The sequence below is a fragment of the Aptenodytes patagonicus genome, chromosome Z (assembly GCF_965638725.1).
Source record: "Aptenodytes patagonicus chromosome Z, bAptPat1.pri.cur, whole genome shotgun sequence".
Taxonomy (NCBI): domain Eukaryota; kingdom Metazoa; phylum Chordata; class Aves; order Sphenisciformes; family Spheniscidae; genus Aptenodytes; species Aptenodytes patagonicus.
This window is the reverse complement of record NC_134982.1, coordinates 30,152,713-30,296,891: the sequence shown is the minus strand read 5'-3', so window position 1 is coordinate 30,296,891 and position 144,179 is coordinate 30,152,713. Positions and strand designations below refer to the sequence as shown.

At 41.4% G+C, this 144,179-nt stretch overlaps 3 protein-coding genes across 3 annotated transcripts in view; 2 read left to right on the top strand and 1 right to left on the bottom strand.

Moving 5' to 3' along the window:
• The window catches only part of LOC143172688 (zinc-regulated GTPase metalloprotein activator 1A-like), a 30,462-nt gene extending 24,832 nt beyond the window's left edge, over window positions 1-5,630 (top strand). The window contains 5 exon segments of the mRNA XM_076362365.1: window positions 2,221-2,289; window positions 2,391-2,456; window positions 4,272-4,401; window positions 5,104-5,153; window positions 5,156-5,630. Coding sequence (XP_076218480.1) covers window positions 2,221-2,289; window positions 2,391-2,456; window positions 4,272-4,401; window positions 5,104-5,153; window positions 5,156-5,212 — 372 coding nt within the window. The 3' untranslated portion in view covers window positions 5,213-5,630.
• A 30,053-nt stretch (window positions 5,631-35,683) lies between these two features.
• PGM5 (phosphoglucomutase 5) lies at window positions 35,684-113,356 on the top strand. The gene is made up of 11 exons (XM_076362117.1): window positions 35,684-36,045; window positions 44,321-44,483; window positions 47,025-47,171; window positions 49,687-49,812; window positions 52,349-52,539; window positions 53,433-53,587; window positions 82,981-83,096; window positions 92,206-92,341; window positions 93,322-93,505; window positions 99,902-100,036; window positions 111,846-113,356. The coding sequence occupies exons 1-11, from the start codon at window positions 35,785-35,787 to the stop codon at window positions 111,933-111,935; spliced, it is 1,704 nt and encodes a 567-aa protein (XP_076218232.1). The 5' UTR covers window positions 35,684-35,784; the 3' UTR covers window positions 111,936-113,356.
• Window positions 113,357-119,893: 6,537 nt separating this feature from the next.
• Window positions 119,894-122,184, bottom strand: TMEM252 (transmembrane protein 252). Its single transcript, XM_076362031.1, has 2 exons — window positions 121,835-122,184; window positions 119,894-120,755 (listed from the first exon to the last, which is right to left on the bottom strand). The coding sequence occupies exons 1-2, from the start codon at window positions 122,182-122,184 to the stop codon at window positions 120,416-120,418; spliced, it is 690 nt and encodes a 229-aa protein (XP_076218146.1). The 3' UTR covers window positions 119,894-120,415.
• Window positions 122,185-144,179: the final 21,995 nt, after the last annotated feature.

Below are 144,179 nucleotides of genomic sequence, written 5' to 3'. Positions count from 1 at the left end.
ACCCCTCTCGATCATCTACCAAAGGTCTTGGGAGGCTGGGGAGGTCCCTGCTGACTGGAAGCTAGCCAATGTTATTCCAATCTACAAAAAGGGTGTGAGGGAAGACCCAGGGAACTACAGACCTATTAGCCTAACCTCAGTTCCTGGAAAAATTTCAGAGAAGATTATACTGGGTACTATTGAAAAGCATTTAAAGAAGAATGCAGTCATCAGGCACAGTCAACATGGGTTCACAAAAGGAAGGTCCAACTAATTTGATATCCTTCTATGATAAGGTCACCTGCCTAGTGGATGAAGGGAAGGCGGTGGATGTAGATTTTTCTGGATTTTAGTAAGGCTTTTGATACTGTCCCTCACAGCGTCCTTCTGGACAAGTTGTCCAACTGTGGGATGAGTGGGTCACAGTGCACTGGGTGAAGAACTGGCTGAAGGGCAGAGCTCAAAGGGTGATAGTGAATGGGGCTACATCTGGCTGGCGACTGGTCACCAGCAGTGTTCCTCAGGGTTCAATTCTAGGGCCAGTTCTGTTCAATATATTTATCAACAATCTGAATGCACCATTAGCAAGTTTGTGGATGATACCAAACTGGGAGGTGCTATTGACTGTCTTGAGGGATGAGAGGCCTTGCAGAGGGATCTAGATAGATTGGAGCATTGGGCATTGATTAATGGGATGAAATTTAAAAAGTCCAAATGCCAGATTCTGCACCTGGGATGGAGTAACGCTGGTCACAGGTATAAATTGGGAGAGGAGTGGCTGGAGAGCCGCCCTGCAGAAAGGGATCTGGGGATGCTGGTCGACAGCAGGCTCAATAGAAGCCGGCAGTGTGCTCCGGCAGCCAAGAGGGCAAACCGCATCCTGGGGTGCATCAAACACAGTATAACCAGCCGGTCAAGAGAGGCGATTATCCCACTGTATTCAGCGTTGGTGCAGCCTCACCTTGAGTACTGTGCGCAGTTCTGGGCCCCACCATTTAAGACGGACTTGAAGGTCCTTGCCCTCCAGAGGAGGGCCACAAAGCTGGTGAAGGGGCTGGAAGGAATGTCCTTCCATGACACGAGGAGCGCCTGAGGACTTTGGGCTTGTCTGGCTTGGAGAAAAAGAGGCTGAGGGGCGATCTCATTGCTCTCTAAAGCTTCTGGAGGAGTGGAACTGGACAGGGAGGTGCTGAGCTTTTCTCCCTGGTATCCAGTGATAGGACTCATGGGAGTGGCTCGAAGCTCTGCCGGGGGAGGTTCAGGCTGGACATTAGGAAACATTTCTTTACCGAGAGGGTGGTCAAACCCTGGAACAGGCTTCCTAGAGAGGTGGTCGATGCCCCAAGCCTGTCAGTGTTTAAGAGGCATTTGGACAATGCCCTTAACTTAAAAACATGCTCTAACTTTTGGTCAGTCCTGAAGTGATCAGGCAGTTGGACTAGATGACCATTGTAGGTCCCTTCCAACTGAAATAGTTCTGTTCTATTCTATTCTATTCTATTCTATTTTTTTTTCTTGTTAGACTAGTCATCTGAAAGCAGTAATCATTTGAAAGAATTTTAGGTTGTACAAAAAGTAATTCTCTGTATGTTCTCCTATGCCATTGAGAGGTTGTGACAAAAGTAAATTTAAGACACATTATTTCCTTTATTTTGTAATAAATTGTTAATTTTAAACTACACATTTATTTATTATTATTATTTTGGAATAAAACATCACTTCGGACATCTTTGGTTTTTGGAATCTATTCCTACACAGCCTATTTATAAAAAGCTTTTCATAACAGGAAAGTACGGATAGGTGAAAAATATGTTGATTAATTTTTGTCTGATAGAATTGTGATGAAGATCAGAAATTGTGACAAAGATCAGATTACCAAGAAAATAGCATTCTTAAACATGTTTGAAAGATTGAGCTTACTGCTGTAAGAATTAAAATTCTTAGGCTTTCTTTGAGAGCAAACATCAGCTACAGCAAAGAATTATCTGGTAGAAGCTGATGGCATTAAACTATTCAAAGTATTGCATATGCCCCTTAAGTGCACACCCAAACAGAACCAAAAAGTATAGCATAATACAGCAAATTAGAGCAGAATAGAAATGGAGAATTTTTTTTTTTTAATTTGACATGGGTATATAGTTGCTTTTTTATGAGGCCAAGTTATAAAGAGCACTTTTTGAAATTAATGCAATGAAATGTTTATTCAGTTTGGTAATAATAAGTGGGTCTTTCCATTTGCAGGGTATAATTACAGTAACATTTGAAGTTCCAGGAAATATAAAAGAAGAAAACTTAAATCTCTTTATTCAGGTAAGTAATACATCACTGTCAACTGAAAAATCATTGTGGCTTTTTTTTATAGAAAATTGTCCATGCCATTCTGTTCATGAAAACATTTTTCCTTTTCACAGAATCTTCTGTGGGAGAAGAATGTAAAAGATAAGACTGGACGCACCATGGACGTCATAAGACTGAAAGTTAGTCAGAAATGACCAAATTCTTTGTTTTGTGCTTTTGCTCTTTTACACCTAAAAAACTGCAGTGTGCTGTCAATTACAGACCTATCAAAGGTGCTACTGGATCACTGTAGTAAAGCAGACAAAATGGAGAATAGCAATTTGTCGTTGTTCTGTGTAGAGACAGTTTGTTATCTGCTGGCTGGTGGAACAAGTCAAAAGGAGAGAGTTGACAGAGAAGCAAACATTGATCCTACTTGTTTTGAATTGAGAGGGAAGATGGGCAGTCCCAAACATCAGTGGCAGAGTAAATAATCAGGACATGGTTAAATCACTTCATTTTTCATTTCCATTGCTTTGAAAGGTTCCATCCATCTCACGTAAATGTCTCCTTATCTAGGGATGTAGCTATAGATTGCTATCCGTAATTATAATTGTTGGCATAACATGCAGAAATTGAATTTGGCATAACATAGCAGTGCAGTGCTAGTTGTGGTCTACACTTAAAATGTTTTTACACTGTTGTCAGACTGTAGTTTTAAAGATGCAGCCCATAAGTATTCATCTTCATGGACACTTCATATGTTTTTTCAGTGCCTGGTTTTGAGAGCAGTATAGGTGACAATTTAGGATATATTTTCATTTTCCTTATACCAAACAGCCAAGTAAATAATTAAAAAATGAGAATCAAGTCTGTCATTTGGTAGGCTGTAAGAAATACAAGAAAATACGCTCTGGTTTGTTTTCTGAGAACACTTGCGCATCATGGATAGCGACATAATTATTTTCATTTCATTGGAAGAAGGGTTGTGTTCTTGCTCTTTCAGCAACAAAACGAGAACATCCTTGTCTTCCTGACAAATAGAAGAAAATAGCCACTGATGCACCTTAAGCTGTCTGAAAACAGTACTGCTATGCACAAGAACATTTTTGTTGTGTTGAGCATTGGAGTCAAAGTAATTCTTTAGGAGATCTGAGACCTGTGATAAGCTGTGTGCTGGCCCTCAGTCACAGACAAATGCACCAAAGCAAATGAACCCCAGGTAATGATAGAACGGGTTCCAGAGTTTGTTGCTTTTATATTTATCTTGCCTGCGGTCATAATCCTTTTAGCAGTGGTAGTCATAGAATTCCAACTAACTTGTCCAATGCAGACCTTTTTTCATGAAATATTTTTAACACTTTTTTTTTTCTTTAGGGAAGTATGAGATATGTTTTACAGAATGTGTTCCACTAGAATATTTTATAAAGTTTTACATGAAGGGATGACAACTCTTTTAATACAACTTTAGGTATGTGAGTTAATGAGCTCACTCTGACAGTAATCCCTTCTAATTCTCTTATTTTTTCATTTTACCTCACAAATGTTTGTTCTTTCTCCAGCATTCAAAGATTCTGTTTCAGAATAGTGAAAATGCTGAGCATGAGAGCTTAATCGGAATAATCGGAAATCAAACATTTTTGCTCATTTTACACCATCTTTGATAGGCAATCAGTCTTTCATAGACACATACATCATACACCATACATATATTCAAAGTGGCATAGTAGCAGATGGCATTTTATTTTTGCTCGAACACGCTAGATACTGACCAAATGAGGAACAGAAGGCAGAGTATGGCGAAGTCTAATTATTAGTCTTTAAAAAATAAGGAGATGTGAGAATGGATGTTACAAGTAGAAGTGGTCATACGACATGGTTATTTTGACTAACTGGTGCCTAGTTGCCAGGAATATTTTTCCCTGCTTGGCTCAGTTTCAAACGTTTTTTCCCCTCTTACATATTTCATTTTTAAAGGTTTGTTTATATATCCTAACCGTTATTTTTCTGATAAGGGACTGGTATCTATTCAAGGCAAATCTCATCAGGTGATAGTCCAAGGTGTGCATGAGCTCTATGATCTGGAAGAGACTGCAGTAGCCTGGAAAGAAGATGAAAAGAGAACAAATAGACTGGTCCTAATAGGTAAGAGGAAATTACCTATCTCCTCGTTTGGCTTTAAGAAGCTTTTCTTTCAGCGTGCAGTCCTGTGACTTGTCCAGTGAAAAGCAACCAGCCTAAGCTGGCCAGGATAATAGCAGTGAGTATGTTCAGCGTAACCTTCTGTCAAAGGTTTATCCATCAAGACCTCCAGCAGTTTTATATCCCAGCTGAGAAGAACCTACACGATCCCTTTTAGTGAAATAAAATAAAATAAAATACTAAGTGTTAATAAATTATGTTGCCATATTTAATGTTATTTTTAAAATCCATAATTATAAATATGGTGATGGGAATGGTTTGAATGTTTGATCAAATATTCCGTAACTGTAAGGAAGGAGATTATAGCCATTAAAATGTAAAAAATCTAGGTTTTTTTCTGAAAAGCTTGTAATGCTGAGGTTGTACATTTCTTATTTCCTACGTGTTACTCTCTGCTTTGCAGTGTTTTTATTACCAAAAACCTCTGTTTCTCCTCCTTTCCCTTACTTGTGCAGCTTTAAGTCTGTTGTTGCTAGTAAAATCTAAAGTTATCTTACTACCTGCAGCTTAATTTTAATACTGCTCTGTTTTCACTCATTGGTATAATAAACATTTTCTTTGCTGCGAAGACTTGCAGGTTGCTACGTGCATGCGTTTTTGTAATACACTGTAAAATACAATTAGCTAATTTATTTCTCTTTACAGGCAGGAACTTGGATAAGGAGACCATCAAAGAAGTATTCATAGCCACTGTGAGAGAGAAACAAGGAAACAGTTGACATCAAACTACAAAAAACGTGAAATGTCTGCTTAACCCTGCAAGCTTTTTATGGCAGAAAAGACTGAATGACATGCAGTATAGTAGTTTCTTTTTCCTCTTGCTGTTTACACAGCAGTTAAACCCTGAAGTCCTCCTAAGAATCCCAGCTGGCCTACTGTTTAAAGATTAGCTCTTATGGTCTAGAATCGAACACAAAGAATTCCACCATTTTGGATTTGGCCTAAGTTATGTCAGTAACATCATTTACCTGTGCAGAAATGCAGACAGGCAAAAGACTTGTTTATGCTATACAGAAGTATTACAGTAGGAATACGGTGAACGTATTTGAAGCCTAGTGCTTTCTCCAGCCAACTCTCTTTTACTACTGGAAATGAAGTAATGGTGATTATTGCCAGTGATGTAATCACAGTGAAAAGTATTCAGTGTTTACTATTAAACTGTCTTCCATCTCTTTCCACTTGTTTTGTGATTTTTGAATGCATACATCCATCCCAGGTACTGCTAAACCTGTTGTATAAATGAAACTAAAAATACATAGATAGCAGAGGCTCAAGACCACATGGAATATGTTCTATCTGCATAATAGCTATGAATGCAGCGTTCAGTCATGTAGCCGAAGTGTTGGAAGATGTAGCTGGCCTCACGGATCTTCTATGCCATGACCCTGCTAGTTCAGGATTTGGGGGACCGGGACAGTACGTTTTCACTGTGTTGTCTAGACTGCCCTGGGTGATTCGTTCCGGGGTTCTCTGACACTGCATTTGGGTGCTGTCTTGAAAACTTGCTTTGAAGCTTTCATCTCCGTGCTCGTTACTTTCACAATTTAGAGTTGAACTTCTTGCCTGTACCTTCTCCAGTAGTCATCGTTCACCTCTTGGCTTTAGAGGGATATGTCGACTACAGCTGGGTGAGTGCGAAATGAGTGAATGCAAGAAGATAAGGTGGAATTAAAAATGTTCCAAAAGATAATTCTAGGACATGCAGCAGATATTCTGAAGAATGGACTCTTGGCTACAGTGCTACATGGATGCTTGCTGATGTGTCTGGGTAGGTAGAAACTTGTTTTCAGTACTAGTGGTGTGTCACTGGTCACACACCTAACATTCGCTTAGCATAAAAGGTGCATCAAACAAAAAAAAAGAAAGGAAGGAGGCCATTCCCTTATCAGCCATCTTAAAAAATTTCTTTTTGCTTCTACTAAAATAAATGACTTTGGAATTTGTCTCCAAAGAGCTGAGGAAAGAGACATTGTTAATCTTTCGCTGCTGGGAGTTGGTGTCTCATTTGATTAATATGTGAAGTCGTGCCCAGTACGATAGAACTCTTCAGTGTCCCAGTGGATACATTAGCAGACATGACTCATTCCTCACATCATAAGTAGTTTTAGATAGCTTGAAGAAGTTTCCAGAAGTTAACTATTTCTGTAAACTAAGGCAAGGTAAAAGAAAGAACAATCTACTTGCAATGTTGCTTTCTGTTTAGTGGAGCATTGGTGGCATTTGAGTGAGATGGGTATATTGTTGAGTGACATTGTGATAAGTTTCCCTTAGCATTTGCATGTCTTCATTTTGAAAACTAATACATATTCTCACACTGATAAATGTTTTGGATTGCATAAATGACACTTAGTCCCTTAGTCCTGCATGAAAATAGTCAAATGATTGCCATCAGTGTTACGGATTGAGTTATAAACATGATGTAAATGCAAAATTGTGGATAATGTGTTTCTATTTGTTGCTGCTTATACTTCCATTCTTCATGGAGAAAGCGATCAAATACCTTTCATCTTACAAATGCCTCATGTAATTGAAGAACTCTGTTATCTTCAGAAACATTAATTTCCGAAGTGCCCAACTGATCATTTTCCATTTGAAAAAAACCGTTCAGAGATCTAATAAGCAGAGCTTCAACCATGAGTCATAAGGGAACAAGCCATGGATGTCTTACACACTTACTGTCGTATTTTAGATGCTTATTTCTTGTATTTGCTCACCAGCCACATACTCCAAAAATCCCACGGTGACTGTCAGTATACTGGGGTTTTTTTGTTGCTGTTAATGGGGCGTTTCTGCAGTTAGGAATCTTCTGTCTAGCTCATCTTGCTATTACTCATTCTTCCTCTGTAGGACTTTCCCTGCACTGCTCGCAGAGGTGGTGTCAGAGAGGCTTTAGTCTTCTCTGTGCACAGCTTTGTCTCTCCTCTTCTCTGCTTGCGTATTTCTAGGGAGCCCCTGGGACAGAGAGCAGCTACCAGGCAGGATGAGGATGTGCACCTCTCCATCCTTGCCGGTTGTCAGGACGCCCGCTCTGCCTTGTGCTCCTCTATTCTATTCACACATAATGACACCGGTAACACAGCCAAGGGCCGGTCTTTATCCTCTTCTCCCAAGGAGATTGCTGTTTTCTTTTCTTGGATATTTATTTAACTGACTTTTTCTGGTCTGTTCTTATACGTCCAGCCTGGGGCACTAAGTCTTGTTCTTGTGTCATGCCAAAATGAAAAGAGGGGGAAAGGTAAATGACAGAGCTCTAAGTAAAAGCCGCCCTTAGTGAACTGAACTGATTGCTGGATGCTTTCGGTATTTATGTTACTAGCAGTTATATCAAGGATGCCCTTCTCCAAGGAACTGGAACTAGGTTAAAGAGGTTGTGCAGGAGGCCGGAGGGAGCAGGCGGGCACTGCTCAGCCCTGTCCTGGGGTGGCGGCGGCATGGATGGTGGGGCAGCTGAAGGATGCTCAGGGTGGGGGGGGAGCGAGGAGGCGTCTGGCAAGGAAAAGCGTTAGCATTTCTCCACATACAGGTCCCAAGAGGGGCACGGCGAGGAGTGAGCTGCTCCTTCTCATGAGAAAATGATGACCATCATGGCTGTGGGGCAGCCGTCCACGTCTGGGCCTGCTTCAGAGCTAAAAAAAATCCCAGGATAGCAACACTTCACTCCCCCCCTCCAAGACACACTAAGCACTAGGTATGCGCTCGGCATCGATCTCATCAACAAAACCCATGAATTTTCTTCCCTAGCAGAGGCAGAAAAGGAGTTTCTTTCCTAGAGGCAAATTGCAATGATTTGATCACCTCTGCACTCTCACGAACGTCAGATGTCTACAGAAATCACCTTTCCAAAACAACATTTTGTCCACTGTATTCTACTTTCTACGTGTTTTTATAGGCTCTGTTTAAAATAAACAACAGAAATGATCCCCCTCCTTGTACTAACCATCCTGCCATTTGTTTATATCACCTGTCGTGTTTAATTTTCAGGAATTACCCAGGGAGATGGATGAGGTTTAATTTTTCTGTTTTATGATGTCCTTTAAAGTTTAAGCAGTTCTGAATTTGCTAGATTTTCACTAGATTCTTACTTTCTAATCCTGAAGTATAACGACCTCCCGCTGCACCAGGGTGGGGTGGTGGCAGAGGGGTGGTCGTCCATGTCCCGTCCCGTCCCCCGTGGGCAGGATGTGGCCGGATGGGTCAGGCTGGGGTCCCAGCCTCCTGCTGTCCCCGTGAGCCACCCTGCTCCTCCACAGCCCTCATCAGCCCATCCGCCCTGCAGAGCCCGCACACAGTGGCGGCATCCCCTGCTAGCGGGAGCGCTGGCCCATGCAGCATCCATTGTTTCTTCTTCCTCTCTCTCAGATCCACTTGAGCATCATTTTTGTATGTTTGCTACCATGCTTTGCTCTTCCTTCACGGCTCTGCAGCTCCACATTGCATCCCTATTTGCTGTATACATCTACAAATGTTAGATACCATGCACTTGTTCCCTTTAATTTACCCTTAAACCGAGTTTTATCCAGGTCCAGGTCTGCATTGTTTTAACTGACTGTGGGTGAATCGTTATGGGGTCTCCAGTGCTAGGCCTGCGCTGCATCTCTTATCACCCCATGCCTGTACTCCCCTACACCACATCCTTGTCTCCACTTCTCAAGGCCACTGATACCATATCAGGCATGTGTTTCTCTATGCTGTATCATTACGTTACAGCCATAAATACCTCGTTCTGCATGGAATGGCAGCTTGTTACTGCTAGCTATGAAAATCTGTGGTTGTAACATACAAGGATAAAAAAGTAAAACAAATTTGCAATAGACACCTGGTCGGTTAGAGAAACTGCTGTCACGGGTAACCCAAACACCACCAAGCTGGGGGCAGGTCAAGAAAAGGTCAGCCAGAGCAGGCATGACAAACCTCAGCCCTGAGGCCCTGCATGCTCAGTGCAAAGCTTATGGCCTGTTACTGGCAGTGGCAGTGCCATACTGCAGGATGACGTGGTTACGCTCCCATCCCAGTGCCCTACCTATAGTCCTCCCGTTCTTCCAGCCACGGACACGCGGCAGGCAAGCGGAGCAAAGAGGAAGTCCAAGACTGGTTAGGGCCAGCAGCTTCACAGAGGCGTCAGGACTCCAGCGCAACTGGGTCTAAGTCCTGCATCCACAGACATGCATGGAAATTTTGGGAAAAGAACTGAGCTGTAAACAGATCAAGCAGACTAGGAAATGTATTGCTTGTTAAGAAAGGAGTAAAAGACTTGCTACTTGCATTGACTTATAAATATTGGTCTAAAATATAGACGAATGCTTCTGACTTTCAAGCATAGTGGAAAGTCCCAGTGATCTTACTGTCCTTGCTTGGGCAGTCGGAAATATCTACTAGTTTCACATGGTTCTCTTAACAGGATTTCAATCCCATCTACAAGCACAGTTAGCTTCTTAATTGGTTTCTTTATTATTTTTGCTGTACTGTTCTTGTTTGAGACTTCTTTTTAATAGGAATGAGCAGCTAATAATGATTTTTATACTCTTAAAATTACTAAGACATTGGTATTTTTATAATTTCAGTTTCAGTTAAATGCAACACGAAATGACTATAGTTCTCTATGTTCTGTCCAGAGCAGAAGTTTGTTTTAATTCACAATAGGTTGCTCACATTCACAGCATTGAATCTTTCCTTATGGAGAAAGTTTTCCAAAAACCAACACTAAAATTAGCTGCTAACAATGTATAGCAACGTAATGCCATTATAACATTATAACAGGGTGAAGGGATCTGGTTGTTGTACAGCTAAATCCTGTGAGCGGCAGCAGGGCAGGGCAGGGCAGAGCAACCTGCAGGTGGAAGGGCTGGCCTCCTGCACCAGCGGGTCTCCCGGCTGATCCTTCCTCCCCCTTTTCTCTCAGCACGTTTTCTTAGGATGCACTGACACTGTCACTTTGGGGGAAAAAAAGAAAGCTGTCATGAATAGTTACTGCTCCTCTCCTGGAGATGCCCGTCTTCCCTGCAGGAGGGCTCCAGCCAGCGCTGCCTAAACCATTTCAGTGCCAGGTCAAACCAGTTAGGTCAGGTCATCCTGAACATCAGGCTGGTCTGACACTGCACTGAAGAAGGTCATGTTTGCACTGACCGATAAGAGCATTAACCCCAGCTGATGAACAGTAATACATGGCTGGAAAAGATAATATTTTCAGCTGTGCTAGTTGAAAGGGGTGGTCTACATTACAGTAGCTTAATTCACTGTAACGGCACAATTCTCTTAGCGGTATTGTTAGCAGGTGCCATTTTTAAAACCAGCTTGTCTTCTGGAGCCTCCCTTTGTCAGAAGAGAGCACAAAACAATAAACAGACTTCTCAGACGGAACATGGGAAAGTCGATTAAAATTCTTTCTGTATGTTGGTGCTAAAATACTATTTGGAAAACTTCAATTTGCTGAAGAAATCAGAATTTTCACCCCTTGAGAAAGTGAAGATTGCTGGTTTCTGGTTTTTGTCTGCTAGGAACTTAGATGAACTCACAGCTCTAGAAGTAACTTTTAGCTATCAGAATCACCCAAAAGCTTGTGCTTTTTATATTTAGTTTGCTTTTCCCTTCTAATGCTATGCATTTGGGGTTTTTTTTTGTCTGCACCTTTTGGCAGTTATTTTAATCACTGGTGTGAAAGACTTTTCACAGATTAAAGTGTTAGTCTAGCAGGAGAGGTCATAACCAGAGCTGAAGACTATGGCCGGATCTAGACACATTCAAAGCAGTGGAAAGCTGAAGTTTTCTTTCAGATATTTAACTATCTGAAGCAACCTGGAGTCTCAGCTACCTGAGGTCATAAGTCAAAGCAGGATATCCTTCCACAATATGCTTTGTGGTTCGTATTCCTTGGTATTGCATTCCTGGAGTTATGGATGAAATATGTTAGGTTGTTTTACTGCAACATGCAGGAAAGTTTCACGCAGTCATGGGTTTTGGCCCTAAGAACCTATGGCTTTTCTTTTTTTTTTTCCTATCAAGTTTTTTCAAGTCAGTAATTTTTGAAATGAATTCACAGTGCTGAGTCTATATTTTTTACTATAAATGAAGTAGAATAAATCTGAAAGAGAAATGTTGGCATGTTCATGGAGTGTATCAAAGTAGTGTTCTGCATTGTGTCTCTGGTCATCTATTCCGTTGCAGCAAGACGATTTTTTTAAGATACGAAATCCATGACCGATTTTATCATGAAAAAACATTACTCACAGTAGCCAAATGAGGATAAGCATTGCAAAATTCAAAATCTTTTAGATCTTTTTGCATGCTTCAAGAGTGTCTGTGGTATGGAGTTTGCCAAAGTGAAGGACTGGTTCTGTTTACCAGGGTAGCCACCAAACAACGCTCATGGCAGTCCCTCGAGCATCAGTGCTTCGTACTTCCTTGGAAGCTGACTTTCAATTTGTGCTAATTGCCTGGCAGGTTAAGGGAAGTCCAGTGCTAACGTATGCTTGCAGATGAAACAAACCTCCTCACTGGGTAAGACTTTCCATGTACTTTGACAACATACTCTTTAGAAGATGTAGGTTTAGAAACAAGACAAACTATTTGTCCAAGTCCAGCAGCCTCCAACCAGCTATTTATCGAGACTCAAGACCTCCCTCCGGGTCCTTTACGTAGAGCCAAGTTCAGCTTCCTTTGCAACAGCCGCGGCCAGTCACTCATCCACTCTTCCCCGAGCTTTGTGAGCACGGAGCCCCTGCGCAGCCCCTGCCTGCCCCTTGCCCGGCCCTTCTCCCGTTGCAGGAGCTGATTGATCCCTTGATCGGTCCCTTGGCTCAGACCAGCAGCTAACCACTGTTAACCATTGTTGCACTGTGAGCTTCATCCATTAATTTGTTGTGTGAATGACCAGCCCTCTTGTCTGTGCACTGTAAGAGTGAGCACATGTATAATGGAAAACATGGCAATTTATAACAGTTTGGTGTGTGACTTAACTCGAATTAATATTTTATTCACATGTACTATTTGAGTGTTAAGATAACAAACCAATGATAAAGTTACTACAAATAACAATAAAATTATTATTAATATAGGTTGTTATTAACATCAATCACAGTACATTGGTAGCTTTTAGTGACCAGCCTTTAAAAATATCATATCAATGATGCTGAATAAAGGTGGTTTCCACCTCGCTAACTGAATCAGTGTAATACTACCATATATCATTTCTATTTCTCTTTCCCCTAAGCATTTTCCAATTTCAGACAGAAGTTGAGTAACCTTGTTGCTTAGTTTAAGGGAGTTATATAGCATATTAAAGATTACTCCAATCACTACTGAGGTGTTAAATGGTGCAAAATAAGGTATCACCCGCTCAGTCATGTGAGAGGTTACCTAACAGCTTTCTTGGTGGTTGGGTCAAAAACACATCACATTACAATGGCAAATGCTTCCAGGTCCAAAATGTATATTGCCTTTGAAGCAAACAGTATTGAAGATGGATACTCTGCCCCCAAACCATCACATACTCATGTCTTGTTACCACAGACGTTGCCAGTCACTGGTGGCAGAGCAGAGTCTAGCTGTGGCTGTGGAGTTGGGTAGTGGTTATCTTCAATACCTGAGCTGCTGCATGGGGGGCAAAGTGAACCCACAGGAGACTGGTTTTGGGGCTATGCCCTAACCGCCAATGTTCCCACAGTGGTCAGGTAACTCCACATATTCCTGCAAGAGAAGAAAGCTTGGACATAGTACTTGGAAGTCTTGGGCGTAATGCAAGCCCAAGTTACAGCTGACCTACTGCCTTCGGTGTCCGCAGCATCCTGCACTTCTTTTCTGTTCTGAAACAAGGGTCAGCCAGTGGACACCAAATTGCATGTTTAACCGCAACCTCAGCTTCAGGGCTTTGGGGGGGTTTTACCTCAGCTTTTACGGGATTTTGTACCGCTGTTGTCCCCTTGTATGGGACTTCTCACAGGGGTTTGCCACTGGTTTAGCCAGTGTACTACTCCCCATAGTGGATTCCCACTGGGAGGTGGGACTATAGTCCCTCCTGCTGTTTTCCCCTTTCCACCGCAGGTGGAAAATCCATGCATTCCGTCCCAGCCACACCAGGTTTGCACTTCTTTATTCTTAAACTGTGACCTTTTGACAGAGGTTTTTCTCAGGTTTGGGGAGAAGCAGCAGCCTGGCAGCTGACTGAGTTGCAGCTCGGGTGGGGTGCACATCCCCTGTGCCGCTTATTCCTGCTCCTGTGAGGGTGCATTTCCAGCCTGCCGGTGTTCACTTTAAGGGATCAATATAGGTTTTCCATAGTAGTTTACCTTCCCCGAGACTGGCCAACTGTTGTCCTTTTGGCATGTGCTGTACCGTTGCTTGGCAAAAATGGCATGGGTGTACAAGTTGCTCAATGAGGGTTTTTGTCACAGGCCACCCTCTCCTCGCTGCCCACCAAAATAAATCATAACCACCAGTGCCTCCTAGCCATTCACGTAGCCCCTTCCTAGCCATGCTGCCCCACCATTTACTCCAGGCAAACCATTGACCATCTGGTACCACTTTTCTGAAGGTTTTAAGTTTTTTTTTCTTTTTTGTGGGCGTGTACGTGTCCTATGGATATGTTCCCAGATTGCGCCACAGCACAAATCTTTTCCCAGTGTTTCCCCCATACAGCTGCATGGTAGTTTTTTGTGCTGCCCCAGGGGGCAGCTGTTTTCCCCAGAGAAAATGGCTCACTGGTTAAAATTGTTAGGAGTAGGTGCACAGAGCTTGATTCCCCTTCCTCCAGTGACCAGTCCAGGGCAGCAGCCCTGCCCGCGCCGCCAGCAGCACTTTCCCAGAGGGAGCCCGGCCAGGATTTACAGCCAGCGGTAGTAGGGCAATCCTTTTCACCTTGCCCTTCTTGTTGCCACCGTCCCCATTGATATCCCATAGTGTAAAGGGGCGGTTGAAAGGACAGACCCCGTAGATTGGTAAGTAAAAATTTCATCTTCTAAAGCACTGGATGCTTCACAATGTTTTTGTTCCCAATTCCACATGGCTTTTTTCTTCAGCAAATCACACAGGGGTCTTGCAGGAATACAGACACCTGGCATGTGTGAGTCCAAAACCTGCAGGACCTGGGTAAAGCCCACAACCACTTTTTTTTTTAATCAGAAGGTGCCAGAATATTTTGTATCTCTGCTGAAACAGATCCTGGCAGTTTTCCACCCTCCTGTCCATCAAGTACCTAAAAACAGTTTGGTGAACTATTTCCTTATCTGGACCTCTGATTAAGTTATCAACTGTATATTGGGAAACAGTTACTTCAGGTGGGAGGATGGTGGGTTCCAGTTGTTTAGCTAACACAGTAAGGGCAATGGTGGGGCTATGTTTAAAACCTTGGGATGGGCGGTTAAAGGTGTATTATATTGCATCCCAGGTAAAACTTTGATTTATCTTGCTCTTGTATTGTGATCACAAAGAACATATGTTTTATACCTGGCACTCCCACCCACAGAAAAGCATGTCAATTTATTGTATTGACTGTATCTACAACGCTGGCAACAGAGGCAGTGGAAAGGCCAGATTTTTTATATCAACCCCGATAATCAATAGGTTTTTTAACAGGCAATCCTAGGCTGTTATATGGTGAAAGTTTTGGGTTTTTTTTCCCTATAACACCCCATTGCTCTGTTTGTTTGATTAATTGTCGGAGCTTCCCTTGTTCAGTGTCGACGGCGGAGCGGGAGTGCGATTCCGGAGTAATGACAGATCCCAGTATGAGTATGGTCATTCTCCTTTATTCGTGCATATAACAGGGTTTATATAGTTATCTACTATAGGCACGCGCTTCATAACAACCTATGATTGGTTTAACTACAGCTGTACACGCGCTCAATAATAAGCTATGAATGGGTTAAAGTTACTGTCCACGCGCTTATTGCTTCTACTTGATTGGCGGTTGGCATCAGGACATGTTAGCCGCTTACTTCACCTCCTTCTAGATACAGTTTCATTTCGGTTGTTTACCCGGCCCCATTGTTCTTTGTTCTGTCCGGGGAAGTCCCGGCGGTCATCCTGCTGTGTCAGCATGTCTTAGTTACTTTTCGATACATGGGTTGCTCAGCGATACCAGATCGTGGCCTTGCTGAATCAGCCATTCTTCCACAATTCCCCCTTCTTGTTTTTGAGCAACCCATATCGTAGAAATAGACTTGTTAATCATTCTTTGCATACATTGTAATAAACAAGGAACACACAGTAATATGCATAAAAATATAATCAGACACAGTCCCACAATTCAGGCACTAGGTTTTTCTTCTTACACTCAATGTTACGTACAATAATTAGTTTAGCATTTTCATTAACTAGGCCAATCCATGCATATTTACTTTTAGCAAAAGCAAACGTATTAACTATTTCGTGTCCAGTGGTTATTAGTATTCTATACAACGTTATTTCTTTTAGATAGCAGGTTTCACACCACCTTTGTGCGCGTGTGCACCGTGCCCACCGCTTCTTATCACAATGGTAACACTGACACAATACCCACGGCACACACCATAAGCACTCTAAGCAATTTATCTCATCCTTCACCACTGTCTTTGGAAACACAGTGGTAAAAGATAAGATAAACCGCTCAGCGTTAAGTTTTGCAGTTACGGGTCCTCTGATTCCTGTTGTCCTGATGATAATGCAGGCTTCACAGATCTGCTGGGCACCCAGACCGGTCCATTACCTGTGGAAACACACATATATCCTCTTCCACTAAAGATTACAGGCACAGGGCCCAGCCATTGGCCTGTGGCAGGATCCCGGTAGATCACTTTTAGATTTGGAATTACAGTCTGCTGATTAAATTTAAGATTTTGATGGTGAATAGTAATTGGTGGTTCCTCTCTGTCACCCATCAAACAGAGATAATTTAAAGTAAAAAGGACCTTATTAAGCCTCATCTGGGGGTCCTGTTCATCCCCCTTCTGTTTTTGCAGGTAGTCTTTAAGCACCTGATGTGCACGTTCCACAAGACCCTGCCCTTCCGGAGAGTGCGGGATACCAGTGGTATGTTTGATGCTCCATGTTCTTAAAAAGGACCCCAACTTAGCACTGATGTACGCAGGACCGTTATCCATTTTAATATGTTCCGGTACTCCCAGAACCGCGAAACAGGCGAGGAGGTGTTTGCACACATGTTGGGCTGTCGCTCTACAGTTCCGACGGCTATGCCCTTTCTCCCCACAGCGATAACAGTTCCCTTTAAAAGTCCGCGGGGTCCCGGACGATCGCTGCACAGCGGCCGCTAACGGTTGCACCACTTCCCTCATGGCAGTCTGCAATGTGGCGGCCATTACTTCATTTTGTTTTCGAATCTGAGCACGCTCCACTCGCATGAGCATGTCCTCTACTCCCGCGCCTTTTGGCAGGGTGGCTAATATATTTTTTGTGGCACTGTTAGCGTTATCAAAAGCTAAAATTCGAAACATTTGCTGTTTGTTATCCTCCCCCAAATCTGGATGATCCCTTACCGCCCCCCACAGGCGATCGACAAAATGACTATACGTTTCAGTGGCACCTTGCTGTACAGAACTAAAGGATGGAGCGGACGAACCGGGCAAGGCTAAAAAGGCGTCTAGTGCCAGTTTGGCAGACAACTGCAACAAAACAGGAGGAAAAGTCAACTGAGCATTAATATCGTTAAACCTTCCCGTCCCCGTTATCATTTCCGCGGTAATCCCATAAAGAGGATCCCCCTGCGTTTGATGCTGTGCCGCAGCGCCCGCCGCCCGCCACGACCACTCCGACCCCCATAACAAATACTGTGTAGGTGACAATAAAAGCCACATAAGGTTTTGGCAGTCAACAGGGCACATGAAATCCGCCGAAAAAATCCAAATTACAATCTGACGTGAGGCTTCTGATTTTATCCCATACTGGGACACAGTGTTTTTTGCTTGCTGTAGGATTTTCCAATCATGAGGCGCCCACTTATTGCCGTTATTCTCTTGCAACACAGGAAAAGCACTCGCCCCCAAGCTGGATGCCGCTTGCCACTGCCCGTCCAGCATAGCGTCTCTAGCCACTTCGCTCCAGCGTCCGGGCTGAACCGTCGCTGGTGGCCCAGAGGGGCAAGGGGGTAGGGATCCCCCTGATGCCCCGGACAGGTGCTCCATTCCTCTCCTCTGGGCTATAATTGTTAAGTCCTGCAACTGTTGCACCACCTTCTTCAGGAGCTCACCCTCGTCGTCCGCGGGCTCACCTTGAGGTGGAGCAGTTGGCGTGGGAGGGGTTGCTGGTTTGGGCCATCCCTCTCCTGTTGCCTGTCGCTCTTCCCCCCTGGTCACCTCAGGTGAAAGGGGGGCCCCTTTACCGCTAGTTTCTGCGTCTTTGCAGTCCTTAAGCGGAGGGTAGGTCTTATGCAGTTCAGAAGCGCCGTCACCCCCTAGAACGCTATGCTTGACTTCCAAGGCAGTTTGTTTGGGGATGCCCGACATACCTCGGACCGCAGACAGCCCAAAGAACCGAGACAGTCCAGATTCTGTATTCTTCGGTTTATCAGGCAAGGGTTCTGGGGCTAGCATTTGAGCGGCCGCACAAGCCACCTCTCTTTCAGCTTTCATGGCCTTTAAAGTCTCTAACACAGACCTCCACAGTTCCCGTACTGCTTTAATCTCCTTCTCTGACTTTTCATCCCCCGTGATGGTTTGCTCCCACATAGTATTGCCAAGCTCTCGCCACTCAAGGACAGAAAAAATAGTATGACTGTCCTTAAAATGTCCCCAACGTTGTCCTAATTTAATCAACTTATATAGTTGCTTTACCGTTGTCTCAATCCCTCTCTTTGAGAGAATACTTGCGAGCAACGTTGCTGCCGCCTCTGTTTCCATGGCAGCGGTGGCTTCCCTGGGAGGCAGTTGGCCAGACTACTCCATTATCTATCCCCTCCGATCATCGGGATAGTACGACTCCCAGCCGCTAGTTTCCCGCTCCCCTTCTCTCGCTGCTCTTACCGCAGTCTCGAAGAGGCGCGCTGAACCATCCTCTGCTACCAGATGTCGGAGTTTCCCTTGTTCAGTGTCAACGGTGGAGCAGGAGTTGCGATTCCGGAGTAATGACAGATCCCAGTATGAGTATGGTCATTCTCCTTTATTCGTGCATATAACAGGGTTTATATAGTTATCTACTATAGGCACGCGCTTCATAACAACCTATGATTGGTTTAACTACAGCTGTACACGCGCTCAATAATAAGCTATGAATGGGTTAAAGTTACTGTCCACGCGCTTATTGCTTCTACTTGATTGGCGGTTGGCATCAGGACATGTTAGCCGCTTACTTCACCTCCTTCTAGATACAGTTTCATTTCGGTTGTTTACCCGGCCCCATTGTTCTTTGTTCTGTCCGGGGAAGTCCCGGCGGTCATCCTGCTGTGTCAGCATGTCTTAGTTACTTTTCGATACATGGGTTGCTCAGCGATACCAGATCGTGGCCTTGCTGAATCAGCCATTCTTCCACAATTAATTCTGTCACAGGTTTTATGGCAGGAGCAAGTAGCTTATACTGAATATTAACAGGTATTATTAACCATTAGGCAGGGGTGGGGCTATTTGTAGAATATTTGTAGGCTTAATCGTGTGCAATTTGTCTTTAGAATCATAGAATCATAGAATAGTTTGGGTTGGAAGGGACCTCTAAAAGTAATCTAGTCCAACCCCCTGCCATGGGCAGGGACATCTTCAACTAGATCAGGTTGCTCAGAGCCCCGTCCAACCTGACCTTGGATGTTTCCAGGGATGGGGCATCCACCACCTCTCTGGGCAACCTGGGCCAGTGTTTCACCACCCTCAGCGTAAAAAATTTCTTCCTTCTATCTAGTCTAAATCTACCCCCCTTTAGTTTAAAGCCATTCCCCCTTGTCCTGTCGCAACAGGCCCTAGAAAAAGTCTGTCCCCATCTTTCTTACAAGCCCCCTTTAAGTATTGAAAGGCTGCTATAAGGTCTCCCCGAAGCCTTCTCCGGGCTGAACAACCCCAACTCTCTCAGCCTTTCTTCAGAGGAGAGGTGTTCCATCCCTCTGATCATTTTTGTGGCCCTCCTCTGGACCTTCTCCAACAGGTCCATGTCTTTCCTGCACTGAGGGCTCCAGAGCTGGACACAGTACTGCAGGTGGGGTCTCCCCAGAGCAGAGGAGAGGGGCAGAATCACCTCCCTCGACCTGCTGGCCACGTTTCTTGTCATGCAGCCCAGGATACTGTTGGCTTTCTGGGCTGCGAGCACACATTGCTGGCTCATGTCCAGCTTTTCATAGAATCATAGAATCATTAAGGTTGGAAAAGACCTCTAAGATCATCGAGTCCAACCATCGACCCAACACCACCATGCCCACTAAACCATGTCCCTAAGCGCCTCATCTACACATCTTTTAAATACCTCCAGGAATGGGGACTCCACCACTTCCCTGGGCAGCCTGTTCCAACATTTAACCACTCTTTCAGTAAAGAAATTTTTCCTCATGTCCAATCTAAACCTCCCCTGGTGCAACTTGAGGCCATTTCCTCTCGTCCTATCACTTGTTACTTCGGAGAAGAGACCGACACCCACCTCGCTACAACCTCCTTTCAGGTAGTTGTAAAGAGCAATAAGGTCTCCCCTGAGCCTCCTTTTCTCCAGGTTGAACAACCCCAGCTCCCTCAGCCACTCCTCATAGGACTTGTTCTCCAGACCCTTCACCAGCTTCGTTGCCTTTCTCTGGACACACTCCAGAAGTTTTCATCCACCAGTACCCCCAAGTCCTTCTCTGCAGGGCTGCTCTCAATCCTTTCACCCCCCAGCCTGTGTTGATACCAGGGGTTGCCCCAGCCCAGGTGCAGGACCTTGCACTTGGCCTTGTTGAACCTCGTGAGGTTCACACGGGCCCACTTCTCAAGCTTGTCCAGGTCCCTCTGGATGGCATCCCGTCCCTCTGGCATGTCAACCGCACCACTCAGCTTGGTGTCATCTGCAAACTTGCTGAGGGTGCACTCGATCCCACTGTCTATGTCATTGATGAAGATATTAAACAGTACCGGTCCCAATACAGACCCCTGTGGGACGCCACTCGTCGCCCATCTCCATCTGGACATTGAGCCGTTGACCACTACCCTCTGGATGCGACCATCTAACCAATTCCTCACCCACCGGACAGTCCACCCATCAAATCCATACCTCTCCAGTTTACAGAGAAGGATGTTGTGGGGGATGATGTGCTCCTGTAACGGGAGGACTACGGGTTTCCCATTTACCCCAGCCATCTACCCAAGGTTGTCCTTTCAGAGTACCCACTCCCAGAATACTCATTTTGCCCAATAACAAGGGGTGTACGGTCCCCCCACTGCAGAACAGTAATTTAGCCCGTACAACTGAGTAGGTGTTAATTGCACGATTGGCACCTACTCCTGAAAACCCTTGGTTCTGCGAAGGAGCCTTATCCTTCATCCCCGCGCTCTGGCCGCAGGTGGTGCCGGTTTCCCCCTGCGCTTCAAGCCCTGCGGTGCTCAGCTGCCGCCGGGGGACAGCCCCGGAGCGCGGGATGCGGGGGCAGACGGTGGGTCCCCCCCTCCGCTCCCCTCCGCTCCGCCCCCGGGTTTCTCCTGAGGCTGTCTCAGCACCCGGCGGGCAGACCGCGCACATCGCCGCCTCGCTGACCCGCTATCTCGGTATTTCCACCCAACGCGGCCGTGCCGGCCAGGTGCTCCGCCCGAAGGGGTTTTCTGCCCACAGAGCGGGTTAACCGGAGCCGAGTGCGGGGGGCACCGCACTGGCACGGCCCCAGACTTCACCTCGGAGCCTGGCATTCCACGTAATGGCGAAGCAAGCAGCAGCTCTGCGCTTACTCCGGGCTCCGGGGCACACGGCACTGCCCCGGGTTAGCACCTGGGATCTGCCCGTCCCGACCCGCTGCCCAGGATGTCTGCGGTGGGTCCGTTTGCAGTTGCAGAGCCCTCCCCGCAGCCGTGTACCCAGGGCCTGTTGGAGTGGATGGCAACAGTGATCCCTACGCGGCCGGGCATCGGCTGTGACACCGGGACGCGATGCTGGTTATAAGCACTTGCTATCTTCTACCTGGCTGCACTGCATTTTACATGCCGCATTACCTTTCATATTTATGTCTTTCTCTCCTTCCGGAGCACGCAGCACTCTCCCACGGGCACATCTCCTTCGCCTGTCTCACGTTTCACATGTGAGATGCACGCCCCACACGTATTTCACACTTGCTCCGAGATCCCAGGTCTGGATAAGACGGATCCCTAATAAATTTCTGCCTGTACCTTCTGCTGTCTCCCAGGGTCTAAGTCTTTTCCGTATGCAAACCTTTAACTGAGCTGTAAGACTTGTGGGTATGCAAGGGACGGCACGTGGCAGGGAAAAGAAAGCACTTCCACATTTTCTGTACTTACTTAAAACAGACTCTTGGACTTTCTAAACATGAAAGTGTGTAACAGCTTCATTAAGCCCTTAAGTCTTGTATGTCGTTGCACTGCTTTTTCTAGTAAAGCAACTTGTTCCTTCTTCTCCACAGGAGGAAAGAGACTGTCCCTGTATCTCACTCACCATTAACTGAGGGGTCAGATAAACCTTTGTCCATTACAAATTAGTGTTTATCATTTGGGAGATGTGCCAGTTACTGTGCAATGTAGTGGCAGTCAAACATTTTTATGTGAAGGCCAGAACGTAGCTGTGTGGCTTGTGACAGGGAATCTCTTGTTGTGAGAGCTGTTCCTGGCATCCAAGTCCTTTGGTGGGGGAAGAGATTGTGCTGCTGTGTGCTGCGAGGCTGAGTGTTTCCCAAGGAGGCATTTTGAGACCCGAGTCTAATGTGAGCTATCTATCAGTTAGGAATTGCTTGCTGTGGGCATCGTATTACTAGTCATATACGATGGTTTTGTAAACCAGTTTGGGAACCTCAAGTGCAAGAGGTTGTAAAACCATGTTTTTCACATTTATTCTCTTTGCTTACATCATTAAGTACCTCCAAAAATTCTTTCTCCAGCAGTCCAGCAGGACAATACACGTTATAGTAATGTCCAGTGTTACTAACATCCAGTTTTACCGGGTGTTCGTATAGTAACATCCACAACATCTTGTGCAGGATGTGGATTTTCCACTGAGCAAAAGAGCAGTCGTCCCATTGCCAGCATAGGGCTTTTGTCTTCCTGGGGAGGGAGCCTCAGCCAAGGACAGCAGCCAGCAGACTTTAGAATTTCAGCAGCACAGTTGCCTCTCTTGCTTTTTAGGGAGTAAGCTAGGGCCAGTAGCAGCATAACATTATAAATGTTGTGCTAGCACCCAGAGGCAGTTGTCGTATCTGCCTCCAGCATTTTCTTCTGCCCTTGCTCCATCCCTGGAAACACCCACTGTGTCTGCACCCTATTTTATACTCAATGACTGCCCACATTCATTGCTAATTCTGAAGTATTTCTGGGTTTTATGGATTGAAGTCCTTGAGGTTTCAAACTTCATTTCACCTACACATTTCCATTTTTTTCTCTACAATATTCTCCAGAAAAGTCACATATGTTGTACAGTAAGTACCTTTTAAAATTATCTGAGTGTCGATATTCATGAGTTCCTTATCTTAGCTGCTGTCAAACTGATTAGTTTACAGGGCTGAGGAACGGACAGCCTCACATTTGACAGCAGACTTTGGGGAGGGGGGAAATCTGAGTTTAAAAACTTTAAAAATACCCATTTTTACTTTCAGTTTTATTAGAAAACTATTCCTCAGAAATGCAAGTGTGAGGAAAATCTGCTTGTGTTAATTTGCTCTGCTTTCCTAAGAATTAACTTTACTTTCCTAGTTTATAAATTGCCTTATGGGCTGGCTTCCCTCTGCTAGGAACACCTTTTTTTTTTTCAGAAGGCAAGTAGAGAAGGTTGCATCTTTGTGGCTGACTCTTCCTGTTGCCAAAATTGTCCCTACCTTACAATAAGCCCTTCTTCTACAGTTTTTTCCCCAAAAAGCCTTTCTTCTATGGATAGCTTTTGTGGCAGTTCCTTCCCTCATACAAAGAAAGGTTAGTTAGCTGAAGTAAAGTCCCATCTCCTCTAGAATCTGAACTTTGGTATTATCCATTTAAGGTTGCTTGCCTTTTGAGAAACTCTGATGCCTGCCTTACACTGATATGGCTGCCATCAATGTATTGGGGGTTATCTGAACAAAGGCTGTGTTGATACGACATTAAAACTGTATTTTCCAGAAGGGCCCAGTCACAATCATGGAATCATAGAACAGTTTGGGTTGGAAGGGACCTTTAAAGGTCATCTAGTCCAACCCCTCTGCAGTGAGCAGGAACATCTTCAACTAGATCAGGTTGCTCATAAATAGTAGCCTGAATAAACAAAACTTTTAAATCATAATATTTTTATTTGCTTCTTTGTAAAAATTCTGCTGCTTGTTCCTGAAAACATCCCTGTGGGATCAGCATCTGCCTTAGAGGAATGGAAAGAAGGTGAGTAAAAATCAAAACTGACACCATTTCTGGAGCTCTGGTTTGCAAACAAGAACATCAGAAAGCCTAATATCTCAGAGGACAACTCTTCAAAGTTAGGACTATAAAGCAGCCTGCTACTTGGGCTGAAACAAAGAATTTACAGCCCAGCAACGAAGAACTCTGCTGTTGTCTCCAGGGAGAACAGAATTTGTTTCCAAATGGGGATTTATCCCAGCTCCTCCCTTTACACAGGATTTCTTTGCCTATTTTTGCCTTCTAGTAATTGAGCTGCTCACAGGAAAGAAAATGTCACAGAAAACGAGTATTTGCTGTCATCTAGTGGTAACAGTTATTTTAACAACTGTTTGTTCCTGGCTCTACAACAATGCAGTTTTAGTTTTCTCCTGGGAAATTCTATATCTGATGTTGGTTTTATGCTCTTTTCCAGGTAGCAAAGGAGAGGATTTATGAAGACTAAAAAGCCTGTATCCTTTTACTGATGGTTCAGTCTAAAATCATACTAAGAATTTTTTCCTGCCAAATGCTTTCCTCTTTCTTCTAAAACTAAGAGAATTCTGACTTCATTTTTCTGATGGACTTTGCTGACATCATCGCAAGATTGAACGACGATGTCAAAGGTGCCTGAGATGATAAGCTTTAGCTTTTCACCCCCACCACCATAGGAAGAGGGATAACTTTAATCATCTTCTTTAAACACAGTGGAGAGAGTGTTACCTTTATAGTTCATTTTTTTCCCACAGGTATTCTTGGTGCTGCAGGATGGACAGTGACGCATGAAATCTTGAGGTATCATTCACATCTGTAACATACCATGCATGGTGTGCTGAGTTACAGCTCCTATTGCTTGGTGTAGCTCTGTAGATATCAATAAAGCTGCATCAATTTATACTCTTTGAAGAACTGTCAAATAAGGTACCCCTGCTTTGCATCATTTAAAGGCAGTTACACTGACAGCTGTTAGATGGCGCATGCTCTGGACAGGACTGTCCAATAATGCAGCAGAAAACCAGGAAAACCATGAATGTTAAACCTGGGATGCTGCATTCTGCCCAAGGTGTGGCATGCAGGAAAGGGTAGGATGGATGAGAAATGGGGTTATGCCATAATACACCTTTGATTAAGGGATAACACTACGAAAAAGTGATGTGGGGTCCACAAAGACCGACTTCCAAGTTTATGTGAACCTCTTTTTAACTATCTGTGTTGTAACAATGTGTATTATAAAGGAAAAAGTTAAATTGTCATATGTTTTCAAGTATGGTTCCAGCCCTTTCCACTTGAATATGATCTTAGGAAGGCTGGAGGACACGCTTGTAAACTTTGGACCAAGATCACCCCAGAACAATTATTTTGTGTTAAGGCAGGGATAGCTTCAACACTGGATAAAAGCTAAAAATAAAGGTCCAGAAACCCCAGAAAACCACGACTTTGGTAGTGTGTTTGCTGGTTAATCTTTTGGCCGTGAGAGAGGCTGGAAGGGAAGTGGCATCATTGACATAATCTGATTCAAAGGAAAACCTGACAGGCAAAAGCCAACAAGAGCAAGTCCAACCAGCACCCTCGGTAAAAGTGGTAGGTAGAAACAGCCTTCCACTTCTGTGCAAGGGGAGCCTCCTGGGAAAAAAGAACTTGTAACTCTAGAGTAAAGAAATAAAGCAGCATGTTACTTCTCTGGAAGCATTGTGGTCTAAATAAGACAGATTTGTTCAAGCCAGTTCCATGACAGATTCATCTCTGCAGCAGTAGGCTCCAAAGACCTCAACCCAGATGTGGACTGCAGGTATAAATAGATAATTAACTCAGTGTCTCTGACAACCTTAAGGAAATGCCCTACTTAACAGCTGCAATTGATACTTCATTTTATTTTATCTAACTTTCTATTGCAACTACCAAGTACAGCTACACTCATTTTCCAGGGGGCATCAAATTTTTGTTCCACTTACACGTTCACAGACTCTAAATAAGAAAATCTGATGTTACCCTGGATTTATCTGAGGCCAGATGAAAGGTCAGGTAAGACCAGGACCAGAAGACACACCAAAACGAAAGGCTAGTTTGGCTGACTACAAGTGCCCAAAGACATACATCCAAATGGATATCCCTAATTAAGCACCCTTCCTGGCTTGCAGGTCGTGAGAACTGAGAGTGAACTTCCCAGAGATGAGCCACAGGATATGGTAGGTTATGGAAGCCAAAACCAAATCAGACTTTTCCTGTGGACAGACCCTCAAAGAGCAGACTTTAAGATAGACCAGACATGCCCACAGAAGGAGGCGCTGCTCGACCACTTTCCACATTGCTGGTGGCACCTCCAGTTGGGTGGGGTTCTCAGCCGCAAATCAGGACTCAGATGCAGATATCTTGAGGCGTCTTGAAATTACATCTTTGACTCATTCTGTCTGATTTTTTTCTGTATTTTAAAGTCAAAGTTTCTTTCTGGATTATTTTATCAATTTAAAGTACTGCTTTTCCGTCTGTCTAACCTCGGTGGTGGCCAAAGAAACAATCAGAGCCACTTGAATATGGAGAAGTTGTTTAGCACACACAGTATATTGCTGTAAGAAATTTTTCTTCTTTTCATCAGCTATAGTCAGAAGATAAAATAAGTTTCTTGGCAAAATCAATTTGTCAGCTAGAATTTAGAGTATGTATGCTGAAAAATTACTTGACCCTTGACATGAGAGAGAGGGGAACTCTTAAAAAGAGAAAAATCCCAAGTGCTTTGTCCAATAATATTCCCTCAAACAGCAGGGCCAGAAACAGGAAGCAGTGAAGAGTGAAGTTAACAACATCTTTTTCAGTGGGTGCAAAAACAAACAAAGAAAACCTTTAAGCAACTATGTAAAGTGATCAAAACCATGATATTGACACTTACTAAGGAACTGCTGGAATCCTGTCTGGGACCCTTTCTCAAAACAGGGCTTTTTAATCTCTAGGTCTCAAAGTGCTTTCTGAAAGGCCAGTGGACTTGGTTCGTTAACTGAGGGACTTAAATATATTGTGACTTCCCCAAAAACTCAGAAAGAAAACTGGTATTAAAATCCTTTTTTTTTTCCACATTCCAAGGAGCTGTTTTTCCATGCTGCTTTCTTTTTCCATTTTTGTTGTATTCCTGAATAGTTTTAGTCTTGAGTCCTTGTCAGAGACACTGTGACTCACAGCAGGGGCGATGACAGTTTGCTTTTCCTGCTTTGATATATTGTTGTAGAAGCCGGTGTATATAAGACAAGGAATCCCTGTACCAATCAATCATTATGTCGAGTGTGTAACTTCCTTCAGATGTCTTTATTATCAGAAGGGGTTTCGGGGTAACATTTCCCGCTCTGTGTTTTTAAACTTTGTGTATATGTGTCCTGGTTTCGGCTGGGATAGAGTTAATTTCCTTCCTAGTAGCTGGTACAGTGCTGTGTTTTGGATTTAGGATGAGAACAAAGTTGATCACACACCGATGTTTTAGTTGTTGCTACGTAGTGCTTACACTAGTCAAGGACTTTTCAGCTTCCCATGCTCTACTGACTGAGAAGGCTGGGGGTGCACAAGAAGCTGGGAGGGGGCACAGCCAGGACAGCTGACCCAAACTGGCCAAAGGGACATTCCATACCATGTGACGTCACGCTCAGTACATAAACTGGGGAAAGCTGGCCGGGGGGGCCGCTGCTTGGGAGGTGGCTGGGCATCGGTCGGCAGGTGGTGAGCAATTGCACTGTGCATCACTTATTTTGTATATTCTTTTATCATTATTACTATTTGCCCTTCCTTTTCTGTCCTATTAAACTGTCCTTATCTCAGCCCACAAATTTTACTTTTTTTTCCCTGATTCTCTCCCCCATCCCACTGGGGAGGGGGAGGAGTGAGCGAATGAGTGTGTGGCGTTTAGCTGCCTGCCGGGTTAAACCACAACAATATGCTTTGACTTAATGTTAAAAATCCCAGGCTTTTGAAATGGATGGACAGTAGATCTATACTATAAATTCAGTCTCTGCTTCATGTACCCACCTGTTAGTCCAGCAATAAGCCCAGCATTATTTCTGTTACCTTTACTACCTAGCATCCCTGGGGCTGGTAGATAGATAGCCAGGTTATACTTGAGAATGTATTTTTTACTTCTGTATTATTACTGTCCAGCTCCCAGGATCAAACCATTGTGCCGAGATTTTCATTGTACTCAGTAATTCCACCACTGGAAAGGATAAACATACATAAAGCTACCTTATAAGGAGTGGACCATGAAGTAATTTGGCTGCCAGGATTGTGCAGTGCACAAGTGGGTGATCATGTGGAAGAGGCCATTCAGTTGGCAGTATCTGTAAGGCGTATTTTGTCATGGTTATAGAGTATGATGTCATCTGAGCCACTGCAGCCTGGAGGGCCTAGTCTTGTGTCACTCTCATTGGATGCAGTGGTAGTGCCTATTTCTCACACCTCTGAAAATCAGACCTGAAATCTGCAGGACTGCTGCAGTAGGACCTGTTTGCAGGTTATGTTTTATTCTTTGCATATCATGTGCCAGAATGCCAATCATATGGATAAAGTTTCCACTCTTAACTTGCGACTTAATTGGTAAATAGCCATAAATGGAAGTGCAAGGCTTCCACAGTATATATGGAGTAAGCTATTGCTAAATCAGGCCTTGACGACACATTGCTTTCTTGGCAGCACAAACAGCTTCTTAAACAGAATATATCTCCAACACATAGTCTAGCAAGACTGTGGTGACCGCACACTTAATTTTACATACAGTAAGATTAATTAGCTTACTTATTTGTAGTTAGAAAGTATGAATCTCTTCACAGTGAACAAAAGTAAGGGTGTGAAGCATCTTTCCATATTCAGCACTTCCACAGAGCTTGTGTTGGACTCAGAGAATCTGTCACTTCCTGAGCAGGTGTCGTGGTTTAACCCCAGCCGGCAACTAAGCCCCACACAGCCGCTCGCTCACTCCCCCCCGGTGGGATGGGGGGGAGAGTCGGAAGGGTAAATGGGAAAACTCGTGGGTTGAGATAAAGACAGTTTAATAGGTAAAGCAAAAGCTGTGCGTGCAAGCAAAGGAAAACGAGGAATTCATTCACTCCTTCCCATCGGCAGGCAGGTGTTCAGCCATCTCCAGGAAAGCAGGGCTCCATCACGCCTAACGGCTCCTTGGGAAGACAAACGCCATCACTCTGAACATCCCCCCCTTCCTTCTTCTTCCCCCAGCTTTATATGCTGAGCATGACGTCATATGGTATGGAATATCCCTGTGGTCAGTTGGGGTCAGCTGTCCCAGCTGTGTCCCCTCCCAGCTTCTTGTGCACCCCCAGCCTACTCGCTGGTGGGGTGGGGTGAGGGGCAGAAGAGGCCTTGGCTCTGTGTAAGCACTGCTCAGCAGTAACTAAAACATCCCTGTGTTATCAACACTGTTTTCAGCACAAATCCAAAACACAGCCCCATACTAGCTACTGTGAAGAAAATTAACTCTATTCCAGCCAAAACCAGCACAACAGGAATTTAATTAGTTAATTACAATATGTTAGCATTTGAGAATGTTGGTATTTTAGATGGCTTAAGTATATTTCCAGATTTTGTGAAGAACTCATACGGGATCCATGTCAGACATCTTTGGTTTTTTGCATCTCTGCTACATTCTTTCTGGGCATTAACTACATTGAAACATATTTATGGGGTAGCAGGAAGGAATCGTACTGCAGAGTGTCCTTTCCAACTGCCTTCTCCTCAACCACTAGACTGTGTGGCTCTTTTCTTTCCCTAGCTTTCCCTTCCCCAACCCCATCATAGCTCTTTCCACCCTTGAATCATGTTACTTCCCAATCTGTACTTAATTAAATGACAGCAACAAACATTGCATGTGCTGACGGTTCATCATTCCATCCTGAACTTTCTGGTATTAATTTATTTTTAATTCCCATGCAGAAAAAGAATAATCTCACATCTGTATATAAATCCCAACATGAATTCAAGTGAAAAATACAGACTTTCTTCCCAGAAGATGCCCTCTGCAGATGTCCTAACTCCTAATATTGGTGGCTAGCATGTGCCCAAAGAATTGTACAAATTTTACAGCTTATTTGAATGATTGAATCTAGCAGCTGTTAAAAAAGGGTTACTGAACAATACCGGGAAAAACTTGAATCATATATTACTTACAGCCTTTTTATCAATGCAGCATTTATTCCACCCCTTGTTTCCCCTGTGCCAATCCAGACAGGCTGCCTAATGAGAAGCTGTGATTTGTGCAGAAGCATATCCACTACATCCGGGATTTCAGGCATCCAGCAAAAGCCGTTGCACAGCAGTGCCTGTTTTGGCCTGCACAGCCATTTAGCAAACCCAGCATGTGGAGTAAGACTTTAACACATCTGTTATTATTTCCCTTAATCTACAAGGAGTGGATAACAGGTGACGGATCTAGGAAAGCTGTGTAAATAAGTAGAACGGTGCTCTCGCTAGTGAGGCGACATACTCGGAGGAGGAGAATTGCATTCCCCCTTGCAGGACCGGACAGAGGGCTTACTTCGACTCCCAGGAATTACATTTTGTTTCCTGTCCAGTGATGGTGAGTCACATTCCAGGCTGCCGTTAAGGCGATAGGAGAAATAAAGTGCCAGCTGCTTCCCCTGCTCGTTCCAGTCCTGGCAGCGGAGGCTAGACCAGCAATGGAGCTGCTGAACTAACTGTGGCAGGACTAGAGCAGGGACAAAGACAGTTGCTTGGGTCCATGTTCAGATTCTCCTTCTTCCCCACGTTGGAAGATCCATCACGATGGATCTGTTGTTCACACTCTTGCGTAACACCTTGTGGCCTAGCATTCAATGCGCTCGCCCGAGTATTTCTAAGGAATTACTTGTTGAAAATAAGAATGATGGGACTGGTCTGTCAGTAACACTGGAAAATGAAAAATTGCTAGTGATTCTAAGATATCCAAAGCACTAATTTGAGTAGGCATGTTGTTAGAGTTTTGAAATGGATATTTATCTAGATTTTCTCTGCTATGCACAAAACTAGTTGAATAAACTTTCTGCAACTGACTCTTTGGGCATTTTGGGGGATGCTCTTTTTACAAAAGTTGCTTTCTCTGTTAGGTTAATGATTGGTGATCTTCCTTCCTCCCTTCCTCAGTCCCATCCTTCCTTCCTTCCTTGTTTCTCCTGATTTGATGGATAGTAGCGGGCAATTTTGTAAGTCAGACCTCACTTATACAACATCACGAGTTGCTGACATAGCAGTAAATCAGTTGCCAATTATGAGAGTTATGTTTTCAGGGAATTTTTCCTGTTTGGGCTTTGTAAATCAATTTGCATGTAAGTTTGTGTGAAAATGTTCCTTAGAACAATTGCCCTGTTTCACAGTAATCAGAGACTTACAGCTGTAGTGAAATAGAGCCTTTTCTGGTGATTAAGTATAATTTCCAGAAAACAACCTCACTGAGTTGTGGTATCCACCAGATCATAAATACTACTTCTCAATAAAGCTCTGCTACAAGGGAACTAACTTTCCTATAAGAGTACAAAATACACCTTCTCTGCCTTTTCTAAACATTATAGCAAGGCTTACATAGAAAAGCTTTCATTTGTGAATTGAAAGACAAGACAGATCAAGTCAGTCAAAATATCTAAAAAATTTTCAATTTTATTTTATCTTTTAATTTTTTTAACTCCTAAGTAATTTACATTTTGAAACAGTCATTGCAAGTCAAAGAAAACAAAGTATTCACAAATAGGAAATGTCTCAATTGGAAGCACTGGTTTTAAAACTAATTTTGCTTTTATTAGCAAAATATATTCAATATATTAATTGAAATTAATTGAAATATTTCAAAATATTAATTGAAATTAATTGAAATATTTCAATATATTAATTGAAATTAGCCATTTTCTTTGAGTGGTTTTGATAAGCCAACATTTCATTTTTATAACCTTTTTGCAAAATCCTTTTTTCAATAGCTCAGGTTAACAGTCTTCATCTTATAATAACACTACTGTATGCCATTCTTCAAATGATAACTGCACTATAAGAGTAATTGGAAAATCCAGTTCAGTGGCAGAATGAGAATTTGAACTGCAAAATATGGCACCACGGGGAATGGCTGAATTAATTTTCAGTGTCCACATTTCTATCACAAACACATAATGTATGAAACAATTGTAAAAATATGTTTCTGCCTGAAACTTGGGTATTATACTAGCGCTGAATTGTGATCTTCGTAGTGCAACTGAAGGAGCAAAACTTGCTTAGTTAATGGTGCTGGTACAGTTCTGCCGCAACAGTTGTAAGCCAATACAAAAGATTTTTCCTTAACAGAAAGTAAGCTTCAGGTCCACAGCAATTTCTTGTATATTAGCATCAAACCAGAGCTGGGCTGGGCTTCCATAATCTACCTTTAAGAAGATCCATTAGTGGTTTCTGCCATCTTGCAGAGGGGACACTTCTGGTCACCGGGTCAACTGAATTAGAAGTAACTGTGGGTATAGAGGGCTTCTGTTGCTGTGGGACACATTTCTTTCCGTTGAGTCAACACAGACAACAACCCAATGGCCAGCTCAGTGCATGAAAAAATCGGACCTAAAGGGACAAAGAAAGGCACCAGTACAATGCTGTAAAAAACAGCTGAGGAAACACAAAAATTACGGCTCTTAAAGCAATTAACATTGACTTAGTCAGTTGCACAAGACAAATGAGTTATGGTAAACATCTTAAGGCTCAGGAATTAAAAAGCTTTAAGAATCAAAGTAAGGGTTGAAAATGTTCCTGAACTAGATAGCATATGTCAAGCTTGCAAAATTGGCAGTCAGAAAGCTAATTGTTTTACTTGGAAATGGAATAAATTTAACATGTATCCTATCACTCCATTAAGTTGTTTTTTATCTTAACAACCTTTTAAAAACTAACACACAACACACTATGGTAATACTAAGAATATATTTAGCTGTTGTTTTCCAAGAAGGCATTCCAGACTTTTAATATCATCCCATATTGATAATTATTCCTTTGGTAGAGATACATAGCAGTAATCACTTAATGAACTCCAATATTGGCCATTTACAGAGACCTCTACTTTTCAGTGACTGCTTGTGGGACTTGTGTTGGATTCAAAAGAATTTGAAGCACATCCCCATGTATAAATGTATCAACATAATGCTAATCTAGGTACTTGAAAATTGAAGCATTTATTAAAAAAAAAAAAAGATTGTTCCTTTTCTTCAGCTTTTTACTACAATGTTCAGGCTCTCTACATTAACTTTTTCATGCTTTGCACTGCTACAGTGAAGGCTGGTAAATTTTTTTTTTTTAAACAAAACCTGAGCTTCTCAGGAAATTGCATAACTTTGGGAACCGGAGTTTTGCAAAGTATTACAAGAATCACAGTAAAAGAGGGGTCACATAAATTTTTGCTTGGTCTTAACTCAAGCAGAGCCAGAGCTTGAACTAAAAAATTTACAGTGCTCTTTACAACCCATTACACTCCTGGTAGAGCCACTGTCAAGGTGATGCTTGAAAAGACTGCAAAACATACTTTTTCTTCATTCTTCAGCACCGTTTATGTAAATGATATGGGTGAAGACACACACTTCTGGAAAACTGTCACTGATTGTCCCTCTTAAATGTACATTCTGGGAATGTCAGTGTTTGTCGAGTTTTTAAAACTGATTCAAACTGATACATTTTCTTCCAAATGCTGAACACATTTCCCCTATCCATATGAAAAATGCAGTCAATTCTCTACTTCGAAGACTAATACTTTGCTTCTTACTTTGGTCATGTGTTTTCCTTTATTTGGCATTTGGAACTTATCATGCGTTGTTTCTAATGCTTTCGACCTTTGTTGCTGTTTCCTTATTGGATACTTGCTGTGGTAGATACCAGTTATCTGATTCCATTTCAGCTTTCACTAATGCAGACTATATGTTGTGGCTTCATTACTGTAGCTGTGCCTTGTTTACATTAGGGATGCGAGAACTGGCATTTCCACACTGCAGAATTTTTCCTTTTGCTATTCAAAATTCTGAATTGGTACAGGAAGCCACAAATGTGACTACAGACTAGGAGGTCTAACAAAAGAGAAAGAAGAGATTACTGCTTCCCTGTATCTGTTCTGGCCCTCTGCCAGAGGATATGGCCCAGTATATACGTGTTCCTTCAACAGAGCTAGAATTCCTGTATCTGCTTCCGTGGATCAGTTTATTTAAACTGAACTGTTGGGCCTCGCCTACTGTAGCATGTATAGTGTTCTACTATGAAGGTCCGTGGTCGCTGCCGAAGGGATGGATGAGTAGCAGACAATCATATCTTAAACTGTCATACTCTATCTGCTATGAACCACTGAAGAGTCTGCAGAGATAGGGCTCAAAAGCACCACTGAGTTCCTCTGGTTACCATTCATAAGGTGACTCTCACTAACTCTTAATGAGCTCTTAGTCTATGTAACAGGCAAAAGCATTTTACCCCATGTTTGCCTGGCCACCTCCTGTCACGCAGCTAACGTGTTGTCTTGTTAAGCCGTGACACTCCATCGTGCTTCTGAGCAGTTTATGAGCAGACTCCTTCATAGAGACCTGAAGAATGCCTTACAAAATTATTTTTGTATGCTCAGATGCAGGTCTACGCCAGGGATTTCTTAAGCACATTAAGAATGACATCTAGGTTACAGGACTATTTTTTCCAACTCTCCAGCCAACAGAGTTGTCCCAGCAAAATATTGTTGTGTGGGCCCAGTGTGAAACAAGTATTTGGATGGAAAATTTCAGCTGATGTTTGACAGTCATAGGCATCTGTAAACATAGCCTTTATACCGGGAAATGGCAGGCGTCTTTGCAATTGCCAGTGCCACCACCTCTGCAGAATGAACTTAAGCAGCATGAACACATATGCCAATGAACTCAGCCTCACCGCATCGTATGAAATACCTTACAGTATGTCAAAGGGAAAGACATCTTCAGAGGGTTGCTCTGCCTTGCAGGGAGTAAGCCTGGACAGAAACCAGCAGGATCAGTTATCCTACAATCCGACTAGACCCTTCCTGTAGTACTCAGCTCCTGCTGTGAAAAAAACAAAACTAAAACCACCCTGTAAGCCTGCTTACTACGCAATAAACTTGCTTTCGAGCAATATAGTTTAAAAAAAAATCGATTCCCCTCGCTTAAGGTTTAGTAGCGAAAGAACTTGTTCATTCTTCAGTTGCCTGTTCTTCTGTTTTGTCGCCTGCAAAACGGGACAGTACCACCTCCTGGTCTTACTCCAGCCTGGGGACTGATCCTCTGCTACGTGTGGGTGCTGCCCCTACCTTCAGCTGGGAGGTGCTACCGAAGGGGGGAGACGGCCGGCTGTTCTTCATGCCGCCCAGAGGTACGCGACTCCCGAGGCACGGCGGCTGCCCTTCTGCTGGCCGGGAGGGAGGCAGCCGGCGGGGGTCGGTGGGGACGGCCCCAGCGCTGACAGAGCGTGATCCCCCCGAGCAAGTGTGTCGTGCTGGCTCGCCTTCTCCCCCCTGCCTCCAGTTACATCCCTGGCAGGAGACCGCGATTCTCGGCTTCGCTTTCCAGGGTTATTTTTGGCCGGGGCCGCCGCATGCTGATGGCAGCGGACTGGCAAGCCCCGGGCGCCCTTGCGGGCCGCAGGCGCCGGCGGGGGCCCCGCCGGGCGGGGGAAGGGGCGGCGCGCACCCCGCGCCCGCCCCGGCTCCCCCGCGGCGCCGGGCTCCCGCCGGCGGGCCGCCGAGGGCTGAGCGAGCCCGCCTCCGGCCCCGCGGGGGCCGGCCGTGAGGGAGCCCGACCCCGCGCCAGCCCGCGGCAGGGAAACGCCTATCTGCTCCCCGCCGCCGGCGAGGCAGCCTGCGTGAGGGGCTGCCGCTCCCCAGCGGAGCCACAGCCGGGCGGGCGGCAGCGGGCCACCGCGGAGCGCCGCCATGGACGGGACCCCCATCCCCGTGCTGACGGTGCAGACGGCGCCCTACGAGGACCAGCGGCCGACGGGCGGCGGGGGGCTGCGGCGGCCCACGGGCCTCTTCGAGAGCCAGCGCAACTACCTGCCCAACTTCGTGCAGAGCCTCCTCTCCTCCGTCGACCTCCGCGACCGCCAGGGCTGCACCATGGTGGTGGGCAGCGACGGCAGGTACTTCAGCAAGACGGCCATCGAGATCGTCGTCCAAATGGCCGCGGCCAACGGGGTAAGCGGGCTCCCTCCCCCTCCCCGCCGCCCTCACGCCGTCCCCTCGGGGCGGCCTTGCCGCTAACCGCCGCCAGCCGGGCCCCCCTCAGGCGCCCCCGGCCCGCCTGAGGCGGGCGTCCCCCTTCGCCTCCTCGCAACGGGGTCCGCGCCCTGACCGCACCGGCTCCTCCCTGCGGTGAGGAAGCGCGGAGCAGTCCCATAGGAAGGGGGGAGAACGTTTTAATGTCGTAACCCGGGTAGCGCTGTGAAAGTGAATACAAGTGAAATACACAAGTGAAAATAAGACGAACTTCGCGTCCGGCCGTGTTTCGGTGGTCTGCATGTCCGATGCCCGAGTCAGCCCAGTGCCGGCTCGTACGTCCTTTAGGCTGTACCGCCAGGCTTTGGCGTGGCTGGTTTTACCTATGTATAATGGAGGTGATCGTGGTAACCTCAGGAGACGGTGGGCCGTGCCATACTGTTTCACACCTTATTTTAGACTGAGGCAGGAATGGGAGCTGAAAAACACGGTTGACTGCAGGAGAAAATGTAACAGAATTAAAAATAAGTGTGTGGGAAACAAAGGTATCAGACGTGTATCTACTGCTCAGGATCTTTCAAAAATATTCAAGGAAAATGGTATTGTTGAAGCAAGAGGAATTCAGCACTTTGGCTGCATCTTAAGAAACTAATCATTCTTCTCCATTGTTCACTTGCGAACAAATTACGAAATGCAAGAAGGCAACAGTGGCAAATACCTCTGTGATTGGATGGCTTACAGCTTTTCTTGTGCAGTTTTGAAGATAGGAAAGAACTCGGGAAGAAAACTGATGTCTTCTTATAGATGCATGCACATTCATGTGTCGGTGTGTACAGAAAGCTGGAAACACCGGCTAATGTAGGCTTGAAGTTTCTACTTCAAAGCAGAGTTGAAGCTGCTGTCTCTCGTTGTGATGGCTAAATTGATTCTCCAGATCTGGCAAAAGAAGTGATACAATTTTTTTTTGTAGTGAATTTACTTTTTCTTATTTCTTTTAAAAAGCTCCATTCTTTAAATGCAGTCCTGTTTTATAACCAGGAGATCTTTCAACTTTGAAACGAATCTCTATGTGTCTGAATTTTCCCTGCTGATTTATTGTCACATACAAGCTGTGTGGATTAGCCAGCCTGGTATAAATAATGAGTATTTTAAATTTATTTCTAAAGCATGTTCTCACCACGCTGATACTGTCAAACAGACGCTGAGTGATACGTGAGATTTCAGGGAGACTGGCTGTGTTATGTACTGGCTAGCTTTTGCAAACTCACCGTTCACGCAGGGACTTGGTAGAGGCCAGGGCTTATGTGGCCCAGGGTGTGAGGAGGGCTGGCGGGGGGGACACTGGCGAAGGTGGGGACACTGGCGAGGGTAGCGCAGTGGTGTTTTGTCCGCAGCGGCAGGGAGTGAGTGCAGAGCAGCGGGAGCGGGCTGGTGTGTGGGGTGTTGTGAGGAAGGTAGGACGGGGCCCGGAGGAGTGCTGCTCCCTCACCCCTTCCCCCACGTAGCTTGGTGGAGAAAGCCATGCTGCTGGAATTGTACCTGTTGACCAGGAGGGATAAAGCGCAGCAACAGCTAAAGCAAGAGCCCTGCAGCAAGAGCTGCCCTGCTGAGGCTGAGGTCTTTGCCTGCCCTTGCACACTGGTAGGAGCTACGGAGTGGGTTACAGCCACAAGGTCACCACAAGGACTGAGGTGCTGAGGAAGACAAGAAGTTTAGGGTTTAGAAGACCAGGGGCTTGTCAGCCAGGTTATGCTGTATTCAGGACTTCTTCCTGACTAGTTTTTCCTGTCAGCTTGCCTCCTTCCTGCTGCTTCTGTGACATTCCTCATTTTGCTCTGTTTCCCCTGAAGATCAGGTCTTTTTGTCCTCAGGAGACTTCCAGTTTGATAGTTTCTGGCACCTTGCTGTGGTAGTGCTTCCCCTTTCTTAAGTTACTGCAAGTTTCTTGGAAACACAGTTTCTGCCTAGTGTTTTCTGAAGCCAAAAACCAAGCTTTTCTGCTCACAGTTCCCACATATATCTGAATTCAAGCATGATACTCTTACTAATGACACAGTCCTCACAAATTCAGCAGGCCAGCTGGTGGGGTGCTACTGATACTGAAAACGCTTCCCATTTCCGTGTGCTAACGCTCCATCCCCTCTCTACCATTCTCACCCTGCTCATCGTCACCTCCGTTTCTCTCAAGCACACTGTAAATGCATAAGCCTCACATTTACTTAGTGAATACTGTTTGTATGTTTTATTCTTTGGCTGTTAACGTACATCTGCTGGGAAAATATCTAAACCTCCCTGAAGGCATTGCTGCGCTACGTAAGTATGGTGAGAGGAGGGGAATACTCCTGAGAGCAAAGATCTCTCCCTTTGGATGAGGTTAATGTCATTAGAAGGCATGTAGCCAGTATCACAAGGAAAGAAGTGAGCTGGTGTAGGCAGGATCGGATGAAATGTGTGGAAGCCTTGAAGTTGCATTCAAAACCTTTAGCCACCCCACAGTGCCAGGAGAGGGACAGCCATGTAAATGCTGATAAACTGAACTTGAATCTCCTTCCTGGAAGACACATACCAAGTGTTATGGTTAATTGTGCCTGCTGAGTACAAAAATAAAAGGGATTTTCTATTATCAACTGTAAATGTATTGCCCTTTAGAGTTGCTAGGTTCCCCTTGTTCTAACTTGGTGACTCACCCCGCATTCCCCCTGCGTTAACAGCCTAGCACAGTTGGCATAGGCCCCAGTACAAGGAATGAGATGAGGCCCCCTGCCCGGTCAGCTGCCAGTGCTTGCCCTGCCGCCTTCTCGTCTTTAGTCCCTCTGGCTCATGCCCTCCAGCTTGGGGTTGCAGGCACACACTCCACAGCTATAGCCTGTGTAGGCTTCCCCTGGTGGCAACAGTTACAGGCTGGTCCCTGGTGTGCAACTGCAATCAGCACATACTCCACCAAATCTTTCTGTTCAGAGCTGAAGGTGGCTAACCAGGGTCACCCTCCGATGGGTCACACAGCTGGGGCAAACACATTTGGGTAAGGGACTGCATGTGATGGGAGAGTGAAGGAGTGTGAGGAAAGGCAGAGACGTCCTGTACCATTCCAGGTTGCAACAAGCAGTTTTGTAAAGTAGGGTGTAGGAGAGTATCTGAGACTCTATTTCCCTTTTCACCTGTGTCCTCTCAGTAGTAGTGTCCTTGTACCTTAATGTCTGAAAGAACTGAGGTAAAAGGCTCCATCATTTATAATACAGTTCCACTACAAATTAAATGAAACTATTCTATTAGACCCATCAGCTGGATGTGGTGTCTCATTTTTGTTGCAAAGTTTAGCATAGGTTTAAATGAGAAGCTGCTATGTGTGAGTCTCAGTGGGAGATCAGAAGCTGATGATCATACTCTTGAATATGGGAAGTCATAGCAACGTCCTAGAGAGATCACAGAGTATTGCTAGTAATGCTGTAGAAGTTTGAGATGGCAGAGAGTTTTCCAGTTGTCTTCTTTATAATACCGTGTTGTTTTTATTTTCCATGGTCTTCCATGCAAATCTTGCCCTCCCTCCCTGGACCTGTATGATTGATGTATTTGCTTCTATGTTGAGTGTGGTGCTCAGTCATCTTTAGGATACTGTAGTAGAAGGTAGGAAGGCACAGCCCTATGCTGTCCAGGGTATAATCTGCTTGCTTCATGTTCTTTCAAGTTTAATTGACTGAGGCATGTGAGAGATTACTGGGAAAAATAATTAAAAAAAGCATTAAATGACTCCATGATAATCAACTGAATCATCTGAAAATGCACAGCTGCAAGTGGTAATATTGCATAAAAATGTTCTTGTAAAGTACTTGTTAGGGTGACTATTCTTTCAGTTGTAACAGTTTGCTGAGGATCATGGTCTTTGTTTCTGCTGTTGCTACTAAAAGCAGAGTGACAAAATAGAACGTGGCGTAGGGTCACAGTATTAGAAGAGACATTACATGCCTGTGATCTCGTAGCCATGCAAGTTTTTGAATTCCAAAGATAATCTTTCCATGCTATGAAACTGTCCAAGATCTTCAGAAGGATATTACTGGAACTTTAATTGTGAGTCAGCACATGGACATTATTTGGTTACTGTTTTAGCCCAGATTGTGAGAAGTCTGTAAATCTGAGTGTTCATTACTTGAAATTAATAAATGTCCGTTTAGTATTTGGTTCAGAGACAAAATGAACAGCTTCTGGGCCAAGAGGGGATGAGGTTGTGCATTCTTGCCACTGAAATGAAGAGAGCGGAGGAAGATGGGTAGCACGTGTACAGTTCTAAGGTCTGCACTGTCCTCAGGGCGTTTCATAAAAGCACTGAAGACCTTCAGATAAGGTGAAGCTCTTTGCGGTAGTCACTGCAAATAAAATATCTGTGTATCATTCACGTAATTTCACTTTCAACATCCTTAATTTAGACTACTAAATACTGCAGTATTTCTATAGTATAGAAATTGGTGTAATAAATAATATGTCTAAGTAGTATAGAAAAAATAGCCTTGTGACAAATGCTGAAGGCAAAGCAAATTACTCCTGTTCATACTAATATTTGGCATCCAGAAAAATGGGAATACTGGTTTGTGCAACATCTGTTGAACAGGAAAAAAATGAAAATATGGTGAAGAGATAGTGCCAGGTAATTTGTGCATTCTGAATAATCTAAGTATTCTACTTGCTTTAAAAAAAATAGTTTTGGTGTGCATGAAGGCAAAAGTCTAAACCTCACTAGTTCAGATTTAGAAGTACAGAGAACATGTGCTCATGATAAGCCTGTATGCAGGTATAAATGCATTTATACTTGAGTACCTCAAGATAGATTTAGTGTTGTTCTCAAGCATTTTGCAAAATGTAATTCCTGTCATCTTCCATTTGCTTACCCATACACAATACTGTTTTAAGAGCTGGCACCCATTTCTGACAGCTGTATTTGGAAGATTGAGTCATTGCTCTAGCTTTCTACATGCTTCATAGTTTAAAAAAGGGAGAGACAATATTCAAAACAAACATTTTCAGTATTTATTTTCATCATGCTTTTCTTTCCATAATAAAGGTACATGCGTAGACTGTTGTATAGACTGGAAAAAGAGTTTGTTAAAGTCTATTTCCCAACGTTCTGTGTTTTTTCTAATGCTTCAGTCCAACTGGCAATAGTGATTAAATGACAGCATAAATACAACAGTCTTGCAAGACATGGCATGTTGTCCAAAAGCGGCTTCATGGACTGAAAAGAAGCCATAAAAGGACACACTCAAATTCAGAACAATTTGAAAAAAATCTCTATTTCTCTTTCAAATTATTTACATGGCACTGGTTTCAATAAAACAGTAAATTATGTGGCTAATGGAAAGTTTTCTTTCTTGAGCTTGATTCTAAAAGTGTGTCAAAGCATGTGCTAGAGCTCCTAGTGATTTCAGTGCCTCTCCTGATGGATGGAGTTTTACCCTACTCATTTGCTGAGGTAGAAGTGTGTCTGTCAGTTGTCAGCCCACAACAACTGGAAACGCTTGTGCTTTTTTTTAAAAAAAAAAGAGTCTTCCTTGTTTGACAATGTAGGAATTGCATTTCTGTGGTAGCAAGTAGGGTTGTATAGAAAGTATTTTTGAAGTAGCTTAGTATTCAAAACAGTTGAATAAATAAAATGTAAATCTAGCATTTGGAGATTTAAAAGATGAGAAGAACATTACATAAATGTGAAGAAGTCTGATCAGTAAGAGAGATACCAATTTTGTTCTGTAATCAGTGAAATAACATTTAATCAGCTGCTTCACTTGGCTTGGAGCTAGGATTGGAGGAAATATACCTTTATTGTTGCTCCTAAAGTCTGTAAATTATGATAAATTGGGAGATTTACAAATACACATGCTGTAAATTACTGCTTAGTTTTACCTTCGGGGAGAAGCAAGAGTGGGAAGGCAGGATAGACATAAAGTCAGAAAGTGGTACAGAGTCTTGCAAGTAAATGCTGTCACAGTGCGCAAGCATAACATTTAATCTGTTCTTCAGGGAAAACTGTATTCACTGGTATGTTTTGTTCCACAAATAATCAAAGGTATTTATGTTATAGTCGGCATCAGGTTCTATAATGAGGAAGATGGTATTGCTCTTAATCATTCAGTTGTCGGGTAATGAAACTAATATAACTGTATAATATAACTAATATAACTGTACATAATACATTAACTAATGTTAATGTATTGTTAGGCTTAAACAGGAAATAAAATTGTTCAATACCATTGAAGTGAGCAGAAATGAGGTTCAGCTGTGTGGTATATGTGTTAACTATATATACACTCCACCCTTACCAACTGACCATGTCAGTGGAAGTGCTGCTTTAAAATAATCTGTTGAAATAGAAAATGTGGATTCTGCTGATTTGTGTTTTTTCTCCTGGAAAGGATACTTGTTTTCCCTGGAAAATATTTTCCTTATAGTAGAAAAGTGAGAAACCAAAATTTTTTGTTTCTTAACTTTTTCTTTTTTCATTTTCTTCAGAATTGTTCCAACCTGGGAGAAAAAAAGACAGTGAAACAAAACATTTTCCCAATACTAGCAAGAGCAAGTGAAATGAACCTTGAAGATTTTCCATGAACTGTACTTGTAATTTTGATAGCTTTCCTGTTTTCTAGTAACAATCCATAGGCTTCAAAATTATCTGCAAAAACTGTGAAAAGACAACCGGGTAGACAAACAATCATCCTATCATCAGATCTTGAGGTAAAAATCTCAGTAATAGAGTGCATCGTTATGCACATTTTTTTAAATTTGAAAGCAGATCTTGTAATTCTCAGTGAAAGAGAAATGGCTAACCATAGTTTGTGCTTTGTGAGGGTTAGCAAAAAAGTAACGTGCTTACTTTAGAAGTTGATCATTTCAATGTAGAAATCTTTTTTTTTTCTCTTAAAATAGTTCACAAAAACAGGCTACATAAATCATCTATTAATCCTTTGCTTTTCTGAAATTATTTGGAACCCCGCTTCTAAATAACCGTTAAGGGTCTCACACAAGCGCTGGACCCAGAAGGAGGTCGTCTCTATATGAAGGAACAGCTCTTTATAGAAAGGAGACAAGTAGTGACACCTCCTGTGCTGTTGCTTTGCCACACAGACAGTAGAGCTATCAAATCTCCCTCAAACTAGAGAAGGAAATCTGAGGTTGAAATCCCAGTCTGCTTTTAGATGGGGAATGGGAAGGATTCAGTATTCTGCCTCTCTCTCCCTCCTTCCCTGCCTCCCCCCCTTCCCAAACTACTACTCAGTAGTAGTGGGTTTTTGTTTGGTTTTTTTTTTTTGTTTGTTTTTTTAAGTGAGGATATTAAATAACCCCAAACTTTGACAATATCCTTTTAAGCTCCATTTGCAGCTGCCTCGGTTCTCATCTGTGACACTAACCTTCCCTTCTCCCCTCCTTTTTTTTGTATCTGCCTGTTTCCCAGGAGCTGGAACTCTTTCGTATTTCTTTGTAAATACCTTTCTGGTTGGCTCCTAGATTATTTATGTTGAGCTGAAACTGTAGAACCTTGCAGTGGAAATGCACATAATACCAAACACATTGACTCAGTGTTTAATAACACCACCTGAAAGCTTTTTTTACTTTAAGAATGGTGGGAACTTCCCCTGCCCAGCTGTGCCCTGGGAAATACACCATCTTCATCTGGAATAGCCATGGAGTCACTGATGGCTGGAGGAGGAGCGATACTTTCTATACGGCAGAACACCCAAGGGTGTCTTGGTAATAGAGATGTGACTCTCAGAGACTACAGGTCCTAGTATGTAGTGATATTTGTGATTGCACCGAAAGGCCGCTCCATGAAAGGCAATTTGCTTGCTGTTCTCTTTTATGCTGGTAAAAGCCCCAACCCTGCAAACTGCGTCCTCACGGTCAGCCCTAAACCATATTGGTGTTTGAGGGGATTTGCTGGTTCATGGGGATACCTGGAAAGGTTTGATAGCAGGATCATAGCCCAGTGCTATGCTTGGGAGCTTTGCAAATCACTACCACGGCTGCGCTCTTGCTTTACTGTCAGTACACAGGCCGCTGGGGTTGAATGTGCCAGGGTGCAATATTTTTTGTCAGCACTCCAGATTAGCATGCAACCAACTCATGTATGTATATTTCTCTGCAAAAGAATAGGTTCCATACAAGGACTTTACAATTTCTATCCTATACATATATACCTATATGTGTGTGTTTGTTTATTAATTTTCAAAAGTTTAGTACCATTCAGAGTACTTTGACTTCCTTTTCCACCTAGATCGGCAGATTGGTTATTGGACAGAATGGTATCTTATCCACACCTGCTGTTTCATGTATCATCCGAAAGATCAAAGCAGCTGGTGGAATTATTCTAACAGCTAGCCACAGTCCTGGGGGACCTGGAGGAGAGTTTGGAGTCAAGTTTGAGGTTGCCAATGGAGGTAGGCTTTTTTTTAATAACACGTTGCAACTTTGCATTTCCGTAGGATGAAAATATGCTGGCAAGGATAACTAGCTGACTTTAACTGTGTGTTTTTCATTTATTCTGTTAAAACTATGAAGAACATATGCATATCTTTGTTCTTCAGTAATAGGAGTGTATTTGTTTACATGGTTCTGTACAATAAGCATTAAGTGTTCACTGAAGGCCTTGTGCTAGCTGTAAGATTTCTATAAAGAAAAGGTTTGCCATGCCATTTTTATAGCATTTTATGTAGTCTGCCAGGTCATTGTAACAGTTCTGATCCTTTTGTAAAGATGCCTATGAGGGAGCTCTGTTTTGCTCCTATTTCTGTGTTGCTTGTCTTGGCATTTACTTTAAAGCCTGTAATTTCAGAAGTGGTGTAAGCAGTATAACTCATTGTCTTGCATGGAAGAAAGCACTTCTCATGTTTACCCAGGAAATAACTGCTCTTATCCAGGGAGAGGGTTGTACCATTGTAACTATTGCAATTCCACTGTTGAATAATCAAATTTGTGTATATAGCTAATGTCTTGTTTTACAAAATCAGCAAGCTAACACATGTAGGTATGTTATACATTATGTATGTTTTATGTTATAGATCTGTGTACACCCATAAAACATCATGGTGACAATTGCTGACACCTTGTATACCTCACACATGTAGAGTGCTTTCCATCTGAAAAAAATGAAAGTGCTTTTAAAATAATGTTTCCTTCCCCATTTTGAAGGTGGGAGAACTTGAGAAGGGGATCCTTCTCCCTTGTCCCTAGTTTAATTGAAAAACTTGCATAGTTAAACCAGTGTGATTTTATAAACAGAATAAGCTTGAATCCCAGAGAGATTAAAGGGACTGTGTAAGGTCAGAGAGGGAGAAAGCCAGGGTCACAGCGCAAACATACCAGAGCCAAACCATTAGCACTCTATAAACTTTAAAACAACATGTACACCTAAAATCTGTTTGATAAATGGGTAACAGTTGGTGGGGCATTCTTTTTAGTGTACTTTGCCTTTTTAAAGAAAATTCAAACAGGCTGTTAAGCTTTAAATATGAAACACTCCTCAAGCACAGGTCACAAGGTTCAGTTATTTATGATGATCAGCTGGGACATAATGAAAAGTAGTTGGTTTAAGTTGCGGCCGAGAAAATGTGGGTTAAGTATTAGGCAAGGCTTTTGAACTAAGAGAATGGTGAGGCACCACGACAAGCTCCTAGGGAAGGCTATCATTGCTCTGCATTCTCGCTCAGTCTATTTTGCAGATCCAGGTCAGGCAGAAGTGGTTTGTTTCTATAGCTGTAGGAGAGAATGCAGAGCGACACTGTGGGATCTCCTTAGCTGGAAATATCAGTAGACAATACATCCAGGATGTATTCAAGGATGATCTGGAGCTAATAAAACCTGTCCTCACCCCTTGGATGGGTTTGGATTAGATGAGTAAGGAGTCATTTTCTAAGCCACATGAAGACTTAAGTGACTGTTACTTCTTTTATCGCCTTGGGCCATCTGGTACACTGCATCTGAGATGGAACACACTAATTTATGTGGCAAAGCTGCACTGAATATAGCAGCATTGCTATAGGAGTGGGAAGTTAGCACTGAAAAGACAGAGGCTTTGGATTAGGAGAGAGAGCATGTAAAAGAGAATAAAGGAAGTCATTTTTCAGAGTGGAAGTGTGGCTTTAATATAAGCAATGAAGAGTCAGATAAGCCAGAAAGGACTTTTGTTGTAACTCAGACTCAACTCTTGCACTACATATGGCATAGCTCATCTGGTAATTTTTGCATCAAGCCTGCAACTTCTATTTGACTGACAGTAAATCTTTAAAAATAAAGCCAATCTTCAGGATTTGGCAATAAAAGTAATGCACAAGTAATATGTGATTTCTGTTTCTGAATGATGTAACTGTTCCAGGTCATAATTGCTTGTTAAGCAATTAAGGTATTTTGAATTGTAACAAAGATACATTTCATTAAGCCATTGGAGGAAAACTGCAAGGGAACACCACTGTCAAACTGTAAAGACTTTTAAAAATGGTAATTATGTCTAATGAAATAGTGTGAAACACAAAGCTATCTCACCTTCACAAATGTGCATTTGCAGAAAGCCCTGTGAAACACCAGAAACTGATGCTGAAGGACAGGCTTCCCTTTAATATATACGTTGAGATTGCGTGTAGAGTAAAAAATGGCGGTCTTTGAGCAATAAACCCAAAGAAAGATGGCTGTGGGTTTTTTTGGTTCCCTCGTCCCCCCTGCCCTGGCTAATGATTGATTTAAATACTGTATGGGAATCAAAATGTTGCGAGTAACGCACTGTATTACCATGTTACATTTTTTCAAAAAATGTTTTAAACCTGTATTACACTGAAAGAAAAGACTTTATTTACTGTAGTTCTTTGTTTGGGTTTATTCCTTAGTAACTCCAATATATTCAGAAAAGTTTTTGCTATAGCACTCACTTTTTAAGTAGGGAACCTTCATTTAAAAAAAATGACCCAACACATTCTTTTTTCTTATAGGACCTGCTCCAGATATAGTTTCAGACAAAATCTATCAAATCAGCAAAACCTTGGAGGAATATGCCATTTGTCCCGATCTCAGAGTTGATTTATCACGCCTAGGAAGACAAGAATTTGATCTGGAGAACAAATTCAAACCTTTCCGAGGTATCAATGTGTGCTTTTATGCATGCTACATCCATTGATTCTAAATATTAGAATTGCTGCAGAATGATAATGGGTAATTATTTAAACAGAACTTTAATTCTTCAAAATGCCTTACTATGTAAGTTCTCAAAATATTAGGCAGTCTATACTGCCTAATATTAGGCAAGTATTGCGTTAGTTTTGCACATAAGGAAGCTGAGTTACGGACTTTAAGTGCATCAGGCCTTATCATTTAGCCAAATACCTTTGCCAGATATATGTGCTTAGGCTTGCTAGTAGTTAAACACCAAACACAAACATTTTTGGACTAGGAATGGTTTGCCCATGGAAGTCTAATTGACAAAAGAGGTCATGAGCGTCTCAGTTTATTCATTCTTTGCTCACACTTTCTGAAAAGTTGTGGGATGTGTAAGGCTCTATACACCCAGTGACTCCAAATGTAAAGGGAGTGCTTAAGCACATGTTTAATTTTAAGCACGTGAATACTTTTCTGCCTACACTTGATTTAAAATGAGCTAATACAGCCATTTTGTCCTGAAGGAGTCAAAAGCAAAGGAAGGGGTCCAGACAATATTTCAAATCCTGTAAAGTTCTGTGTAGCCTCAAGAACTCTTCCTCATTCCTGATGTCCTAGAATTAAAGCCAGTTTATTTTCCACCAAAACATTGTATTTTGAGACAAAGTACTTTGATAAATAAAGTTTTTGATTAAAAATCTTAAATTATGGGGTTTTTTTGATTGCAAAGAACATATTTGGCTTTTTAGGGAAACAAAAAGCAAAGAAAATTCAGCTTCAGCACCACTCTGGAATCATATGATTGCCATAGTTTTAAATTTTGCTTTTTCAACTTTTTAATCTCTCCAGATTGTATTTTTCAAAATGAAAGTGAGACACCCCTCCCCCCACTACAGGTAGTAAAAAAATAGATTAAAAATAATTGCAATTTGCGTGAATGTTTTTCTAAGGAAAAATCGTTTCCCAATCATCTCTTCCCAGAATACATCGTTCTGAGACAGTAGAGGTGCCAAGGATCCCTACTGAAGCGATGTAATTGGCTTACAAGTGCATGAATAAGTATGGTTTACACAGGTCTGAATGCAGAATGAAAGTGCAGAAAGAATGAAAATAATTTAAAAAGTATTTTAAGATACTACCTGATGTATTTAAAACTTCTACTTTTTAAGTTGTATGAACTAACTACAGAGCTACAGAGGTGTTGAAGCAACTGAGAGTAAACCAGTTGAGTTTGGCAGGAGCTAAAATAATTCTTAGACTTTAATCCTACATGGACTTTATCTTAACATGTGTGAGCAGCTCCACTGAAGTTGAGGCATTTGTTCATATGTGTAAAGCTTAGAGCGTACTTAAACATCATTAGGAGCAGGGCATAGAAGATATGTAGTAATGTAATTTTAGTGAATCCTTGAGACTTTCAACATACGCCATAGAATTAACTCATTTTCAAATAGGTTTTACAGGTTGTTTTTCAGCCTTGAGAACCTTTTTTTTGTTTCTCCATTCAAGTGTATTGTCACAATCTATTCTAAGCGTTTTTCTCAGGCTCAAAAAATGTCTGTGTCATTTTCATGTTATCCTAAAGAAGAGCTTTAGGGTGAGGTCAGTGTTTCTGAGGAAAACTGGCTGATATTCTAAGTAATAATCTAACTTGTAACTAAAATATTTCAAGATACTCATTTAACCAGTTAAAAAGACATTTGTATGACATACGCTTTTTAATTTAATCAGGAAAAGTAGTAAGTTCCAAGATGACTGAGAAGCATGGCTTTTGACAGTTGTTTGGTAACTGCTTTCAGTATGACAGACTTACTTTTATTGATTCATTTTAGTTTAATGTTTTACATCCAAAAGAACTAGAAAAATTATAGCTCTCTGCTTTTGTGAATTTAGAATTCAAACTAGCAAGACCTCAGCAAAAAACAGACGTTGTATCTGAGCTTAACTTTGCTAAATCAGTGAGATATAAAATGCAAAAAGTATAGTGGTAGATTGACAACTAACTGGAGACAGATATTCCAGGTGCCAAAACTGAGAAGAATAGACTGTGTGTCTCTCCTTATGGAATGATGCAGATAGATACTGCTGTCAGATAGAAGAATAGAAGCCAGTTGGCGTGGATGTCTGCCATCCTCTGAATAAACCTGTTCAGCTTGAAAAGTTGTTCAGTGATTTAGTGAATGATAAATAAAGAGTTTACTTTGATATAATGTACTCTCATGAATGTTTTCAGTGAAATAGGAGCTGTCAAATTACATTATCTCTGCAGTCCTTTAGCAGGCAAAACTGTTGATCTTTGCAAGGCTTAAAGCTTGACGGTAGCCATGCTGAAATCAGTGGAAGTCTTCTGTGGGCTCTATGGGCTTCAGAGCAAATCCATATTATGTAGAGGTTGCACACTCTGGTTTTAGTTGAGGTGCATGGCTGGTGGAAGTGTGCTGAAAGAGATATTTTCCCATGTGTGAACTGTAGTGATTTTTTTCTGCCTAATTTTTCTAGTGGAAATTGTGGATTCTGTGGATATCTACCTCAATCTCCTTCGAAGTATCTTTGACTTCAATGCGATCAGAAATTTGCTGACCGGACCCAACCAGATTAAAATAAGGATTGATGCCATGAATGGAGGTATGAACTTAAGTTGCTATTAGGACAAAATTGTAGGTACACTGCAATAGCTTCCCAATAAAGATGGTACACTACAATGGTTTCCCAATAAAGGTACAGCGTATAAAAGTCAGACTTTTTATTAAGGTTAAGGATAATAAGAAAGGATTTGAACATTATACTAGTAACAAAGGCAACCTTAACAATGGGTTAGGTCCCCTATTAGGCAAGGAGGTTTATCTTTCTTGATAAAGAAATGAAGGCATATGTGTCCAATAAAGATTATCTTTCTGCATTTGGAAGCAAGCAGGGTGAGGTAATCTTGCCATGAGAGGGTGATGAAGTATGTTGCAGTGTGCAGTAACCAAGGAGGTTACAAGGCAGCCTCTACTAAGAGTAAATTCTAAATGGTATAAAATTAGTTAAGTCTGAATAAATTGCACCCAGGAGTCCTTAAAGAGTTGCCTGAGACCTCTGTCTCATTAACGTTAACTGTTAAAAAATTTCAGTGTACTGGGGGCAAGATGAAAGAAAGCGTAAGAGAGGACAGCAAGGGGACCAATTTTGTGCCAATATTAAAAAATTAGAAGCTGTGTCACTTGGGGAAACATAGATCAGTATGAGATCTATCTTAGGCTACATCATGAAAAAATAAATAAAGATTTCTACAGATAATGACTTGAAGGATAGGAATGTAAGTAATGCTGTTCAATATTATCTTATGGAAAACATATTCCATCAAACAAACCAGGGTTCATCCTTTAATGGGATTACAAAAACAGACCGATAAAGGGAGCTGGATAGACTTACAGAGCTTTTGTAAAGCATTTTATCTGGTACAGTGTGATAGTCACTGTTCAAAAGATCACAGTGGGCATACAGTCAGTGTGAACACCCAGTTTTGCCAGGCTGTGGCAAAAGGGCATATGGTGTCCTTGAACAATGCAGAGGGAGCAAGGAGGAAGGCACTGCCTCCTGTCACATACAGTACTGGAGAGAACATTACTCAAACGGTTTGTAGAGCTCCAATGTCCAGATTTATAACTGAGTTTTGAAAAATTTTACATGTGGTCAAAAAGATGCATAGTCTGGCTCAGGGTTAGAAAAACTGATGCATCACAAAAATTTTAGAGGACTGAGTTTGTTTACTTTATTTACAAGGTGTTAGAGAACTGGCTTTATGACTTTGTATCTTGGTGGAGAAATAGCCATACTATAATACATTGTACACATACAGTAAGTATATACAAGAATATTTGTTTATACAGCAGAGAAAGTTTTTTTTTTCCTGCAGAAAAATTATTTCTCAGTCTTCTATTCCCAAAAATACCAAAAAGAATCAATAGTGACAAGTTGAGGCCAAACAAATTCAAACTGAAATGTAGTTCACATGTTTATGGGTAACAGTGAATAACCACTAGAGCAATCTACCAAAGATAGTTGGGGTTTGTCCTTCTCTTGGTGGCATCAGATAAAAAGACTTTCTGGATGAGATGCATTAGCCAACAGTGAGTCACCAGCCACAATATAGTGAACATTAGAGGGGACCACATTGTGTACGTGCACAAACTGTCTTCCCAAGTTTGTTTTAGCCGTGCACCTCTGGAATATGCTTTTATGCCTGTAGACATTGATAGTTTAACATTGGCATAGAAAAGAGTAATTTGTCAGGAGTCTACTCTTGATAAGAACCTGAATCATTGCTTACTGTATATTTTACATAATTAGCATCTAAATTTTCTTGAACACAAGTTTCTCACATAGTTTTACCTTGTGTTACAGTTGCTCTACTTAGCAAGATTTGGGAGTAAGGTAGGAGAAAGAGAGAGTGAGCAATCTTTTTTTTTTACCTCTGAGTGACCTGTTCACACCTGCCTCAGGGATGCAGAGAGCTCAGTCAGCTGTTAGTGTCGGTTCAGCTGCCGAATGCATATAGTAATTATGATACATAATAGCATGAGCTGGGGTCTTAGTTTGCCATATCTTTAACAAAATAAATAAGTTATTTTGGAGTTAGTTTTGAGAAAGTTTTTATTTATTATCTACACGTAGATATGTAATGTAAAATGTAAAATTCTTTGGTGGACAAACCTGTTGTAATTTTAACATGAATTGGAATGTTGAGGTAAGTTTATTTCCCGTTTGTATTCCCCTACTGTTTACTTTCCTTGCTATTATGTGTTAAACTGTTGTTTGCATTGCAGGACACATAGAATAGCATCTTATTTTTATTCTAGTGAGAAAAAACCCTCTATGTATATGATAATTTCTTTACTTAATAATGGGTAAATAAAACTTGCATCTTTCACCATTCAGTGATTACTTTTTCACTTCCACTAGTGGGGAACTGTGTTTTTAATGCTGAATTGCCAATTGATTATTTAATGGGGGGACAATCACATACTTCTCTGTGAAATAATAGTTTGTTTTTTGTTGCTAGGACAGATGTATAGGATTGCTGAAAGTATGTTTTGTATCAAGTCTCCATGGTGCTGTGAAAAATTTGAATGTCAAGCATATGCTTTTGTGATTGCATGGCAGATTTCTGTTTTTGCAGTTATGGGACCTTATGTGAGAAGAATCCTGTGTGATGAATTGGGAGCTCCTGCAAATTCTGCCATAAACTGTATTCCTCTGGAGGATTTTGGTGGACAGCCTCCTGATCCCAATTTAATGTATGCGACTGCCTTGCTGGAGGCTATGAGAGGTGGCGAGTATGGATTTGGAGCTGCTTTTGATGCTGATGGAGTAAGTATTTTGATCTGTTTGGAGGTTTCACCATAGTTGTTTTGTCTGGGGTCAGATATGGGACATGTAAGTATAATTTATTTGCTTTTCAGTAAGCCCTCAAAGCTGAAAGCGATATTGCTTTCAGGTACAGATGATAGCATTTACAACCCATAAATCAGACACATATGTTGTAATTTGTCTCTGCAGATGACTGCAAATCAAGCAGGATTTGAATGCAGAATGAGAATTCTTTAAATATTAGGCTGGTTTTATCTTGTGCTGGTGTAACACTTTTATTCCCTGATTAGGAAGAGAGAGTGTACATAGATAATACAGACTTGTCACAGTAAGTAGTAACTAAGTTAAGTCTTTTTGGTTAACGTCGTAAATTGAGGGATTTTTAGTTAATAAAGCACTGAACCATAATCCCTGTTTTTAATTTTTTTATGTCATATTATCAGCATTATAAACAGCGAAGTATTACAGAAACAATTTTCTGTCCTGACAGGGTGGGAGAGAGATGAAAAGGTTCTGAAGAAAAGAAGCTGTTTTTTGTTGTCAGTAAACACAAAACACCCTCCTACGCCCCATATAGTGCGTGTCATTGGCAAAAAGATTCTCCTACACAAGCATTCCCTGGCAGGAACAGACCTACTGAAGTGTCATGTAGGAGGCTGAAGCTAGGGACTGATCTGGAGCTTTGATTTGCAAGGCTGGAGGGAGTGATGGTGTGATAGTGAGATTATAAACCTGCCAGGATGATGCCAATAAATTATTCTGCCCGAAGAGGGATGCGAGTAACCCAAAGCCTGTTCTTTTTTTCCCTACCTACAGTAGATGTAATAAAAGAAATTACCACTCCCCAAAACATGAAATTTAAGATGCTTTTTTGGATTTCTTTTCTTCTCCAGGACCGCTACATGATCCTTGGCCAAAATGGTTTCTTTGTTAACGCGTCAGATTCATTGGCTATAATTGCTGCCAATCTGTCTTGCATTCCATACTTTTGTCAGATGGGTGTCCGAGGATTTGGCAGGAGCATGCCTACCAGCACAGCCCTGGACAAGTAAGATGAAATCACCTTGGTCATTACGTTAGTTATCTCTCTGTTTTGTACTACATAGCAATTCCAAAATTGTGAAGTCTTTTGATAAGAGCTTCTAATTTTCACTATCTTTATGTGCTTTATTGTTTTAACTAGTTTCAACGATACCTAGAATAATTTTACCAACCTTTACTTGGATGAAAATAGCTTAATTCAGCCTGGAAAAGAAATAAATAGGTTAAATCTTTTTGAGAGTACAAACACTTGACTGGTAATTCCTTTCCCAAATAACTTTGCTCTTTTTCTTAGTAAATAATGGTTTACAAGCTAATGTAGCAGCTCTTCTTATGAAAGTCATGGATGTTTAAAACAGATAAAGTACTAATTCAGTACTAAACAAGCATTAAAAAAAAACCCAAACAAAAACCCTCTCTTATTTTAAGCTGTTGAAATATATCATCTATTATGATACAGAATGTCCCAGAAGGGACTGCAGGCAGTCAGGAAATCCATTCCCAGTTTTAAGGCAGGTTAAAAGTATACCTAAAGCTATTTCTGACAAGTCCAGTCTGATCTTAAAAGATTTGCTGGATGTGCATCCTGTGTTAGCAGCTGAATTTTGAACAAGTCTCATCCAGGCCTAAATTTTCTGTAAATATTGGCATAAGAGGATTAAGCTAAATATTATTGCCTTATATATTTTGTGTGGAAAGAGCATTCACTGAGTCAATTGTGTCTCAGTGTTGATCTGGTTGCATAGCTCTACTAACACAAGAATGACCTGCTGCCCCCGTTCAATGTGTCTAATCAGGAAACGGTAATTTTAAAGTGAGATATAGCTTGTGTGAAAAGGTTGATTGCTCTTTGAAAAGCAAGGGTATTAGGCTGCTTCCCTATTCAGGAAATTTCTGAAAGTTGCTAAATTCAGAGCTAGCAGCTTCCTCTGTGCTTGACAGAGTCTTCAGGGAAATATTCCTTACTTGTAGGTAGATGATCTAGTTTAAATAAATACTGTTAGGTCAGGGTTTGCTGTGTTTTGTTTATTCTGTTTAAAGATCCAAAAATCTCATTGTTTAAGTGAAAGCTACCATTATATATTACTATATAAAATAAATAGAAGTTCATTTTGGATATAAAACCCAGGATATCTGCATTCCTGTAAGATTTGAAGATGCAGTGACATTTAAATATGTTTGTCTGTCTTCTTTTCTTGAAGTTCGGTAAATATATCAGAAAGTATGAATGTACTGAAGTCCCCTGCAATAACACTGTGACTATTTGAGTTATGTTCTTGACAATGTTTACTTGACCTTCTGGAGTACATATCGTCTCATGGTGATTACTGCCTTATTTAGTTCTGTGGAGCTAAGTCTGATTATTAAATAAAACTGAGCAATTGATAATGATGGAAGGATGCAAATATTTTCCCAGCCGTTCTTACAAATATTTATTATTTTGAAGTTTGCAGTCTGTATCCAGGACACTTAAATTTTTTTTTCCTTTCATTTTGTGGTTGTTTTTTTTTTTTCTGAATATTTAAAAATTACATGTTTTCAAAGTTGGTCACTTTTGTTTTGTGACTCATTTACACACATGACAATCCAAAATACCTGAATTTTAATTTTCTGTAAAAATGCCATAATGTTGTTCAGAGATTCTTGTGCTTTGGTGGCCAAAATTGTATAATTTGCTAAATTTATGAGTACCAGTGCTGAACTCAGTCATTGAAGAGCCCAGCTTAGACCTGAAATCACAGTCAGTAGTTCATCTTAAGCAAGTAACTTTTCCCATATATTGGCTGGCTACATGGATTGGAACACAGTAAGGAGTATCATAAACACCTTCCTCAGAGGTTCATTGCATGAGTTACTGAGCCATCGTGTCTTCCAGGCTTCCCAGTGAAGCCCACCATAAGGAACTGCTGAACTTCCAGGAAAGATGGTTGTTTATAAGAGGTAGTTTTCAGTAAAATCGTAGAATGTCATTGTCTGAAATCCAATATATTGCTTGAAGGAGTGGCTAACAGAGAGGTTGATTCTCAGTATGGGTTTCATGTTGAACTGAATTCCAATTTCATGTATCTATAAACATGAGGGACAGTTCCACTAGTGTCAGTGAAATCTTACAGTGGGTGTAAAAGAGCATGCATGAGGCATTCATGATTCCATTCCCATGGACTAACTAGTCAACTTGCAAGAAAAAAAAAATTTGTCCTTTAGGAAGGACAAGAATATTCCCAATACAATGAGGCAAAAAGAAAAAAGAAAGATTGAGCAATTCTATGTGGAATTAGCACACCAGTATAATGTTTAGTATTAAAATTCTAAAACTTCAATCTGTACTTCTGCAATAGGAAGGGAAATCCTTTCTCTTCCAAAATGTGATGTCTGATACCAGACAGCATGTTGTTTAGTGCGAGGGACAGCATCCTCTCTGTGTTTGCTGCTGTGTCTTGCCTCCAATATAATAAAATCAGTAAGGAAAATATTTTGTGCTCTGAATAGAACATTCAGAAAAGAATGGATAATACTGCTTGCTTAAGTCTTGCAGTAGGTTTCAGGTTACTGTTTACTAGTGTATGCTTTAAATCTATTGCTTTTTTGTTTCTTGATCCCTTTTATTCCTTTCTTATGGACTGGTCTTATGTGCTCCAGGGACAACTGTCCCAGAACCCTTTTGTACAGAACCCTATAAAGCTCATGCTTCAAGCTCACGCACTGGAAAGAAAACACTAAAAATTAATTTAAAAGCTGTACTGTGACTATTAATTCTGGCAGAAAAGAAGGAAATAATCACAGAATAGTGGAGGCTGGAAAGGATGCCTGGATATCATCTAGTCCAATGCCCTGGTTCAAAGCAGGGTCAACTAGAAGGAGTTGCTAAGAGCCATGTCCAGTTGGTATCTCCAAGGATGGAGACTCCACAGTCTTTCTGGGCAAGCTGTGCCAGTATTTCACCACTCAGAGCAGAGAAGTTTTTTCATAAGTAGAAACAAAACTTCCTGAATTTCATTTTGTGCCCATTGTGTCTTGTCCTGTTACTGGGCACTGTTAGAAGAGTCTGGCTCTGCCTTCATTACTCCCCCCACCCCCCGTTGCATATTTATGCACACTGAGAAGATTTCCACCCTGAACCTTCTGTCTTTGAGGCTTAGCAATCCCATCTCTCTCAGCCTCTCCTAGTATGACAGATGCTCCAATCCCTTAGTCAACTTTGTGGCCCTTTTCCAGAACTGCTCCAGTAGGTCCAGAACTGGACTCAGGACCCCAGATTTTGTCTTGCTAGTGCAAGTAGTGAGTAAGTGAGGAAGGCTCAATTCCCTCTGCCTGCTGGCAATGCTCTTCTAATGCTGCCCAGGATGTTGTTGGCCTTCTTTGCCATAAGGGCTTATTGCTGGACTATGGTCAACTCATGGTCCACCAGGACCTCAGGTCCTTTTCTGAAGAGCTGCTATCCAGCTGTTTGGGCCCCGGTATGTACTGGTGCCAGGGATTATTCCTCCCCATGTGCAGGGCTTGGCGGCATTGCCCTGTATTGACTTTCATAATGTTCCTGTTTGCCAGTTTCTCCAGCCTGATGAGGTCTGTCTGAATGGCAGCACAATCTTCTGGTATATTACTCCTTCCAGTGTTATATCATCTGTAAACTTGCTAAGGGTGCACTCTGCCCTATTGTCCAGGTCATTAATGAAGATGTTGAACAGTACTGGCCACAGTATTGACCTAAGGGGGGCACCCCTAGTGACTGGCCTCCAGCTGGATTTTGTGCTGCTGGTCACAACCATTTGAGCCTTGGAATTCAGCCACTTTTCAAGCCACCTCACTATTGACTTATCTATTCGATGTTTCATCATTTTGTCTGTGAGGATGTAATGGGGGAGAGAGTTGAAAGCCTTTCTAAAGTTGAGTTAGACAATATCCACTGCTCTCTCCTTATTCTCTGAGCCAGTCACCTCATTGTAGAAGGCTATCAGGTTGGTCAGTCATGATTTCCTCTTCATAAATCCATGCTGATTACTCATGGAGGGCCTTCTTGTCCTCCATGAGTTTGGAAATTATTTCCAGATTAGTCGCTCCATCACCTTCCAAGGGATTAAGGTGAGACTGACTGCTTTGTAGTTCTCTAGATGTTCTTTCTTGTCACCCTTGAAGATAGAGTGATATTTGCTTGCTTTCAGTCCTCAGAAGGCTCCCTCAATTGCCATAACCTTTTGAAGATAACAGAGAGTGGCCTTGAAATGACTCTCAGCACCTGAGACCTCATGGGCCTATGTCTAGTTTGTTTAAGTGTTCCCCAGTGTGTTCCTCCTCTACTGAGGGTAGGTCTTCCTTGCTTAAGAATTCCACTCATCCCTCACCTCACTCTTGTCTTTAGAAGACTCTTGTGTTACATAGTGCTAGTTATAGTAGAAAGTATGAATTGTTAAGGTGAATGAAACATCTGGCAGTAAAAGCTTGTGGGTATTGGTCAAAATGGACTTAATGAAATAAATCCTAATGAATTTCCAAATAGTGATTTTAATGAAATAAGTAAAAAGTTTTGAGTGAAATGTTACAGATTGTCATCTGATGTTAGCTGTAATCTGTCCTGTTTGCATAACTTTCCAAAACTGCTTGGCTTTTGCCTTCTTTGCAACTATTAACTATTTGTAGTTATAGCAATGCTAAAGATTGTGTTAGAAGCTTCTAAAATGGGCATCCATTTATGCATCCAAATATTTATGGTGGGTTGACCTTGGCTGGCTGGCTGCCAGACGCCCACCCAGCCACTCTCTCATTCCCCCTCCTCAACAGAACAGGGGGAGGAAATAGGATGAAAGAGCTCATGGGTTGAGATGAAGACAGGGAGATCACTTGCCAATTACTGTCATGGGCAAAAGGCTCAACTTGAGAAAAATTAATTTAGTTTATTGCTAATTAAAATAGATTTGGATAGTGAGAAACAGAAAACCCACAAATTAAACCAACACTTTCCTCCCAGTCCTTTTTCCCAAGGCTCAACTTCACTCCATCATTCTTCTACCTCCTCCACCCTAAGCGGGGCAGGGGGATGGGGAATGGGGTTGGGGTCAGTCCATAATAGCTCCCCTCTGCTGCTCTTTCTTCCTCACACTCTTCCCCTGCTCCAGTGGGAGCTCTCCTCATGGGCTGCAGCCCTTCAGGAAAAAATTTAGTCCAGTGTGGGCTCTCCACCAGCTGCATTTCCTGTCAGGAAATAGCCATCTGCTCCACCGTGGTTCTCTCCATGAGCTGCAGGGTAACGTCTGCTCCAGCACCTGGAGCAGCTCTTCCTCCCCCTCCCTCTTCTCTGACCTTGGTGTTCACAGGGCTGTTTCTTCCTCAATCCTCACTGCTGGGCAGCTTTTTGCCCTTTTTAAGTATGTTTTCCCAGAGGCGCCACCAGCTTGGCAGCTGGGCTCAGCTGTGCCCTGCGGTGGGTCTGTTGGAGCTGACTGGAACTGGCTGTGTCCAGCATGGGGCAGCCACGGCCTCTCCTCACAGAGGCCACCCCTGCAGCCCCTGGCTGGCAAACCCTGCCGTGTACACTCAGTACAACGTCTAAAACAAATCCCTTAAATACTTAAATATTTCTCTCATATCTAGGCTGTCATTCATTCAAATTAGCATTTATTCCATGTGAGGTAGTGGATGCATAGCAGACCTTCTTATATACAAAGATTAAGTGGTAAGTTTTGTTCTTATGCATACCAGTCTACATCCATGGGTTTCTTAGACATGTCCCACTTACCTCGCTAGATTTAATCTTGAAGTATGACAGTTTGACTTAGTCATAATTTGGCCTTTAATGCATGTGCAGTACCATTTGGTTCCACGGGAATGATTGTTTAAACATACTTTGAATCAAAGTCTTTTTTGTTTGTGAATTAGAAGAAATAAATAAAGGAAAAGGACTTTCAGGCCAACTGTTATCTACATCATGTAATAGTATGGACAAGAAGAAGAACAACACTTGATTAGCAAGGGGAGGACACTTGATTAGCAAGGGGAGGAAAGCACACTTAATAAACAGAGTATTTAAAAAAAGATTGCTGTTGAGTCCTGATATTCCTTATTTTCTGTATTCTGTTGTTTTAACACTAGAAATAGAGAAACTGTGTTAAAATAAAGATGATTGAAAAGGACATGGCAACATTTGTAATAGTAGGTGTAGCAGAATAGCAGTAATAGTGCCTAGGAAAAGAAAAGAAACTTATATTCTCCTTGTTAGTCTTCCTGAAGAAGTTAGGAAATGCTAACTTCAAGCACATCTAACTAGGATTTAATAATACAGTCACTACTCCATAAAAAATTAAAATGCTTGGAAATCTTTTCCCAGTGGATGTTACCAGAGTAGGGAAACAGAGATAATGATGGTCAAAAGGATCTTGTATGTGAACATCCCTTAATTTTTTTTCATGAGAGGAAGATGAATTCTGCTGGAAATACTTCATCGTATTTGATTGGTGTCGTCACAATGTTTCTGGGATAATGCTTCTTTGCTCGTCAGAGCCCTGCTATTGTCTGAAAGGCGTAACTTGATTGTGTCTACAGAATGAATCTTCTTACTCTAGTTTACCCAACTGTCTCTTTTGGCCCACTTCTGGACCTTGGTAAAAAGAGTAACTCTCATGTGAGGGAATTGGATCAATTCCTGTCCACTTGGCTACTGTCTTCTGAGGTCATGCGCCTCTCTCCTGAAGTCTATGATAGAGAACAAATGAAAACCACCTCTTCTTATGGTGCGTCCATATTGTGTGGCCACAGTTTAGCCTAAATCATTGTACTAGAGCTTTTCCTTAGCTATTAAAAGAAATGATACCTAGTACTTGAAAGAAAGGATTTAGAAAATCTGATGCTTTTTCACTTGTGTGCATGATGATGTGTTGTTTAATAGTTTTTCACAGTGCGTTACTAAACTTAAACAGAAGGAAGCAATAAACCAGAGGACTCTAAATGTTGCTTAGGAATACTGCATTAACAAATGGAGCAGTGGATAACAAGAGAATTCACTCAAGATGTTTAACATTTACATGTGTTTGCTTGAAGTGACTGCTGGAATATACTGGTATTGTAGGGAGAGTGTAAAACTTGACAGGAAACATCTGCTTTAATATGCTCCAACATCAACAGGATTGTGGCAGTACGTCTCCAGACTTCAATTCTCTGGTGATATGTACCCTTAGGTTGGTGTTCTTTTTCTTGTGGGGAATGTGAAGCTGTATACCCTGTTCAACAAACGATTCTTTTTTCATATCCTTGTATTCTGATTTATCTGATGTCTGCGTAACAGGAAAGGAAATTAAATACTGAGATGTTAGCTGATAGTCTACAAAATGAGAATCACAAGGGTGAGTAAAAATTGTTTCTGTAGGAATTATGAAGCTGGGTGGATTTGGAAAATAGCAGTCAATTTGCTACGGGAAAAGAGGGTTGTTGAGAGAATACTACTGAGACTAGCATTATCTGATACCTTGTTTCTACAGGTCATTTCAACAGCACGTAGGTGCTCTGATTATACTTATCCTGAGGAAAGCTAAGCACCTTACCACGCAGCACCCTGCAACTTTACATCTGGTAGCCCATCTTTTCATGCAATTTTGACACATCGGTGTTCTGTCTGCTGATTGTCCATTTACTATCTGGTCAGCTAGAGGCAGGTTTTAAGGGGGGCTGCAGTGACAGTGGCTGTTCTGACTTGTTTAAAGAAATGTCTTCATGCAGTGAAGGGCAGAGATGTGATGAGTTCTAAACAAGCTGTCTTAGGTGCAGGAAGGAGACTGACCCTGGCAGCAAGAAACACTTAAATTCACAGTGCTGCTGTAGAGTGGGGTCCATTTTGCCTGAAGCACAGCAGGAAGCTTTGCTTAAATTGCTCTGTATGCTCATTTCTTTAGGACAGGAGCCCCAAACATTATAAGCAGCAGTGAATGACACAAAGACAGGATGAAAAATATTAATTCAACTAACTGTCTTCTTACAATTATTTTGCCCAGCTACCTGGCAAAGTTCACCCAGTTACGGCAAAGGCTGGATTTTTGCTTACTCATTATTATCAGGTGGGTTGCTCTCTGTTACTGCTAGAGAGGAACAACACTGCTCCAGGAGTTTTTACCTCATTGTGAGAATTAGGAAACAAAGAGTTGGCTGTTTGGTAGGAATTGCCCAAGAAGAGGTCCTCTCCATTCTCGGCTTAGGTCAGTTTGCTTTTGTCTCTCACTCCTACCTAGAAGCACTAGAGAAGCAAATTATCTCCGCTAACAAGTAATGAACATTTCTTTGCCATTTAAAACAGTTATAATAGAAGGAAACCACAAGGGCATAATGAAGCTTGAATAACGGGCTAGTGCATGCTGTGTTATGTCAAAGTCAAGCTATGCACAGAAATTGATACAGGTTGATGGGAAGGTGAAGAAAGAAGGGCTGACTGTTCCTCTGCAAGTGGTTACCAGGGCCTGGTACCAGCAAGGACAGTGCTGTTGGGAGTCAATGGTCTAAACCCAGGTCTCAACCAGGGAATGCAGACCCAAGGAGACCTTCTTTCCTCTTGTAGCACTGGACCCTTCCTATATGTTTTTGTTGAGGGGTGTATTGTCCAGTGTAAGTGCTTCTGCTGCTCCTTCCTGTAAAGCTTAGTCTTTCCTCTGTAAACACTGAAAAGTTTTTGGATGGATTAATGGACGGGGCCTTTTATCGCTGTTTAACAAGCAGTAGCAGTTAAAGAAACCTATACTTCTGGCCATGGAGAACAGCACACCACATTCCAGTTGTGCCTTTGTGATTATTTCCTTGAATTCTTCATTTACAAATCCCACATGGATTTTTTTGTCTGTCTTTTCTTGTGAATCTGTAGCTTACTGTTTCTTTGTAACCATCTGCTTTTCTTCTGTATTGTTGATCATCTGTTTTAATGAAGAAGTTTGTGCCAGAAGCAGGATTCATGCTTTGCATTTCTTTCTCTGTATGGATGTCCTTTACTGTTGAGTTGTAAGGGATTCTTCCAACATAAAGACTTCTCCAAGTTATAAATACATCTTTCTACATGGTTGATAGTGCATTCACTCTGTGACCATGATTTGTTCAAGTTATGCCAGTTGTGACCTCACTCTTTTATCTTCCTTCACTAGGATAAGTCAGTCTCATTTTCTCTTATCTGGAATAGGCTTGCTGTGAATTTTTTAAGACACCTCTGTCAAACTGAGTCCATGTCGCATACAAGCAGTTTTTAAATTAGATGGAGCAGAAGGACAAGTTCTGTTCTGGAATGCTGCAGAAAGACAACTGCATAAAACCTTCATGAATATAATTTAACATGTTTGAAGCATAATACAAAGTTGTTGAGCACTGTGATGGGAAATTTGTTCAGGATTTGTAACTTTTTAAATAACATTACAATATCAAAAGTAGCCATATATGTCCTCTGTATACTTGTATATCTAGTAAAGAATGGTAGTTTTTCTGTATCAGCTCTCAAATATGTTAAGCAGCTAAATGTTTTATTTACACAGGTATGACATGCTTGAAAAGATTTGTGGAGAAAAAAACAACAACCGTCGTTACAGGGCATTGATGTCCTTTCATTAACTGTGCCTCTTAGTTTTATTTCTACAATGTGCTTGTAATCTAGCTGTTACTGTTTCATCCCTGAATGTTTTTTAAGCAGTGGAGGTGATTTATCATTGCAAATATTTTCAAGGATATCTTTAAGGAGCTGTCTTTGTCTTCTTTGTATTTTCTTTGATGCTGGATTTGGTGTGCTTTAGTATAGTGTGGTATATTTGACTGTTGCAAGCCCACCGTATTCTCAGCTATCCACAGGTATACTGTGGTATCCACTATACCACAGGTATAGTGTGGTATATTTGACTGTTGCAAGCCCACCGTATTCTCAGCTATCCAGTGTTTCATTATCCTAGCCTGCACTGATGAAAACGTGCTGCCCACTGTGGTCATGGCAGGCCCCATTTTGGATGTATGTGGGGTAAGTGTTTATTCTTAACACTTTTCAGGACAGCAGCAGTCAGACTCTCAGATACTTTCTCAGCCAAAGATGAGAATGAACCTCTCTCAATGTATTGCATACTTTTGAACTTTCCAGGAGAGAATTAATTGATACAGCATCTTGTGTTCTTCAGTAGCTGCATTTCATTGCTTTTGAAGAAAAGGACAGAAAACATGTCTGTGTCCTGTGAAATATCAGTAGAAAACTCTGTGTTGTCCTTTATGGATGAATGGCAAGAGAGGCTAGGTAGTCCTGTGGCTTACCTCCTTTTACTTGGCAAACAGCTTACTTTTTGGGTCTGAGAGGGATTCACTGGCCAGTTCTGAGCCTGAAGGCAACTGATCCCTATTAAGAATGGCAGGCTGCAGGGCAGCCTTACACAACATACAACTCTTACTCTCATTCATAGTTGCATTCGGACCTGTGCCTGGAGCAGACAGCTATAGCTGTCTAGTCTGCAATGAGCAGGTTCATTGGTTGTGCAATGTGCAGCTTTCAGGACTGAGTACAGAAAGGTGTACTGAAAGCTCTCTTCATTTAAAAGGAAAAGATGAGTTGAAAACTATGCAGTGCTCTGTTTCCAGCTTAAGCTTTGGCTGTAAATGAGGTCAGTTTGTCCACCAAAGTTAGAGAGAGCAAGATTTGGTGCTTGGTGGGACATAAATACATTCTGTAAACTTGATTGACTCTTGTTAAGAAATACGTTTATTTGCAGTTCTCACAAACAGATAGACTTTTGTCTGGGCTTGATATACCACATGTGAAAAACTACCTGAGAAAAATAAACTTTTTGCAAAACATTCTGAGCAGGCCTTGCACCGTGCAATAGGCAGATGTTGGGTAACAGAAAGTCCATGGTTTTCTTAGTGCTGCATCTGTCTTATATCTCAAAAAGTATACAGCTATGAATAAACAACAGGAATTCCTACAAATGTCCTGATAAATAGTCCAAAAGCGTTTTAATTAAAACAATCTGAGGAAGTTTACAGCAAGTCAGTTACAGACTTTGTGACTACTAAAAGAAAGTTTAAAATAAAGGCCCCTTTTCTTTCAGGGACCTATGCAGTCTTATTTTATGCTTCAACCTAGAAAGGCTCCCATGTGGATTAGCATGTCTGAACATGTTTTGCCTGTGCTGGACAGCACAGCTGGTATCAGCCCAAGAGCAACCTCTCCCATCAAAGGATTTTTTGTAAAAGGGTGACCCTCATGGAGAAGGCTTCCTGCTGATTTCAAAGAAAACTTTTCTGGCACAGAATTTCAAAACAGTGTGTTTAAAATTCTACTTCTTATGTATATTAAAGTATTATCTTCTGCTAAGTTACTTAGATTGTTTACAAATTAAGAAGACAGGAAATTGTTCTTTACATTCTGAGTGTTTTGAAGAAGATCTCTGTAAGACTGTGACAGAGCCAGGGTACTTAACATTATTTGAAGAAGTTTGAGAGTCCTGTTAAAACAGATCTTACTTTAAGTCATAGTCACTTGAATTGTCAGATTAATTTTGGAGGAGAAGAAACATTGTCTTCTGTTTCCTTTTGTGAGGAAATGAAAGAGGCCTAAGATCTTTCCCACCTCAGCCATTCTGTAATTCTGTAGTAACAGTCTATTTCTATGGCATATTATAGTTTTTTCTCCCCTTTTAATTTTCACTATTTCTGTGAGTGCTATCATAAAGTTGTGAAACTGCTTTCTTCCTTTCCCTTCCCAGCCAAGCATCACAACCACACAGAGCACTTAACTAATTCTCACTCTCGAAAATCCACAGAACAGTTTGCAAGAGAGAAAAAGTAGAGCTCATGTAAGGAAGGAAATCCAAATCTAAATGGCATCATTAGGAAGCTACTAGAATAAATCATGTCTAACCAACCTGATTGCCCGGGTGATAAAACGATTGAATCTGTTGATGAGGTTAGGGCAGCAGATGTCCTTTGCTTCCATTTTAGCAAGGCTTTTGACACTGTGTTCCACATTATTCTTGTATCCAACTCAGGACTTTATGCTTTGCGTGGGTGACAACTAGCTAGGTAAAAATCTGGTTTGGTGGTCAGGCTCACGGGCCATTGGTTAATGAGCTGCTAAAAAGTGGGATACTGCAGGGGTCTCTTCTGTGACCTGTCCTGTTTAACATCCTTGTCAGTGGTCTGGAGGAGAGGATGGAGGGCACTCTAACCAAGTTTGCAGATGACACCAAATTGGGGGGGTACCTGTTGGTATGCTGGAGGGCAGAGTTGCCAGTCAGGGGAACCTGGACAGCTGGGAGGAATGTATTGACGATGAGCTGATGAAATTCAGCAAGGAGAAACTGTGAATCCTGCCCCTAAAAAGGCAGAGCACCACAGTGATGCAGGCTGGGGACAGAGGGGCTGAGGAGCAGCTCTGCAGAGGCAGCCTGGGGCCCCAGTCAGCAGTGAGCTGGGCAAGGGCCAGTTGTGTGCACTGGAACTGGAGAAGGCCAGCAGCATCCTGGGCTGTATGAATAAGAGCATGGCCCAGAGAGTGGGGGAAATGATTATTCTCTGCTCAGCACTTGTGAAACCACTTCCAGGTACTGTGTCTGGTTTGGGGATCCCCACTACAGGAAAGACATCAGTAAACTGGAGCGAGTTCAGTGTAGGATCACCAAGACAGGTGGGGGCTGGAGCACAGGCCCTACGAGGAGAGGCTGGGGAACTGGATTTGTTCAGCCTGGAGAAAGATGGCTTTGGTGGGACCTAAGGCAGCCAGCTGTACCTACAGAGAGGCTGTCAAGAAGGTGGAGCCAGGCACTTCACAGCTATGCATGGTGGCAGGACAGGAGGCAAGGATAATAATTAGAAACAAGGAAGTTGTTCAGTGTCCAACTGGATAAAGCCATGAGCAACCTCGTCTGGTCTCATAGCTGACCCTGCTTTGGTTAGGAAGTTGGACTAGATACCTCCTATGGTCACTTCGAATCTGAATTATTTTATAATGCTGTGGCCCTATGAAGAGACCTTTGCTGGAAAGTCCTCATGCTGCCAAGACTGTTGAGCCTGCCTGCACTCTTGCAGTCTTGTAGTTACCATGATTAACAACAAGGTGATGTCTAGAAAACCTTGATGTTGCCTTAAATTGTTTACTTTTTAATTTTCTTCTAAACCAAGGAATTATCCAACTGGAGAAACTGCACTGTTTTTTTCCTGATCATTTTCTGAGCTATCCTGCTGACTCTGCGTGAGAGGATGGATGTAGTATTACAGTACTTGGGAGGTGAAGAAGCAGCTGTGGAAGCAACCAGTAACTTATGACATGTACCTGAAGCTGTTGTTTCTCTGAATTATTTAGATAATTCAGAGTACTGAAACCCCAATTTGAATCACTGTCAATACAGAGTTTTGTACCACGTTGTGGTTATATTCACATCTGTTTTGCATCTTTGTCAATGAGCATAGGCACAGTGCCTTTTGAACCAGGTGACCTCATTGTAATAAGCCTAAAAAGGCTAATGATTATGGGCCATGTGTACTCCTGAGTTAATGGAGGGTCTTTTCCCCTGTGCTTAGTTCATAGGATTATTGCATTTCCTGTAAAAGACCACAGGTCTTGCCAGTCATTAGTGATCACATTACCGAGGCTCACCTCAGTAAGAATCTGCAGAAGGATGTAAGGAGAATACCTCTCCCTTTTCTCCATTTATTATATCTCTTCTCTTTTCTGTATAGTAAAATCTTCCTGACAGTTTCTATAGAATAAGAGAACTTACAGAACATTTCCCCCTTGCCTTTGTAGACCATTTTTATTGCTGGAAAACTCAGGTTTTGTATACAGCAGTGACCATGCAGGACTCGAGGCTAGAAAATGTCCCTGTTTGAGGGTGGGGAGGTGTGGAAACTTTGAGTGTTGGTTCTTCCTTGTTCAAGCTTTGTTTTTTTTTTCCCCATAGTATGCATGCATTATAGACCATTCTGACATTTCATTGTTGCACTAAACATGAATTTTTTGCCAAATCCTTAATGGGACAAAGTCCACTACTGAAATTCATTTGTGTCATTTTGTGCTCAGGTGTGTCTTATATTGGTAGGTGAACTTCCTTTTCTAGGGCCAGGCTTGCTTTAAACAACCTGAGTCTTCTTGTTTGTTTCTGTTCTTTCCGTGCATTAAGAAGATTATCCTCCTACCTGCCTTGTTCAAGGCAGGCTTTTAATACAGCATACTGCAGTGTAGCAGTGACAGCTGTTTTACTGGATGTATATACCAAAAAACCTGCCTTTGCTCGCAGAGCTTAACTAGTCACAGGCCATCCTGTTGGGAATGGGACAGACACAGACTGTCTAATATGGTCAGCTGCAGTCATAAAAAAAGTGGACAGTACCTTTCCTAGAAAAAGGCATAATCTTTCTGCTGCTGAGCCGTGGCAGAATTCAGAGGCTAAAATAAGCTTGGAATCTTTAAAGGAATTACATTTGTTATGTAAAAGTTCACTGAAAATGCTAGAAGTCATCATACCTGATCACCATCCATTCCCTTAGTCCTTTGATTTACTGACAAGGAGGAGTTAACTTACTCGATAGTCATATGAATGCTGAAACAGCAGTGAAAAGTGATTCTTATGTCTCAGCCAGGAAGGGCATGAATAACCTTAGGGATTACTGCAGTACATCTGGAGAGCATGGCCACATGCTTGCCAGATGGTTGGACTTTTCTTCATTAGTACTATGAACTCTGCAATCAAACCTCAGATTCTGTGTGGATCTACAGTACATATGTGTGCAATTTGTCACTGGAACAGGCTCCGGAGGGAAGTGCTCATGGCACCAAGCCTGTCAGAGTTCAAGGAGCATCTGGACGACGCTCTTAGTCATATGGTTTAGTTTTAGGTAGTCCTGTGAGGAGCAGGGAGTTGGACTTGATGGCCCTTATGGGTCCCTTCCAACTTGAGATATTCTATGATTCTATGATTCTAATTTCACCTCACAGGGACTCTGAGCACTGTGCCAGCTGGTTTTATTATGTGAAAGACAAAATTCTGTTGGGGTATGTTGCTGCCAAAGCACATCTCTCCCTCATTGTATACTCACAGAAACGCTTGTGTTTGCTAGTTGTCTTTAGCAAAGCAGCTTTTGTCTCTTGCTTTATCCTTACTTTTAGCACAGCCATGTCTAGATACTGTGTATGTCAACAGTTGTTTCTAGTCATTCTATTAGAGCTTGTGTGAAGGGGACAATGAAGTTTTCACAAGGCAGGGAGTCACAGGCACTCTGTCCTGAAGGTTATACTTCCTTTGGGAGTTGACTCCTGAAATGTTACAAAAGAGGGTGCGAAGTTATGCATTTTGGATTTGAATCTCGAACTGATGACTAAAGCAACATGAGAACAGCATTTGGTATGGAACATCATGATGAGTACACCTGTTAGCATCCCACACACTGAAGAAAACAACCCCGTAATAAGAAAGAGTTACACAGACTGCATCTTGTGCAAAGCTTTCCAATACATTTGTAACTAAGAGAAACAATTGACAACATTAGTTACTGGAATACTTTTTGCTAGAAGTTTTCAAACTGTAAGTTTGGGTTCCTGGAAATGTACAGTTCAAAGGCAGTGATGGCAGATATTATACACGGAGTGTGTGTGTGTGTTATTTATATTAAAGAGGAGAAGAGTAATTTCCCATATATATAGCTTGTGACTGTAATGCATAAATAGTTTTTTACCCTAGCTGATTTGACTGGGAGATCAGTGAGAATTTTCATGTTTTTGTCACTTACATCAGTTATATCACTCATTTGAGTTTCTGTGAAGAAGTATGGGCTTTGTTGTTGATGAAACTCATTAGGGTTTTGCTGTCCAAGTGGCATTTATTAGCACTAAAATAATATCATGAGGTAGCCAGAATGTTACAGTGTGGACTAAGCCACAGCCTGTAAATTTCCTTAAAGGATTGCTCTTCTTTGTTTATTTTGTTTGGTAGTATAGATCTCAGGTGTGGTACATGTAGGACTACAGCACTATGGGAACCTGTGCTCTGTCTGTGTGTGCTCTAGAAGGTATTTATTTCCATCTCTAACTACTGAAGTTCAGCAATATCTTCCTGGTACTCCAGTATGTCCTTTTATTGAAATGTCATAAACTTTACTAATCATTATAGGTAGTCTAGGTTAAGAGACATCCATAATCACTGTAATTCATATTGTTTAAGGGATCTTCAGTGCCCTGACTGTTGTTTGCTCCTTGTTTCCATTTTGCTCAAGTTTTTCCCATTTTTTTTTAACTTTTACTGTGTAGTTTCCATCTAGGAAGAGTGAGAGAGCAACCCCACACTTTGGCTATTTTCTACCACCAAACACCACAATACTGTGGCAAAATTTGCTTCCCCCCTGCCCAAGATTGACAGAACTCTTATCTATGGATAGACTTCCTGGTGGCATGCTAAAGGTGCCACTCCCTATCTCTTTTTCCACAGTACCTCTTATTGTTCCTCTGATGGGTAGACTCACTGCATGTTATGAGTCTCCTGTAGTATACTAGAAAGCCTCATTACGTAATGTCAATGTGCAGGCATTACAGGTGGTTTGAATGGCCTGCAGAATCTTTTTATGGTTCCAGAGAGGAATAATATAGATATAGCAAACGTGTCCATACACTTACTGCTGGGTTGTATTAGGAAATCAGCTTAGTCATAGATCTATTTGTAAATTTATAAGTTCTTTAGCAGCTGCTCCTGACTGGCTGATCACTCACAGCTGGGGTAGTCTGCTGGATTGTTTTACCTCTGCAATCATCCAGTGTCATATTTTTCTCAGTATCTTTCTTCCCATGTGAAGATTGATTTCTTAGGGAGGACTGGGCGTGATGTAATCATAAGGATAGCTCCTTTGTGGGCCAGACAGCATTGGTTGTCAGCCCTCGTGCACTAGTCCACACAAGCTCTTGGTTCTTGAGTCTTCCAGAATCAAGGGCTAATGCTACACCCCTCCTAGTTACCTGAATCTTGCTTAGATAGTTCTTCAGAAACACAAGAAATTGTGGTCTAAAATCATGAGAGTCTGTATGTTCTCAGGAGGCCTACTATGAGCTGATGGATCTGTAAGATTACTTCCTCTTGTTCAAATGAATCAGCTCCCCATCAGATACACCTAAAGGTCTCTTAGCTTCTTTTGTCAAAATTCTGTGCAAACATGGTTTGTTTTGCTTTTTCTCCCTTCATTTAGAAATGCTTAAGAGTCCCGATTCATGCTTGCTTTTGCCAATTCTAGGATCTTACTGCATTGTTACCAATCTGTGACCTGCATGCTCCTCATCTAGTTTAAATCTGACTTTGCTCCTTTGCAAAAATTGTTTTTATGGTGGGTATCACTCAGCCAGCATAATGAGACAGTGAATTTAGGTTCTTGTAATTCACTGGAATGAAGTATTGATAGAATGTCCTGCTGAGTTTACTGTAATAATATTTAACTGCAGCTTAAACTAACCCAGCAGACCCTTCCTTTTCTATCCTTACAGCCACCATCAAATGCAGGATGAATCAAGCTCTACATGTCATATGTTTTCAGAGCACTCTGTTATTTGTACCAGATAAGTCAATTCTTTGTTTCACTGGAAAGAGTTGTGGAAAGCCTGGCGATATCTTTTTGGAAATTCTTCAAATGGATCATTCAGCATATTAAAAGTTTGTTACTAATGAATGGATGAGAGTCTTGGCAACACTTTAGCATGCCTAAGAGTATTCCCATACCTGAGATAAAATGGGCAAGGAGTCTGCTGAGTTCCTCCTGTGCCTGTTGCTCATGCCCCAATTTAAGGAGGGCTGTTTTACATGCTCCTTATTTAACCAGCTATCTTTAGGATCTTTTAAACATCACCCTGTGACTTGGGAGACTGCTGGAAAGTCACCATAAGTGATTTGAATCCATATGGGCAGAGACTCAGAGAAGAAAAAGAACTTCTTAACATCCAGTAACTGTTTATTCTAGAAGGTTTTCCCCATGTGGATCTGACAAACTGGCCTTCCTCTTGCAAGCTTTGGAGTCCGTCTCAGCTACAATTTGTTTATTAGTGATGACTGATACCTGGTCAAGCTAATGTGTCTGATGGGCCTTGAGTACAAGATTAATAAAGTCATATAAAGGACAGAATTTTCCTATTGGTACTTCTGGTTAAAGACAAAGGAGGGGTCTGCAGGGGCTAGGCAGGAGGAACACATGCAATTTATAGTCTCAGCACAAACATCTCAGCTAGCTTTAGTTACACTACAGAATTGTTGGGCTTCTTTATAGGGTGTGTCTGCAGCATCCTGTTTTTCTGTATAGATGTACACAATGAGGAGAATTCAGAAGCAAGAGGATGAACACATCCATTTTTGCACTTTGAAATTACTTCTTCCCTCCCTTTAAAACAATAAACCTTCCAACTTATCTTTATTTACACAGACCTATCCATCTTGGCATCAATTTTTTTTCTCTTCGTAAGGAGCAGTATTTCTGTCTGCAAGGTACTGGATTTGTTAGCAGATTTCTTGGAAACAGGTCTTACAATACACATAACTAGTCTTGCTTTATAATGGGTGCTTAATACCCAATAAAGCAAAATAGTTGACTTTTGCCTCTTGGCACCAGTTCAGCAAAATGTTTAAACACACTTAACTTTTGGACTCATGAGAACCCCCAGAGATTTGAATGGAAATATGAAAGCCTTTTGTAAAGGTTTGTTTAAAAAAATGAATGTAGAATATAGAAACAAGAAATTTTGCACAAAAGTACTAGTTTTTCCATGACTTCAATGTTTTATCTTTTCCACCATTTTATTATGTACTATCTTCATTACTTTTTGGCACTGAGCCCTTGTATGAAACGCTTGTTGTCCTGTAAAGGAGAAATTGAGGTTTTGCTGTGACTGAGTCAGCATCCCCTAGCACGAACCTCCTAGGTTACTTCTCTTCATAAATCTCCGCGTGGGTGGCATGCTGGAGCAGGCCTGAAAAGACATAAGAAGACATGGAAATGGAAGGGGTAGGGGGAACACAACCCAGAAGACTGGGTTGCGTGACCGCAAACAGTACTGTAGTTGAAATCGTACAAAGCTTGTGAACATTCTGAACACTGCTCCAGCTAAGGAAAATACAGTGCAGTAATTCAGCAAAGCCTGAATCATGCCTACTTCACACAGTGTGGTGTTTTGCATGGAAGCCTGGGTAAGCCCACATGTCTACATGGTACAATACAGAGCAGTGCAGAAATGCTGTCTAGAGTCCCACTGCCTGTGTGTTTGTGCTAGCAAAGCACCAAACACGGCCTGTGAAGGAGACCAATGAACGGGGGCACAGTGCCACACTGATGGGACCAGACTGCTTCCTGCTTAACAGATAGCTTCTTTGCCATGAGCTTATAGATCCCTGAACCGTGCTCAGTTGCACAATATGGTGTATGTTTTACTGTCATTTGCACCTTCAGGGCTGCCTAAGGTTGGTGAGTGTCCAGCAGGACTTAAATCACTCTAGTCCTCTTCTCCCACAAAAATTTGGGCTGCGAATTTTGTGGAGCTGCACCTGAGAAATGCTGCAGGGTTGTTCCTGGTATCCTTTCTTGTTTCTTCTCATCTCGTCACGTCTGTGTTTTCCCTCACACACAGCAGAAAAGGACACTAGTATAAATACTGTACTTAGAATAAACTATTGCTCTTAGCAAACTCAGTCCAGATTCAGGCATTCAGGTTGACAGTCTGGATTAGTTTTAAACACAGTGGATTCATTCTGACTTTCTGACTTGTATCATTCAATGGGAGAGAAAGAAAAGAGAAGTGTTGGCCATGTGAGGAGTTCAAAAGGGTAAAATTATTAATAGTTTAGAAACAGAATTTTACACTCAACTAATTCCTAGTAAAAAGTAACTGAGAATAATTTCTAGCAGTTAGATGTGAACTCACATAAGACCTGGTTCCACTGCCTGTAATAAGAGCACAAATACTTCTTCTGGAATTAAAGGGTTTTCATTAGGATTAAACGAATTTTTCTTTTAAAAAAAGGCAGGAAGAACTTTTTTTCTCTTGAAAATGACCTACTAAAGTATTTATTACAGGCAAATTCCAATGTTAAAAGCAATTTCAAGAAAGTGCTTCTTAGTAGCTCTACTCATAGCAAACACCACTAAGTCAGTATTTATTCAATTTAATTCTGTTATTATTGTGCAAAAGTCTAGTGTCGAGCAGTTGTGTCCATTTCTGATTCTTTTCTGAACATCTGCTCCATGCTAAAAATCTGTCAAAGTGCTGAGACTTTTTTAAAAGCTAACAGAGGGGATTTCATTTTTTTTTCTGGAGACTGCAACGAATTGTGTGTTTTGTAGTCTGAGCTACAGTGCTTTCATGCTGACAGCACTGTCCATACCATGATAGTCTGGCTGAGCAGAAACAGATGTCGTAGGCTCATTGGCCAGTTTCCTGTCTGAAGGAGAGGCTTCTGATAAAGTCCAGTTTTTCATGGTGGGATTTCTTTAATGCTGTATTTCCTTAAAAAGAAGGAAAGTTTTTAGTTTCCGTACACACAAACTTCAATTAAATTGAATTAAGCACTTAGCTCTTCAGAGAACTTTTTTCTCCCATGGAATCTCATTGCTAGGACTCTGTGTTATCATCCAGACTTCAGAGAGGAACTTACAAGCGAAAGCTGTACTCAGGGTCTTAAAACCTAAGTCTGTGTATGAGGTCTCCTCCAGTACAACCTCTTAAAAGTGATTTAACTTCTCAGAAAAAGATTCTTTAATGCATCATAGTGCCCACAAATTGGGGATGGTAGCAATCTCACTGTGATAATACGTATGTAACTTGCATGCTATTGATAGTTTTAACATTGGCTGTAATTTCATATCTTGATCACTATGACAATAACCTGCTTGCAGCACCTGCAAATCTGAGGTGAAAAATTCCAGCTTTGCATGCCATCTACTTCGTGTATTTTTTAAAGGTGCATTTGTTGTCCCCGTTCACCAGTGAATTCTGCATCAGTGGCAGTTCACTCCACAGCAAATTAGGGAGACTAAGCTAAAGTACAGTGTCCATAAAAAGTGTCCTTGCATCTCCTGCCCACAGTGGACAGGATTATCACATTAGTTTTGAAGGCAAAGGCAGACTCAGCAAGGAGCTGTGCTGGCTATTTTTACCTTGGCCACTTACTCCCTGAAGAGCAGGGAAGAGGCAGGGGCATTCTGCAGCCCTTTCTCAGAGATTTGAAGCAGAGCTGTGCTGCACCTGTTGGTCTACTTACAAACGCGTTTCAGTTCTGTAGTGCTCCCCTGGCTCTGTAGCTGGCTATGAAGTTAGGCACGTGAATTTACTTTTACCCCCTGGGATTGAATCAGAAAGTTGCCTGTTGGGGCTGGGACACAAATTAGTTTACCATTATTTTGTAAAGTGTCTCAAGTACTTTAAAAAGTACTGTCTTTTTGGTATGTTGCACAAGGTACTTGTAACATTTGACTGAGATATTACAGAGTCTGTGTGCAGGAAAACTTGATGGTATGAAACATTGAGCTTGTATATCCACACCATGGCCAATAGGTGGCAACAAGGAGTGTAAATAACTGCAGGGCCCCACTGCGTGTATGTTTGGGAGCCTCAGTTCCCTGATGAGTGGGAACTGAGGCTCAGTTGCACACATCACAACTATCCTTGTGATGGTGCAAGCCTTTTCAAGTCTGCTCCTACAGGAGACAGAAGAAGTCCAATGAACTTGAAGGGCCCAAAGGGAGATACTAAGTTTTAATTTTGTTTGTTTTAGGAATTTAAAGCCAAGGGCTGACCTTCCACACAATAGTTCACGTCCTTGGAGTATAGGGGTGATTGTGCTGAACATGAATGTGTTCCATGTAGCTCAAATAAGTTTCTGGTATGTATGGTTGCTGTGTGTTACAAGGCATGAGCAAGGTAGGTTGTGTTTATAGGACTTTGCCTTTCTGCTGGGATAACTTTCAGGTTTTGCTGTTGAAAGATTTCAAACATGGGGAAAGGCCAATGTGAGACTGAGAGGCAGGAGAGAATATTGGAACAGTTAGTTGGCACCGCAGTTAATGTTGCATGAGTGCCAGGAGGCTCCATTGATAGAAAGGGAATTCAAATTGTCCTGAATAGAATTTAACAAGGAGATGATTTCTGCAGTTATTAGCAATCCATAACCGTCCTCAGAACTATTGTCAGCCAAAAAAATCCACCTGAAGTTACCAGTTTTCAAGACAGAAACTACCCCTGAACACCAGACCTTGATTCAATGTACCTTTAGTCCACTTGCAGAAGCATTTTAGAGTTAAAACTTTGCAGAGTTGGGGAGGAAGCAAAACCAAAAAAGCCAAATGTTTTTAGATCCTTTGTAGCTGAAGTGTCTTCAGATGCTTTTTGTTTATTGATTTCTGTTACTATGATCTTTCTCTGTGAGATGTAGCATACTAGAAAGCAGAAGGAAAAGGAACTTGTTGTCTGCTAACTAATTTTTTTTGTCTTGTGCTCCTGACAGCCTCTCTGCCAGCCATGGCAGTTTACATCTTATCTTAGTGATATGTCCTGGTTATCTATGTTGTGTGCGAGGGCTTATCATTCTACTGCTTTTTGCTTAATAAATTAAAGACTGGGAAGGAGTAACACTGTAATACTTGACCATATATGGGGTGTGACTGTTGTTTTAGTTCTGCTCCTTGCACAATATGCAGTTGAAGCCTTTTAAGGGAAGGTGGTGCAGACAGAGTGAAGACATCCAGAAGCAGAACATCCATTTCACATTACAGTTGGTGCCAGTGCTGGTGCTGTCATTGCTACTGCTGTGAATTTCTCACAGGCTGTTGGAGTTGCATAGTTAAAAGGAAGGAGAGACTTACACATGAGACTGAAGAAAAAAGTTAAAACCATTTAGTTCATGGCTCCTGCATCTTGAGAAATAAGAATGAAGAGCGAACTGACCAGAGGTGAGCTGAATTAGACTTCCAAAGTTAAGAGATGAAGTAGCAGAGCTCTTCACCATCAACAAGAAGAGTCCACAGAAAGAACAAGTGGGAACATAATGCAGTGAGAATGGGATAGGGACTCGGTGACTAAAAAGGTGATGAATATTGTGTCTAAATTTTCAATAAAGTTTAAAAAAAAATTCTTTGCAAAAGAAATTTGAATGTTGGAGGGGGAATGAGATAACTAATGCAAATGATCAGGTGGAAAAGAAACTGTGGCAGCATGATAGGAGTTCAATTCTGGATGTCATCTTAGTCTCCAAAAGAATGAACCCATGAAATTTTAGGTCTGGTTGCAAGTACACTCAAGTAAGTCCATCAAGGCAAAGACTGTACTGTGTGGTTAGAGAATAGCAAAAGCAGGGTCTCTAATAAAGGGATGGAAAAATCGATGTAGGCAAACATAAGTCAGTTGTTTTGATCTCAGAAGTGTCCAGAGTGTTACAAAAATTTTGAAGCATCTTGGGCAGTAAAATATCAAACAAAACACATTAGTATGCCAAAGTTAGACTGTGTGAAGACTGTTATTTTCAGCTAGAGAAATTATTTTCTTGATAAATCAGATGTGGATCGTTACTTGAGATATTCTTCATTCTTTGTGTGAAGAACGACTACAGAAGTGGGAAGAAAAACTGGTTTTCTTAGTTTCAGTCAAACCGTAGTCTTGTCTTTAAAATAAAATATGCTTCAGGCCCTAAATCAAATGACGCTTTTATCAGCTGGAGATCAGATAACACAGTCTACTTCAGTGGCTAAGTAGAGATAGACCCAGTGTGAAACCTTTTTCTTCTGTAGCCAGTAACTCTGGAAGAAACCGTTACAGAGGTTTGATCTCTTGCGAAATGCTGCTACCACACACTGTCCTTCAGTGGCCCACATGTCTGTCCCACAAATTCCTTCAATTCCTGTTTGTTAGGGCCTGAGGTGCTTAGCCTTCTGCAGAATCGGGCTCGTTGCTTTCTAAATTACAGCACCTTGTCTACCTCTGTGCTGGCTCCACAGAGAGGAGTAGGATTGAAAAAAAAAGTGTCCATGATATACCAGTCTGTGTTTTGAAGCCTGCTCACCCAAGTGTCTGTGAGCATCTTTCACACGTGCAGCTGATACCTACAGGTGGTGGAAGACAAGAGAGACAAGGACATGCAATAGCCGCCTCTTTAATCATTCTTTCATTGATACCTCTTTCTTCCTCCAAGTTAAGACTCCAGAATGAATGTCATGCTGCAGTTTACCCTAGCCAGCATTTCACCTACAATGCAAGAGTCTAGCCAGTCATTTACAACAGTTCGTGAGACCTATCAAAGAAAGCCCTTCCCCCAGCGTTGTGACCTTTATCTTTGTGGTGAACAGGCGTCACGACTTTGGCAGGATAATTTTGTTTGATTGACTGATCTATTCTCAGAAGTTATAAAAGTTTCACTGGGCACAAGAAAGTCAGCTTGCCGGAGGCCATTTGTTGTAACTGAATGATGTGTATTCATCAGGACTTTTTGTGGCATTGTAGAGAATAGGTTGGAGCAAACTTCCCTCTGACTTTCGTTAATGTAAGTCAGGGTAATTCTGCTGAATTCAGTGGTGTTTTGCTAGTGCAAAACCACAGTGACTGGGAGATACCCTCAAGGACCACTTTGCTTTATTAGCCCATCTGTGAAAAATAGTCTGTTGTCTCCACTGGGTGGAAAACTGAAAGAAAAGTATCACAAGGGTATTCCTTTAACCCTTTTAAATAAAAGAACATTTTTTTTTCCAATGGAGAGTTATCTTTTTACACAGTTTAAGCAGGATAATATTTTTACTGTAATTCCAAGGAAAATAATTTGGGCTACCCAGAGCCCTGTACCCTCTGTTTTCCTAGTTAGGTGACATGCATATGGCTATGAAGTATAAGGAAGAAGATGTGGGATATTCAGGTGTGCAGCTGTACAATAAGTAGTCCAGTTGCCTGGTGCAGAACAAGTATGTTTTCCACATTAGTCTGTTAAGGCTTTCAGGAGCAATTTTAGAATTACCTGTTAATTTTTCTTTTTTTCTGACAGGAAATTGTCAAAAATTCTGATCTTCATTATGAAGATTATTATTATGTTCATTATCACCGTTATTATGAACTGGCCAGCTTATGCTTTGGTGAGACTTATTGTAGAGTTCAAGAACTGGCTTAACAGTTCTGTGTTGGTACTAAACTCTCCAATAATTCTGTTTTCTAGTGATGAAATAACTCAAACTGCTTCTCATGGTTGCGTTGTATGTGTTCTGCTTATGTTTTAATAAAAAGTGGCCGGTCAGTATAGGTAGTGTGGGACTACCTCTTCAAAATAAAAATGAGAGTGAAGTTGTACAGTAGGAGAGTAAATTTATTATATATTTTATACAATGAATACAATATTATTTAAATAATAATACAATATTTTATATTCTTATTTTAACTCACTTTATTATGTCCCCATTTAAAAACAACTGCTCCTGCTTTTTTAAATTAACAAAATATAGTTTTAAGTAATGTCTGTAATTGCAAAAAGTACGGTCCACTCTTCTTTGATTTTTTTTTTTTTTTCCTGCATAATTAGTATTTCAGCATACTGGGAACATGAATACCCTTAGCTCTGATATGGGCAGAATAACTAAGGTGTTTGCCCTCCAGTTTAAGTCCAAGTGTAAATACCCTGTTTCCCAGTCTAGCAAGAGCTAACTAGTGCTACACACAGACAGAAGAACCTTTATTGTGTAATCTCATTGATGTAGTGAGCACTTAGGCTGAAAGAAGGCAAGCAAGAATACTGTTTGAAGTCAGTCCCATTAAATGTCTGAGGTGACGAGAACCAGAATGTCCATGGTTTGTTGTATTCCTTCTACGTAGTTCATACTCATGGAACATATAAACACAGGTATATCAACTGTATGGTTAGACATAAATAGAATGCCTTTACTTCAAATAGACTAAGAAAATGAATCTATTCATATGGCATTTTTTTTTCCAGTTTTTATTTTGAATTGCTCTGAAAGTATATTCCATGCATCAGATTGGATGTATTGACAGCTAGCACCTTCACCCAGAGAACTCAGAGACTGAGGTATTGCCTGTACAGGAGCACTACTGCATCCGTATCTTGTAGATGATGCATTATACATATATCTAAGGACATACAAAATTTACTCTGATGAGTGAAACCTCTGTGAGATATAAACTCTTTGCAGCACCAGTTCCAAAACTCACTTTCTGAGAGAAGCAGTATCCTGTCTGACCAAGAGATCTCATATAGACAACAAAATCTTTACGGTAGCCACTTGACTTTCCATTTCTAACTCCCCAAATTTAGGGACTCCAGTGTAAATGTACAGAAAGAAGAGAAACTTAAAGGCTGTATATATATAGACTTGTTTGAACTGTCCTGTTGAGGTACATTGCTAAAGACATCATGGATTGTAATTAATGGATTTGTGATTTGTTACAGATAAAACAAAAACCTTTACCATGACTCACCAGCAATTGTTCTTGCAGAATTACAAGTTCCAGAAACCCTCATCCTAAGCATTTATTTGCCTAGCAGAATAAAATATTTCCTTAGTATCTTTCAAGCTTGTCATGAAGTCATATGCTGCATTAGGTGGTGCTGGAAATCTTCAGTCATACATAGAAACTAATTTCCAAATTTTGGTCCACAAGGGATGCTACCCTTTTGTCTCAGCTGGCACTTTTTTTTTAAACAGTCTGGCTACTTGGTGTAGCAGTGACTGAAAGCTCCGATTTTGTCATTTTGTCTACAAGAAAGCAGATTGGTGAATGTAAAGTGAAAAAAAAGTTTCGGTTAATGAAGATACTTTTTTTCCCCCACTTTCTCTGCACTGAAGTCATACCAGTCATATTTCTTGTTTAGAAAGATGTAGAGGTAGGAGCATTAAAAATCCCTCCCCCTTCCTGCATTTAATATCTGTTTTCCCTGGTTTTGAAGGTCTAGTAATTTCCCAGTTACAGAATATTAATTTCCTTCCTCTGAGGGTATTTTCCTGTAGTTTGCATTGTTATTTGTTTGATCTGATGCAGCACATTATTTCTCTGACTCTGCAGCTTTGAGAATTTTTTGCATCTTCCTGTGGGAACCCCTCTCATGTTTCCTGGGGTGATCATTCACCTTAAATGTCTGTAGGTTGCATAAAAGCACATTCTGCATTTATTGAGACTTCCAGTGATGATTCTTTAGTTCAGTAAAATGGCAGAAAAAAAAAGGTATGTTTAATTTTCAGTGCGCTTCTACTTATTTACTCTGTTAAAATCTTAAGAGTCAAGAACAAAAAAATATTGCAAGGAACAGTCTGTCACATTTCACTATAAACTTTGTATGTATATTTTTATATGTATATTATGTTTGTTTGTTTGTTTGAAAGGCTTAGTTTAAAGTAAACCTAATGCCAACAGAATCAAAATCTGTATTTTCAGTGCTAGCCTAGTGCATAGAAATCTTTGAAAACCATTACAGCCCCTGGAAGCCTTTGGTGCTGGTCAAGATAGGTCCATCCAAGGCTGTTTGTCCCCAGACTAGAGGAATACAGAGAAGTGAAAGGGAAAGGATTTCCTTCCCCAAAAACAGTACCAGGATATGGGAACATTTCTGCAAGCAGAAGTATTCCTGCTGTATTGTTAGGCTACCTCAGGAGAATTGGTTTTGCCCTTCCAGCATGTTAGCCATTGTTGTCTGGTTGATTGTTTTCTAGTTTTTGGCAGTACGGTCCTGTTCCCAATCTGCAGTTACTGTCACATAGAGATTAAATCCTTTTATGTTCTTGATTTTTTGCAGAGCCATCCAGAAACCTGTGCAGCTTTGCACTGTATAACCTCCCTTATGCAGCAGCATTTCTAAGGGCCAATAATGCAGCTAGTGCTGTATAAACACAAGGAGGTACACACTTGCCTCTACCTCTAAACTAGAGACGTGAAAACCGAGTTTAGGATTAAAGACTTTGGTAATATTTTTTTCTCCAAGTACCTCTTTAGCTCTTTTCAAATAAGTATCAGCAATTCTTACTCTATCTCATTTAAAATACACTCTTTTTAGATGTAATATATAAATATGAAAATGAACACCTAGGCTGAATAGGAGGAAACTTATGTAGGAATGGATATTTATTACATTAAAAAAAGTGGATTTGGAGACTTAATACCAGTGCTGATTAACAATTTAACAATTTCAGAGAGAATAATTAAGGGCTGAACTGTCATTTAGGTAGATTTATGTACTAGGTTTTGAAAGGGTCAGTATTTGCGTATTTGGACAGTTTATCCCATCTACCTTACATGCCTACTTTAAGACAGAGTGATGGACCGTCTGAAAACAGGTGTGTCTCTGTTGATCAGAGGGGTGACTGCTTTCGCCTTGACACGTAGCTTCTAGGTGGATTGTGTTAAGCACATCGAATCCTGCTTTGATTGATCTGCTTTGCCTGGGCTTGACTGCAGTTAAAATTACGTAAATTGTCTCACGTCAAGTATTCTTCTGTGGGGATGGAATTTAGGAAATGTTTGTTAGGTGTGATTGCAATCTCCCTAGCAATCCTAGGGAGATCGTAAGATCCTTTTTAGTCAGTCAGATTGCTTGACTATATCTCAAGTCTTATTTTTCATATTAAAAACCAGTTGGCTCTGAAAATCCTAGGCACACAATGGAAAGAAGCAAATATAATTAAAAACAAAAAGAATGGTACTTTTCATTCTGCATAAATCCCAGCTTGGTAGTGGGTTCCTTAGAGGATTTGTTTTTTTAATTCTTTCTTGTTTTTTAGTCCAAGAAAGGATTTTTTCATTATGGTTTATAACAGGAATAATTACCAGTCAACAACCTGGGGAAGGGAAAGCACAGCCAGCTTCTATGGTGGTTTATTTTGATTCTTGAAAATACTGGCAGGTCAGCCAGCTAGTGGGAGTATTTCGTATAGGTGCATCAGAGGACACAGGGAAAGTAAGTTCAGACTGAGGCTGAGCCTGGGAAAGCTTTTTTAGAGGAGATGCTGCATCATGGAAACATTCCTGTATTGTCTTGGCTTTGAACACATGAACAGAAATAAAAGTGTCTTTCAAGCATCGGTGTTGGCCACCTGTGTTTTGTAAAGGAAGGTACTTCAACGTGATGCTTTAACTTTCATTAAAATATTAATATAACAAAACTGTGTTTCTCTAGATGTAACTGTTTCTTGCTCAGTGACAAGAGGAAGATACTGGTAAAGCCTATTGAGCTGAGGTCCTACATTTTCCAAAATACTACACTTAGTGTATAAACGTACCTGGGTTCTGGTTGAAGTCAGGTTCTGAGACAAGGATCAGTTTTGAATGGTGCTGTTGATCTGTTCTGGTTTTTTTTTTTTTAATTATAGCCCAGCTGTCAGGAGATGTAGCAAGACCTAGAATATTCCTCAACTGATCTCAGGCCATATGTAAAAAAAGCACTGTCTTGATCATGTAATATTTTATTGTGTCTTTTCCAGGGTGGCAAAAGTAATGAAGGTTCCTGTGTATGAGACACCGACAGGATGGAGATATTTTTCCAATCTCATGGACTCGGGACGTTGCTCGCTTTGTGGAGAGGAAAGCTTTGGCACTGGTTAGTAATACATAATCAAAAATTTCCACAGACTTTTAATGACAACTTTTAATTTTCCTGGGTGCCTCAAGTCAAAGCCAAAAGAATCAGCAAATTAACTCTGTCTTATGCTGGAACAGAGAACTGTCAGTTGTTCACATCTTGAGGGTCTTCTTCCAACTCTGGTGTCCAGTACCTTGAGGTATGAAAGATGTGGAAGATGGACATTCAGAAGCCATAAGCAATCTTATCACTGCCCAGACAGCTTTTGGAGGTGCCTGACACTCTCTTCTGACTTGAACATAATGCAGAAAGGTCTCACTGGTTCCGCTATAATAGTCTTTTCACAGACTGCAACAGCATTTGGAGGGATTTTGCCTGTATGGAAAAAACATGTGGTTTCATGTGATTCAGTGTACAAAGTTTGAGGATTGGTGTGTCTAATGGTATGTCTAATCAAACCTGTTGCAGGCGTCCCTTTTTGGAACATCACAATTACCAAAACTCAGATAAAATCATCATTAGAAGAAATTCAGTTACATGTCAGCATCTGTGTTTTCCCTAAGTATTTATCCCTTATCTGTCCCAAGAACCAGTCAAACAATAGAATGCAGAATGAAAGACAAATTTGAGCACTCATGAATTCAGTACTGACAGGAAGCATTAGAACAAACAATTAAAATATGTGGTCTGTAAATCTGCACAAACGTGGTTTTGGTTTATGAGAAAAACCGAATAAATTTCACGGTGTTTCTCTTTTTCTTTCCTGGATTCTGACACAGAAATTCTTTCTTCTTTTTTATTTATTAGTAGGGTTATGTTACAAGTGTTTTTGAATGAGCACATATCAAAATAACTTAACCATTTGCCTGGCTAATAATTTATTCTATATTTTGGTGTGAGTTCCATGGAGTTCTTTATTTTGGTGTATAATTCACTGGCTACACCTTTTCATAGAAAATAATTTATCATGCAGTAAAACTTGGTTACAAATTTCATTTTACTTTGACTGAGTTAAGTCTAGTATTAAGTTTGTTGGTTAAGGTCAATTAGAGTAGAATGCTGCTTTTTTAAAAATGAGGATACCTTTAAGCCGTAGACATGCCACTTCATGTGCTAGCCTGTCATTAACTGTCTGTAAGTATCTGAATGGGCTATGGTGGAAGAACCAAAAATGTGTTCAATTTCTTTGGGTGTCTATCTGTAAAAAGTAAGATAATTTAAATTAATAATGAATGTTTATTTTCTTTCTGTTGTGAATGGGAACCAGTGTCCCATGATTAGCAACCTGGATGCCTTGGCTTAATTGCCGTGACTGACACAGATTTGTATTGCCTTGAATGTATCTTTTGAATAGGTATTTTCAAAGGGTGTTCTGCAAGGTCATTGAGTGAGCTCTAACTTGGAGAGAGGGGCAGGAAGATCTTGTACCTTTCAGAATGTACTGCTGTTTGTTGTGGTGTGTTGTTAGACTGCGTCTCCATTTGCCCATGAGAGGTCTGGACTGGGGAGTTTTCAACTCTCACTGCTTTTTAATGCTTTTTCACTAGGCCAGTTCTGTACCCTTTCCCTCTAAATACTGAAGTTCCTCCTGCTCATCCAAAACCAAGTATTTCCATGAAACTTGGGTGGGTCTTGAGACATCAGTATGACCTCATTAGCACCCAAATTATTTGGAAAAAACTCCTACCTTCATCATCATGCTGCAGAAAGGGAAGTGTAGGTTTTGACTGGAAGGAGCTTGTAGGAGTTTGATGGTGAGTTCCCATAGGCTGAAGTACGTCTGGGTACTTTAGCCCACAGAGTGCAGCATCTCCTGCTGCATGAAGTTTTATCTACAGAGGTATGTAAAGCAAGCAGGAGTGGCCTGTATGTGCCATATGCCATGACAAACCACTGCCTCAGTCCTGTTTCTGCTTGGGAAATAAGGCTCCCACACCATCTTCACCTGGAGATGTTGAGTACAACTCTTGCAGATGCTTTCTGTCTCAGGGAGAAGGGAAGAATCTTTGGTTGCTTAGTAGAAGCCTTGTCTCCTTTGAGGAGACTTGTCATTAAAATTTTATGGAGCAGTTTAAAAAAAGCCAAACATCGAATTTCCCTAGCACGTTGAAAAGTCATGTTCAGGTCTTGCTAAGCAGGCTGTCCTAAGCATTGGTGGACTTTAGCCCTGCAGATCAGTTTTATAGGAATGAAGAGAAGTGGTTTCAGGGCTTGATCTGCTGAAACACTGAGGGCATTGTGATCTGTGTTGGCCTAACTTTATTACCCTGAATATCAGATGGTTGTTGAAGTTGGGAAAGAGGGACAGGTGTCTCAGGTCAAGGAAGGGCCTCTGGAGTTTGTCTGTTCTAGGTAGGCAAGATAATTCCTCTAACTTCTCTCTGTTCTTACACTTTACTTTTTTCCTTCACTTGTATCCTTCTGTAGGGCCCTAAAACAATTGCATTTTGTACTACAGCCTCTTTTCCTGTTTTGCAGCTCCTGTCTCCTGACCTCAGACCAGTCTCTGCATTCCTAGCACTCTCTGTGTTCCTGTCTTAATCTGGTTCTCCTATCCTATCCTATCCTATCATTAATTCTTCAGATTCCTGATAAATTCTGTCTCTTGTGAATTCTAAGGGTGCTTGAACAACATATTGCTGGCCAGCATGGAGAGCTGCCCTACAGCAGTATTTAATCTGTGCATCCTGGCACGTTCTGGTCAGATGAGCTTTGTTGTACCTGCAGCACTTCAGTGCAGAAAGCCTCCTGACCTCCCATTTAAGCCAATGCCATCTAAAGGCTAATCTGAACCCTCAAGATTCAATCCCATGGGCATCCAGACAACTTGAGCACTGGGTTTAAATTCCTCAGTGCGTGTGTAGTTGCTGTGTAAGTGAATTGTGATGGTGCCTACAGGGCAGTTATGCAATGACTGTGATGCCTAAAGTTTGTTTTTCTCTCTGCCTCAGTTTCCTTATCATCTTTCAATTCAGTGCAGCTGTCTGAAAATATCTCATATGCCAGGAGGTTTATTTGTAAAACGCAGTCTGGTCTGTGGATGACCAATACTTCAGCGATGCAAGCTGTTTTTAGCAATAAATATTTACCTTACTGCAAATCTTTTAGTGATGTCCTAAGCTGTGTGACCCTCACAAGTTTCTGCCAGTATTGGGCATTTGAATCAATTTTACAGCTTTCCCCTCAATCATATCTATTTAGGGAACTGAAACTTGGCAGTTCTTTAGCTTTCAGCATGGAATATTTAAAGAAATGTACCATATAGATCAGAGTGGGAAACTTGCTGTTCTGTGCAAGAGAAAGGGTTTTACAAATCCACATTCTGTTGTCAAACTAACTGAACAGTGCTGGTGACTGATGGCTTGTTTACCCAGGTAATTCCAGGTAAAAGCTGGAATTTCCAAATAATACAGAGCCCTGATTTTATAACATAAGGGATTTTGCTCTGGCAAGTAAATAAAAGCAAATTTTCTGCTATAAAAGGACAAAAGATTTTGAAAGCATCCCATAGGGCTGTGTTTCCCAGACTTGGCTTCTGGCAACTGATCTTGGAGCTCAACCAATGCTTTAAAAACTTCTTCCATTTTTGTAGCAGTGTGGGGAGCTTGTCAGATGAGGTTAGTAGCTTTCTGGTTCTATGACTAATGCCCAGGACACAGTTCAGAGAAGGGCGTCAGCAGCAGCAATTCGTTTCTAAATTTCATCAGTGAACTATTAATTAGGATTAGGAGAGCTGTGTGGCTGATGTATCTTTCTGCAGTTTAAGCCACTTCAGTAATTGCTGCTTCTTTCATAAATTTGTATGCTTCATCTCCAAATTTCCAGATGCTATTAACATCAGCTGACTTCTCCTGCAAGATTATGTAGAAGAAGAACTAGTGGAGAACATAAAAATGGGCTGCCGCTGAAATGAATGAAAGCCTTAAAAGAGCTGTTTGGTCTTACCTGTTACAGTAACACAAATCTAAACCAATCTCATTAACTTGAATAAAGGAACAGATCAGAATACCCCTAAATCTCCATTTGCCTAAAATATCATCAAGTTTCAGATTGCTGGATGATAAATTTGTAAGACTCAAAGCGTGTGCAAACAAAATGATTTACTGTGAGTTTGCATACTCGCTTCAGCCAGATTTTTGTTTTAAAATCACATTTACAGAACGCAATACGCTCTACAGAGATGACTAAATTAGGGAAAAGCAATTACATTTTCTTCATGCATATGACCCTTAGGGCTCACTGTCTCTATCAGAATTGGAAATCGCAGATACAGAATAAGTTAGACATGTAAAAGACAACCTCCATGCCCAACAGCTTTCCAATATCAGAAAAATCATAATATGAACATTTTTGCATGATCTTACTTTGTTTCTCAGGCTACTGCCTCTCAAGACTTTACTTCAGTTTAAGCCTGTTTAAGCTGAATACTTCTTTATGAATGGGAACATGCTCTGAGAATTTTTCCCAGATTGTTTACTCTGAGTTGGCCATAGCAATTGACTGTTGCAGTAGTAAAAAATAACTTTTGCTACTGTTATATGGAGAAATATGTGACAAATTAACTTAAAAATAAGTTGTTGAAGTAGTTGCAGTTATTATAATTTCCCTTACTGATGGCAAATTAAATATAATGGGATAATCAGAAAAATATTTGTTGACTCCGCTGTTCTGTTGTCTCTGCTTCAGCTTCTTAAACAAGAGTCCGGAATTCTTCAATGCCTTGGATGTTTCAATTAAAAGTATCACTGGGAATTATCCTGAGATTGCTGAGAGCCCTCAGCAAGCCAGGAGGACTATTAGTATTGCAATCTCAGAAATACATAGTTGCGAGGCACCTTTTACTTGATCTCTTTGCACAGGGCAGCTCTGCCTCTGCAGATCCACAGCAGTGGGTACTGGATCTATAAAAGCAAAGAATAATGGTGTTAGCTGAACTGAGGCAGCAGAACGAGCTCCCTCCCTAGAGTTTCTACCATGTCAGCTGGGCAGTAGGAATAAGTGAGAGAGAGCAAAGACATCTACAGACAATGGTACAGTAGGTGAAAACCAGAGTTGACTAACTGAGTTGCAGTAATAGATTTTAATTTGCTAAAAGAAAGAAGGGCAATAAATGGAACAACATATGTGCATAAAGTAACCCAGTTAATGGATATGCTGGTGAAATAAAAGAGGTGGAATAAACAAGTTCTGAGAAATCCCAGTTGTCAATCTTCCTCCTATTAAGAATAATGAACTGAGACACTTCTTGGGCACACAGGATTATTGCCCTGTACTCACATCAGGCTAACATTTTTAATCGGTGACTTTTGATTCTGGAACAGTTGGGTTGTTTCCAGCTTTTCCGTCCAGACTTTTGCCTCTGGATTACTTTCTTCCAATGCTTTCTCTTTCCAGAGAAACAACAATCTCTATGTCCTCCTGAAGGACACAGAAGGACACAGCACATGCTAAAGCTGCTAAATGGATCAGAAGAATGATACGTGTATACACTCATCCCTCTTCATAGAGATTTATGAGCTTAAGCCATGCCAGAACAAGGCTCAGAGCACAACAGAGAGCTTTCCAAAAGTTGTTCTGTCCGTGTTTCACTGGACCATTTTGGTTGAATGAAACATACTCGAAGTTTGTTAAATCAAAACTCATCTCTTCTTTGGTGTTCAGTTCAGACCATTGCACAGATGTCATGATGTATAGACCATTTTGCTGAATGAATGCTGTTCACTGTACAGTTTGTTGGCCTGAAGTCTGCAGTGTGTTACACAACAGGAGAATAAATGATCATTTGCATTGGAACAAATTGCTGAGGTGTTTAGCTCAATACCACGTCTGTACTTCTTGGTGGTGTCTGTTGAGACACTTAAGCCATTTAAGTTGCTGGTTTTATCAGCAAAAGAGAGGACTCTTTAGGTGAAATTGATTTTTTCAGTGGTAAGGATAAATGGCTGAAAGGAGAGGCAAGCAGGTTAAGAGGGAAAGGAACAGCCATGGTGGGGTGAGGTTGCTGTTACCAGTGCCCTGCCCAGCCCCCTGGGCTCCCCCACCCTGCCCATGGCCCCGGACCCCATGTCAACCCCCAGGGCTGTCAGCTCCTGCCCCAGTGATGCTGCAGCGGGGCTGGTCTCCAGCTCCCCACAGCCCTGCCCTGCCCGGCCATGGGCCCTCCAAGCCAGGCCTACCCATGGTCCCACATCCTGGTCTGGCCTCAGCCCATCCCCAGGGAGGTGCCTGATGCCCGGGGCTGGGGCTGCTGTGGTGCCCCCTCGCTGCTCTGCTCCTGGCTGGGGCGGTGGGGTGGGCCCTGGCTGCTGGGCCCTGCCCTGCCACCCTGGGGGAGCCCCCAGTGCTCCCAGTCCCCAGGGAGCCCCCAGCCCCTGTGGTGACCTGATGACTTTTCCTGCTGCTACCAGAGGAACGATGCATGCTGGTGGGAAGTGACAGCTCTATTCTAGGTCTCTCTTATGGTGGCGGTGGCAGAAAACTGCACCATTATCTGGGAACAGGCTCTTGGCTACAGTTACAGTGATCGTGACCATGCCGTCTGTTTTCCCTATGAGTAAGCTGACTTTATTATCCATAGGCCATATTGCTGGTGTCTCTGTGGAAGGCACCGTTCAGCTGATCTAGCCTCTTATCGCAGTGAGGGAGTAGAAAAGGTAAGGACCTGATTGTCCAAAGGGCTGACTTCCTGTGGAGGCACATTTGTTTTCCTTTCTTATCTGAAGCTATTTGCAAAGCTATGAGAGCTCATAAATAACCCTGCCCTTTTTCTTCTGATTAGTTGGCACTCTATGCTTTCACAGCACCCGGGACTCTGGAGCAGGGAACAGAGTGAGCTGTCGCTCTTCCTACAGCAGCTCCTCGAGGACCAGCCCATAGCTCTGGCCATTGTAGTAGGAGACTGCCCTTGTTGCAGAGAGCTCACAGATTACAGATCAAGGCAGATAAAAAGTGGCAGAAAGGAAGTATTCTTACTATCATGACAGCTACTTTGCAAATACAAAGGAATGTTACCATCTGTCTCAGCTCTTAAATCCATTTACAGTATTCAGTGTCCTTGTTTTCTGTATTACCTAACTCATAGACACAAAGATAATCTTCATATAAGTCTTTTTCCTCCTCACAAGTCTTCAGTAATCATTCCTATACAACTCTGATATTGTGCTGAAATAGTAATTTGCATTTAGTTCACTCTGCGATAGTTAACTTGCTTAATGTTAGAATCAGGGTGTTGGGAGGTCTACACTCTCAGGGTTGAATGTAACACAAGAAGACTAAGTGGGAGGCAGAGCTGTGGCAGGCCCAGGATGATGGGCTCTTAGCAAATGTGTATGAGTAGCAGCTGCTACTGTGACTGTTGCTCTCTCCCAAGAAGAGGGACTCCATGTTCAAGGCAGCAGCAGTGACTGGAAGATGGACGTCAAGACTGAACCCTAGGAATCACGGTGGCTCTCTGCACATCTTGCTGTTTTCCTTATATGTCTTGAATTTTCTGTTGACAGTTTTGCACAGGATTAACAGCTTCAGTGCATCAATTTACATTACAGGAACCGTGGCCTCTGCCAGTAGCAAAACACAGCCGATTTGACAGATGACTGTGTAGACCTTGCAGGCTGTTATGTAAAACCACAGCACTGCAAAGGACTCTTGCTGCCTCAAGATTCTTGTGTTTGAGGAAGGAGGATATTTCATAAAATGTGTTTTCAACCTAAGACTTTTTAGATTCCTCTCTGGAGGATTTTCCTAAGTATATTCTAAGGGCACAGAAAGTCCATCTGGTTGCCTCCCTGATTGGTAGGTAATTCATGGAGGAAACAAAACTTGTGAATTACTGCACTTGCTTTGTATGCAGGGTTTCAATAATGTGTGACGAGACAGAAAATGATAAGGTTGCAGCTAACAAACTTCAACCAAATCTAGTAGTATTATGCCAGAGCAATGGCCACATATTTGATGTCTCTTCAAGTTTCTTGAGTCTATTAGCTTATGTAGTTGTCATCAGTATCTACTGAGCGTCAGATGTCTTGGATCTTACTTTGTCTTAATTCTCATGCATGCTTCCTTGTGAATTTTTTGGTAATCTGGGTTAGATAAGTATTGCCGTAAAAGCTTGTTCTAAATTATCCAAAAGGAGAGGGCACTTACTGAGATGACCAAGAACCTTCCCATGAAACAATCTTTTGTTAGAAAATACTGATTTTATTGAAACTTTTTGCTGATTGATACATTACAGTTTTAACAGGCAAAGCTTAGCTTCATAGAAATATTTCTGGTTAAGATACGTTACACGTCTATTGCAGAGCAGCCTATTACTCCAAGTTGGCATTTTGGCTTTGGATATGGGAAGTGCAAGACCAAATCTGTGCTCTTTTGAATTCAGATAATAGACTTGAACTTGTGCCTGCCATATCTGAGAGTATGTGCTACATCCTGTGGGGTATTCCAAAATTGTTCTTAGTCTCCAATTTCTCTCTTCATAAATATAAACCTAGGAAGGCTTTTAGATCTGAGCATCCAGACATCTTTACCACTGAGAGGTATGGAGAAATATAGAAGGGGGAAAAAGTGCTATCCTCTGGTTTGGTTTTTTTTTTTCCAGAAACATTTTTTCAGGCTCTTGTTTTTCATCCTGATGGGAGGTCATGAACATTCTAGAAATCTTCATTTTTCATGGAATGGGAAAATTCTTTCTCTGCAGCTTGAAAGATGAACATCTGCAGAGATAAGGAGATGCTGTTGAACTTGACTCACATAACTCAGAACATTCTGGTTCATGGCCAGGGGTTTGCATATCTAGCTCAGTTCTGTGAAACAGTACCAGAGGTGTGAAAACACCCTGTATGTCAGTGAGCAGGAATCATGACTAAAAATGTTTTCCTACTACTGCCATTTCTATTCAAATACTTGTACAACTTTTTACTTAACCTTAGGAATACCGACTTTGTCATATATAATTAAATCACATTTTAAACATTAGTTCTGTTTGTCCATCTGGAAGTTGGACAAGAGTTGCTGAGGTTAGTACTGTTGATTACTGTTATGTGATATACAAAGTTAAATGAAACCTTTGCCTAGCCTTTTTACCTTGTTTTCTGATACCAAATAATGTGCTTTACGTTTGTCTCTTTAGGGTCTGATCACCTTCGAGAGAAAGATGGACTATGGGCTGTGCTAGTTTGGCTTTCAATTCTAGCAGCTCGAAAGCAGAGTGTGGAGGAGATTGTCAGGGATCACTGGACAAAATTTGGCCGGCACTACTACTGCAGGTGAGAAAAATGAGGAGAAGGCATGGAAACTTATGCAGTTGATAGGACAATTCTGCTACAACCATGGCTTGTTTAGCTGTGCTCAGCTGCATTGAAGTGTGCATTTGCTGTATCCACAGAATGAAAATCTGCCACAGATTGCCACTGTTCTGTAGGCAGGTTTTTTCTGATGAGTAAGTGGCAGCAGAATTTATTTTCTTACTGAAGGAGCAGTAAGAAATGTCACTTTTAATATATGAGGAATTGAATTTTCTGATATCAAATGGCAGAAAGATTTTAATTATTTACTTGTGGAAGGCATAGCTTGTTACGTGGTGTTGGAAAAAAAAATCAAAATCACAGCAAGATTTACTCCTGCATTTGTTTCATTGTCACACATTTGAGTGTGACAGTGTTTTAGTGAGAACTGGAACTATGCCTACTTTTAATTCAGGAGAACTCCTCCAAAGATCCGAACAATTACTCGTTTTTATTAAGGTCTCAAAAGGGTGAATTCTAACTGTCATTTACATCTTAACTTCTGCCTCTCTCTTTCTCTCAGAATAGACTTAATCCAGAGGAGTTCACATATCCGTAAGGTCTTTTGCACACAGCTGTTCCTCAAAACTTATAGCAAAGTTTTCTCTATTTCACTTGGCTGTTGAGCACTGCACTGATTGTGTCCTTGATCTCGGAAAGCTAGCTGTGTATCGATGACATTTTCTATGCTACTTCAGAAACCGTGCATTTTGTAAATGATTTCTGTTGACTTAGTCAGGTGGCCAGTGTAGAACTGTGGTGCACACACATAATAGATTGCACAGGACTTGCATGCGTGTGCTGGTTTAATTTGCAATCAGTACTTCAGTGGTCCACCTCTGATTTTTGAAGTAAGCAGTGAATTGCTAGTTGTGAGTATGTTGAGTTCTGTGAAAGCAGAACTGTTTTCTTAGCTGTAGGGGACTTACTTCTTGGTTCTACTTTTTTTATACATGTGCAAGGTTTGATTATGAAGCACTGGAACCCAGAACAGCATATTTCATAATGAGAGACCTGGAAACTTTGATCACTGACAAATCGTTCAGCCATCAGCAGTTTGCTGTCGGTAACAATATCTACAGTGTGGAAAGAACAGACAGCTTTGAGTACATAGATCCTGTGGATGGCACTGTGACCAAAAGACAGGTATGGCTGTAGTGATGGAGTAGCGAAGTTTTGCAACTGTCATATTGTCTCTAACAGTGTTGTTTCTAACGTTCAGCTGGCAAGCCTCTCCATTTATTTATAGGATGGTGTTTTCTTTGCTCTGATAGATACAGCATTTCCTACTTAAGATTAGCTCGGTCTGGATAAGATAATTCACCTCTGGTTTAGCTTGCACTTGCTGTGCATAACTGGAGGCAGTAGTGTCACAGAGAACGTAGGAGGGGATGGAGTCCCTGTTGACAGCAACGCACGTATAGGGAGGGTTCCCTTTCCTGAACAATGCAAAGTGTCATGTAGAAAGACAGACTTTCCTTTTTCTATCTGAAATCTCCACTTGTTATACATTACAAAAAAAGTTAAAATTTTCTTGCTTTTGGTGACCCACAGAGTTTGCATAATTAAGGCACAATATCTGTTGTAGCCAATAGCATGCAGAAGACTTTAGTGGATTGTACCATACGTGGGCACGTTTGACTTCTCTAGCCCAAATGACCAGTTATATGTTCCTTCTGGACTGTGTCTGTAATGAGATTCCTTAGGTATCAAGAACTGCAGTTCAAAATGAGCCTTCAGTGTTTTGAAATTCATGATGTGCTCAAAACAAACAATGTACTTTTGCCAAGTGTAAATGTATATTCAAACATCTTGAATATGAGCTATGACTCATGTTAAAATGTGTTCTCATTTTATGCTGTTTATTTTTATTGTCCTAGTTTCTCTGGTTTGTAAATTACTTGACCTGACCAGACCCTAGCAAATGATATTACAAGCCATTACAACTATTGTCATGCCATTCTGCTCAGAGTCTTTATAGTTTCCATTCATCATTGCATCCAGAAAATATAAGCAGCCCACCTGCCACTGAACTACTCTCTTTGTGCATATTACTGCTGAAACAAGATACGAGGATATTGTCATATGCAAGTCCACTGGAAAATTACAGGCACAGCAGACTTGTGGCCCTTGTACTTTTAAAAAACAGTTTGTGAATTTTCAGTGCACTTTTCTTTCCCTTAATTTTCATCCAAAGTCCTTGTCCTAAATTGGAATATAATTGCTAATCATATCACCATGTAACACAAACAGAGAAACATGACTTGGCCTGTTTTCAGATGGACTCTGAAAATGAGCCCATAAAACCAGAAGGCATGTCTTTTCATATGGAGAAGCATGTATTTATTGAGAGTACAGTTCAACTAGTTTGTCTTTTGGCAAGGACACATTCCTCACTTCATGTGTCTGCAGCCTCGGTGGGATTCTCCAAGCACAATAAAGTAAGAGAGGACATTGATCCATGCAGACAAAACAACAGTTCACTGCTGCCATTTTCCTCAGGTAGCTTGCTCTTCATGTAAATGCAGATTCCTCCTTCTGACTGTCATGAGCTTCATGCAGATTTTCCAGCTATGTTTTCAGGAACCTGTTGAAAGTTTTTTTTCCCCAGTAGGTAAGGGAGAGAGATTTATATTCAGTGTAACTACACTATGTCTCAAGAATGAGAAGCTGGCTACATGATAATTAATCATTGTTAATAAACAGCAGATTCAGAAAACAAACACAGCAACAACAAAATAGGCAGCAAACAATACGCCCAGACTGTATCTTCTAATTCATTCTGACTATTGAAACCCATGAATATTGTTTATCAGTGCAATAATCAGGCATAAAATTGTATGAAACATTCTGCTGTTCTTGAAGGCTGTTTTAATTTTTAAAGTCACATTGTGCTAGCCTTTGCGCACGTGAGCACATAATGGTGCTGCTCCTGAGGATCCTGCAAGCCAGAAACGGGACCAGATGCATTTTTGTGTGAAATTTGAATTAGAAGGATGAGAAGTACAAGTTGCCCATTATAATGGCTAACGTTGAGCTCTTTAATGAAGTGTTTGTACATTCTGAGATTCACAGAATAGAACTCTGGAGCTTTATTATTACAAGTTCGTTAATGTTTTCTCACTCCTTTGTTAAGTTTGGGATGCAAAGAGCTCTGCATGTAGTCTTGTTTTTTTTGCATTTCAGTTTGAACAAGAGTCAGGAAACAGGCATTGGAAAAGTTGGAAAAAAGTTATTTCAGATAACTGTCCAGAGATAAGGCAAAAATTCTTTGTTCAGAATGATATTTCAATCACGTATCAGCAATAAGGTATTTCCTGTCAGAGTAGCAAGTGTGGCCTGCTATGCCTAGAAGACACTCAAGGGTCCGTAGAGGAGCAAATAAAAATTGTGATAATTGCAGTATTTTGAAGTAAAAGTATAGCCATTTTACATGCTCCTAATTTATGTATACATCTCTGTGTCTAATATATTGCTGCTAGGCTAGATTTTCTACTGGTGTTACTCCCTGCTGTTATACTTTAATAATGTTTTTCGAAATCCTAAGGTATTTTGCTTTAAGTTTGCTGCTTAGTCTTGTTCTTGCTAACTTATTACGCTAATTTATTATTATTTAATTATGAAATTGGTAACTGGAAAAAACCCCAAACCACTGGGAACCAAACTACATAATAGAATATGTAGTAGGTTTCGTTTTCTGAGTGCTTCATAGATACTAATACATCAGTAGGCTGTTTAACTGGATTGTAATGTAAAAGAGAGAAATCACTGTGAAGCTCTATCTCCATCACATCAGCTTCAAAGCCAGTAGGTTAACCATGAAATGTAATTTTTTTCAGAGTTTCCACACAGCTCATTAATATCCATTAGCAGGCCCAATTTGCCCAAAATGAATATCTGCAGATGTTCAGTGTGGAAGCCGTACTGAACCTTTTCATTTGCTTCCTCCCAGGAAAAAAAATTATCTGTTCCCATAAGAAAACATTATTCTTGTTAGTGACAAATAGTGTGTCCTATTTTATTAAAACTGGAAGTTATTCTGTCCTGTGGGCTTTTCAGTGCGTTACTCCTCTTTCTTTTCCTCTTGCGTTGGTTTATAAGTTCTGCATATAAAATTTTGTTTCATGGAGCTGACACCTTCTATGTAATAAATAGCAAATATGTGGCTTTAAATTAATGGAGCTTATGTCAGGTGAAAAAATACCATCATGACAAACAGTAAGTAGGCTGCTTGCAAGTTCACCAGCTTGCTTTGACCTTGCTGACCACAAAAGCTCAAAAATGTCAAAAAGGAAAACTTTTATATGTTAGACAGGGTATTCTGTAACAAGTGGGGAAAACGTGTTTGGTTTTGTCATTACACAAGATGCTGAGTCACTGGTTATTCTCTAGGCAATGCTTTTTCATATCTATTTGGTAACTGTTTTTGGCTGGGTTTTTTGCCTTTAACAAATGTTTGTAACGTACAGCTTAGGTGTAATTTGCAGAAAACAGTGAGGAATATACAAATTTAATAGCTCTCATTAATTTCTGTGGCCTTCCTGAGTGAAAAGCTTTGCTAGTGCTTAAATCACAGGTTTCCAGGGGGGATTCAAAAGTCAGATTTTTTGCTGCTGGGCTCTCTGAAAAATGAGTTAAACTAGATCTCCAGGTGCAAATATCATGACTTGAAAAGTTGACTTTGACAGTCCAGCTCTAAAGGCCTTTTTTTCCCTAGCATATGATTTCTCCCTGGCACTTCAGATTATTGTTTTTAAGGAGTACAGCCACTGTGTCTCTGTAATTCCCTTTTACAGAGTATTTTCAGCTGTATGGCAGGAATCCTAGTCTTATAAACAAATAGCTGTCATCATGCGTGTGTAAAAATCAGTACTGTCAGTCATATGTCCCTGAGAAATGCAAAATGAATAAAATAATAAGCTCAGAAATAGTACAGTGAACTGTCTGAATGCTGGCTGTGTGTCTATATACATTGCATAAACATCCCAAGTGCCATTAACTGTTACATCAAACTGCTGCAGATGCTGTAATTTCGTGGAGTATTTTTGCATCATAAACTTATGGGAAGAGTTATGGGGAGTGCTTATAAATCCTTTTTATTCTGAAGACCATAATTTAATAAGTGGTGAGACTTCAGATGTGCTAAACCAAGTAACAATGTGTTACTGTTATTATCACTGGATAAACATGGAGTATGTGGAAGACTATTCAAGTGGTCTTGCTAGTCATGTCATTGTGGGAGTTTCTAGGCCTGGCAGGAGCGTGTAAAATGCCTGTGTAGTCTTTGGAGAGGAAGACATTCACATGCTCTGATGTTCACTTTGTGAATGCTTTCATTTTGTGCAGATATGTTAGGCTCCCTTCCTTCTCTCTTAAAGCTGATTGACATTGATGTTCCGTACTTTGAGCTGCTAGTCCTGGGTTTGACAACCATTCGAAACAAACTATACCCAGAACTGCGAAACTCTGCAATTTATCTTCTTTCTTTTTACTGTCATAAAGTTAAGTGTAATGAGCAATCAGCAAGAGACAACCCTTTGCTTGCAGGATCAGATCGTAACAAACTGCCTGTGTAATTCTAGGCATCCAAGATCAAATCTTGATTCCATTGAAATCAATAGAAAAACTCCCATCAGCATCAATTGAACCATCTCATTACAAAGTTGGCTTAATAGCAAATATTAGAAAAACAGGCTGTAAAGCTCAGTCTTCCGAATGTAAACTGTTTCTGTTTGTCACTTAATGCTGTGCATATTGAGACTACTAGATGAATTTATGTTGCTGATACATGTTATAATTGATATATAATACCATACTAGCAGCTAAAAAAAGTTTCATGGTATCACCAAAGTTAGAGATGGAAAATATCTCTTAGGCCATCTAATCCAACCCTTTATCCATGTGGGATATTTTCCTATTTTTTAATTTCTAGTGTTAATGGGCATTACACGGGGAAGACATGGACCTGTTGGAGTGGGTCCAGAGGAGGGCCACAAAAATGATCAGAGGGATGGAACACCTCTCCTGTGAGGAAAGGCTGAGAGAGTTGGGGTTGTTCAGCCTGGAGAAGAAGCTGGGGAAGCCTTATTGCAGCCTATCAATACTTAAAGGAGGCATGTAGGGAAGATGGGGACAGACTTTTTAGTGGGGCCCGTTGCAATAGGACAAGGGGTAATGGTTTTAAACTAAAAGAGGGTAGAGTCAGACTAGATATAAGGAAGAAGTTTTTTATGCTGAGGGTAATGAAACACTGGCACAGGTTGCCCAGAGAGGTGGTGGATGCCCCATCCCTGGAAACGTTCAAGGTCAGGTTGGACGGGGCTCTGAGCAACCTGATCTAGTTGAAGATGTCCCTTGCCCACGGCAGGGGGTTGGACTAGATGACCTTTAAAGGTCCCTTCCAACCCAAACCATTCTATGATTATCAACCAAACAATGCTTTACATGGTGCTGAAGATGTTTTGGCATATACCTGAGGAAACAAAGGTTTCTACTTACACTTTAGAATATCGGAGCACTGTGTTGCTAACATCAGTGTCTTCTCAAGCTGCTGATAAAACTGGAAGAATAAAATGCTTCTCTCTTAATTCTCTTCTCTCATCTTTAATGGTTTACTGCCCCTTAAACAAAAGTAGCAAGGATCTCAGTTTATGCACTAGGCATTGGCCAACAGCAGGACTAAAAGGGGAAATAAAGTTCAGTGGCATAGCAGAGGTGGCACTTAGTCTAAGGGTACCATTTACAGAAAGGGAACTAGACTGCATGTTAGTGCAGAATTGGTAGAGTATTGAAACACTGCAACTATTTAACTGTGCAATTTAGTCCTTTGGCCTTAATGGCCTTCCTGTACAGAAAGTCTGTTGACTGTAGATCCAAGTATATTGTCTGTGGTCTGTAGAAGAATGTGTTCATATTTACAGTACAAAAGGGGGGAGGAGGAAAGAAAAAAAAGAGGTGAAGATGGGAGCAAAGAGCAAATTCACAGTTAATTAATAATAAATCCTTTTTACTCTACACACAGTTAATGTGCATTAATTAGTGTACTTGACATTAACCCCTTAAGTTAAGTTTCCCAAGTTGTACTACAGACTCTTGTTGAAATTCTTGTAATCAGATATCAATGCATGGTCTATGAGGGGTAGCAACTGATCCTGTCTTTTGTATTCAGTACTGAAAACTGGTTTTTGATCCTGGGATCCTGTAGCTATTTCTTAGGCCACTGATCCTTGCTGATCTTGTAACTATTTCTCAGACCATTGATTTTGTGCTCTGCCATACAGAACAAGAACAAATCAGCAAAAGAAAATAAAAACAACAGTAAGAGAGTCCTTGTTATGAGGAGTGGGAGGGAATACAAAAGATCATTTCTAGTCTTTAGGGGGGGGGGTGGGGAAGAAGTAATAAATGAGTTGTCCAAAGTTACAGGGAAAGAGGAATTGCATCCAAATGACTCTTCCTTTTACTTTTTATTTTAAAGCAGTGAACTGTGATTTGTAAAGGTATTGCCACCTTACATACATGCTGCTCCTTCTTCTCCCATAGGGGCTGCGGATTATTTTTTCAGATGCTTCCAGGCTCATCTTCAGAATGAGTGCTTCTAGCCATGTGAGAGCTACTCTCCGGATCTATGCAGAGAGTTATGAAAAGGATCCTAGCCAACACAATAAGGAACCACAGGTAATGCAATAGCATTGTAATAAGTTGATAAGTAATGCACTTCCTCCATAATAGCAATGGGTACAGGTTTTCATCTTTAATCAGAAGGAACACTCAGCACTTTGACCCCTGTTTACTGTGTTTGTGGATGATTTTCCTAATCACGTGACTGTACATGTTTTGAGGCAGGACCAGCAGTTTTAATATATGTTTGTGTAGTATCTAACACAACAGAAATGTCAAGGACTGAGATGCCTTGTGATAAATGCTGGGCAATGACTTTTAGTCTATTAAGAGAAGCCATGCTACTTTTAATTTTTCACTCATTTTTTTGCAGGTGTTGTAATCTGAGTTACAGAACAATATTTAAAAAAAGATAATTATTTTTCAAGCAGGTTATCTGGGGATCACTTAGTTACAGCATCCCAGGGATTCCTCACAATGAGAGTACAGTTAGGAAATACGGATGCCGGAGTCTAAACAATGTTGGGATTCCTTGTAAGGGAAAGACTTGCAGCTGTCTGAGAATTATCTCATATCATAACCAGACTCTTTCCTAAGAAGAGTGAAGGTTGAGAGCGAGTTGCAGTATAGTCCAGCAGACGCCTAAAACAATTCATAATATAAATCACATTTCAAACTCTCAGATTTTTCCCAGTAAAACACCTTCATGCTGTGGTATAAGAGAGGACTAAGGATGTTTCATGGAAGAGAGGATAAGCATTTAGCTTGTAGTAAATCAAAACCCTGTAGTTTGAAGTCCCATATAGTTGTGTATTCATGACTGGAATGCAAATGCAAATTTCCCAAAATGTAAAAGCTGTCAAATATATTTGAACCCTAGGTAAGTGTTTGACATTGTTTTTTCACCAGATTCCCACTATAAACTTAACGAGTTTCTTCTTACACTATTAAACAATTACCTATCAGTCATGGAAAGTGCTTCAGTTTTTCCAGAAATGTTGCAGACTCCATTCCTGCAGATATGATCTATTCATTTTATTTGCTTTTTCTTAAAGTAACAGTTTGCATCCTCAGTAACTGCTTGGATAGAATACTTATAATGTTAAGCCTCCAACAGAGTAAAGGACCATTTTTTAGCAATTTCATTGTTTTTCTGTGCATCCAGGTTTAGCCAGCTAGCAGGGTCATAAATATATTTTGACCAAGGAAGAACACTGCTATAATCCCATTCGCACTTGCTACTGTATTGGGTTTACATGGCAAGGTATTGGTAGCAGGGGGCCTGCAGGGGTTGCTTCTGTGAGAAGACACCAGAAGCTGCCCCATATTGAACAGAGCCAGTTCCAGCTGGCTCCTAGATGGACCCACCACTGGCCAAAGCTGAGCCAATCAGCAATGCTGGTAGCCCCTCTGTGGTAGCATATTTAAGAAGGGTAAAAAACTGTGCAACAGTAGCAGGGAGGGAGGAGTGAGAATGTGGGAGAAACAAGTACGCAGACACCAAGGTCAGTGAAGAATGGAGGGGGAGTGGTAGAGCGGCTTGGTGGTCACCTGGAAGCCAGCCAAGGTCAGTGCACCACAGCTATGTCAAATTTTGTTACAGCACAAATTGTTTATCAGTTGGAACTAAGCTGACCGTTTTAAATATGGTTCTTTGTGCTATGTAGGCAAGGCATAGATGAAATGAAAATAAGTCATGGTAAGAGACAGGCTAAGAGTTCATTTTAGAGGTTTGCAGTGGACTTACAGTAACCTTGTGATATGTGACACAAAAAGTGTGATCTGAATATGTTTCCTGTCTAACGAATCCCAATGAAAAATACTAGAAAACAACAGAGCATATACTTGCAGCATTCATCTAGCTAAACTTTTGACTATTTAATTACAAATGAGAACGTGCCTTTTAAAATGGAATCCTTTTTGCATCAACGGATTGTTCTACTTTACTTGTTACAAGGTATGCAATACGAGAGAAGTGACATGCTGGCAGAGTTTAGGCTTGTGTGTCTCCTAAAGTAACCTACAATCAATGCCCAGTATTTAACACTTGTTTTTTTAAATGAGTGGAAAACAACAACTGTTCTCAGTGAATTTTCCATTTGTGAACAGACTAGATTGAGGGAGCAGAGGTTATCCTCAGAAAATGAGGATTGTGCTGCCCTACTGTTACATTTCATCTCTGTTCTGCATGGATTTGCTTGAGAGAGGTGCATAAAGTCCACTGCAAGGTCTAGGGACCTCACCACCAGCACAGACTGTGTCCAGGGAGCAGCAAGAATGGGGCTGCTGCACAAAGTGATAGGAGCCAGGCACCCACAGCAGCTACAGCACAGGCAGTGCCCTTACTGTCCAGGGGACAGTCCCCCAGCAGGCAAGTGGAGCAGGCAGAGCAAGGCTCTGGTAACAAGCTTCATTGACCATCCCAGACAAGGCAAGTGATGGGTCAGGTTCAGGGTCCATCTGGAGCAGCCGGAGATTGGACCAGAGACAGGGCTGGAGATAAGGCAACAGTGTGGGTCCATCCAGGAGACAGGGTCAAAGTCAGAACTGGAGACAAGCTACAATGTACATCCAAGGGGTCCTTCAAGGAGAGAAGCTACCTATAGCACAGGTCTGAGGTCCACCCACTCAGGGTGGGGTTTCTACCCCACCAGGGGTAGAAACGTCATTGCCTTGAAACTTGTTGCAGAGACTTTCCTGCATTCATGCAGTGCAGACAGACATTTTAATATCCAGACTGCCTCAGGAAATACATAGTACTGTAAACACCCTCCTCATCTCTTGTCATGTGCACAAAATATGGCACAAATAGCAATTTTGTCTCAATTAATGCAATAAATTCTTTCTCTGGTTTCTCACTGTATAGTATTGCACAGTTCCCACTGCTCCTCTTTCCTTGCCCTGGCTGGATACATTGCCAACAACATGAGGGCATTAGGACCTGCAAGGTCATAGACTGTATTCCACAGGCAGACGGTGGATTTCAAGGGAGTACATAAATTTGATTTCAGGAGATCCTCATGTTAGTACAAAAATAACTAAAAATTTCTCAGGAGAACATTTGATAATCTTCAGTGGAATATGTGGAAGAGAGTGAATAGCGAACTCCTTTTTCAGAAAACAGCATTGCTGGTGAGGGGCAACATAGTTTTCCTGATATTGTAATTCCTTTATTGTTTAGTTAGTTTGCTTTGAGATTCATACTGACACATGTACATCTAGAAGAGCTGTGACAGATTTGAAGTTTAAGTACTTTGTTTCCTATTTACTTTCAGTAATAGGGGCATAGTCAGCATATTCATAAGTGACCAGTTACTCAAACAGCACTGACGTGAAGAAGTATGTAAAGTATATACCTTATATATAGTATTTAAGGAACTTGTTACATTTGGGATAAATGCTTATTTTTCTTTAAGTGTAGTTGATCTTTGTAATTGGGTAGATGACTACATGTAGCTTCTGTATCATTGCACTCTGCCTGGAATAGCTGATCAGGAAAAACTCTCTTCCATACTTTTTATATCATAAACCAAGACATAAAATTATTTGATGATTGGCTGCTTTAATAAATACTCGATTGCTTCTGCTTATTGGACCACCTTATTCCAGCACCTTCTTTTCATTGTTTACATAGACAAGTAGAAAATGAATGCTTTGCATTGCTCCATGTTTTTGCCTGGTTACAATTCCAGTCAAAACCTGAAACAAAAGGCAAAAGTTCCTTGAGGCATGTTTTTGGCCCTTTTTCACAAGAAATAAATCTCTCTGTCTTGATAGACAACTCATTTATATTGGAAGTTACAGTGCCATTTTATGGAATCACTGCCTCATAGCTTGAGTTTGCCTCATATCAGTATCCTTTTTTTTTCCCTTCCCTTCCCTTCCCTTCCCTTCCCTTCCCTTCCCTTCCCTTCCCTTCCCTTCCCTTCCCTTCCCTTCCCTTCCCTTCCCTTCCCTTCCCTTCCCTTCCCTTCCCTTCCCTTCCCTTCCCTTCCCTTCCCTTCCCTTCCCTTCCCTTCCCTTCCCTTCCCTTCCCTTCCCTTCCCTTCCCTTCCCTTCCCTTCCCTTCCCTTCCCTTCCCTTCCCTTCCCTTCCCTTCCCTTCCCTTCCCTTCCCTTCCCTTCCCTTCCCTTCCCTTCCCTTCCCTTCCCTTCCCTTCCCTTCCCTTCCCTTCCCTTCCCAAAATTAATCAGCCAACTTTTCAGCAGTTTTCAAGTTTTTCTAGTTTGCTTCTGTTCTCTCTGACAGTGTAACTGCTGATGGTGAATATTCCACAGATAAGCAGAAATCTAAACCACACCTTCCAATATGCATGCTGAGACATGCATATTGTCCTGAAACACCAGTATGACATGGCACTTTCTGAGTTAAGTGTTAACTGAGAGCTATTGTAAAGATGATATATACAAGTACATTTCTTTTAAAAACAACTGTTCACTTGAGGTAGACAGAATTAATCATTCACATTAGAGGTGCTGTACTTCTGTGGATGACCATAACTCCTTTCCCACAAAAGGTTGGACTAGATCTTCCAAGGTCCCTTCCAACCTGGGCTGTTCTATGATGAACCTTTGTCCAGAATAAAATTTGGACAAAGATCTGTAACAATGCTCAATATCATCCAGGTTCAACTATCATGAGAGTGTTAGCTGTAGGCCCTACTTTGGTTTGATACCCAACAGAAAGCCTGACATACTTTGAAGCACTATTGGCCCCAGGGAGCCATTCAGGTGAGTGGTGCTCAAGTGAAGCTCACCTCATACTTTGTTGTGCTTCAGTACTGTGTAAATCTGCATGATTCTTATGGGAGGAGCTGATTTTCAGGCCTTACTGCCTTTAAGTGTGTATTTTCCTTCAGAAATGTTAGAGCTTCTGTAAAAGCATTCTTGTAACCAGACAGAAGCAAGGCTCATAAGGACCTTTTGTTCTAATTTATATGTAGGCCAAACAGTAGCTATTAATGAATGTAAGGGTCACCCAAATCTTATTTTAGTAGCATCTTTCATACAATTTAATTGGTAATAATTTCCACCTAGAATAAATTAAGCATAGACAACTGCCTGATCAACAACATAAGAGTCCAAGGGAAAGTAGTAAAATACGCCAATAATTAGAAGTCCCAGGTCAGAGATAAATGTGAATAGCAGTGGCTTCTGGCTGTTGAATGATCCGTTGAAGGAAATTGGCAGAAGCAGCTTCATGGTCACCTGGGAGATAAAGCGTGGCTACTTTTTTCTGTGAGTAGTTCAGTTCTTCCTATAAGCCAGTATCAAGAGGAATGAAAATCAGGACCAATAAAGAAAAATGACCATCATGCTCTGTATACCGCAAAGTATATTAAAAACAATTCAATGTAAGCATTTTAAAATTACGTAATTTATAGTGGTGATGCAATCTAGTTCTAAAACAAAGTCTTGAAAACAACGCCCAACACTTTTCTAAAACTGAAATGTTCCCCTTAGAATGGAAGACCACTCTGTTGATGCTCCTTGTCACTGGTGATGCCCCTCATCACTGTGCATTCCTGAGAAAATTGCTTTCCAACTAACTTGGAAGATTTCCTTAAAACAGCAGTTTCCTTGGTTTTAACCAGTCAAATAGACATCCAACTAGCAATTTCTGGAAGTTCAATTCATTATAACAAATGACAGACTTCTGTCTGAAGTCTTGGACCTTTATGCATTGGCATTTATCTTTTTCTAAAGTTAATAGAGTTATTAGCTGTGCTAAATTTAACACAGATGGAAAATCTAGAGATACGTTCAATGGGCATGAAGTACTAAAATAAGAGTTTATTGACCTGTAGGCTCATTTATAGCCTCATTTTACAGATAAACTCATTATTCGTTATTTGCAGATCCCAACACATGGTTAGTATCTTCTTGTCCTTTGGCTAGCCACCTGGATATATTATCGAACTTGAATAAGATTCAGACAGGAAGTTTCATATATGAAGACCAGGAAAGGAATGACTCATTATGCATTGTTTTGAATTGTTTTATTTGTAAATCCAATGTGTTCTTCAACAACATGGTTGTGCTGCTGTTGCAGGAGAAGGGCCCTGGGAATAGTGTAGTGAATCATCTAGACTGTTCTGAATATGGACTAACTAGCTCTGTTTACAGTATGTTATTATTCATTATGTGAACTACAACAGCAATAAACAGGTGTTGTCATAGACCTATGCAGACTATGTCAGGTACTCCGGGATGCAGTGAATCACAAATGCTGCAATTACTTTTGCCAAAGACTAGTGAACTATGTGCTAGTTAGCTATAGAATCATTAGATTAGCAGCAGTCCGAGCAGAGATTTTGGGGCAGGAGTTGTTTCTTTGTGTTTTTGTCCAAAATGGCACGCCAATTAAAAGAAAAATCATTGGATAAAAAGTGTCTTGGTCATCCAAGACTGAATTTCTGAAACAATTTTTGAATGGCAAGTAGCAGAGGAAAAAACAAACTGATTTTCAGGTGGGCCTTGGTCGGTATATGAAAGGATTATGATTATATATGATTGTATATATATATAGTGATTATATAAAGCAGTTGTTTATGGTGTGTGTTTGTCCAAGAGCAGGGAACTGAAATCAATAACCCAGAAGTCCTTGTGTCCAATATCACTTAATAGGGATAAAAGTAAAGGTTTCTATATGGTTCTGTCGAGACACTCTTACAACCCTAAGCACAAGTGCAGTTTGCTAGAGAATTATTGCCTCTTTGTTTATTTTTGAAGCATTGGGTCTTTTAGCATGGCTCTGGTTGGCTATTAAAACATACAGTACGGTCCAGAGAAATCATATAAAGTTTTGCCTTTACTATTAAAATTTGTAAGATTTTATTTGAGGGGATGTGGGATATGGAGATTTCCATCTGTTTGATCACATTCTTAGGTAACACAGCATGTTTGTGCTATTCAGGTAATTTAGCTTCTGATTCTGCCCAAAGCCATACAGTGAACAAATTTTAAATCAGCTGGAACTGGAAAGTTTGTTTTCATATTACATAGGAAAAATACTTTGTGTGACAGTAATTATAAAATATTTCATGAATAAAGGAAATGAGTTCATTAAACCTAATCTTCACTCAAAGCTCTTTGGATATACTAGAAAAGAACTGATCTATTGTAAACGTAGATGTTTCCATGCACCGCTCAGTTTACATTTTCCTCCTGTCTTTTTCACCCCTCATGCCTGCCCTCCTCTATTGCTAGGGACAGAACAGCTGGCCTCCTGACTTTTATTGTAATTTTATTTGAGTTAGCAGGCAGACCATGCACAAGAGTTAGAGAGGTCAGTTTCCTTTTTCCCAGAGCAAGTGTGCTGCTTCACGGTAATAAAGTGAACACCACCAGTGCTGTGGATGTTACAGAGCCAGTCCAGTTTGTTCCACGATGAACCAGGCTATCCACATTGCTTAGATCTTCTAGGATTGGTGGCAGTAGCCTAAACCTTTCCAAAGACTTCTGTTTTTTGGAATGCAAGACCCAAGCAGGCATGCTGAGCTGAGCTGTGTGTTGAGTCCTTATGGCAGAAGCCCTGCAGGAGGTACAGCTGTGGTGCCAGACTGTGTGATCTTAGAGTTGAGCTCACTTTGTAGTTGTTTCTGTCCATTCTTTGCGTCTCTTCTATCATTTCAGTGTTGCTATGTAAGTTGATTTTTAAACTACATTACAGCCAAAGGAAAAGCTCCTTCTAATAGCTAAGGCCATTAAAACATGTTTTGGGGGATTTGCCCCTCTCTTCTGCCTTTCTTTTTCTTTCCCTTAGTTCATGTGATAGTGATTCTGTTGCCCAGGTTACAAAGGGCTAACAGCAGCTTTAAACAGTCACGTGAAGCAAGGGAAAATGACGTGGGAGCAGGAAGAGGTAAGAAAGGAAGGAGTTATTTCTCAATTCCTCTGTATCCTTGTTCCAGGACTTAGAGCTGTCTCAGTTAACCCTGACCTCTCTGAGCAACCTTCTGTGTAATGTTTAAATGATAAAAAGAGAAGGACTGAGAATGAATTTAAGTGTTAGGAGAGAAAAGGATTTCTAGCCCATGCCTGAAACGTCAAGGCTTATCATAATTTATACAGTAATAATACCACCACCTAGCAATTACTGCTTTTGGTGACTTCAAAGCATTCTGCAAGCATGTTTTTCTCAAGGCCACCTTTACAAACTGGAAAACTACTTTAATTGATAGTAAATCTCATAGACAAGCAGCTGAAGAGGTAGAATTTGGGGTTTGACAGCAGTTTTTAGAGAGGGAAGATGCAGAGAGGGAAAACGCTTGGCACATCTTCTATCTTTACAGAGCTCCAAAAGTTAAACTATAGCCCTTCTTTGACGACTTCATGATGTACTAACTCACTTGTTTATCTATCTTTAATTTTGAGGCATTTGTTCCTCCATTTGTTCCCTGAACTGTTCCAGGGAAGTGAATTCTTCTGGAACATGTAGTACTATGCCAGGTCTGCCTAGAAATCTGTCGCAAGGTATGAACATTTGTTCTCAAATAATTACTGTCCGAAGTGTCATTTTGATTATTAGTAATTCAGGTGCCTAAATGCCTATGTAACAGTCACACAAAGTTTAGCCGATTAATGCCGGATCTTTGTCCCTAGTAGGACGTTCTTTTAAGACTGGCTAATTCGGATAGCCTTCCATTACCTCTCCCTGTGATCCCAGAATACAGGGAGCAAATGGTTTCGTGTTTAATGTTTTACAAGTACTGACATATATACAAATAATTGACCCTATGTTCCTAGTGTTCCACCCTGTACATTCACTTGGGTATATGTAAAGCTGAGAGCGCCCAAAATAACACTGATGGACATGATGCTGAATGCAAAATGCGGATCAGGACACTAAGAGAAGACAGAGCAAAAGTTTCAGAGCTGTAAAAGAGAGTTGTAGTTACTTGGAGTTCACTAAGATGTTTGGATCCTATTTGAGGGTATTACCGTTCTCTGATCTTGTTTTTGTTATATTTTTCCCAGATAAATTCTGCAAAATTCTTTTCACTGATGAGACTGATGGGGCAACTTGGTTTTGAGACTTACATTGGACTGGGAAAAGTGAATTTGAGACCTATGGAAAATGTCCATGCCTAGACTGTGTAAAACTCACCTACATTTGGTTTTCCTAACAAGATTGAAATTCAGTGCAGGCTGGGGGAGAGACTGAAGAGAAAAGATTCACAAGCTTTCCAGGCAAAGTCTGGGCAGATGATTTTGCATCAGAACTGCATGAATTTTTAATGAAAGTTGGCAAGTTTTAGCAGAAGTGCTACACACAGTAGGTTTTCACAAGGTGTTTCTTGACATATAGATGGCATTTGTCCACCTATTCTGAGAAAAATATTTTCAAAAGCCAAACTCCAGACACATGCTGAGCTTTTAACCTGCAAGCAGGTACATTTCAGCCCTGCCTGAGTGTTTGATAAACTGGATGCATCACAGGGCAAATCTTATCTGAGAACTTGACTAGAAGAAAGGGAGTTGAGTGGAATTTTCTTGCAAGATCAGAGAGAAAAAATGCTACATGAGCCAAGCAGGAATGATACACCTCTGACAGCTCTGGTACAGATTATTCCCAAGCAAAGGGCTTTTGATCTTTATTTGCCTTATGTTAGATATCTGCTTGTTTGATGTATTTCCTGGTATGAATAATCATTCCTACCAGTTATTTTTTAGAGGTGTGACTACTATCTGTTATTACTAAAGCAAAATTCTGATTAAGTCAGTTCTGTTAATTTTCCGTTCTTAAATTTTATCTAAAGGATAACATGCCATATCTCCCAAACAGTTTCAAAGAGATAAATATGTTATTAACGTACAGAGTGATTGCAATTGCCGTTTTGAGTTGACATGTCAATAGTAAAGTTTTACCATTTCTTAAGTAGAAAGAACCATTTGAAAAATAGTTTTAAATCAAAACCTCTTTAAGATACAGAAGTCTTTCTAGAGTCATATTAACTATAAATGATTGCTGGCTGGGATTTATCTTTTGCAACTGAAATGTAAACTATTCATTGTAGAGATAAAGGAGTTTTTAAAAGGCATATACAGCTCTAGTTCCTTGTTATTCTGCCCCTCTCTGGCCATTCTGAAAAGAATGCACGTTTGGTTTTTTTTACATCTGCAGGATGAAGAAAGTGTAGTTAAACTGAAGTGTGAGAGGACAGAACTAAAACAGGACTTTCTCTGTTGAGAAGCATGATTGTAACAAGCAGAAGATTTAGTAGTAATTGGAACGACTTGGCAAAAGAGCAGGGGCTATATTGTTTATGTAAATGGCTGTCACATAAACTCATTTGATTTTATGTTTTGTTCAAAGCATTGTGTAGAGTTTGGTTTTGTTTTTTTTTTCTTCAGAGTGCATTTGTTGCTTAAGAAAGCAGGGTCAAGTAAAGCTGGTCAGTAGGGTTGCTTTTTAAATTTTCCTGTGCTTTTTAGGTTAAATAAGGAAGTGTTCCTTAGGGGAACTCCTTCTTAGGGGAGTGTTGGAGGGACTTCAGATACTTTGGTCTTCTTTCAGTTCTTCTTAACCCATGTTGCTGGAGGGAAGGAATGATATGGTCCAGACCTTATAAATTGGCACATTTTAATATTTACTTTTGCAGCATTTGCCCACAGATGTGAATTTGTGCTCTGCATATTAATCTTCTCTAAGCATGTTTGACTTTAATGGACTTGTATTCTGCTTCAATGATTATTCAGTAGATAGATATCTACAAATAGGGAGCTTTTTGAACAATAACATGTCAGACTGCTCACACTTGTGCATAACTAAGTTTGATCATAAACTCACTTGACACCAATGGCATTCATGGTGTTATTCCATGACTCTGCTTGCACAGTTAGTTTGTCTCCTCTCTTTTGATTTAACCGTCTGACCATTTGTATAAATAAAGCAAACACCTCATACTGTCAGAAACTGTTAGGTGGCTGAAACAGACTCACAGTAGTGATTGTATTAAGCTTATTAAAAAGATATCTGTAAATTTAAGCTCTCCAGAATTACTGTTTTGTTTGATTTGATTTTTAAACCTGACAGGTTTAAAGCCAGCATTTAGTTTATTTGAAAGAGGCAGCAGGGGGAAGTCTTTGAGGGTCAGAAAATTACCTTACTAGTTTGGTAATCAAAGATACGATTCTCTGAAAAGAAGGTTTTCACACAAAACTCAGCTCTGCCAGTTTATCTTTGCATATCATTTAATTAACTGAGAGACGATTCAATTGCCATTTGAAAAATTGTATTTTGCTTGGTTTTCATATGATGCTATCATAGTTGTTATTTGCAGTCACCCATCTGGGCAGTTTCATACACGTGGCCGTTTAATAAAGTCTGTAGCCTGAAACTTGAGAGTTCATGCTGCTTCTGTTGGAATTTATCCTATTTAATACAGTTATAGGTGGTATTACTCAAAACACACTTCTGTGATTTCTATTAAGGTAATTGTTACAGTACCTTCTGACCCTAAGCTTCACAGATTAAGTGTGTTTAGGGAGAAAATCTCATCTACATGGCTTCCACTCATCAGAATAGAAATAATTCTACATTTGTGATTTCTAGGTTGTTTTGTACAGCAGATTTCACAAGAACTCCACAATTCCTGTTACACAGAGACATTATGAGTACAGTGCATTTACTGGTTTCTCTTTTCTGCATAGCTTAGGTATACTCAGTGTAATACTTCACGAAACATATGCTCAGCATGATACTTCATTATATCAAGTATGACAATATAGACACTGTGTGTCAGTATTTATTATTATTAAATGATTTACTATTATTATATAATACTACAGTTAAAAGGGGGATTTATAAATAGGTCTGTTGATATTTCTACTTTATGTAATTCATTGTATTTCTTCCTCTTTAGGCTGTGCTGAGTCCTCTTATAGCAATCGCACTGAAAATATCTCAGATTCATGAGAGGACAGGGCGAAAGGGACCCACTGTCATCACCTGAAGCCACAGAAGATTGCTGAACCAGGGCCAAAAGAGGAACAGCAAGGAAGAGACAGGACCTTGCTGAAACATGTTAGCCATTTGTGCCTTGTATGATTTTAAAAGTTTTCTTGGGGATAGAGGTAGGATGGGAAGAGAAATTCAATATAATATTGAGCATATTAATTTGCATTGATCTCCAAATACAATAGTGTATTGACTTCTTTGTTTTACCTGCAATATCTTAATTTCAGATAACAATATAACCAAAGAGAGAGGCCTTAACCTTCAAATGTTGTCAGCAATGTGACAGAAAAGGAAAACTGCTTGTTTTTGAATGCTGTGATAAAGGTTGGAGAAATTTCAGTTAGGGAGAGAGGGAGTGGAGTTGCAAAGCAAAGACATGCTTGGTGAATATTGTTTGGGATCCTGGTCACCTTCTTGTTGGTTTACGAGAAAGTATACAGAGCATGTCTGAGGCGTAAGGACTGTATACTAAGCTTTGCAAAGGGTGTATTTCCTCACCTGACACCACTCCTCCTCTCCTGCCTCTCCCATTGCTCACAGATGCACGCTGGCAGCAGTGTTGTATACACACTTGCACATGCTCTCAAAGAAGGGGTTAACCCATATTTTTTTTAATCCTGCTTTTAAAGCATATCATTGTGACTTGTGCCTTTAGATTTTCCCGATTTTTTGACTCTCTGGTTTTTTTCCTCCAAAAGGAGGCATTTGTGTTATAGAAGCTGATTGTGTCCTTCCAGCAATATGTCGGGTGTGGAATCTGGCTGTCTTTTGCAGTATTCCTCACGTCAGAAGATGATATTGGTGCTTACTGTGTTTGAAAGGTAATCACTGCAAGTTCAGCGATTTTTCATGAAGGAGTTACGGAAGTCTTTGGAATACTTATGCTCCACTTACCACAAAGTGTTAAGTGAAGCATGTAGTGAAGAGGAAATGAAAACAAATGCTAATGAATTAAATAGAAATACTTGTCTGATTCATCAGCTGGATGCAGTTTCTGTTAGATTCTTTGTAACAGTGGATCATGGAATAAAAATTTGGGGAGTACAAAGGGAGGAGAGACGTCCTGGCATAGATCTGAGAAGGATATTGGGGATATGGACATCAGCATTTTTCTGCTTGTGAAATGATACTGCAGTTCTAGTTACAATACTGTGCTCTGAAGAAGAACACAAACACTTTATGCATGTGACTTGTTTGAAAGCTTTGCTTCCTTGGGAACAGTGTGGTCACTTGTATCATTTGTCGAGGTGGCTTTGTGCAACTTGCCTCTTTGCAGTGTGTTTCAATTCATTGTGGTTGTCAAATTTTGGTGCAATTTATATAATATTGCAGCAAACGAAATTGTTTTGATTTCTTTCAACACTTCTGTCAAAAAATTGCTATGGCACTTAGTACACAATAAAGAGTAATACTGTATTTCTGTCTTAATACGTAATTGTGGACAAGACACACTGCACTTTCGAGCATCCTAATAAAACTGCCTTTAATACAATTACATTATCTACTTAATTGACTCTAAACAAATGAGGTACTAATGTTCTCACATAGTATTCTACCTTACCATTAAGTATTCCCATAAACCAAAAGAGATTTTAAGGCTTTAGTTCTTTTTATGAAGATCTTTTTTGGAGGTGACCGTGGCGTTCTCACACAGTTTGGGCATCTACTTTTGAGTGTAAGAATATTCATCTTTACAGAAACCCTGTTTATCTAATCTTTCATTTTTCTTATAGATCAAACTCCTCTAGGTGCAGGATAGTAAGCTCCTAACTAGTGGATCACACATGGGCAAGCATAGACATACTCTAGATTATGACACTTAGTTCAAATTACTAAGCTGCATGAAAGAACATTCTGAAAGGCAGTCCAAGAACTTCTAAAATCTCTTAAATGTTCTCAGACAATGAAATAATTATTGAGCACGTGGTGAACTAGCTAGTTATAGTACCAAGTATCCCATTTGCCAAGTTTCTGGGGCTGGGACTTGCACTTTGAAAAGTAAGACGTACTGAAGCCAGGTGTCTTTCAAGATGTGGTGGGAGGACTCATGAGGAACAAATCAGGACTGTGAAGAAGCATACACGTGCTTTTATCAGAAAGTCACCACAGTAGATGTCAGTCTGCTTTCATGAAGGCAGTCTTCGTGAACAAAGGATATATTTTAAAATCTCAGTACTGACTTTGCCCTGGGCTTCAGAAACAATAGTTGTGCCTCTGTTCTGAAATGGAGAAAAGGGCTGTTTGTGTGTGGTTTTGAATAGCTGTCAAACAGCAGACTTCCAGGACTAGCCTAACCCCAAATCCACTCACCATCCCTTTTTCATGATGACTGGTGATACTGATAAAATGTAACAACTGGTACTTTCCACGGGTTAATTGCTTTTCTCTGTAAGAAGATGAGTAAAACTTAGAAAGGCTGAAGTACACTTTATATCTTTATATCTGAAGTGTTTGGGGAAGGACATAATCTCATAAAGTGTGCTGCGTTTCCTGAGGTCTTTTACTTATTAACATGAGAGATGAATGCTTGGAAAAGAGCAACATAAATGAACTTATACAAAGATGCAAGGCTTCTAAAAACAGACCATACATCTAGCAGAGGGAAAACTATTACTAATATTGTTTGTCTTATTACAGTGTCTAGGCGCTATGACAGAGACCCAGACCCTTCTGTGGCTATTGTTGGATTAGCAGTTTTATCAAGTCTGGAAATTGCAAGATTCCTGTGTTGTTCAGCTGTGCACTAACATTTACTTGGACAGTAATTCTGTTTCCCAAAACCTCAGATTTTTCTGTACCCAGCAATACAAAGATATACTCCCAGCACGCTGGAGGAAAAGGAAAAAGGAATTCAGAGAGACCAGTGAGAGAACAATTTCAAGGTACATTAGCAGAGGGCTGACCAAGACAGGGCTTGGGGGGGGTGTCCCAGGAACAGAGAAAGAAGCAGCAGGTGGCGGAGAGGATTAGGAGAGGACAAATTGCTGGATTCAGCTGGAAAGAGAGAGATGTGATAAAAGAATACTAATAGCACAACAATGGCTTTGGGAGAGGGAAAGAGAGAAAAAGGAAGCTGGGAAGGGAACATAGTCTAAGAATGATTTAATAATGTTCAATATTAAAGAAAACTGTCTATAATCTCGTCTGTTTAATGACAGTTAGTTGTAGTAACTGCTCTCATGATCTAAGATAAATAATAGTCTACAGGGAAATAAGGGCAAATTTGGAGCAGTATGAATTGGTGACTGACATAACTTTCTTTAACAGTTTACAAAAACACAGTCTCTCTCATTGGGATGCATGGTTGTGGCTTTTTACCACACAGGCTTCTAGCATCTGCTCTTGAGCATCATGTGGTTTGAGCTAAGTCATAAAATACCAGCAAATTCACCTAATTTAGCACAGCTAAATGGTTATTACTTTTTACCTTGGGAGAAGTGCCCCTCTGTAAGAGAGTTAGTGGCAGGATGAGAAGCACACTGTGTTCAGAGACAATTTGGAAGGCAACGGTACCTGAACCATGGGATCACAGAATCCTTGAGGTTGGAAGGGACCATCTAGTCCATCAGGACTAGAGTCACCTAGTCCGTCCCCCAGCTCAGAGCATGGTCAGGTAGAGGAGATTGCCCAGGACCATGTCCAGTCGGATTTTGATTATCTCCAAGGGTGCAGACTCTGCAACCTCTCTGGGCAACCTGTGCCAGTGTTTGACCACTCCCATAGTAAAGAAAAACTCAACTCTTTTGAGTGTTCGGATGGAATTTCATGTGTTTCAGTTGGTGCCCATTGCCTCTTGTCCTGCCACTGGGCACCACTGAGAAGAGCCTGGGTCCATCCTCTTCTTTCTCTCCCATCCGGTATTTATAGAAATCGGTAAGTTCCCTGCTGAGCCTTCTCTTCTCCAGGCGAAACACTCCGAGCTGTCTCAGCCTCTCGTCATATGACAAATGCTCCAGTCCCTTGATCTTTGTGGCCCTTTGCTGGAGGTACTCCACTATGTCCATGTCTCTTTTGGGGAGCCCAGACCTGAACCCAGCACTCCAGATGCATCTTAGCAGTGCTGAGCAGAGGGGAAGGATCACCTCTCTCCACCTGCTGGTGATGCTTTTCCTAATGCAGCCCAGGATGTCATTGGCTGTCCTTGCTGTGAAGGCAAGTTGCTGGTGAGTGGTCAATTTGTTGTCCAGCATGTGACTCCCAGGTCCTTCTCTGTGGAGCTGCTTTCCAGCCTACTGGTCCCAGCATGTATTGGTGCCTGGGTTTATTCCTCCCCAAGGGCAGGACTTTGCATTTCCCTTTGCTGAACTTCATGAGGTTCCTGTCAGTCCATTTCTCCAGCCCATCCAGGACCCTCTGAATGGCAGCAAAGCCCTCTGCTGTGTCAGCTGCTCCTTCTAGTGTTGTATCATCTGCAAAACTGCTGAGGGTGCACTCTGCCCCATCATCCAGATCATTAAAGAAGATGTTAAACAGTGTTGGCTCCAATATTGACGCCTGGGGCACACTGCTGGTGACTGGCCTGCAGCTGGACTTTGTGACAGTGATCACAACCCTTTGGGCCCGACTGTTCAACCACTTTTCAACCCACCTCATTGTCCACTTATCTAAAACATACTTTGTCAGCTTGTCTATGAAGATGTTACAAGAGATGGTGTCAAAAGCCTTACTAAAGTTGAGGCAAACAACATCCACTGCTCTCCCCTCATCCACCGAGCCAGTCATCTCATTGTAGAAGGTCATCAAGTTGGCTAAGCATCATTTGCCCTTCATAAATCCATGCTGACTACTCCCAGTCACCTTCTTGTCCTTCATGGATTTGGCAAGGTTTTCCAGGATTAGTTGCTCCATCACCTCCCCAGGGACTGAGGTGAGGCTGACCAGCCAGTAACTACCCAGATCCTCCTTCTTCTCTTAAAGACAGGAGTGACATTTGCTCTCTTCCAGTCCTCAGGAACCTCTCCCAGTCACCACAATCTTTCAAAGATAACGGAGCGTGGCCTTGCAATGGCATGGCACAGCTTCTTTAGCACCATGCGTGCATCCCAAGTCATCCCATGGACTTGTGTATGTCCAGTTTGTTTAAGTGCTCCCTAACCTGATCGTGCTCCACCCAGGGTAAGTCTTCCTTGCTCCAGACTTCTCCTCTGGTCTTGAGGGCCTGGGATTCCTGAAGGCTGGTTTTACCAGTAAAGGTGGAGGCAAAGAAAGCATGAGCACCTCAGCCCTTCCTATGTCCTCTTTCACTTAATGTACCTGTAGAAACTTTTCCTGTTGCCCTTCACATTCCTCACCACATTCAACTCCAGGTGGGCTTTGGCTTTCCTAATCTGCATGATTGGACAGCGTCTCTATATTCCTCCTGGGTCATCTGTCCCTGCTTCCACTTGTCATACACTTCTTGTTCATATTGGAGTTTAGTCAGGAGCTCCCTGGTCATCCATGCAGGCCTCCTACTGCCTTTGTTTGATTTTTGTGTGTCAGGATGAACCATTCCTGAGCTTGAAGGCGATGATCCTTGAAAACTAAACAGGAGTCCTGGACTCCTCTTTTCTCCAGGGCCATAACCCATGGGGTTCTTCCAAGCAGATCTCTGAAGAGGTTAAAGTCTGCTCTGCTAACTTTGGTTCCACTTTTTGCCCTTCTCCCTCCTCTCAAGATCCTGAATTCCACCATCTCATGATCACTGCAGCAAAGGCCTTCATGTGCCCACCCATTTCTTCTGGTACTGTAAGTATCAGGACAGCCATGCACCTTCTTGTTGGCTCCTCAATGACCTGTGTCAGGAAGTTGTTGTCAGTGTGCTTAAAGAACCTATTCTGTTCTGAAGCCTTAGTTTGACCAGTTCATATCCTTCAGTCCAAAGAAAATTCCTTTTCATCTAAAACTTCCAGCTGCTATTCTTGGCAAAGATGACTTCATGCTAGTAAGTTTGATCAAAAGCAAACCATTTAAAAGCTTTTGCTGCTTTAAGATTGTTGACATTTTTGGGCTAATTGCCCACACCATTTTCCATTAAGCTCATAGCCAAATAGTTCATTAGCTGAAAAGACAAACTGAAAAATAGATTGTATCAAATAAAATATTAGGTATTAACCTTAATTTTCTCCTTATCTCAATAACCTTCATGTCTCAAATACTTTCTTCCATATTGCAGGTTGAAGATGCAGTTCTCTACAGTTTCACATTTCTGGATTCATTGAGACCTCAAAACATCTGCAGAAGTCTGGAGCTAAAAAGGGGCACTGCAGGATTGTGCCGGGGTTGGGGGAAAGGAAGAGAGGTTTAGGTTTACCTGATTGTCCATAAACTACGTGGAAAGAATCTGAATCTCATTTCCTATAGCAAACTGGTCCAAGAGCAACCTTCTATTCACCTCAAATAAATGCAAGAAAGCACATAACAAATGGCTAGGTGGCATACCCTCCCTCTACTAAAGGGACTAGAGAAAGAGGCCTTATTTATGCAAATGGTTTATATGACTTAGGTGCCTTTACATGAAAGAAATCATCCCATGCCTTCCTATACCTCTGAATTTAGGTCTACGCAGTGGGGTACATTAAAGCAGAAAGTGTCTTTCAGCTTCCTAATCAGACATATGATCCAGCAGGAAAAAAACAATTTCCATATACACAAAATGCTTCCTCCATACTGAAAGTCAGTAAGTCATTAAACAGAAGCGTGGTATCACTGGAAAGTTCTTGCAGTGCTTGCTCTCAGAGCTACCTGTAGTCTTAATTATTTCCTACTCACACAGGCTTGTTTTAAAAATTAGCTGGTGGAAAAGTTAGATTCCCACAGCAAAAAAAAAAGTTGAACTTGCACAGGACAAGCATTTTACCACGGGAGACCTCCTGGCTATCAGTCTCATCTGCTGTGATTGACCCCTGCACCAATACTTGTGCAGTGCCCGCAGCCTTCAGGATCTGGGGCCCTGGAGTAAAGAAGAAGGGATTTCAGGGTGCAGATATGGTAGTGCTAGGAGATAAGACTGTAATGAAGACACTTGGCATAGGAGATCCTCACTTCAGCTGTTTTGGAAATAATGTGCAGTGTTCCTCTGGCTTTTACTGTTCTCCACTGTGCTGTGCCACTTCTCAGTCACTTTGAAAAATCTTTATATGCTGATGATATCTTCTATCAGCTTCTATCTTTTTTGGGGACCCTTTTCTTAGCCTGTGATTGTTTTAATACATTTCTCTCCCTCAACTTGTCTTGAATTTATTTTCCTTTCTCTGTAGTTTCTCCACCACATTTTATCCTGCTTTGCTTTCTCCTTACATCAACTGAAGGTTTATAGGTCCTTCCCATAAAGGATGAAAATCTTTGGAAGAAAAAACTGATGTGATTGTCACTTCCCTGGCCTTAGCCATGGTTATCATCACCACCATGGCTTGCATTTCTAATATATATGCAGCCATAATGCTAAAGTTATTGTCTTAGAGTATGTGGGCATCTGGAAAGTGTGATAAATTTTCTGTCTCACTGGTTCTGCAATAAAAAGCAAAACTCCACCTATAATCAGTGTTGCAGGTCTCAATCTGAGTGAACCTCCATGAATTTTTTCTTGCCATCTGGAATTATAGATGACAGTGGCCTGGATGCAAATTTGCCACCGTGATTTTGTGGAAGGAAGGAAACAGGTAACAGAGGAAGGATGAGTCCAAGCCTCTCCTCTTTCTGGTACTTGTTCCCTAACCATGAGGTCACTTGCATCAGAAATAGGATACAGGACCCGTTTTTTAGTTCCCACAGTCTTGAGTAAGCTGCAGTGGAAGCAACTGCTTTGAGAGGCAGCTTAGAGGAGTGAGTCAGAGAAGGTTTTTCTTCCTGCAATTGCTGGTTCCCTTTGAGGAGCCATGGACATAACCAGGGTTGTCTGTTCAGCAGCTAGGAAGTGTATTGTGTGTATCCTGAATCATGGACACCTTGTGTCATATAAGCCAATACATGGCATTTGTTTTAAATACAAAATTTATTCATGAATTCAGTAGTAAAATACCAGCTATTAGTACCCCAAAATAAAACAAGTAACTTGAAAGGCATATGGTAAAAAATAATCAGTTACAACAAATAATTTATTTGTTGTAAACAAATTCCAAACAAAAGCTGAGTAAATGTTTCCCAAGTCAACTAATGTTACAAAACCACGAATGAGGACTTTCAGCCGAAACTCCTTCTGAGGCACAAGACATTTAAGACTGATAACAGCATGATGCCTCATTCATCTTGCAGCATAAGAAACTCCTATTGCCAGTGATGTTGACTTTTAGAAGGTACAGCCTGATTGTTTCTATCTCTATGGAGATTCATTCTGCTTTGAAATACCGAGCACCTTTATATATATCCCTTCCAACTCCACTCAAACGCACAAATGTCCAATGCTTTTCCCGGGCAGTTTCACCCTAAGTGGTGTACTATGAGGGACCACTGACACATGTCTTCTTCCAATTTTCCCCGCTTCACAGATGCAGGATTTTACCCACTGCCTGTCTCAGATGTTCTGACAGGCGTTGCTCTTTTTGAGGTCCCCTGGCAGTCTGTATCCTGTTGGTAACTGTTTTCTTGTGTGGATGGATGAGAATTTGACTCCCCTCTGGGGTTTAAGTCTTGGTCAGCTGTTTGCTGCTGCTGTAGCTGCCGCACAGATAATTCATACGGTGGTGGCTGTTCCTGCTCATTAGTTTCACTGACGAACTCTGCTCTGCCTTCGCTATACGGAGGTGGAGGAATATTGATGACTTCTTGCTGTTTTAGTGGGGAGGTCTGTTTTTCAGGATCTGTGCTGTCTTCATAGGAGGGGGGATAGAGGTCAGGCCTGAAAAAAAGCAAACAAAAAGAAACACATCATGGTGAAATGTGATTTATCTCAGAGAGCTTGGTTAGATGCTTTGTCCGTTATGTTTCCAAAGTTTAGATGAGGCTTAAACTGTAAAAGGAAACCTAAGTAGGTTTAGATCAACAGAATATATTAATATAAAACAGCTGGCATAGCTGGGGTCATTACCTGTGTCTTTCTGCAAAATGTTTTATTCTAAAAAGACAAGCCTTCCCCATGAGAGTTCCCACCCATGCCATACAAACACTCATGCTTGTGAGTATTTCAACAAGTGCCTGAGAAAAGTTTGATTTGGAAGAAGAAGATCACTGTCCGAAGTAGGTTAAATTAGTGAATTAGTTATTATTACAATAATCATTGTTTTCCACAGTTTTAAAATATATTTTGCATGTTTCTGCTTATCTAACCAAATTTGCTGAACGTTGTTTTTATAGTGCTTTTAAAGCACCCATTGTCGGTGTTTCTGGTGTGGTTTCCACAATAGTCCGGGAAAAGTAATTTGTAACCAGTGACCCTATTAAAGACTTTTGTCAGGCCTAGCGCCAATCAGTTTAAGAAACTCTCTCTCTCAAAGTATCAGACTTTGCTCAGAAACAGCGGGGACAATCACACAAGAAAACTTTAGCAGGGACCATAGAGGGAGCTGAAGCTCCCTGCATACCTCATTGGTAATAAGTATGTCAGCACATATCCCACAGCAGCACATCTGGAATTGTCTGTTGAGTTGGAACTAATGATGCTCCTGCAGGAGCTTCACGAAGTCGGTGTGACTGCACCTGCTCCCTCCATGCGTGGCTTTGGACCACTCTGTGCAACCTGCTATGTTTCCTGCAGTATACCTTACCTTATGTATTGTCTGTACAAATTGCTGTTTGCACATTGCTGTTTGCTCTAGCAAATCAAATTTCAGACTACAGTTCTCTCCATAGAAATACAATAAAATGGCTACATATTTTTTGTTTTGTAAAAACCTTGTATTGCTTCTTTCTTCTCACAGTATGTTTACAAAATAGCATCCCTCCCTCCCAATTCAGCAGCAGCAGTACTGCAACACATACCTGTCTATGGTGCTGATACGTAGCTCTCTATGGCTGGGATTTTGAATGAAGATGCTGCTGAGGCCCCTGTATTTCAATACTTCATGGAAAGTGCTCCAGAAAATGCCAGTCACAAGGAGAAAGAATCCCAAAGCTAACAGGCAATAAAACACCAGCTCATTATTTCCACATCTGCATGTGGAGGAACTTGTGGAAACGCAAAGGAATCCCAGACAAATAATGGAGAAACCGAGTAAGAGCACAAAAAGACGAATGAAGGTAAAAACACCTTTTGGCACCTTTCCTAGCAGACACAGCACCTGGTTCATGTCTGCTGTTTGTTTGCTGGCTGTCTCAGCTGTGCTTCTCATCTTCATGCATTGGTATTTTATACACTTCAGGATCAACTGGCCTTTGGACAATTAAGAGAAACAGGCAGTTTTAAGACACTCATTAACTCTTTGAGATAATCATAATCTCTTTTGAGATTAATTTGTAATCTTAAACCAACTTTAAGGAAGGAAACAGAAACTTCCTGCACCATTCCTTTGCCACTGTAATCTCCGGAATGCATACTGAACTGCTGCATTCGTTGCATGTTACAATTTGCAATGGTTTACACACTTAGTTTATGAATGAGAACTGTATTCGTTTGTCTTAAAAAAACCCCAACAAACAACAAGAGCACTGTTCATAACTCCCTGTTAAAAGTCTGAAGGGAAAATATACTTCTTTATCATGCATTTTCATCTTTCATTGGATTTTGGTCTCCTTCTGTCTTTAACACATTATTCAACTGCCTTGATATTTTTAATAGTCCTTTGAAAACAGATAAATTTCTAGCTTGCAATGTGATATAATCAATTAATTTCATATATAAAAGGAAAGAAAACAAAATTGCATAATGTCATAAAAGGACATAGGCATACAAGAAATCTTCTTTGTCTGCAGGTTCAATAGTACTCTGATTCCTTTACTGTTATTTTCTTCTTTCTTCCAGCAATTTTTATTGCCTGATTTTCAAAAGGGTCAGTGCTCAAAGCTATGCAGGAACACCTATACTCAGTTTTCCAAATATACTTAGACATCAGAAATTCAGAGATGCTTGCTGCCAACAGATTTTAAGCCTAAATATTGCTACCTCCAATGCAAAAAATAATCTTTAGAATTATCCTATGGATTTTCTCTTGGAGAGTATACCCACTAGTTTTTGACAGGGCATAGCAAACTTCATAATCAGAACTTGACTTGTCTAATAATGCTACCTTATTTGGAACATCACTAGTTATGTTTCTGAATATTTTCAACAATGGAGTAATTAACCAGACCTTGCCTAGGTTTGTTGTAAAATCTCCATTGCACACAGTGAGCAAATCAGAAGAGGGGACCATCCAAAAAATAGGCTCAGGCTCAAATCTTTATTGCGATGAGTTTATTGCAGATTTTGTTGGGTGATATTCAATGAGGTGGGTTAGGTATGGGTAACAACAAATGATTATGAGAATTTTCTGCCATGGCCTATAAAAGGGTTTCTTGCTACCTACTGTGGACTTTCTATTCCACTACTGCAGTCTGTGGGACCTGTAGGACTTCTGTAGTCAATGCAATAAAACTTTCTAATATACTGCTTGGGTCTATATGCTGTAGGCTATTTATGCAAACCCTGAAGGAGGGAGTCACGTTCAATGGGATGAGGAAGGCTCCAGGTCTTCCTACTGTAGACCTTCTCTGCAGCTCAGGAGGGGGAAGCTCTTCACAGGCACTTTCAATAGGGCGCTTGAGCCTTGTATCTTGACTTAGAGGAGACAGTTTTGATTTCTGACTCTCCAGGAGTCCTGAAAGTGCTGGGTCACCTGTCTTACCCTGTCCTGGGCTGTACCTGTGTGAGCTGCAGCACCACACACAGTCACACCTTATATCTCACAGAAGCTTTGGTATTTCATGTGATGTTTCATGTCTGCTCAACCAGCACTGTATTTTTCTGCCCCACGTTTATCCAAATAAAAAAAAAAAATGTGGTGGATGTTCATTTACAACAAATCAGAGTATTTATAAGGAAACAGCAGCTGGTACAAAGCTGCCACACATTTGGATCAAGTACAATTATTTCAAGCTCCCACCACTATTACTGCTTCTTTAGTTCTCAAAGGATCTGTGAAGCCATTTTCACTTTTGTTTTCAGGATCCATCAGGATGTCAACATCAAGAACAAATCTCATAAAACAATATAATCATTAGACAGAATTTTCCAAAGGTGGGTCACTCATGTCATAGCAAAAGTGAAAACACAGCAAGACCAGCTGCTGCCTTTCCTAAGGAAGGCATTCAGGTAAGGAATGATTTGGGGTAGTCTTCATTTCAGAGCAAAACCCTGCCAAATTTGAAATAGTCCTGTTCTCTCAGCCCTCGGCTACAGCCACCTACACAGCACTGAGGAAGCATGGCACCACTTCATGTGCAGGTAAGAGGACGAGTGAGAGCCAGCTATCTGTGGCTGATATATAAACCAGGTGATATAAGTCAAGTGCTTCCCACTCTCCAATGCCTTCCTGCAGTTCCTTCAGGTCATATTTCCTGTGACCCACCTTTTCCTTTACCAAAAGTCACCTATTTATTTATTCTGATCTGGGTATTTGAAACTCACATTCACATGTAGTTTCCTGTACTATGTTTACCCTGTTCAATTATAACAATTATCTTACCAGTAACTTATTAGGCTGTCAATATTCTTGTGACTCTCTGGCATAAGGACATGACAGACTGATATCTCAGGATCATTATACGCATACACATATGTATATACATATATATAGCAATTCACAGGCATATTTAAATACAACAAATCTCCAGATGCCTTGGATGCACAAAACTGTCATACACGTTCCACTTAGATGTCTTTAACCCTTGATTGCAGCCTGTACAATAGCAAATCTCTCCTCCTTATATTTTCATATGATGTAGCTGTGGAAGCAGGTAATAATTATGTGCTTATCTCTATGGTTTGGGCTACCTCCTCACAGAAAACCAGCTCATAGTTTTGGGAAATACATTGTCTTTCCTGCTCACAGTTGAATAGAAATGAAAATCACTCAGCAAAGCTTCCCCTTGGGAGCTCATGGCTTGTTCAGTATCACTGCTACAGGTTTCCAGTCACGCAGTTCAGCTGGGGAGGTGGCTAGCAAATTTTGGATAGCAGTAGCAACCTGATTATCAGTGCTGCATGCCCCTCACCTGCATGTCCCTGAAGGGTCAAAACAAGCTCCCATTGCCTCTCCAGGAATATGCTTTTTCTCATCCAGCTGTCGCAGATCCAGGACTGAGTAACAATGCTGGTCAGGACCTCTGTTCCTGCTTCAACACTGCTGGCCTGCTTGGCAGGGGTTTCATCTGCCCTTAAAAATCTGCATCAGCCATGCAAACCACCATGCTGACTTCCCATCATGCAGAGCTACAGCTAAAAAACCTGTCACTGAGTCTTGAGCCCTGCATCTTCTCCGGTTGCCGAAATAATAGTTTGATTGATGCCTACACTGGATATGCACTTTGAGGATGGATCTGGCTCCTGTCACCACATGGAAGAAAAGCTGCAGCACTCACCCCAGGCTGGAGTCAGGTAAGTTTGACACATTCCTGGGCTACCACCATTTTTGCCTGGGAAAGGGCAAACTTCTTATCCTCCACCTCACTGTGAAGCAGTTCGCAGAGAGGCTCAGACCACTGCAGCACTGACAGCACGGGGTGCTTCCCCTGCAGCCGAACTGCTGCACGCGAGTCTGGTGTGGGCGCAGGCAGTGGGGTGTTATTTCTCAGTGATGGCTTTTACTGTACCCTTCACAGAGGAGGTTGAGGGGGAACAACCCAGTGAAATGTCATGTTGAGTTAATGCTGCAGGTAAGACTGCTGCATTGTTCAGCATTTTAGCAGAGTGTAGATACACAGAGGAGCTGAGCCTGTTTATTTGTCTAAGGAGTTTGGCACTGTGTGCTAGTGTGCTCTATGCTATTTCTTATGGAATAATAATTAAAAAAAAACCACCTTGAAATTTGAACTAAGAATGCACCTTAACTGAATGCCAAGTTAATTTTCTGATCCTTATGATGAGAAAAAACTCCTCTGTATGTTCCTCTGAATCTTGCATGTGCGTATTTTGTAATGAGCTATAAAATTTTTATCTTTGTGGTATGGAAGTTTACAGTCAATCTTGTTCACAGTGAGGTCTCCTGTACTGTGTTTCCTCCTTACAAAAATGGGAGTGAATGTTGTGTATCAGTTCTTTTATAATGAAGGCTCCCTACGGAGAAGACGAATTCTGCTCTTGTCATCCTGCAGTAAAGGCATGACTTCATGTGATACTTAGAACGCTCTGAACCTGGCTGTAGGTGTGACAAGTTCATTTTCCATGTGCTCTCAGTTCACATCCCTGCGCTGCAGGCAAGCTGCGGGCTGCTTTCACGGGGATGCCTACCAGTCATTAACCCTCCGTTGTGTGAGCTTGCACATTTTCTGGAAGATGTGTTCCAGCAGCCCTTGAGGAGGAGCCAGGATGGGCATACAGAGGTATGTATGATAGATCCGTATGTATACATACGCGTACATACAGACATTGACAGGGGAGGGAAATGGGCATACATAGATAATAACTGCTGTTCTCTGAGAGAGGATCTCACCTTTTCCCTCTGTCTTGTCAAGGTAAGGCAGCACTGAAGAATATCAGTGTCTGACAGGTACCAGGCTAGATTCAACAAACGATTTACACATCTAAGCACTAGGTGTTTCCATCCATAACCCTGGGGCAGTGAGCCTCGGAAGCTGATGTTAAACACCTGTGTACCCTGCGCAGTCTGTAAAGGAGTCAGGCACCTCAGACTGGGACCCAGTGCGGCCCCAAGGGGTGTCCGGGAGCTCCCAGAAGAGGCAGCGGGAGGCCATACATCTCTTAGCAAGCAGCTTTCCTAGACGTGAAGCTACCCCAAAGCCATGCTGGGCTCTGAATACCACTCATAGGTTGCTCCCTGGCTGCTTAACCTGAGACTGATAGGTATTACAACATGCAGCTCACACCTCCCTGTACTGCTTAGTAAGGTTCAAGCTGCAAAATACAGCAAAAATTCAGCTGCAAAAGCAGCTGGTGAGTGCAACAGATTGCTTCCCTTAAAAGAGCTGCTCCACTGGAGAAGACATAAAGTGGAGCAAATTCCTACTGTCATGAGCTGCCACTTAGTACGTGTGGAGCTGCGGGTTTGTCAGGGACTTGGGGATCATGGAAAACTGTTAGTTTAGCCACCGGTTTCACAAAATTCAGGTCTTTAAAGGAGGTGGCCCACTTGTGACAGAGGAAAGCAGTGACCAGGAGAGGTAAAGCCATGCATTGGGGCTGGGAGTTTGTGCAAGGGAGATGAGAGTGGAGGCTGGGGGCATGAGAGGCAGGTGGGGCACAGTGGGACCCTCAGAGCCATGGCGGAGTCGGGGTCGCTGTGTGCCCGCTCACCAGCAACAGCTGCTTTTCCAGAAAAGTAACTACAAAAGTGTAAGCATGTGACAGAAGCACATTAGAATTAACTGTTTAAATAGGCATGTAATTTATATCTGTCTCACCTAATATGAAGTCCACCAGTTCATCTCCCTGCTAGTGCAGGACTGTCTCCCAGAGCACCTTTGCTTCATGCTTCGTTGTTTCAAATATTCATAAATTCTCTTCCTGCAATTTGTTTTCCCCAAAGGCTAACAGATCCAGCTCAATTTACAATAAGATTTTTCCTGTACAAATTTTACTTTCTCCCTACCTGTTAAACACACTTTACTTTACAAAATAATTTTTCTTACTTCTGGGTTTTTTTATGTTTCAGATTTTACAGACTACTCACACATATAAATAGAAATACTGAGTTATTTATGACTGCTATCCAAAGTTCAGGTAATTACTGTAATTCACATTTTCTGTAGTACTTGTTCTTCTGCTACCACACAGTATTTACTGAAATAATTATGTTGATGAAAACACCTTTTACTTACTGTTTTCTATTTATTGATCTGTACTCATTGATCTGCTTGTTTTAATTTTATAGCTGGAACATGACAGCATCATATCTGTGGTGATGCAGGCTAAGTTAATTGCTACAGGAAAAGCTGGACACGAAATTATCTTCTGGCTATGTGAAAAAAATTTAAGAATTCAAATACATTCCCTAGGAAAAGAGATAAAAAAGGATATTCTGAAAAATCTTTAATGAAGAAGTTACAAAAATTGAATAACCTTTCTAACTCTCAGAAGAATCAAAAGCCAGTGACTAGGCTACACCTCACGTGGGGGGAAGAACTGGTTTGCATGATAAACTTCAGCCTCGGTAAAAAACTTAATTTTCTATCCCAGCCAGTTCCCTAGCAACTCTAAAAAATTGAAGAGACTGTCAGTGGCAGCTGCTGGCTCCACAGCATGGCGGAGGCAGAACCTGCACACCCCGGGAGGCAGCGGGCTTGCAGTGCGACTGCAAGGTGCGGTGAACAGAGGACTGCTCAACGTTGCATGAAAGCTGTGGATGGAGGTTTGACTGGGGAATGAGGGGTTAGTCCCTTGTGGTGCTGTGGGAGAAGAAGAAATAAAGGAATTCCTTTTATGGGGACGCTATATATGTGCCATTTGTTTCACATTTGCAGATCTTCCTATTTTTGCAAGCTGCAGAAGTTTGGTGCTTTCTCAAGAGGTCAGTTAAGTCTATGACAACAGGCTATGGGTACTTATCCTTGCCTATAGCACTTGATACCAAATTACTGCATCTCACATAGTAGGTATATGAAGAAAAAGGAAGAGAAGATGAGAAGCTGAAATAGCCCCATAGCACAGTTTAATTTTCAGGGTTCCATTATTTTTCTTATTTTCGGTCACTTAAGATTTTCTGTAATGTTGTTCCTGGCCTTTTTCAACTCCCCTAATGTTTTGCAGCTAGACTGTTTTATTGGCAGTGAGTGTCTTGGACTGCATCAGACTGGATGAGCAGATTTCCTATTTCTCTCACAAAACAGGAAGAAAGTTGCTTCTAATGAGGATCAGATGGGAAAAGGGAATAGTTAACATGGTGTAAAGGTTGCCGAGTAGAACTGGCTGCAGACCAAGGTCAAAAGGTAGCAGTCCAGATGCACAAAAAGCACTTCTTAGGAAGTCTGACTGAATATGGACTTAATGGATGTTCCACTGGATGATTTGATGACTGCGATTGTTTTGCAATTTGCATCTCACTTGAAAAGATCATTGCTTATCCTGTATCCTGTTGAAACCTGTAAGGCAGTTTTCTCACAAACCTGTGGAATTATGCTACTCAAGAAGAAATTTGTGAAATCACACACATTTTTATGAAAGTTGTGAAACACAAACATATTTCAAAAAATAGTAATAAAATGGAAAACTTTAAAATCAGAAAATAAAATTTTAATGGAAATATGTGGGATGTAGCAGTACAAGCTGCATATCACATGATAGTACATGATACAAGATAATATAATGTACTATCATGTACACATGTGCTGCTGCTACTAAAAAGTGATATTTTACCAGAAATTTCAAGATTAGTTGTTTTGCTCAGTCTGGAATGTATTATTTTTAATGAAATGAAAACTCAGAATTTAAACCAGTTTTGTTTTTATCTTCTCTCACCTTCTAGCACCCCCACATGATTTATCGGTAATAAATGATTCAAAGGGTATTGTACATTGTTGTCTGTAATTCAGTGCAGTTTTACCAATGGGCCTCTCTTTAGTAATTCTAGTATTCACTAAAAATTTGCACTTCAGGACATGGGAAATGATTTTAAGCTCTGCAGTTGTAGTCTCTTCTCCATATCACACCTGAATTAATTACAATGGTTTTGAGAGCATAAGAGAGTTCAAGAGTGAATGAGAGTAGAAGCATTAAGAACATCAAAATCGTATTTCACAGACCAGTTCCCAGCCTGTGGATTTGGTGATTCCTATGCAAGCCTAGACGTGTGAACACAGCCAGGGCTACTCTTTGTCTTTGAAGACATTGTGGTGTTACGAGGTCTAGCTGCTATTTGTGAATGAATGATTGACCTGCATAAAGGAAACTGAGTTCAATTTATTCTACAAATACTTGAAAGGAAGAGGGATGAAATAATTTGGTTGGAAATAGTAAGCTACAGGATTTTTGCTGAGAAATTTCCCTGAATGGTTGAGAATAGTCTATCTCAGAAGTGGGCAGAACAAATAAACAATAAATACTAATACTTAAATTAAGGACAAGTTAGATACTAAGTTTTAAAATCACTAAGAAAATCTTGAGTTTTAACAAATAATATTTTAACAAATATTTAAATTTGCTTTTTGGTAACTCACACATTCATGTTTTCCAGATATCCTTTCCAAATTTTATTGTTTTATTTATTAACTAAAAGAATGAAATACAGTAATTGTGATAACATTTTAATAGTTTAGAGTGATATTGTGAACTGGCTAGTCAGAAAAAATCACACTCAAAATGGGACAGTTCCCTAATGAAAGTGGAATTACCTTTGGCCTATCAGGCTGTTAATAAATCTATCAGAACTTGTATATTTAAAAAAAAAATTGAAATGAACATGAGGGATTCTCAGCAGATGCGATGGCTTCCCTTTTGATTTCTTTCTGTCAAAAACAGAACGCTAGCTCCCTGTGTCAAAAAAGATATCAGTAGAGATGTTCTTCTTCTGTCTGCAAAAAGTTATAAAGGAAGGCTCTACCAGTGGAAATACAGGCATGCTATACTTGTCTCATACTCACATCTTTTTTTAAAAATACCACATCTTACACAATATCCAGGAGCCTGGGGAAGCTATGAGCAGCATATGCATTCCTACTGAAACAGACATTACGGTTCTTTCTGTAGAATTAAGGGTTAAAAATTGTCACATGTACAGTGAAATAGAAAGCTTCTAAAATGCAAAAAAAGATCACCAAACAAAAGGCTTTGCTATCTGTTTACCTAGGCATAACAATTACAGCCATAGGTAAAACAGGGTGACTGTCTGACTGTGTGGTGTGAATTACAGGGTACGTAGGGTGGTCATTTCCATTTTGCTATTTACCAACCGTTTGCCACACAGTGGTGCCTCAAGGACACTTGTATCTGCATGTCTTCTGAGTAGGAAACAATTTTACAGCATTGCTTAGCAAACGTGGATAACTTTGACCCTGCTGAATAAGGGTCCTCTGTATGGGAGACAAGTTCCCTTTTGTTCATGCATTGAAAGCATAGGTGGTGTGCCAACTGAAGTGTTCATCTTGAAGTGTTTCATAATCCACCATTACACACATAAGGATTTTGGCAGACTTCTAATCATAAATTAGCATACAATCACCAGTTAGTTAGAAAGCAGTGCTATTGTATGTCATTAGCTGACTATATTGTTTAATGACACTAAAACATCTTGGGAAAAAATTCCTCAGGGAGAAAGTGTAGAAGCAATATTTTTCATTCAAAGTTTATATGTCAGTTTTTCAAAAATCTTTTCTTCTTTCCTTTCACTCCCCCTACATGCTTCATTCATACAGAAGACAGTTGTCCTAAGATTAAGCTTCTTTGCTTTTTTAATTGAGATTTAAGGGTAAAATATGCTTTTGTTCAAGGAATCAAGGCAAGACATATACCTTCTATAGATACTTCCAAACAGGGCTCGGATAAGCATGCAAACATATGACATATGACATTGCCCATATGAACCGTGCTGCCCTCCCCTAGGGAAGGTGAGGACTACCCTGGGCACTTGTTTAATCTATCTTTAGTTTTACGGTGAGGAAGGCACTGAGGCACAGTCCTGTTGGCACTGACGACTGTTTGCCATTGGCAGCAGGAGCAAAATCAGGTCTTCAGGCTTGGCTGTGAGACTGTCAGTTTTGTCAAAAGCAGATTAAAAGTGAAGTTTGAAGGAACTGCTGATCGCTCTTGTTCTAACAAAGCACAAAAAGCTTACAGTTAGCTGTTTGGCTGCGCTGGAAGGTTTAATATTAAAACAAGAATTCCTGTTTGCTTTCAAATACGGTTAAATATTATAACATAATTAGATTGAACCTCCTGAAACTCTTCTCATTTGACGTCATTCCAGTAGGTTGGCTAAGCTCTACAATCAAATATCAGATACTAACAAATAGTTAGAGTTTAATTATTATAGGTGTAACTTTTCAGAATTTTAAGTGGGAAAGATGCAAAACCCCTGCTATAGTTTAGAGGAAATATCCCGTGACAGAGTTTTACACAAAAACAACAAGTTGTCCCAGGTAGCAAAGCCTTCAAATAATTTTTATCAATTATTTTCAGGTGATTGTGGTGTACAGAAATGACAAATATCTGTATTTGTTTCTGCAACTGCAGTGTGTGCTTTGGTATGTGCTTTTGTTTGCAATGGTTTACCCATCTCTGATTTGAACCAAATGAGTTACTCAGAACTCGAGGAAGCATCAACAGTCCATCATTCATGCACTCAGGTTTATAAAGAAGCAGGTTTTCAGCACTTACAGCATACCTGTTTTGCCAAAGCAAATGAGGGAGGTGGAAATCACTAGAAAATACAAAATCAAAAGAAAATTAAAAAAAAAAAAGAAAAAAAAAGGAGGTAAGCGCAGTGGCCTAAGCAGCAGTTAGCACAATTATGCAGTGGCTGGGGAAACGTGGGAAAAAGCTACAGCCTGTAGCATGTATAAAGGTTGCACTGTGCACTGTTTTCACACTTTTGTGCAAATGAACAGGCATGCCTGAGGTAGAATTTGTCAGCCATACTCAGCAAAAAAAAAGAGAGGCTAGAATAATACAGAGAGTCCTAGCAGGCAGAGGTTAGAGATGAAGGTCTGCATTTTAGTGAGTGAAACATCAGCAGAGCATCAGCAGAGTCCTAGTGCTCTTCAATTTTCAGTTCAGAAACCAGACCTGCTGATACTGGCAGGCAGTACCTACACAACACTGCTCATTAATTCATGAAGCAAGGAGGCCTACGTCTAGAGGGCTGCTGTATGGTAAAATGATGTGCAGGAGACTGATATCCCCCTGATGATTCAAGGAGAAATGTCTGTTAGGACTGCAGAATCTGAAATGCACCACCAGCAGGTGCAGGTAGAGGTTGATAGTCCAATTCCAAAAGCTGACTAACTTCACATCTCCGGGAAGGATCTCCGTTCTCCTTGCAGGCTGATACAGAATACTGTACTGCCATTGCTTGTCATGATTTGAGTATGCCCTCCCACATATGATACGGGAACATCTCCAGCTCCACAGAATGCATGTGCAAACTCAGCCTCCTTTGTAGATCACCAGCCTTACACTTACAGAAGACTAACGGGCACTTCCCACCTCAGAAGAGGCATCTGTTAGGATGGTCACTAATGGTCTGCAGGAAAGGAGTGGGCCTCATTTGAAGTGATTGGCTGAGCCCTTCCATCAAGTGTGGAGAAACAGAGCGGATGCTATTTCTGGTCAAGCAGATGATACAGACTGATCTATCTATACATAAGATACAACGTGGTCTGCAACAGCATGGAGGTCCAAATGCATCAACAGATCCAGTTGCTATCAGTTTGGCCTTGATGGCTTCATAGAGAAGGTGGAAACTGTGCTCGTGGTCCAGCATCCCACTGCTTACCCCTTGCTGGGATCTATAGCCACAGTGGAAAAAAGTAGCAAAGACCACTGTTGTAGTTTAACCCCAGCCAGCAACCAAGCCCCACACAGCCGCTCACTCACTTCCCCCCAGTGGGATGGGGGAGAGAATCAGAAGAGTAAGAGTGAGAAAACTCGTGGGTTGAGATAAAGACAGTTTAATAGGGAAAGCAAAAGCTGTGCGCGCAAGCAAAGGAAAACAAGGAATTCATTCACCCCTTCCCATCGGCAGGCAGGTGTTCAGCCATCTCCAGGAAAGCAGGGCTCCATCATGCCTAATGGTTACTTGGGAAGACAAACACCATCACTCTGAACGTCCCCCCCTTCCTTCTTCTTCCCCCAGCTTTATACGCTGAGCATGACGTCATATGGTACGGAATGTCCCTGTGGTCAGTTGGGGTCAGCTGTCCTGGCTGTGTCCTCTCCCAGCTTCTTGTGCACCCCCAGCCTACTCGCTGGTGGGGTGGGGTGAGAAGCAGAAAAGGCCTTGACTCTGTGTAAGCACTGCTCAGCAGTAACTAAAACATCCCTGTGTTATCAACACTGTTTTCAGCACAAATCCAAAACACAGCCCCATACTAGCTACTATGAAGAAAATTAACTCTATCCCAGCCCAAACCAGCACATTCTCCACCTTTATTCTTTGGGATATAAAGTTTAGGTACAGCTGATGGGGCTGGTACTAGAAAACCTGGGTATAACCAGAGCTGGTGGTGATGCTGGAGGCAGAGTCAGTGCTAGTAAGATCATAGGGCGTAACACAGATTTTTGTTTTGGACGGATCATACGGGGTATTTGATGCTGATCTGGTGGATGATATGATGACACTCAAAAAGAAGCTAAGAAAGCCACTGCTGTTGATTGAAAACACAAGGAAGGGAAGGAACAGGAAAAAAGTAACAAGTTAACAGAAAATTGGAAAAAAGGGCAATAAAGGAAAAGGAACTTTTTCTTTGGAAAACAGCTCAACCAAAAGCAAAGGCTGGATGAGTCAAACCGCAGCTCCACCTTGAACTTATGACTGAAGTGGAACTGAAGACTAAATGCAAACAATATTAAATATGTTTGATCACTTCAGGGAAGTGATCATGCCCCTGTAATCGGCACTGGTGAGGCCGTACCTTGAATACTGTGTTCAGTTTTGGGCCCCTCACTACAAGAAGGACGTTGAGGTGCTGGAGCATGTCCAGAGAAGGGCAACGAGGCTGGTGAGGGGTCTGGAGAACAAGTCTTCTGAGGAGCGGCTGAGGGAACTGGGGTTGTTCAGCCTGGAGAAAAGGAGGCTGAGGGGAGACCTTATCGCTCTCTACAACTACCTGAAAGGAGGTTGTAGCGAGGTGGGTGTCGGTCTCTTCTCCCAAGTAACTAGCGATAGGACGAGAGGAAATGGCCTCAAGTTGCACCAGGGGAGGTTTAGATTGGACATGAGGAAAAATGTCTTTACTGAAAGAGTGGTGAAACATTGGAACAGGCTGCCCAGGGAAGTGGTTGAGTCACCGTCCCTGGAAGTATTTAAAAGATGTGTAGATGCGGCACTTAGGGACATGGTTTAGTGGGCATGGTGGTGTTGGGTCGACGGTTGGACTCGATGGTCTTAGACGTCTTTTCTAACCTTAATGATTCTATGATTCTATGTTCTTAGTAAGGAGCAGAAGAAGCAGGGAATATATGTTGTACCGGACTGACTCAAGTTCCTAGGAATGAACAACACTGCACAGAGAAAGATAAAACCTTCACAGAGAACATTTATGGCTTCACAAGAGGAGAGGGAGTAAACCTGCAGTACTGCTGATGACTATCATGGCTCGGTGACGCAACTGTAATACAGACAGATATGATCGTGCCCCTGTACTCGGCACTGGTGAGGCCGCACCTCGAATACTGTGTTCAGTTTTGGGCCCCTCACTACAAGAAGGATGTTGAGGTGCTGGAGCGTGTCCAGAGGAGGGCAATGAGGCTGGTGAGGGGTCTGGAGAACAAGTCTTCTGAGGAGCGGCTGAGGGAACTGGGGTTGTTCAGCCTGGAGAAAAGGAGGCTGAGGGGAGACCTCATCGCTCTCTACAACTACCTGAAAGGAGGTTGTAGCGAGGTGGGTGTTGGTCTCTTCTCTGAAGTAACAAGCGATAGGACGAGAGGAAATGGCCTCAAGTTGCGGCAGGGGAGGTTTAGATTGGATGTAAGGAAAAATGTCTTTACTGAAAGAGTGGTGAAACATTGGAACAGGCTGCCCAGGGAAGTGGTTGAGTCACCATCCCTGGAGGTATTTAAAAGACGTGTAGATGAGGCGCTTAGGGACATGGTTTAGTGGGCATGGTGGTGTTGGGTTGACGGTTGGACTCGATGATCTTAGAGGTCTTTTCCAACCTCAATGATTCTATGATTCTATGATTCTATGACTATAGGAGGCATCAGGAAAGATCTCTTCTGCAGGGATGGAGAAGTGCTAATATCCATACTCAAAGGCAATGATGTCATGCACAACTTACGTTATCCTGGTCAAGGACCCTCTGAGCCTGTAACAGATGCACAGAAGTGCTATTAAGTAAACAGGTGAATCAACAGCCCGTTGTACAGGAAGCAACTGAAAGTGCTGGACGTGTTGTACTTGGCAAAATGAAAGCTGAGAGGCAATATGGTTATTGTCTACAAACACATCAACAAGTGAACACCAAGGGTGGAAAAAAAGAACTATTAAAGTTATTAGCAATGGAAGCACAAGAAACAAAGTATTCAAAATAACCAGGAAGAAACTAGCCTGGAAATGAGTAGGCTTAGATGAGGGAAATTCTTGATTCACTTCACAATCAGGAGGGAAAAAATGTAACAGCTATTAAAATAGCTTAATAGAAAGGGACTAAATGCTAGTGAATGCACAACCGCAGTGACTAGTTTCCCTGTCCTGTATTCCCAAGACACTTTGCATAAACAGGTTTCCATAAGAGGAGGATATAAACCCTGTAAGGATTATGAAGTTCACCTACTGATATTAACAGATGAACCTGAACCACAGTTTACTGTCTTGTGAACTCATATAACATACTCTATGTATGTTGTATGTCCCTCCCTGAAATAATGTCCCTCTTCCTCTTTCCTTCCCACCATGTTGCCTCCAAAGCAGGAAGGCATGAAAGGCTTTTCAGGGGTGTTTTACCTGCAAAGTTTAAGGTGAAGCTGGTCTCCAATTCATTGTGTCAGCAATTTAATTCACTTCTGTTGTTGATCGTTTGTTCTCTGGAGAAATAAAAAATGTGAGCCTGTAGCCATACACCTGCAGGACACCTTCAGCTAGCTTGACGGCTAATACTTCATTTTCCCAGCTAACTCAGTAGGAGCTGCCTCCCCAGCTCCCTCTTCCCAGATGACAGCCCCAGCTAGCACCCATGTCCATCACTGATCACTGTTTCTATCCACCGGATCCATGCTACGTCTCATAAGTAAGATGTCCCACGCTCCTAATATCTGTTGCCTTCACTACCACATCCTAACCATTGAATCCGTTCATTTGTCTGAAGCACACCAACAGCTATTAAAAGTACAACTTCAGAGGTTTCTCCTCTAAAAATGCAGCTGTTGAGCACTGTCTTTATATTTTCCTTTCTGCATGTAGCCAGAACTGGTTCTTCTGTCCAGACTCAGCCCCTGGATTTTTCAGGGATGTGCATCCTTCAAAGCCTTCAATAATTTGACCTTGAAGGAGAAGCAGAATTGAAGTCCTGTATATTTACTCCTCAGCTCTTATTAAACATTGTGCAGAAGTAATTTAGCTTACAGAATAATGGTATAGCTCTTCAGTCAACATAAACCACTACCCAAAGGATTATGTGCCTACCTCCCAGCTCACAGTCACTGCCCTGTGTCCTTCCCAGCCCCTTTCCCTCCCTTCCCATTTGATCCAGCAGTCATGTTCAAGTGGCCACGGTGTGAATCAGAGAAGGGAACTATTTTTTTTCCTCCTTTTTTTGCTGATCTGCTTCACCTTGCAGCTGCTCGACTCCTGGACCCAAGTGAAGGAGGAGCTAGAAATGGGCAACTGGGGCAGGAAAAAGGGCAGAACTTCACCTTTATGGCATCTGTGTACCTGTTGATTATACACCCACAGGAGGAATGGTTCCTACCTACATTTTGGGTAGGGTTTTTTATTTCTCAGACAGAAGTGCTGCTCTCTGCCTCTCATTCTCACTCACTTTCTTTTCCCCCGCTGTTCTTTGTCACCACCTTCTCCCAGCTTTTCCTGCCTCTTACAAGCCAACTTCTTCCTTTATTGCTGCTGCGTTGTTATTTGAAACCAGCAAAGTTTCAAGTTTAGCAGCAATAATGTGCCCAATTTTACCTCCCCATTATAAAACAGATACCAATAAAATTGAATGAGTCTAGGTAAGGATGACTCAAAAAGCTGTAGCTGGAGCATGTCATGTATGAGAAAAAGCTAGGGGAGGAGTGCTTGTTCAGCCCAGTGAGAGGAGGACGAGGTGGGGAAACTAAAGCAGCCTTCCACCACCTGCAGGCAGCTTATTGAGAAGACAGAGCCAAACTTTTCTCAGAAGTGAAACAGTAGAAGAAAAAAAGGTGAATAGGTAAAAGTTGCAATAAGGAAGCATGGGAGTGGTGCAACTCTGGGACAGAGACTGTGCAACCTCCACCCTTTCAGATTTTCAAAATTTGGCAACTTGACCTAGCTTTGCAGTTAGGCCTGCCTGGAGCAGAAGGCTGGATTAGGTGACTTCCACGGGTGCCTTCTGATCTAAGTCCTTCCTTTCTTTGGCATTGCCTAGAAGGCAGCAATCTAGTACCTAGTACTTTGAGCATAATTGCCATTATTTATCATGTCAACCATAAGATACAACAAGGTATTTAGCTCATATTGCTCTCCTTTCTAGCAGCAAGCTCTTCTCTAACAGCACACTATCGTTTAGCATAAGGGTTTTGTCATGAGGACTGATGCTTATTGGTGCAGAAAGGTAGCTGGTGATATTTTTCCAAATTTATGATGCTCACAGAATGCCACCTTTTATTTGTTTGAAATCACGTAATGTAAGAGACTGCTGTCCACCTGCATTAGCTGAATCATTTAAACGAATCTTAGACATGTTATGATATGTTGTGTAACATTTCCATTAGTGTCAAGCAGTATGTGTAAGTAGGTTTATTATTTTTAAGCCGATCAGCTAGTTTATTATAAGATACCTCACTCTGGAAACATTGCAGACTATCCCTCCTTTATAGTATGTTATTTGCTTAATGAAGATAGCTACATTTTAGAGGGAGAGAGTATCCAGTACTTGTATTTTTTCAACATTTTTCACTATTTTCCACCTTTCTAGTTGACTCCATCCTGTCTGCTTGCAAGCCGCTTTCCTGAATTGTACAGGTCCTGTTCATGCTTACTGAAAAAGGGAATGCTGCTTCCCTTTATCCCTGACCCTTGACTCTGCATATTGGCAAAAGTTGGTATGGTCTCCTGTTCTCCACTTATCCTTCAGTACCTCCTTCCTTCGCAATTTGCTTTGCGTTCAGCTTCATTTAGTCTCATGTTCTGACTTTCTTCTGGACCATTTCCTCTGGAAATGCTGAGGCCAGCAAAGACAATCTACAAATTATCAATGTAATGAAAAACATGACAGAGAACATGTTCTCACAAGAAAGTTCACCTATGATCTTTGCGGGGTTTGGCTGTGGGAAACTTTGCTCTTTTCTTTGAATTCTCAGGTACAAAAAACCTCAACATGTGAAGAGTTCTTTTCTGATAAGCAGCATTTCAACTCTGCTATTATTCTTCAGACTCGTGGTGTTCAGCAAATGGTCATGTTTTGCTGAAAACAAACATCAAGTGTTTTTAAGAGGAAAATGGGGGCTCTTTGAAATTACTTGTTATGCTTAGATGCAGAATGTCTGCACATAAAATGGAAGACTTCTATATAGATCTTAGATTTGGGAGGAGGGGAGGGAAGGGCATAAGACTGTATTAAAATTTCAGCTTTTCAATAATATTTCAATCCCCTAAATCATGCCATTGGTCAATACTTTTGTTCATTGCAGAAGACCAGATCAGTATCTATCCTTACTATCTAAAGCATACCTGCAGGAGATTGCTGTCATCCAGTAATTGCTTAGGTTCTATGAACCAGTGTTTTCTAAAATCCTGTTTTAATGTAAGGCCAAATTTGAGAGCAAGGATATGGACACATGTTTGGAAGCCCTCCATCCACAGTGGAAGGAGACCAAACCATGACACTTAAATACAGAAATACACATCAAATTAACTCAAACAGAAAATATATTAAAACAAGTAAGTTATTTATCATTTTAAAAATAGCTAATCCTACCAGAGAAGCTTGCCATCATCACAGCCAATTACCTAAAACAACTGTTCAATTTATTGTGTGAATTACAAAATCAGAGTGAAGAGGTAAAGTCCTCAGTACAGTCTCAGCACTAAAGCTCCACCTAATACTCTAGATTTTGAAGTCACAACCAAGTGGCAAAATTTGGAGTTTTTAAAAATTACTTTTCTATTTCTTCTAGTTCTGGAAACATGAAGGATGTGAAGAAATTAGAGACTTACATGCTAATAAAATTTTTGCACACCGGGCACAGTACAAATGCACTAGGTCTTGTAAAAAAAAATGCCAAAAAATGAAAGCTTTCTATTCTGAGCTACTTAAGACTTCTGAGCAAAAGTGATAAAATGCTGTTCAACTTTGAACAAGTAACAGATGGCATTTGCATTCCAAGTAGAGGAAAAATCCCCTTCCACAAGGAATAAGATGCAAAAAAATATTTTAACACAGAGATCTCTATGATGTAAAAGATAAATATGGATACTCATTTGGAGGTTGATAATGCTTAGGCATTTGGGAATTGAATTGCAAGCTATGAAAAAAATCTGTACTTCAGCCAAGATTTGGGAAGATTTTTTTGGCAATGTATGTCTGTGGTTGCAGAGGCATCTTGAGGAGTTGCTGCTTCCCATGTCTCTGGCTGCCCATTGCTGCTTCCACCCCCTGTTGTCCTCTCCATCATGCCAGCACATGTATTCATGCAAAAAAGAAACTAATTAGTGAGCTGAGCCAGGTGAAAAATAACTAGTGAAGCAGCTCTGCTGCCAAGTGTGATGGTCTGGTTTCACAAACAGCCTTCCAGTGGTAACGCGGGCATAAGCTGCCACCACCACCACTGATCCGTGCTGCCCGCAGTGGTGCCAGCACCAGCACTCATGCGGCTCTTGCCCAGGGCAGGCTGGGGAACAAATCCCACTCAGAATAATCTTTTTCTTTGAGTAATTTTTCAGCCAAATGAGTTCCCAGCTCTGGCTCATGCTGACACTGACAGAGGAGGTGGAAATGAGTGGCTGGAGCACAGGGAGGACGGTCAGTCATTGCTCAAACCTAATGCCAGGGCACATTCTGAGTGGTTTGTAGGTTTTGAGGGATCTCTTTAGAGGAATGAACTGAACCCAGAGAAGATGTGGCGTGTATGAGACTGCTGTTTACTTCCTGCTCAAGACTTTCTGTAGAATATAGTAGGAACAGATGGCTGTGGAGAACGCTGTCATGAGCCCCACACAAATACATATTCAGATGGTAAAAATACAAGCTGGAAGTAGTCCAAATAAACGAGAACACATCCGTTAAAACTAATTTATTCTACATCCACTGTCTTAATGTACAAAGTTGTAGACTCTAGAGAGAATGGACACTGGAATCACCTCAAGCATAGGCATGTAAAGAAGGAAGTGCTTGGGGAACAGCCCTACACAGAGCACTCCCATGCCCTTTCTGGGGAATCAGTACACTTGGGTGCCTCTCTGAAATGCCTCTACACTAATACATGCAGCGTTGGGAACAAAAAGGACTCCGGTGGCTGGATAGATTCTCTTGAGGAAAGAGAGGCTGGGAAGGCAAGAAGGGGAAGCTGCCCTTTATGTGAGTGAGGAGAAGGGATGCATGGAGCTCTGCCTTGGGTGTGTCAGGAGCCAATGAAGAGTCTCACATTTGCAGGCCCTGGACCTCCTGGGGGACTTGAACCACCCAGATATGTGCTGGAGGTGCAACAGAGCAGGGCACAAGCAATCTCCGAGATGCCTGAGGTTAGTCTAGCAAAGGGCCATGAAGACCATCAAGGGACTGTAGCATCTGTCTTCTGAGGAGAGGCTGAGAAAGCTGGGAGTGTTCATCTTGGACAAGAGAGGACTCAGGGGGATCTTTTAGATGTGTATAAATACCTGATGGGAGAGAAAGAAGAGGATGGAGCTGGGCTCTTCTCAGTGGTGTCCAGTGACAGGACAAGAGGCAATGGGCACAGACTGAAACATGAAATTCCATATGAACACAAGAAAACACTGTAATCCCATGAGGGTGCTCAAAAACTGCCACAAGTTGCCCAGAGACATTGTGGAGCCTCCATCCATGGAGATACTTGAAACCCAGCTGGACACAGGCCTGGACAACCTGCTCTAGCTGATGCTGCTCTGAGTAGGGGGATTGGACAAGATATCTGAGGAGTACTGATTCGAAGTGCCGTACAAGTTTGCACGAAGAGGAGTCTCTCTAGTTGCTTTTCTTTGTAAGGCAACTCCTTGAATCAAAGTATTCAAAAAACAGGTGTGAGTGCAAATTCCAGAAACCACAGAAGTGAGCAGGCGGGCTAAATCAGTGGGAAGGGAAGAGAAGGGAATTCAGAGGACTGCCATTTCACCATGAATACAGTATCACATGCTGCCAATAGCACCCTCTTTTTTATATTTTTATGATTATCATAATAACTCATTTCTATAAGTCCATTATTGACTACGAGTAAGACAAACTGTGCTATCAGCACGTTGCCTCGGGTTTGGCAGCATTTTTAGCGAGTAATGGAAGTGCAGAGCTGGCAAGATAAACACACCAGGTGTCCTGAGCTAACCTGCGGGAATGCACAGCTGCAGTCTGCGCCAATGTGCATCCAGATGCTCTTATGCCTCCAGTTCAAACCACTCTGCAGGCAGGTCGGATACCCCAACTCCGACTGAAAGGGGGAGGCCATAGATCGCAAGCCAGTTGGTGTGTGCTTCACTGAAGGCTGTGAACAGCTTCTGTAAAAAAGTATTCCTTGCTATGTGTTGGGATTGTTTACTACGTATTTTGTGAGGTAGGTGCAAGGGTGACTACCTTTAGAAGGAGGTGCCTTCCTCCTTACCTGCTTTGCTGATTCAGGTCTCTTAACCCTGCATTTTGTCCCTTACCTCCCTCCCTCTCCTTCCCGCTCATGTATTTCTTCCTTTGTTCTTTTTCCCCGCACTTTTCTGTGAGTTTCATCTGCTCTCTTCACACAACAGTGACCCCTTATGGAGACAACTGTGTTTTTGCCTCCTTGTTTCCACTGGTTCAAAGGACTTGGGGGCAGCTGCCACACCAGACCTGCCTGATTCTCACAACAAAACTGCTCAAATGCACCTGAAAGGTGTTTCTGAGCACAGGCCAGAACTGGGGACTGTCCAGCTTTTTGTGACTCTGACAAGCCTATTACTTCCCCGTGTCTCAACTCTGCAGTGAAAAAAGGAGGTAGGTTGTATTTCTATACTCCCCCAAGTTGGTTATGTGCCACAAGTGATAGGGATGGGGCTGTTCCAGTACAGACACACTCAGCGTGGGTCCCCCAATCCAACGAGTCTTCATTTTCACACCTGAATTTTAATTCTGCTATATCCTGTTGTTCACACATTATCACTGAATGAAACATACTCTTTTCAAAGAACATTTGTTGCTGTTCACTTCTTTTTCCTGGGGGAGGGTCAGACTAGAAGAGGAATAATGAAATTTTGTGTTCTTACTTTCTTGTAATTCAACTTTAATGATCCCCACCCCAACTGTGCAATAACAAAGCCAGGCATTGGACTGTGCAACTCGTGATCTCACTATGGGAGATATTTCCTTTGATGTAACTCAAACCATTTTGAACTGCTAGTGACAACTTTAATGTTAAGGCTCTGTTGTACTCTGTTTGCATATTTATCTGATGAAAGTAAGTCATCTTGCAGTCGCAAAGGCAAACCACTGTATCTAGTGTAGTCTAATTACTCAACTGTATGCAGGATATAGCCTTGTAAACCAAGCCCCCCCCCCCCCAAGAGATTTCTTGTTTTAATTAAGATTTTGTTCTTAACAAGATGGAAATTAAACTAAATGCTCCATGTCAAGGCAAAAAAAAGGAGACTGTTTTAGTGTGTCTTGAGCCACGGTTTTGGAAAAACATGATCATGGGAGTGTTTTATCTTCTGTAGTGAGTGAAAGAAATTGAGATTTAAGTTGTTTCATAATGTTTATGGAAGTGTATGTCCATTTTAAGGGTTTCAGCTCACTTTCCTAGTTGTCACCTCTTAAATAGCAACCTGAAAAGATGATAATATTCTTAACAAAAATAAAAATTACTGATAACTTTTCAGTCTCTTTATCTTCCCCACTAACCTGAAATCCTCCTTTCTCAACCCATATTTCCATACAGTGCTGGCACCTGTTCACCCCGTACAGTTTCCCACCTGATAACTCTGGCCTCATGTGAATAGTTTGAGGCACTGCACTAACATGAGGTGAAAAAAATACCCTTGAGCAGAAGAGACGGCAGACTCAATACAGGCTAAAAGACCTTAGCTGCCTGTAGTACATAACTGAGAGTAACGTGATCACAGTCAGAGAGCTGTATTTATAACCAACAGTCCTAAAATACAGGTTTTCTAAGCTGGAGTTCTCTTCCACC

Coding starts and splice junctions, on each gene's coding strand:
- TMEM252 (XM_076362031.1), bottom strand. CDS start 122,184: ATGAGAAGCACAGCTGAGACAGCCAGCAAACAAACAGCAGACATGAAC. Junction 120,756..121,834: donor CGTATCAGCACCATAGACAG/GTATGTGTTGCA, acceptor GCTTTTTTTCAG/GCCTGACCTCTATCCCCCCT.
- PGM5 (XM_076362117.1), top strand. CDS start 35,785: ATGGACGGGACCCCCATCCCCGTGCTGACGGTGCAGACGGCGCCCTAC. Junction 44,484..47,024: donor GTTTGAGGTTGCCAATGGAG/GTAGGCTTTTTT, acceptor TTTTTCTTATAG/GACCTGCTCCAGATATAGTT. Junction 100,037..111,845: donor AACACAATAAGGAACCACAG/GTAATGCAATAG, acceptor CTTCCTCTTTAG/GCTGTGCTGAGTCCTCTTAT.